General features: G+C 32.2%; 1 pseudogene; it reads right to left on the minus strand.

Moving 5' to 3' along the window:
• Window positions 1-34,062: 34,062 nt before the first annotated feature.
• Window positions 34,063-102,380, minus strand: LOC149549140 (glycosyltransferase family 92 protein RCOM_0530710-like; annotated as a pseudogene).
• Window positions 102,381-144,179: the final 41,799 nt, after the last annotated feature.

A 144,179-nucleotide genomic window follows, 5' to 3' on the forward strand; every position in this document is an offset into this window, starting at 1 on the left:
GGGCCATTTGAGATTTTGGAGAGGATAGGACCAATTTCTTATCACTTATCCTTGCCACCTAGCCTATCACACATCCATGATGTTTTTCATGTCTCTTCCTTGAGAAAGTATATTTATGATGCATCTCATGTTATAGATTGGGGTTCTATGCAGGTAGCACTAAATGGCTAGTTGTCCCTAGAGCCCATTCACATACTGGCCCATAGGACCCTTTAGCTTCAAGGCAAAGTAGTGGACCAGGTTAAGCTCCAATGAGGTTGCTATGATGAGGTCACAACCACATGGTAGGAAACGATGTAGATGAGACATGACTACACCTATCTATTTGATGAACTATAGGAGGAAGTTCATGCCTAGCAAGGGAGGATGTCATGTCCTACCCTGACCATCATAACACTACTGGCATTTTGTTTCTTTTGGACTATGATAGTTAGACTCTAGATGACACATTATTACCTCCTATGGACATTGATATTTTGATCCAAGTTAGACTATTTGATTTCATGTTACGTTATTGGGAAATTGACATCTATGTCATTAGGCTATATGATGATTCCTTATGATGTTATTAGGACACTAATATTCTAATTAATTTTCATGATGTTATTTAGATATGCTTACTTATCTTCTTGATGATCCATATGTCATGATTAAGGTTTATGTTATATTCAAGTGAATGTTTGATTTTTAAATTGTGGTTTCCATATGGCGCTACATTATCATGTCTTAGCATATTGAGAGTAACATTAAGAATTCATGTATCATTTGAATAAACTAGAATTGTATACTTATATTATATTTGATGCATTGCTTAATGCAGATTAATTCCATAATTTTCTTTAAGAATAAATGATCATAATGTTTTACTATCTAGACTAGAGAATTGATACAAATGTGAAGTGTGTAATGTGATATGAATGGAAATACATATTTCATATTAGTTATGTTCTTCATGGATGATAGAATCTATGTGATTTATATTTATGTTATCATTTTATCACCTTATTTTTTGGACTAAGTTAATATTTTCCATAAGTGTGTAGGAAAGAAGTCCATGGATATATGGAGAACCTTGCTAGGTATTTGAAAAAAAACCAAGGTTAACCCTAAGGAGAGTATAACCTTTTTACCCTTGTATTTTATTTGTAAAACCCATTTGTGTGTATTATTGTGATTCTATAAAACTAAATTTGTTCTTTCTTGATGGTTTTCCAAGTGTGTTGTGTGTATTGTGGTGTCACTTGAAACATGTTCTCTTTTGTAGCATGCTTAGTGGGATGGTAGGTGGTTGGGTGAACCAAGGAGTGGTTTGGTAGGATTTCCTTTCCCTAGGTGTATTTATGGGTCCAAGAGGGATGTTTTCCATGTTAGGTCGAATGCACACCTTCTATGAATTTCGAGGAGGTTTACACCATCCCTAGGGTAGGTTGAGGAATTATGTTAAAGCCCATATGATATGCCTAGAGGGTAGCATCATTTTTCAATATTATAAGCCTCCCTAGGCATTGAAAAGAGCACCCAAAATTGTGGATTCCCAAGTTGGCCAAATTTGGAAACTTAAGCATGAAAAGAAAACATTCTAGGTGGGGAGAGTTTTTGGGGAGATCTGGAAAATCTAAGTGGGTGTAATTTTGGAAAAGGGGAAAAAAAGGAGAAGAAGACAACTTAGGAGGAGGATTGCTGGAAGAAAAAAAAGAGGGAGCTCAAATTATCTTGGAAACCAGGTTGGTAACCTTGTGTGCCTTTGCTATGAAAGCTTGCTACCAAGTATTTTATTTTTATTGTTTTATGCATGTGAGTTTTGTGTAATGTAGTCATAATATGGTGTGTTTTAATTTTGTGCTATGTAAGGTTGACGAATCATGTTTCACTTTTGGTGTATGGGTGTATTGTGATTTACTTTGTGTTTTGAATTCATGTGTTTTTGTTGCATTTTACTATATTGGGTGTGACAAGGTGAGTCTCATCCCTTGGGAGGGAAAGAGAGTCTTGTGAGGGTAAGGGGTGCATAGGGAATGTGTTGGGTGAGAGTCTCTCCTTGTGTAGGAGAGGGATTCCATATGGGTGTTATGGGCCCCATATGCCACCTTGCTGGAGTTATAAGTGCTATAAGGATGCCATGTGAGGGCATGTATGTATTGTTGGGTTTCCTTATGAAGGTATGTGTATAAAATGTATAGCCTAGTGAAGGCATCATTTTAGGTGGAGTCTCCCCAGCATTCATTTTCCACCCTTATCCCTTGTGATGGATCTACATGTGATCCTAAGTGGTCTACCTTGGTTGGGAATTTTTGTCGTTTCATTTGTGAACTAGAAAATGTGTGAATAGTTTTGTAATGTGAGCATTGTGTTGTAAACAATTGTTAGTAATGTATGTCCACCTAGTCAAGGTTCTCCCTACTCGGGGGTGGTATTGTAAAGGCCTAAGGTTGGGAGGAGAGTACCATGGGCTTGTTGGTGTGTTTTATACTATAGGTTATGTTCTATGGATTTGAAGACTTGAAGAGAGGAAGGATGTTGTCTTATTCTCATGTGCAACAAAAGCATAGTTTCATGTAAATTCTTATTGTATTAGGGAGAGTCACCCTTGGGTAACCCCTAGTCTTGTGTTATATGATATCTTGTAAGCTAGAAATTGTATAAGTGGATTGTGTAAGTGGACTGTACTTGTTGATATGTTGCTACATTTAGTGATTAAGTGATTATAGATATTTAAATGTCATGCACTATTCTATAGTATGTAGAAATGAGTAAAGTTGTTATGTTTTTATTTCTAAAAGAGAAAAATATATTTACATTTTTTGGTTTCTTTGACAGTAATATAATGGTGCACTACAGGATGACACCCACAAACATTTACTACTACAATAATAAAGTGTATACAATGAAGGTTACAATGTTTTGATCATGAGACATGATATACCCAAGGAAAGGTCTACCTTGTTAAAGGCTTAAAAAGATTTTTAGGTCTCACCCTATTAAAGGATTTCAACACCCTATTAGAAGTGTGCCTTATTAAATGAATTTAACTCAAAATTAAGTAAGTACCCTGCTAAAGGATTTTAATACAAATTGTTTGGACTACTCTGTTAAGAGATTTAACTGATTCACCTACTAGAATGACTTAGCATTGATCCTACAGTTAGCACTTGATTGCCTGATGATAGATCACCTCTATACTAATGTGTTCTTGATCCTTTTGATTGGATGTCTCACTATTGTATACTATTTCTTTCCGCTATTCTCCTTTAAATGATTCTATAATGTTATCTCAGTTCATAACTCTTTAGCCAACATAAATGCTCTATTTTCACATGGAAACTTCTCTCTTTGTTTCCTTCACTCCTTCTTCACAACATAGATAGTTTAGGGTTTGTCCTACTTAAGAATACTTTGGAAACATAGGGTTAGGTATGAATTAATGGTTGTGATTCATACATTTTTTTGCTTAAACCTGCCCTTTTTCTAATTGGATCCATGTAATGCATTGGGATTCCAAATTAGGATTCATCCTTGTCTTCAAAATATTGTAATTAAATCTTTAGTTCAGCTCAAAAATGGTTTACAAAGTTGTTTGTGTCATTACAAAAAATTGTAACAAAACTATCTTACTCAGCATCTGAAGTCTCTAATGCTCAACATATACTATTCTCTATACTCTAACTTGACATCTATGTCACTTTGCATACACTACTTACTAGGCTCCTAAATTAATTAGCATACACTATCTACTCAACACTTGAGTGACTTAGCACATGAGTAGCTCAACACTCACTATTATATACATGTTGTGCTTAGAATGTACTACTTATTTGGCATGAACTAAGTAAATGACTTAAGTGTGTGGACACTCATTAGTCAAAACTAATTTGAGATCTATAATCTCCCCCTTTGACATGAGTGTAAAAAACACTTGGTCATGCATTAATATCCTTATTCTTACAAGCATGACATATCTCTTCTTTGGCTTATATAAAAAACTTAAAAATTTCAAAATTTTTTAACTTATACCTCAAAATTTGATAACTCCCTCTAAGTTGATGGGTCTATTCTATATTCAAAATTTTGAACTCCTGCTGAGTAAATGTGCCTCAACAAATACTATTTGACTTCATGCTATTTGTGCTTACTCCCTCATAGCTTATTCTATATTTGTAACAACTTTTACCTTTGTGTTACTCTCCTTCTTTGCTCATCTCCCCCTTTACTGTCTATCTCCCTCTTTTTATTTCACCCCCTTTTATTTCCCCTCATGTTTATTTCTCCCCCTTTTTGACACTTATGTCAATGGGCTATACACTAATAATGTGTTTGTCCAAGAAATAGATATCTAGGATAATTTTGAGAGCTAGATCCCAATTTTCACATGCTACATCCAAAGACTAAATTTGGATAGCTAGCTCAATAACAAGGTTGACTAGGCTGCTAATTATTTTAGCCCTTATATTGGCTTCATCTATTGACAATGTAGTTAACTGAATTTGGGTTTGTAACAAAGTTCTGAAGAGCTTCTCACTTTGAGCTAGTTTCATAGGAAGTTTTGCACCTAATGCATTAATTTGACTTTCCAAACTCAAAATGTAACTTCTTGCCTCTTGTGTAAAAAGTGTTGGATTGCACAATTTGGTGTATAGTTAGAATATATTCTCAAGTACCTTCTTCACACCTTCTACCTTTGTATCTAATGCAACTTGTGTGATTGATATGTCACCTAATATTTTCTTATTTACTTTGCTTTGGAATTTCTTTTCTGACCATTGTAATAGTTTTGCATTTGTATCTAGGTCTACATCACTAACCTTCTCACTATATTTGTTAATTTTTCAATGAGTGGATTAGTTTCATCTAGAGTTGATAGGTTAAATCCATCTAAAAAGATGTCTTTGATATACTACAATTCTTGCTTCTACCTATGCTCCTTTCTGAGTAGTTCTTGCCTTCCTTTTCTTGCTAGGGCTTCTTGCAATATGCCCATCTACTCAATTATTATTCTATCATAATCATATTTTGGTAAAATAATCTCTTCATTAAGGCTTGTATCTCCATATTATATGACTTCTTTAGCTTTTGATGAGCTCAATCTTGGCACTAAGATTTGCAATGGTAAATTATAAGCCATTTTATTTTGTTTTTTCCTCATTAGATTCATCTTGTGCCATGTAATTTCTCCTTGGTCTTTTTTGTAGTTCACCTCCCTATTATGTATATTTTGTCTTTTCTTTTTCCTTTAGTGTAGTGACACATGCACTAGACCTTGTAGTAGGTGTTGTATATTTTGGGTGACTTAGCTTGGCAACCTTCTTGGTTTTTTTCACTAGTTGGGCCTTAGCCTTCCTGTTCTTTTGATCTATAGGAGTAGGTGCTTCCTTGACTTCTTCTCCATCAACACTTTTAGCAACTTTTGTCTCTTCTTCTAGCTGATATTCTCCCATTCCTTGTGTTAATGCAAGTGGTGCTTGTGTTTGGATGTTTTCTTCCTCTTTATCCTCTTCTTCTTTTTCCTTTTCCTACTTGACACCTTCACCAAATTTAGCTTTTAATTTCTTCACCAACTTCTCCTTTTTCTTGATAACTGAGGAGTCTTTAGTTCCATAGTGAAATTGGATTTAGCCATTTCATATTTTCCAAATGCTTTTACATTTTTGTCAACATCTTCTACCAATAAAGTTGTTATAGCTATAGAGGCCTCATCTACATTGATTTCATATGCAAGTAGCCTCATCCATCTCACCCTTAGTGTTGCTACTTAAACAAAAGTGTAATTGGCATCCACTAGAAAGTAAACATCATCATAATGTTTCTCTACTAAGGATATTGGTATTCTCAATCTTTTCTTCATTGATTTCTTAAAGTCCTCAAATTAGTTGGTCATAAGTGACTTAAAGTTCTCACCCAATTGTTCAATGAATTTACCAATCTATACTGCCACTAACATGTTGGTTTTCCATGCAACTATGCCAAATGTGGGAAAAGTATTTTGAACATAAAATAAAATGCATATCAGAATAAAACCAAATTTACATTTTGAACTCTTTCTCTTCCTTATTTCTCCTAGATTCTCAATTAGTTGATGTAGTTGTAATTTTTCAAGATCATATGTGTGATCTTTCTTGACAATTTTATAACCAACATCTACTACAATATAGGGTACACTGTTCAATCTATTGGATTCGTAAAACTTGTGCAAAATAACCCTTACTACAAAGTCTATCAAAGGATCTATAATTGTGTCAATTTTTATTCCTCTCTTATTCCATATAACTCCAATATTTTTCTCAATAACCTCCTTTGAGTCACTTCTTAGGGTCTTAGGCTGATCTAGGGTTGGATACCCTATTACCCTATGGATTACTCTTTTGGTTATCTTGATGGATCCATTATCTAACCAAAGTGAATTGTCATGAATTCTTCTTAACGCAATCCTAATCCATTCAATTTTGAACACATTCAAGAAATCTAGGGCATGAGTTAACCCTTTATTTTCTACAATTTTTTATTCTTCCCTTAATACATCATTCTCCAAAAGTTTTTCAGATGCTTTCTTGATCTCCATATCACCTATACTTTCAATTTTACATTTGTTGCATTTCCTAACATCTTGCACCATTAAAACATTTGGTAGTATCATGGATAACACACTAGAGGGGTCTTGTTTATAAGAAATCTCTAGTATAGCTTTGAATAATGGTTGCTTGACCTCATTACTAATAGGCTAAACATTTAAAACTTCCTTTCCCTCTACATTCTTTGAACTAGATGTGATTGTATGAAACTAGGGTTTACAAGAATATAAATAGCATAATTTGGCACTTGATAAATACCTTGCAAGATCTAGAAAAATGATGTAGAATCATTGCTAAAATATTTTGTAATTACTTTGGATGAGTTTTCTAATTTCCTTTTTCTCTCCTTTCTCTTTCTTGATTTTAAAATGCTGGAAAATGAGTTGAAATCAATCAAATACCCTTTTGAAACCCTGCAACAAATGTTGAGTGGTTATGCAACTGTAAGCTTGACATAAAAAAAATTCAAATTCACTCAGCATTCATTATCACTTCACTTTCTTGGTGACCATTACAAGCTTAGAATCAACAAGCTAGTCTATTAGCTCAGAATCTTCTAGCATTCCACTCAATAGTCATAGGAAACATTTCATGCTCAATAGTAAGATGAAAAAAAGAAGATTTTCTTGGATTCCTAATAACATCTTGCATGTTTATTCATGCTTTTATAGTCTTTTTAGTACTAAGTCCTTTTGGAACTAATGTATGATATAACCTTTAAATGTTAGTCCCACATACCTCTTGATTTCTTAGTTTGATGAGGTGTGATCACCTAACCCATTGGTTGAAGTGATCCCTTCTCCATTTGATGTGCTACAACCATCATTTATCTTCCATGTCTTATTCATCTCATCTTTGACATTCTCAACATCTACCTTGCCTTTTCCTTTATCAAATTCACAACTTGGTCCCTTTGACCTTGTTGGATAGTAGTGACTAATGTGACCAATCTTCAAACAACTAAAACATGTGGTTTGACTCAACCACCTTTTGTAGTCACCTCTAAAGTTTGTCCTAATACAATTTTTAGGAACATGTCCATATTCTTGACAATAGTGATAGCTATATCTTGTATTATAATCCCAATTGTAAGAGTTTCCATTGTTCCTTATCTTTGTTTGCCTATTTGATGACCACATAGGTTTTGATCTACACTCAAAAGCTTTATGTCCATACTTCTAATAGTTATAACAATATCCTTCAATTCTTTGTGTGTGCATGGTCTTGGTTTTGTATTCATTTGCTTGATGTCCTTGTTTGTTGCACTTATGGAAGTGAACCATGCTCTTATGCTTGACATTTTGATTTATAGTCTTGCTCCTACACACATTAGTAGTATTGCCTTTCTTACCACAATTATGACAAGTAGGTTTAGAGTTTTTACCTTTGTTGTTCCTTTCTTTAGCACTTTTGGATGATTCTCCTTCTTTAGGACTTATGTATCCCAATATAGATGTATCATTATTGGATCTAGAGGATCTCAATAATTACTCAAAATATTAGATGGCTTCATTTAGATTTTTGAAAATTTTAGCAAATTCCTTTTCCCTTTTTAGGTCACTCTTCAATTGCTCATTCTGTAGTTTCAATGCTATTATTTCAATGTCCTTGACATTCAGTTCATTGTTGGTATTCATCATTTGGCTTAGAGTATCCAATTCTGTGTTGAAAATTTTTTTTAACTCTGATGAATTCTCTTCCAGTCTATTTTTCAAAACTCTTTTCTCATCTTCAATCATGGCTTTATCTTCCATAACTTTCTTCTTCTATTTAGTCACCTCACATAGTAGTATGGCTTTTGATTCTTAATCTAACTTGAGATTTCTAATTTCCTTAGCTTGGGCTCTATTCTTTTCTATTAGATTTGCAGCTACTACGTCAAATTCATTAGAGTCTGCATTAGAAAATATCTTAGTAGAGTCTATCTCTTTGTATTGTGTGTCATTCTCCTCAATGGAAATTTCCTTCCTTCTCTTCAAAGATTTCTTTAGTTCTTCTCTTGCTTTATCTAGTTGATGTAGAATGAGTTGTATTTCAATTCCCTGATTCCAAATTGTAGACTTCCATTTTCAAGATCTTTCCTCAAATTTGTAAAGCTTCTCTTTTAGAGAACTAGGCTCTGATACCAATTGTTGGAATTAAAATAGGGAAGGTAAACTTCTAAGAGGGGTAGGGTGGTGAATCAGTAGTTTAAACTTCTATCTATACAAATTTTCACCACACATCCATCTCACACTTTTATTAAGTAAACTAAAATATCACGTAAAGCATGTGCATCTAAAACATGAAAGCAAGTATACAGTCACACATGTATGACACTATATATGATTACCTAGAAACTCTCCAATGAGAAGGTAAAACTATGGTGGGGATGACACCTACAAATATTCACTACTACAATAATAAAGTGTATCTAATGAAGGTTACAGTTTTTTGATCATGAGACATGGTCTACCCTATGAAAGGTTTGCCATGTTAAGGCGTACAAAGACTGTTAGGTATCACCCTATTAAAGGATTTCAACACCCTATTAGAAGTGTTCCTTTTTAAAGGACTTCAACTCATAATTAAGTACCCTACTAAAGGATTTCAATATAGCCTATTAGACCTACTCTATTAAGAGATTTATCTGATTCACCTAGTAGAATGACTCAGCATTGATCTTGCTATTAACACTTGATTCCTAATGATAGATCACCTCTATACTGATGTATTCTTGATCTTTTTGATCAGATGTCTCATTGTTGTATACCATTTCTTTCCTCTATTCTCTTTTAACTAATTCTACAATGTAATCTTAGTTCATAACTCCTTAGCCACCATGAATGCTTTGTTTCCACATGCAAACTTCTCTCTTTTCTACCTTCACTCCTTCTTTGCAACATAGATAGTTTAGGGTTTGTCCTTATTAAGAAGACTTCAGTGACTTAAGTTTAGGTATGAATCAATGGTTGTGATTCATCCATTTTGCCACTTAAACCTTCCCTTTCCTTGATTGGCTGCATGTAATTGCATTAGGATTCCAAATTAGGATTTTTCCTAGTCTTCAAAATATCCCAATTCATTCTTTAAGTTGGATAAAAAATGGCTTACATAGTTGTTTGTGCCATTACAAGCAACTATAACAAAATTGTCTTACTTAGCATTTGAACTCTCTGATGCTCAACATATGTTGCTCTCTATAAACCAACTTGGCATCTATATCACTTCACATCTATTTCTTACTTGGCTCTTGAATTACTTGGCATTCACTATCTACTCAACACTCACTGTAGACTCGGCATGCTCTATTATATACATGTTGTGCTCCACATGTACTACTTATTTGGCTTGAAATAAATAAATGACTTAAGTGTGTGGACACTCATTAGTTAAAATTGATATGAGATCAACACATGCCTATAATTTTATAAATAAATGAGATTGAATTAGAAAAAGGACTTTCCTGCATGAGGATTAAGCGAAAAACTCTTCCTAATCATACAACATGTTCAAAATTTCAAATTTCTGCATTTTTTCCCCTCCTCGAGGAGTTTGATGACACTGAGAGACTTCCACTTGAGAGAACATTACTTTCACCAGATACAATTTGGATTCCATGAGAACTTTTTTCATAACCTATTTACTAAACATTTTTGGGCTAGCAATCATGTCTTTCAAGTCTCACTTTGTGTAGTGGGCGTGAACTTGTATATAAATGTGAACATGTGTACTTATCTCTTTCTAATCTATCATACAGTTACTTTTGATTTGTGGGATAAATATAAGTGTGTTAGAGGGACAAAAATAGAGTAATTAGTTATCATTTCAAATGAATCTAAAATATGAAGATGCTACATTACTTACTTATTTTCTATGATGAATATGAAAGACAGAGAAGTTCTATCTAAGAATAGGCTTATGTAGATGAATCTTGGATTAAGGTTGTCTATAGAATGTATTGGCTTCTATACCATCTTCATACATATAAGAAAAAATTGGTAAGATTTTTATTTCTACTAAGAATTCTCTTTTTTTTCCTAGCATGGAATTTTAATATTCTAATGCTTGTGAGAGCTAGGAAACTAACTAATAGGTAGTACAAATGTAATTATTTCTTTCAATCAATTGTATTAAGGAACTTAGTGACAATGTATTGTATTACACTCTTGGAAGAAAAATAATGGAAGATTATTTAAAATAAAATATTTGCACAAATCCTTTTATGTTAATGTATTAGAAGTGTGAGAATTTATCTAGATGATTCATATTAGATCTCAACAACATTTTCAGCATTTTGTAGTTCAAAACTTTTCACTTGTCATACAAAAAGTCTTACTACCTAATTCTTTGTTTCTATATTTATCTTATAAACAATATTCCTTTTTGTTTTATATCAAGTTGTAATTGTTCATGGGCTTGCAATTCTACCCATAATTTTTAGACTCAATACTTGGAGATGACAACCCCCATAATTTTGACTTGGCAAAAAATAGGCAACTTAGTGTATACACTAATCTAATATGCTAGAAATACTAATTCAATGGAAGCATTTACACATTAAACTAACATAACATATAAGAGAGACAAAGAGAAGACACACTCAAATGAGAATGTGAGCCATGGATAGGCTCTCTCAATGAGGTTTGTTCTCTTTTTTTTGGGATATGTCTATTTATGGATTGGGGATGTATGCTCAAGTGCTCAAAATGGCTTCGATGGAGATGGGTAATGGAAAATTGGTAGCTTTGTGAGCTCTCAATTTGGCATTATAAGGGTATGGATATGAATTTTGGCTCTCAAAAGAGCATGATAACTTTACTCAAGTGGTTGTGATGAAATGGCTTGGGAGGGTATTCAATTTATAGGCTAAGGGCTTGAGGGATGGAGGGCTAAGATGCAAGAAGAGATGAAGGCTTAAGGAGGGCTAGGATGCACTCAAAGGAGAGCACATGGATTGTGCTTGTTTAGCACCAATGGGAAGGTGACACTTGTCACAAGGAGGATGAGTGTGAGAGGGTAGGGTAAAGGGTTGGTTAAAGGCATGATGAGTGGGGTTGAGTATGTAAGAGAGATGTAAGAGGAATGAGTGTGGAAGAGGGAAGAGTGTGAAAGATGGATGTAAGAGTCATGAGTGGGCTTGTAAGAGTCTTTTATGTTTTGTAAGAGCACTCATGACTTGGTGGTTGGGATTTTTGAGGGGAGACTTTGGTTTGGTTTAGGAAAGTCTTAAACTTGTTTAGGGAATGTGACAACATTAGGGGGTGGATTAGGATTGGGTTTAGGATTAGATTAGGGATGTTAGAGATGTGCAAGTGGATGGCATTAATGAGGGTGGGTGAGTTAGTGGCTAAGCTTGGTTAGTATGGGTGGATGGGGTGGATTAGGCTAAATGGAGGATTAAGGATAAGTTAGGGGTTTTTGGATTTGAGGATTTTATTTATCAAATAGATTTATTTAATAAATGGGGATTTTGGAATTAGATAGAAGAATAGGATTTAATTGATAAATAATAGGTTATTTGATTTATCAATTAGGACTATAGATGATTAATTAAATTAATCAGCTAGGGATGGCAAAGGATTAATTAAATAAAAATTTAATTAATGATGCCTTTAGAGATGGCTAAATTAGATTACCAAAGCGGTGTAATCAAATTTAGGTGTAATCTAATTTAGGTGTCTACACTTAGAAAGTAAAGTTACAATCTCTTAAATAGACATATTTTTTTGGTAAAAGAAACATATTTGTTTCGTAACCACATTTTAACTTTCCTTCACATTTCTACCCATGTTTTCTTTGCATCCATAAACTTATGAAAACTCACCTAGAAAAAAAATTTGAGGGTACTTGGCAGCTCATAGAGTACTCAAAGAGTTCACAAACTATAATTCTACCCATTAATACAAAAAATAGAGATATTTTTCTTCATCTTTCCCAAAATTGTACACCCATTTTACGTTTCTCTTAAAACAAAAGTTGATGCATTATACTTTTCATATCTTTCTTCATTCCGAAGAAAAGATATAAATCTTAGAAAATGAGTAACAAACTTTAAAGTTTTGTATTCCTCAAAAGATTTATCCATTTTTCATATTCTCAACATGTATTTTTGTGTAATTGAATTTCATTATTCACTCTCTTCAATGATGACCAAGTGATAATCTAAACTCATATAAATAAACATAATATGCAAAATGCAAGAAACTTGACATATGTTTCACTCTATGAGAATATTCTAGTCAACTTTTAACAAAAATATGTAATCATTTACCGAAATAATCTTCATAATAAATACCAATTATGCCCTTTCCTTCAAGTGTACTATTTGAAAATATTTCTCTCCAAAATTGTGACTAAAAATTTAACAATTTTGTTTCTAATCTATATTGAAAATAACTTTATGAGATATTTATTTTGTGCACACTACATATAGATTAAAGAACTAATGTCATTAGGCCTTGAAGTTATTCTTGTTACATTAGGAATTGTGTGGATTGGTTGACAAAGGCTTCACTACCAGAGATTGATTAACAATAGGTTATCATTGAGTCCTTGTGGCAAGTCAATTGATTTATTACATTTATCATAGAACATCTATACACATAAGAAAGCCATGAAATGCATGGTTGACCTTGTTTAGCATGCTTTTCTTTCCTATATAATTATCACATTCATATTTAATGTGGATCATTGACATCCTTATTATCCAAACTTGATAATACTCTATTATATTGACATTGATGTCTATAATATTGAATAGTTTTTTAGATCTCTAGAAACCATAGGTGGAACTTGATGGAAAACCATTGGTTCTTGTTGGGAAAACTGGTCTCATCACTCTGTATGATAGTTTTTTAGTTAGGTTTATAATAGCCTTATTCTTATTTGTGATTTCCATAGTTCTAATGCTCAATATACTTTCTTAGGAGATAAATATCACTAGTAAATGTGGACCCAAATTTTGACCAATTTTGGTCAAAATTTTTCTCATAAAAAATTTGACCAAATTGTAGGTTGGTCAGAATTTTGACGAATACATTCATAAACATGTTTTTCTTTGACAAATACATTCATCAAAATGTTTTGTTTTGGTCGAAACAAAAACATTTCAATGAATGTATTCGTCAAAATTTTGACCAACCTGCAATTTGGTCAAAATTTTGACAAGAAAAATAGCAACAAACCTAGGTCAAAATTGGGTCCAAATTTACTAGTGGTGCAAGAATGAAATTATTTTCAATACATTACAAAAATTAAATTTTTTCTTGATATCATGCAATTTACATCATCACAACTTCTTTTAACTGATAATGAATTCAAGTATTTAGAGTTGTGAACAAAATTGAGTGAAACTATAGGTTCTTTGCTAGAGCTACAAGTAGTTCCAATTCTCAATGAGAATGATGTAGTGAGCACAAGAAAAGCACCATACAAGTTATTTATTCTTACAATGAATTTAAACCACATGCTTTATTTATAAGTATACCAAATTTTTAATTTGTGATTTATTTTGGCTAATTATTTGTGATAGTTTTTTTGAAAACTAGCTTACTTCCATACACTTACCATTTGAAATGGTACATGGACCTCTTTTGGACAACACTTAAACATGGTAGAAAAATCTTGTTAGATATTTCACGAGAAATCAAAATATTGTCTACAAATACATGCATATATCCAAGAGTTGAGAGACCTTCTCAAGTATTAGATGGAAGACCTATTACAATTTACTTGCAAAACCCAAGAATTAAGCTCACTTATGGTAAGACCATGAAGGAAATTCTTAAACTCTTCTAAACATATCTTGAACTTCAAATAATGCTAAAGGAAAGCTATTACTGAAATGATTCCCTCCAAATCATTATAATATGTCCTCAAAAATTACTTAACTTGCACAACCACATTAATGTAGCTCATATATAGATGTTAATAAAGTTGGTTGTCACAATAAATTAATCAAACACAATAGAATTCATCAAATAAGATGAGTTTTCATAGACAGGAAAAATGACTTAAGAACTTGACTCTATAATGGAAGAAGATAAGCTTCAAAGCCAATAAGGATCGGTTATTTGAAAATCCTAATAGAATAGAAATTTTATGTAGAATCAAGTAATAGAAGTTATAACATGCTATAACACTCATTGAGAAATGAAAACAATATATAAAATGCCAATATTTAGAGGAGGTACTTGAAAACAAAAATTGCTATTATATTTTATGCATTATATGGATTACCAACCTCAGTTGAAGTATGCAAAATTTAACTAGCTTTTCCTAAAATTGTATCTATTACAACTAAAAATAAAGGGTTAAATCTTTTCATTTCATTATAAATTATTGATTTATTTTTCATAGAGTTAAAACTTAAATTGTGCTTTCCATCATTAATCACACTATGGCTACATTGTGTAGATGTATGATGTCATCTCCATAGAGTCACTGATTGATGATGTTGGTAAATCCAAAATTATCTTGTAGTGAATTGAAAACATTCTTACAACATCAGTTAGTTGGGAAATTTTATCCTTAGCCGAGCTTGCCCCACAAGAAAATGGTGATGCATTATGGTGGGTTGAGTTCTTGAGGTGACCATTTTGATTAATCACCTTCCCCAAATCAAAGTTGTACACAAAAATATGTAACATATTCACACAAACCTCTTACTACAAATTTCATTTACTCCTTCAATAAATACACTTGCACTACTTCTTTCTTATTCATTTCTTCTACATGCAAATCCACATCAACTTTCTCATCATAATTTTTTTGAAAATAAACTCCTCATTTCTCACTATCCCAACATATTATTTTCTATCATCCATTATTAGTTCCATCTTCATCTCCTCTTAAGGACCCGTCATTGTTGTGACTTTTCCTTGTCTACATGGTCTTCAACTCCATTCATTTCACAATCACTGTTGCAAATTTAATTTGTCTTCCCTCTTTTACACCTTCAATAAGGGATTCTCTTTCAACCCCACTCTTCTTTTCATCATCCATTTTCAACTTTGCACAAGGGTGTTGTCAATTCTTTCTATTGCAACTTTCTCTTATTCTTCATCAAATTTACCATATATCCATATATTCTTCAATGGACAAGTTATGTGTATACACTTTCCTTTATATCAAAAGTGCAACCACCTTGATCTTCTCTCTATGACACCCTCATAATGGTATATTTTAGTTGTGAACTCCACCATCTCTTTTCTTTGATCCTCTTACATGAGTTCCTATTCTTCAATGTCACAGGTTTAATAGCTTGCTACAACTTTTTCTCTTGATTACAAAAAAATCACTATAAAAGTAATAATCAATGTTATTCATTCTCTCTTATCTATGCAACCAATTACTTCTTCTCCATCAACCCTTTAATATCAATAAATTTTGTATTTGTTTCATCTATTCCTTCAATGATACTTTACCTTTGTCTTCCTTAACCTCATCAAAATTGAGACCATTATTATCCATGAATTTGATCTTCAAACACCCTTCATCCACTTCATATAACTCATTTCCTTGACTTATTATCATGACAACATATGTGTCATTATCAGCCCCACTTGTGTGATCTTATCCCTCTATTCAAACCTACCAAAGGGTTGCAACACATGTTTTATTGATTTTTTTTGGGTACTCTTTCAAAAGAATACTTTTCTTCTCTAATATTTTTACTTCATGAGAGTGTTTCACTTCTCCACACTCATTCCATTCGTCGGCATAGAACATTATTATTTCCATGAACAACTAAGATTCATAATCATCATTTAATTTCCAACCACCTATGGTTTCTTAGAGTTATCATCTAAGCATTGGTTATGAACATGAGCTTGAAGGGATCTTTCTAAAGATGAAGGTTGAGAGTTTGCATGTTGTGAGAATGGTGGAGACAAGTTGGTCGATATTCCACATGTGCTGGGAATTTGACTTGTTAATTGAGAGCATCCTTACACTTTCATTCTTTTACTACTTAGATTCTTAACTTCTCACCCTCTCCAACCTCTATGTTGCTTATGTTTTCTTACCTAACACTTGCAAAAATATTGGTAAGCCAAGACGTACCTAGGAAAACCACAAAACTACCAAGTGAAAAGGTTTCCCATGGTTCTCCATCTATAATGGGGTAATGGAGTGAAAATATCACAACATGTACTTTGACTTTGTGCAAGTATTTACATATTTATGCAAGAAAAAGACTATTTAGGTCTTCATGTTTTGCACATTCAAGCATAGAGGGTGACAAATCTTTATAATTATTGCAAAAAACTAATAGAGGTGAAGATAACCTCTTTTCAAAATCTAAGAATGGAGTTTCAAAAATCTAATTTGGGAATCTAACTTTGATATCATTAAAGTTGAGGAAGATTGCACATTTTTAGTTATAAATTAACTTGCATTGCTTTACAATATTCTTGATGTGTTTTTTATAATATAGTATTTTCTAATGTAAATTGAAATGACAAAATATTTTAGATTCTAGTATTGGTTTGTGGCTTTGCCCATGTAAGTGAGCTCTATTATTTGTAACTCATTTTTTATTTAGCTTACTATTTGGTGTTGTAGATTATATTTAAGGTACCAAAATTTCATAATGGTCATTAGTAAACTTTGCTCAAGGTGTCCTTGCTAGAGTAGTTAAAGGATTTTGCCAAAAACTACCTGACATGTGTAAGAAATATGGTGTGGTAAGTCAATGATGGGTTGATTATTGCACCACATTCAATATCAACTATATACATATTCAATTTCTTTTAGAGATGGCTACCTTTTATGCAGTTTAAGCCATCATTTTGATATTGGTTGTGTATTGGGTTTGGCCAGTGAGGTTAACCTTTATCATGGTACTTGAATTTTATATAGAACATGAATCCTCTACCATAAGAACCACCTATAGATGAGGTACATGACAATGTTGATGGTGTGGTAAGACATCTGGTGTATATTTCTATGGATAAAAACAAGAGTCCTCCTGAACTAATTGTTTGTATTATGCCCCAAACAAACAACAAACATCTATATGGTTTGTGCTGTAATTTTCTCAAGATTTTTGATTGTTAACACAAAACACTATGTTGATTTACTTTTAGCATCAATTTCAGCTTATATATAGAAGATTTTTCAATTAGGCTCAAGGATTTGGACTTAGTTTTACTTGGCAAACCATGTGAAAAAATGTAAACCTGAATACATTACCAATGTTATATTAAAAATAAATACAAAGGTGGATGTTCCTTCAAAAGAAAATGATGTTTCCATCTTAATATCATCTTTGGCATTAACAAGAATGTACCATGTGAAAAAGTGTAAACCTAAATACATTTCCAATGTTATATTAAAAATAAATGCAAAGGTGGATGTTCCTTTAGAAGCAAATGATTTTTCTATCTTAATAGCATCTTTGGTATTAACTAGAATAATTTGACAATTGTTATTAAATAGCTAGGAGGGTAAAATCCACTATTGGTTGATGAGAAGAGGAAAAATTTACCTCTTATATCAAAAGTACCTTCACTAATCATTGGTCCTGACATCTCACATTCAAGAATTGGAGATGATAGTAGTCCATCGAATTTATCTATAAGTATCTAAATCAAAAATTTTGTTTTTTCATCATGAAGTGTTGTCTAAAACATAATTTGGTGTCAATGTGAGGAGCCACTAAATCATTCAACAAGGTCTCCTATTTTCATTTAATGACTACTTGGGGTTTAGATTTAATTATCATATGATATCATTATGTTTATTTTTTGATACCCTGGGCCTAGATGACTTCATGACTCCATGATTTCTGAATCTTTTTGTGTGGTTAGAGTTTGTTACAAATTGGGTTAATTCTAAATTAATTTTATTTTTAAGCATTTTTATCTCATATATAACATCCAATACAATTTTGAGGGAAATGTCCTAATGATGATAATATAAAGTATCCATGTTTGTTAGTTATTTTATAAACTATTCATATTTGGTTGCCATTGAATGATTATTTTATGATTTCTCTTTTATGTATGTTGATTACCTCATAATATAAATAAATGATACTATTATATTAAGTTTTTAACACTCATGGAAAGTTTTTATCCTTGAAGTTTTGATTGTGATATTGCTTTATTGAAGTCTCTTTCCATACAACTCTAACTGGTAATGCAAAGTTAAAGAATGCTTTGACATGCTAAGAGGTGTCCTTTAATGATTGAATACTGGGGAAAAAGGGGAAATCTCACTTATTGAAGGATTAGGTTAGAGGTAATCTATTTATTTAAATTTATAGACAATGGCCCTTGTTACCATGATATTGTATGCCATTACCTACATCATGTATTTTTATCTTTGCATTTCAAATTTTTGATACACATGACATTCTCCAACAACATTTAGCCCTCTTATTGTGGTAGCAGTTCCTACAATTTATGTTGCTCTTTTTCTACTAAAAATCCTTGCAAGTTCTAATAACAAGAACCATCTTCCTCCAAGACCAAGTGGTCTTCCCCTAATTGGGCACTTTCATATTCTTCTTGATAGTAAAAGGCCAATTCACCAAATCTTAGCTTCTCTTGCTAAAAGCTATGGGCCAGTTATGCATGTTAAATTTGGCAGCTGCCTTATTTTGATAATGAGCTTTACAAAGTTAGTGAGAGTGTTTCATAGTGAATGATAAGGCTTTGGGATCAAGGCCTCAACTTTCACAAGGGAATCATTTGGTGTACAATTATTCAATGGTTGCTTGTGCTACATATGGGCCCTTCTGGAGAATTTCTTGAAGGATTTGTGTTCTCAAGCTTCTCTCTCCCAAGAGAATCTAGTCTTTTTCTCCCAAGAGATCCCAATAACTTTACAAAGGAGTTGCTTCTCTATTTAAGTAGCTCAGCTGTAGACTAGTGTTAACATGAAGAAATTCTTTTCCTTCCCAAACTTCAAGACTCGCATGTCTATGATCATTAATGAGTCATATTTTGGAGAGGAGTTAGGGGTCTTAGAGGATATTATTTCCAATGTGATTGAGGAGTCTTTTGTGTATTGGGGATGAGAGGGAAATGATTAAGGAAAAATAACATTTGGACTTGTATATGTAGATAATATTAGAGAACCTCATCCATCTACAACCACTTGTAGTGCCATCAATATAGGTCTATGAAATATCATCTCAAGATGGTGGTAGACCCACCAAATACTTGAAGATATATATACAAACTAATCATTGACCAAGTTGTCATTAGTGATTACTTTGGATATTTATCTTCCACTAAATTTATTTATTTTTAAATCATCTTGGTCAAAAATTTGACCAATGCATTGGTCGTAGGTTTAGCATGTTGGTTGATGAAGGGCCAACATTGGTCAAAATTTCCACCATACATTGGTCAAAATTCAAGCAATTCATTGGTTGTAGGTTTGACATCTTGGTGAATGAAGGGCCAACATTGGTCAAAATTTCTACCAAACATTAGTCAAAATTTTGACCAATTCATTGGTCATAGGTTTGACATGGTGGTTAATGAAGGGCTAGCATTGGAAAAACTTTTGACCAATGTTTGATGGGCATTTTGACCAAGATTGGTCAAAATTTTGACTAATGGTCCTCACACCAACTAAAACCTTTTTTGACCAAATGCTTGGTTGAACTTCTAACACATACAAGCATTGGTAAAAATTTCAATGAGAAAAATAGCCACAAATCAATTGGTCAAAAATTCAACCAATGTGGGTAAAAAATTTGACCATTTTTTGTCAAAAAATGAGTCAAAATGTACTAGTGATATAGTGTGCACAAATGTTAGGAATGATTTGTTAACACTTGATGTTTACATCAAGGGCTAAAAAGATATTTTATATAAAGAAGGACATCATATGAGAAGTGCACCCTATCATATAATTATGTCAAGGACATAAACGATGAGCTAAATGAAAAACTAGATGAGTTGTAGAATTTGGTGAACAAACTATTGTAGGCTAACAACAAGATTGAAGATCTTGAAGCATCTATAGAAGTTATACATGATCCTATGAAGATCACTAATCTGAAGAAGGAGAGAATAATAAAGAGGTTATCATTATTAAGAGAACACTTGACCTTGAAGATTAACAATGTACACAAATAATTAGATGAGTTTCCTACAATAGAGACATCATATAATTTTTTTTTGTATTCTGACCTTAATGCAGTTCAAGTAGCATCATATGGATTATGCACTTTTCTCAGTATATTAGAAGTAGTAAAAAACACATGGAAGGAATATTTTGAGTGTCTGAAGTCAAACTTTTTAGACTACATTTCTAGGTTGACAAACTCAATATAAGTATAAAGGCAATAAATTTTTTATTTGTGCATAAATTTTGACACCTTTTTCATTGATTTCAAAGGAGGAGTGATAAGGAAAATCATACACATGTGCATGCATGCACGCGTGCACACACATACACCCACACACACACACACACATAGACATGAGTAGAGTTATAATGTAATTAGGAGATATAAGGAAAAGATGGTATATGTAATGATCCACAATCATTGAAATTTTTTAAAGGACAATTTTTTTAAAGTTTTGAAAGAAAAATTTGGGAGTTAGCCAATTTCATCATATGTTTCTGTCAATGCAAAAGGGGGATTTTTTGGAAAATTTTCTAGTTTAGACATTTTTATGATGTCATTTATGGAAACATATCATCTATTTGAAGAAAAATAAGAAGATAAAGCTATGGCATGTATACTTAGAAAATTGAAGTGTTTCATAGTTTATCTATTAGAATAGATGAAGTTTTGATCATCATAATTTATTGAGGATATATTATAATGTGTGCACTTGAGGATAGATAGTATAGAGTATGAGGATACTATAGTCAAGTATGTAGGATAGTACACTTAGTATAGATGAAGTTATTACAGATTTACTAGTTACAATGGTGTACATGCAAAATATAGTATAATAAGGAAAGGGATAATTTTGAGTTCAAGATTATTTTATTTACAAAATAATAACTTAATTAATTAGGGATGAAATCCTAGATATTAACCCTAATTTAGTGAGATTTAATATTATATTTTTATAAATTTATAAAGGCATGAAGGCCAATAGAGAAGATATTTAATAATTAGCAAGTTATAAAGGAGGATAGCTAAATGTGAAGTTATGTGACTTACTATGTGAGCTAATGTGATATTGATGATGTGAATTCTGATGTATGATTGGAGGAATGTGAATTTTGATAAAGTGTTGAAGAGCAGCAAAGGTAGTATCAGATATTGAAGATATCAGTAGTAGTGTAAAGAGGTTTTTGTATCTATCTCTTTGTATTGAATAACTTAATTTTATATTGGATGTTTGGGTAGTGGGCTCATCTTGCATATATTTTTAATTGTATATAACAACTCCTAATAGTTTTGAGGCTTCTAACAAGGCCTATTCCTCTAACAAGGATTGAGACAATATATGGATGTTATAGACTCCTAATAGGGTCAATATCCTTCACAAGATACTTTTGATTAGTGGATCATTTTGTGGGTACCATCCCCACCTAGGTTTTCCCTGGTTAAAAAAAAATTGTATTGTGAGTTCTCTTATTGCATGGTTATATTTACTATTCAACATAGTAATTTTACTTTCTTACTCATGATATAAAGTTGTTAAAGATATCTAGTTTTGGGGTAAAGTCTATGAAATATACCCCCACCCGCTGCCCACACCAACCCCCCCCCCCCCCCCCCACAATCCCCCCTTCTCGTCTCACTATTTCTAATCTATAAAAACCTTAAAGAACAAAATGCCTTGGTTGTGCCCAAGATGTTTAATTGGTTAGAATAATATCCTAGTAATACAAGGATTGGACACCATTAAACAATGATTCATTTATGAAATTCATCATGTTTCTACTTAGAACATCATGCTAGACTCATTTAATGTATCAATTTGGGAACATGAACTTGAGATAGTGACTACAAAGTTTATACTTTAGTTCTTCTCAATACTCATCACTTCTAAGGTAAAAGTAGTTGCTATAGGAAACTTATACTAGAAACTGAACTTACAGATTAATTCTCATCTTGAAGAAAAAACATAGCAATAAATAAATAATGCTTTGGAAGTAGGCTTATGCTATAGAATACAGTAAATGGTTCTGCTACTAGTGGTTGTAGGAACAATAGTACTTAACAACTTAATAGAAACTTAACTCAAAGGAATCTTAACTGAATTCTACTTAAGCATGAACAAGGAATTCACCTCCCGTGTGGGCCCCCATGAAAGTATGAATGAATTATAACTCAAAGATTGAAGCGAAGAACTACCATGTATTCATTCAATAAAACATGGAAAAAATATAGAATATTAAAATACTTTACTCTACTCCTTGATTACAACATGAATTTCTTAGAATATCTAACTAGCCTGGAAACATAAGTTCCATCTCATTTAAAGGAAACTAGGAAAAAAATAATGCCTACATACTAGGTCTTCCATTACATAGCATAACAAATTTTAGTTTTGGGAGTGACAACATCATTTATGCAAGAAGATAAGTCACATTCAATGATTTAGAAATATAGGAATGCTCAACAATTAGATTGTCTTGGACTAAATCAATGACTAAAATGTGATGGAAGGAGTGGATCTATAATGAACTCTAAAATAGTCACCCACCTTGAAAGAACTACTCATCCTTTAGTCCATGCTCCTTGCTTGACTTATTCTTCTTGTAAAAGATAAACACAACAAAATCCAAAACACAAATCCAAGGCATAGATCATAATAAGTTTTCCCTATTTTGATGTAGCCTTATCACACAACTACAAGAGATCATACTAGATTTACCATTACATTCATTAATCTAGATATATATTCACTATTGTCTTTAAGTTTCATAGGCATCAAATATACATATAGTTAAAACTTATAAATGTCCAAGGTTGTATCATGTTTATGAAAAACTATAAGATATTCAAGTTTGTACTTAGAAAATCATAAACAAAACATACTATAAACTTGACTCATCATTCCCGCCAACTTAGCCATTTGTTGGTCTCACAGCAAAGAAATTCTTTAACCAAGATGTCATCCTGTAGTCAACAACTACCCCTTATCCAGATTCTCCCTCTACAAAACTTGAGTGGAACCCTTTTGTTTTCTTGTGTTTCTTCCACCTATCCATTTCTGCCTGCATGTTAAAACTCTCTAGACATTCTGAATTTACAAGTAATGGAGGCTAAAAGGTTGATGGAATCCAAAAACTTTCTCTCTCTCTCTCTCTCTCTCTCTCTCTCTCTCTCTCTTCCCAAAGAAATGCACCAAGGATCATGTTGGGTTGCCATAGTGAAATTGAGAGGTGAATGTGGTTCTCTCTTTCTCATCTCCTTAGATAAACCATTCCAACACCAATGTATGACATTTCTGGTCTTAGGTAGTTCAATATTCACCATCTATTCATATGCATCAAATGCTTCCTTCCTCATTGGATAGATGATCTTACTACCTAATTTAGAGGGGGCTATTCTTAACCAACTATAATAGAGAGTTTGAGGATCCTTGGCTTTAGGCCTTAGAAACAGGGGAATGTATGACTCCAAATTTCTATACACTTTAGCTTGAGTTTTCCAACTAATTTCATTCTCTATCCAAGACATGAAGGCTCTAAGTTAAATATCCCCAACATAAGGTAAGGGATTCCAAAGTTCATCTAGAACTACAAGATTGTGAAGATAAATTTCACATAACAATTTTTTGATCATTGCAAGAGAGTTATGGAAAGCCTAGGAAAATTGGATAGGCTCTTGTAATGAGGGAGTCCTATCTTTCATAATGCAAATCATTTGATAGTTCAACAACTATTCTTTAAGAAACATAGTATAGACAGCTGATGGGGATCTACAACCCATTAAGTTAGGGATTAAGGATGTAATTTTATTAAGCTTCACACTTAATTGTTCTACCTTTCCCCCCTAAACAAGTGTATCCTGATAGTGATTTTCTATGATTTTATTTAATTCTTTCCTTTTTTGTTTCCAATTTTCCCTCTTAGAATTCAATTGTTTAGCCAATAGGAAAATAACGTGTAACAAAGATGTTGGACTAGATTGAGCTGATATCAAACTATGGTGAGAATTACCTTACTGCCTGAGGAACCAATGGCTTACCATTGTTAGCACTTGTCTTTATAAAAAGATCCATCCAAATAATCATAGTTGTCTCAATATTAGAGCATTTTTGAGCTACTGAGGCTAATGTTTTTAACCCATCATTCAAAATTTTCTCAACCACCTTATTGACAAGGTCAATATCAACAACTAAATTTTCTTCATAGGGATCCTTCTCTACCATAGGAGGTTTTGTCATAGGAGAAAATGTTGGTTCATCTACTTCCCTAATATAACTATCAAAATCATCACTTCCTTAATCATCTCCCTAAAAATTCCCAGAGGCTAGTTCCCTCCTTTCAAATACATGAGCTTGCTCCTCTAAGCTAGAGTCATCTTTGATTGTAATGACTTCTACATTCTCATGTTTATTAGGAACCTTCTCCATTTTGTCATCATGAAATTTGTCTAATATACCCTATTCCATAACTTTAGTTTATTTCTCATCTTACTAAGATATTTCATGTCGTAAATCAGCCTCTTGCTAGATATTTTCATTTTCTTGTTCCTTCAGCTCAGAATCTTGCGTTACCTAAGGTTCATTATTTGGAATCTCCTCAATTGGTTTTGTTCTTTAGCTAGCACTTCTCCTTAATAGATTTTCCTCCTTTTTTGGAGCTTTCCTTTTCTAGAATTACTCTTGGCTATAAGAGATACCTTAGCCTATCAGCTAGTACTAGGGTTAATTTTTAATTTCTCATGCTTTAGGGGAACTATTTCTACTACAAGGGAAACTTCAACCTTCTCTATGTCTCCAATTCCTCTTCATGAGCTATTCTTAAAGTAGAGGAATTAGTAGAATTAGGGAAGTTGAAGGAATTAGGGCTTCTAACCTTGGCTTCCTTTTTCTTTTTGGATGAAGAACATTGTCCAATTTTGATAAAGATTTTTCTAATTCCTTTAGCAATTTTAACCCTCTAACCTACTCTATAGCCAACTAGTTTTGGGATAGTCTCCTTTAACCCTCATAGCATAAATTCTTCATAGGAAATATTTGAATGCTCCTTTAAAGCTTTTTCCACCATTAGCTTAATTAAGCAATGGTGGGAGACAGAGTTTTATCTACCCTCTTGTACTAGTATGGCTTGTTTTGACAAAATGCCAAATACAAAACTAGGGACTTTGATAGATCTGTTAATCATGCCTTAAACAACCCAAGAATTTGAAATGACCAACATGTAGAAATTAGTGTCCCCCTTCATAGGAGAAATACCTAATGATAAAAAGTACACATTGTGGAAATGGCTTAGGAAAAGATAGTCTACAAGTACCTTTTTTCTTATTAATATCAAGATTTGGATCTCCATGTAGAGTGAACTGAGCTCTAGAAAAAGTTGGATCAAGATACTCTGTAAATTCCTCACCTTCCAATAGTAATCCCATAAAATCTACCAAATTTTTTTGAGAAAATGGAACCTTCAATCCTTTAACTGTTGTCACTCCATTCTTTAAGGAGTTGAGAAATTGGAATACAACCTCATCATCCCAAATTTTTAGCTTCTAAACATAATTTATCCACCTCCTTGCTTGAAAATATGGCCTACAATTATGATCTTCAAGTAACACATTATCCACAGTGGGCTCTCTTTGAATTAGGTCTCCTCCCATCATATAATTTCTAGGGTACCCAAAAAAAAATATAGGGGAGAATAATAGACAACCACAAATTTGGACAAGACAACTTGAAACAATAGGTTACGGGATGAGTTCAAATTTACAAATTTCTAGAGTAATGAAGCTCAAGAAATAAGATCTTATGAGTAAAATAAATGCAAATATTCATGTTATCATCTCATAATTACTCATAAATATGTTCCACAAAACTAATACATAACATATCTTTACACCTTAATTTAATATGTATGAAAAAATAACATGTAGCAGAAGGATTTGCAAAAATGTCAAATCATTGGCAGAAAATGCAAGTACGACAAGGGAAAAGAATAAACAAAAAGATTGCATAAACTTAATGAAAAAACTAATATAAATTATCCCCTAGCTAAAATATTGCAAGTGATCCCACACTGGTAGCGGTGACAAGGCTTACAAAAAGAATTAGAAAAATAAATTAACATCGCATACCTTAGAAGATGTGGTAATCAAAAGTGCTAGTTAGCTGACAATTACTATCCATGAATGAAATAAATGATGAGATGGATGGGTAGTACACTAGAAATGGAGTAGAAATTTATTATGGAGAATCAACTTTTGCAATGAAAGTGTTAATTATGATAGTGACAAGAACAATGAGAATGAGGAAGGAAAATGAGCAAAAAGCTCATTAGGAGATGCTATAGGAATGACAACACCACCAACAAAAGAGAATTGTTGTAGGAACTCCTCCTTACTATCTAGTTTGTAGTATAATTTTAACCTATAAGCATTGACCAACAATTTGAATTAAAACTGATCCATAGTGGAGAGTTGGATCGCTCCATTTGGAAAGACTGCAATAATTTCATATAGCCCTAACCATTTGGTTTGGAATTTTCCAGGATTATGCAAGTTAACTGAAATATTTTATAAACCTTTTGTAATATCTGGCATGTCCAAGGAAAATGTGCATATCCTTTTGTGTGGCTAGAGTAGGTAATGTACTAATCACCTCAATCGTAGTAGAGTCCACTTGTATACCTTTGGGAGATATGAAATATCCTAAGACAAACCCTTCTTCCATCATCATGAAGCACTTTTCACTATTGAGAGAGAGGTTGTATTCGATACACCTTATAAGAACTTTTTCCAAGTTTTCTTTAACCTCTTCAAAGGTATTCCCATATGTTGTAAAATCATCCATGTAAATTTCCATGCAATCAGTAGAGATATCTGAGAACATATTGATCACAACTCGTTGGAAGGTAGTAGGGGCATTACACAATCGAAAAGGCAGCATTGAATAGGAAAATGTACCCCTTCTTGCAGGTAAATGTTGTTTTCTCCTGGTCTTTAGGGGCTATTTGAACCTAATTATAACCACTAAATCCATCTAGAAAGGAGAAATATTTCTTTCTAGCAAGGTTATCAAGGACTTGATCTATGAATGGTAAGGGAAAATGGTCCTTTTTAGTGGTAGTGTTAAGTTCCCCATAATTTACACAAACTCTCCACTTCCCACCTTTCTTAGGTACTATAACAAGAGGGGAGACCCAATGACTATCTGAAATAAGATAGATGAAGCCAATATTTAACAACTTTTGCAACTCATTCTTGACTATATCTCTAAGAGTTGGATGTATCCGATGTGTTGAGGTTGGTGAATAGGTCTGAATTCAAAGCTAATATAAATTTTTGTGAGTGAAGAGCTTAGGGTCTAGGCCTTTCATGTTAGTATAATCCCAAGCAAAGGCTGATTGATGTTCTTTAAGAAGATGCAAGACTTTTGACCACTGAGAGGAAGCCAAAGCACTGGCTACATTTAATTCCCTTCTTGAGCTTACCTCTATCTTGGTGACCTTTTTTTATAATGGATAGTTGAGAAATTTAAAAAGACTCCATTTCATGAGGCAGTAATATGTTAAGAAATTTTGAAAATTTTGAATACTATAGAGCATCAATAGGTGGTAACAAAGTGTTAAAAATGTAATTTTCTTGGGAACACGCTTGGGTTTCCACTCCATATTCATTCAGAATAATGGAGGAAATGATCTCATCTTCCCCCCTAAAAGATATTAAAGGTTCCTTAGATATCATCCTTAACTAATGAATGGAATTAACCTCTAGTTTAATATCATCCAAATCTAGCCAGATGGTTTGATCATCTTGTAATAGAGGTTGAGCTAGAGAATATAGAGTTAGATCTTTAGTGTTGACTCCATTAGATATAGTCATTTTTCAAAAACAATAAGCTATATAGGCATCAACATTAGCCAGCCAAGGTTTGCCTGGGATTATTGGGTATCCTCCCATGTTAGCCTTCAAGGAAAGGACAACAAAGTCAACAAAATATTCCCAACAGTTCAAAGTGATTATAACATCTTCTACCATCCCATCAAGTGTAATGGTGGAACTATCAGCAAGTTGAAGGGTGATGTGTGTTTCCTTAAGATTGATGATATGTAACTGAGACATTACTTCCTTGGTCATGACATTTATGGAATTACCTAATTCAACTAGGGCATTATGGACTTGAACTCGTTGAATAATAATTGTTACCATAGGACCACCATGATCAAAATACTTTGGAATTGTCAATTTCTCCAACATGTGATTAGATAACTAAACTAGGATAGGAATGGTTTTAAGATCTTTTCTCTTTCTTCTAGGCTAATTTTAATCAAGGTTCCTTGATAGATCTAGTATATGTAGGTACTTCTTTTATGGAATCTAACAAAGGAATCTTTACTATCATTTGCTTCAATTGGGTAAGCAAATCCAATACTACCTAATTTTCCATTGGCTTAACGTGTTCCTCCAACCTATGAGGAAATATAGTTTCTTATGCAATAGGAGTAGCAAGAGTAGGAGGTTGGATTGGTATATTAGTTGGCTCTATTGAAGTATCCTCAACTTCAGTAATAATAGGTTGTTGTAGAGGAGGAAGAGTTGTTTTAGATCTTAAATGAATGTTATTAAGGGAAATTGAATAGCTCTGCTACTACATTGTTGGTTTAGCATTGTTAGGAGTAGGCTGAGCAAGAAATTGAGTCTATTTAGGAGAATTAGTATCAGCTACAAGAGGAGGCATCTAAGCTTTTTGTTGAGGTGGTGGCATCAAAGCTTGCTAGCTTGATTGTTAGACCAATTGTGTGGTGATTGCCATGATTACTAAGGTTATTTCTGACCTTGTTGGGGTTGACGCCAACTATTATCTCCACTAAATCCACTATGTTGTTGGTTTTTCCATTTATTATTACTATTAAAATTTTGAAGAGGATCTTGGGGAATACCTAGTCTTAGAGCCCATGGCCTTCACTGGGAAATGTAGAGGACCTCTCCATTCTCATCAATAGCTTTGAACTAGTTAGGCATAGGTTAAGACTCTAGGCTTGCAACAAACTTAAACCTTAAATTATTTTTCTTCTCCCTACAATGTGGAAAGTAATATACCAACATTGCATCTAATTCATCTTTCTTTCTCCTTGCTTGCATTGTATCCAACTAAGTAGCAACATCATTCATGATGTATTTCTTGAATTCGGTCAACAAATTGAATAACTCCATTTTGGATACACCTCTACCATTAGACTTGTGAGGTAGGGCTCTCAAACCCCTTCCTTTCTTGATAATAGCTATAGAATAGTTAAGACATGTATTCTTTAGATGGTGGTGGTGAAGGCAATTAATCATTAGCATCAGCAAACACGTTCTCAAATGGTTCTTCTTCTTGTGGAATTTCTAATTGGGTTTCCTCAAGTGCTAGATAGAGAAACTCAAATTTTTCTTCTTGATTAAGATTAGGTAGGAATAAAAAAAGATGGTCCCTATGCCTATGCATGCAAAATTAAAAAAAATACAAACTAACTTAATGACTTTTGGGTCAAACTAAATTGATACCATCTCGAGCAGTGACACCAAAAAATGACTGGTTAGAATAATATCCTAGAAATAAAAGGATTGGACATCCTTAAAAAATTATTCATTGTTGGAATTCATCATCTTTCTACTTAGAACATCATGCTAGACTCATTTAATGTATCAATCTAGGAATGTGAACTTGAGATAGTGATTGCAAAGTTTATCCTTATCAATAGTCATCACTTCTAAGGTGAAAGTAGTTGCTATAGGAAACTTATACTAGAAATTGAACTTAAAGATTAATTCTCATCTTGAAGGAAAAATATAACAATAAATAAATAATGCTTCAAAAGTAAACCTATGCTATAGGATATAGTCAATGGTTCTGCTACTAGTGGCTATAGGAACAATAGTTCTTAACAACTCAACAAAAACTTAACTCAAAGGAATCTTAACTGAATTCTACTTAAGCATGAACAAGGAATTCACCTCTTGTATGGGCTCCCACAAAAGTATGAATGAACTATAACTCAAAGATTGAAGTGAAGAACTATCATGTATTCATTCAATAAAACATGGACAAAATATAGAATATTAAAACTCTTTACTCTACTGATTGATTACAACATGAATTTCTCTAAATGTCTAACTAGCCTAAAAACATAAGTTCCATCTTATTCAAAGGAATCTAGGAAAGAAAGAATGCCTACATACTAGGTCTTCCTTTACATAGCATAAAAAATTTATTTTTGGGAGCGACAACATCATTTATGCAAGAAGATAAGTCACATTCAATGCTTCATAAATATAGGAATGCTTGGCAACTAGATTATCTTGGACTAAATCAGCAACCACAAAGTGATGGAAGGAGTGGAGCTATAATGAACTCTGAAACAATTTCCCACCTTGAAAGACCCACTCATCCTTTAGTCTACACTCCTTGCTTGATTTATTCTTCCTATAAAAGGTTAACACAACATAATCCAAAACATGAATCTAAGGCATAGATCATAATAAGTTTTCCCTATTTTAATGTAGCCTTGTCACACAACTGCAAAAGTTCTACCCATTAAAGCTAGATAAGAAATATACCAAATTTACCATGAAATTTATTAATCTAGAAATATATTAAGTATTGTCTTTAAGTTTCATAAGCATCAAATATACATATAGTTAAAACTTATAAACATAAAAGATTATATCATGATTATGAAAAACTATAGGATATTCAAGTTTGTACTTAGAGAATCATAAATAAAACATCCTATAAACTTGGCTCATCAATGTTGCACACCTAATAAGGAGCACTAGAATTTAAATTAAAATCCAAAAATATTGTATCGATGTCAAATCAAGTGGAGATATATAGTTGGATCAATCATTTACCAAATAGAAAATGTCAAAATTAGCAAAATGGGGCCTAAATTTACATCCAATTATGGGTGCTATTGTTTTAGAATAAGACATAATTACACCAAATTAAAATAAGATTTATTTTTAAAAAATTATTCATATGAAACAAATCATGATAGTTTTAAGTAAGGGTTTATGATTTGAATAATGGCATTTTCATCATTGTTCCAAATTGTATTTTGAGGTAATGAAAATTTGTGAGTAATGATTATAAATTCTAATGGTTACTTTTCATTCATAAATTTTTTTTAACATATTAATTTTTTGGGGGTTACTTTTGAATCATAAATAGTTAATAAGAGGTATTAGATAATTTATAACAACTAAATTTGTGTCTAGCATTCATCAAATTGAAACTAGATATTGCACATTAATATCTACTTATTTATATTTTTGAGAAATTGAGATTTTTTTGAAGTTAATCCCCTGTTCTATATGCTTGGTCTTAGTTATCAAAGGATTATTTTTGGTTTTTTTTTTTAAATGATTTATTGAAAATTAAGGATGAGGTTAATTTTTAAAATTATTAAAAAAATATTGTGCAATGCTAGAATGCTAAAAAATACAAATTTGTGGAAAACCTATCATTCTAAGATATGAGAAAGAGAGTTCAACATGGAACTAAAGCTTTTCAAGGATATAGAATACAATATAAAATATTATTTAATTATGATTTGCTTTAGTTTGATCTATATTGCAATAAAATTGGTTTTCAATGAGACTACAAGGTGGGTTAGAATTGTGTTTTTCTTGATAGCTTGCTATAGATAGTTGACTTTAGGTCTATTTTGATCAACTAGTTGGTATTCTCTATGTTCAAAAAAAAATTGTTCATGACTATGATTTTAGCGATGTTGTTCTACAAGTCTACCATGTGATCAAGATCATTGTTTCTTTCTCGCTTATTTTATAAAATGATATGGATCAAAAAAATTATAGTCATCCATCCACTTATAAACTTATTTTAATTCTTCTCAAGTATGTGAATGGTTAAAACCTCTTACACATTTTTGAAGATATTGCTCCATTTAACCATCATATTTTAAAATTATTGCAAATTATATAATTAACAAATTTTAAAACTCTAAAATGATTTGGTTGTATTTTTATGAATACACTAGAATAAATCCTTAAATATGACATTTTGACAAGAAATATAGTTTTTGTCACCATCCCTTTCATGACTTCAACATTTTTCTATTGTTAAGAGGAAATTTGATAGTGTTGATAATTTCATATTTAGAAGTGCCCATAATAGTTGCGAAGGAAGTCTTTAACATTTTGGGCCTTGGCCTAGTTATATATTATGTTATTACTTAGCTTTTCTCTTTTGGATGGCTCTCATTCAATTTTCTCTTGTAGTTTGTTCCATAAAATGTGATGTTCTATATATCTGAATCTTTTCTTTTTTATATTAACCAATACATATTTGAACTCAAGATCTCTCTAGTAAGAATCTTACCATGTACCACTAAAACATGGGGTCATCCCCCTCATATATCTAAATCCTACTTTTATATTATCAACCAAAAATTTCCAACCCTAAGTCACAAATACCATTTCTTAATCATTTCAAAAGTCATCGCTCCTACACCAAATAAGAATAATGAATTTAAGAAGAATTTTATGTCCACCTAAAACTAGTTCAATCCTTGCAAGAATATTAAAGTATTATAAAACATAAATAATATTATCATGCCTAGATAATTACTAGTTCAACCCTTACATCTATTAGTATTAACTTCTTTAATTGTAAAATAAAAAAATGCAAGATTTGTCTAAAAACATGAAATCTTGGCTTTCACTTATGGCATGCAATGTGACAAGTTCTTTGCTAATTTTCAAAACTTGAAACTTCTTTATATAGAGTTTAGTTGTGTGAAAAAAATTTATGGGTATAAACCATAAGTAAACTTACCTCTATTTGTAGATTATTTTTCCTCTCTTAACTCACTTTTTTATTTTTTATGAATTGAAAACTTTATGCATATATGTGTTGTTAGTCCAAAACTAGATTAAACATATGAGATTACAAATATAAAAATTGAATTGACACGAATTTGATGAAACAACCAAAACCTTAAAATTTGAATTAAACTTGAAATTATCTTGATCGTAAATCCTATCAAAAGTTTAATAAATGATATGTTGAATTGTAACAAGAAAGTAACATCTACAAAAAATTATGGAGGAAGGAACTTAGAAGGAAATTTTGGTGAAAGAATTAAACTAAATAATTAACACTCCCACTTCTCCTACATGTTTTGAAATAGGGCTTATTTTTGTGAAATATATTATGGTATGATTATACTATTTTCCTTAACAATTGACACATGATCTAAAATATGGCTTTTGGTGTAATACACCAATCCACCCTATTTGCCTTTTGGATCAAGTTTAAATTATCAAGTTTACACCTAGGCTAACAAATTAACCATAGAATACCAATATATTTCTAATAGTTGTTATTCAAGAGAACTAAAAAAGTAAACATTATATGTATAACTACAACTCTAGTTTGGAAGTTTACTCATTACTCAAATAAACCACCTTGATTGTGAAATGTTTCAGTGTCATATCATTGACCTAATATAATCTATGTTCCTAATCATGCAGCTTAATGGCCTTATTGCCAAGACCAGGAGTTCTATCTTGAGAATCAATATTCTTAGACTCAGTCCAATCCACAACATATGTCAATCCTCTCCTCCTAAACTTTCTCTTAAAATTATTCCATGATTAATGTTTATAGTGATTTACCACTTCCATTGACACTTCACATTCAATGTGTCATATCCCTTCTTTAGCTAGTAGTGTACTACATTAAGAAATGAGGGAGAGGAATCTTCCAACATAAGTATGGACTTTAATGTTTTCTATTTGTTCTCTTGGCAAGTGTACCCTTGGGTTACTCCTCTCTCAATGTGCTCACTTAGCCCCAATGGCACATAATTCCTACACTTCAAGGAAATTTTCTCTATTCTCCTCTATGAATCTACACTCAAAACCAGGTTCAATAGAGCCCCTAAAGTAAGATTCTTTCTACTATTGGGTTCTACTTCCTAACCATCCACTTTCTTATTCAACCAAGAATGAGATAATATAAACTCATCCACATCAGTATACACCATCCACTCACACTTTTCCCTCACCATGAGAGCATAGTGTGAAAACCCTAATCCTTGTGTCTTGACCCATGTCCATGCATATCTACTCACATTGTACTTTGACAACCTACTTTCAATAATGTGTTCCAAATTGTCTTCATTGTTATTATCATATAGAAAAAAATGCTCCACACCAAAATGGGAATGGTGTTGAAAAGATATTGTTAGAAGTATAGAACCTATCATGGAATAATCATTATTTTGTCAATGATGCCAAACTTGCTACTTTCTAGTGAGAAAAGTGCTTTTTGGTTTGAATGCTATCATTTGTTGGATTGATGAAGAGGATATGAAAAGAGAAAATAACAAGAGAACATAGAGAAATGTTGAGTTATTTAGTGTATAAAGGAGCACAAAGACCAAGTAAGACATTGATGATATTGTGTATTGTTTATCTACTTAAAGCTAAAATAAATGGTTACTTTAGCTAAGATAAGAAGAAATATTTTCATAAAGAAGTGTCTACCAAGCCTAGTTGAGTAAATAATGTAGGCCAAGCAAATTCTAGTTTAGGCTGCCCAAAAAGTTAGTATATGTTGACCATCAGTAAAATTTAGTAAATGATGAGCATCAAGGAAATAACAGTAGTGACCAAGCTAAGAATATGTAGTTAGTTTCAAGAAACCTAGTGTTGGTTGAGCATCAAAAGATTGTTATTGTTGAAGGAATAATGTAGATGTCGAGTGATAGTAAAAAGTTTTAAATTAAAGATTTAACAAATCTAAGCTAACTAATTTGATTTCTTGAATTTTGTGAAATGTGTGGAAGATAACTATGATAAGATGGTGGCACAAAATTCAAGATAAACCATTTTGAGGAGAATTCAAGGAAGTAGATGAAGTTTCTAGAGGAACTAAAATTGAAAAGTGGGTAGATTCATTGAATCTTACCTAACCCTAAAATGAACAATTTTGTTTAAAAAAAAAAAATTCTAAATTATCTATTTATAGAGATAGTAGGCTAGAAGAAAAGGTTTTTATGTGTGAGAACATAAGGAAGATAGTAAGTTTAGTGTATTTCTTCATTTGGTGGCTAAATGTAAGAGACTGAAATTGGCATACAAAGAAAGAAGGCTTAAGAGGTTGAATGCTTGAAGGGTAAACAAGCTATTAGAGATGAAGAGTATGAATGCCAAATAGAATGGAGGACTAAACTAAATATATATAATCTACAAGTGAGTTGTACTTTATTATCAAATCAAGTCTCATTATTACTTTCTAACAACTATATTAGTGTGGATAAATCCTTTTCATTAAGGTTGACCTAATAGTCATTTGTAAATCCATTAACTAAGTGACATTCTAATGGAATGTTGTAAATTCCTCTAACAAGGCCCATTCCTAATAGTGTAATTGAAATCTTTTAACCAGATCACATTTAATCATACATATTGTAACCTTTAACAGGGTTGGCCTTTAATAGGGCATCACTTCAAAAGAGTGAAATTGGGTAGCATGTTACTAGTGGTTTTTCCCAAATTGGCTTTCCACATAAAATCCTTGTGTCAAATTGTGTGAATGAGTCTGTAGCATTTCATGTTTACATTTTTGCAAAGTTATTTTGACCTAAGATAGTGACCTACTAAGTTAAGGTATTGTATGATCTAATGGATGCATGCATGTTATGGGTTTATGGATATGAATGTGTTAAGTAATGAATAGTTTAACCTCACATTTGAATCTTGTATAATTGATTCAACTCCCCTCTCAGTTATTTTAAAGAATTCCAACAATTTGTATCAAAGCATTCGTGCCTATTAGGAAATAATTTGAAGATACTATAAGCTAAGGATCAAGATGTATAGAAAGGAGGTTCCTAAACTAAATAAGGAAAATTTTCCTACATGGCTAAGTTTGATGAAGCTACATCTACGAGCTCTTGGAGACTATGCACAATCTACCATCACCACTAAGCATTTTGATCCTATTGAAGCCCTTACTACTAATGATTTGAAAAAGAAGAAAGAACACAATTAGGTAATGTTAGAGCTTGCCTCTACCTTAAGCTATTTAAATTTTAATGACATCAAAGGATGTAATTATACTAAGAAGATATGGGATGCTATAGAGATAATTTGTGGAGGAGATAATAAGTTTTAGAGAGACAAAGTTGAAACTCTAAGAGAAAAGTTCAATGACATGAGAATGCAAGAAGGTGAGACCATAGTCTAGTATTGCACAAGAATGAAAGATGTTCTGAATCCTATCAGAGGAGAAAATGGTTTTATTGAAGATGAGATTGTGATCATCAAAGTATTGATTGAACCCTACTACTTATCTATGCTATTATAATCTCTACCATACATCAACTAATGTGTATTCTTGGTAGTAATCTAACCCTTGAAGGATTGATGGGTAGACTCGCTACTTTTGAACTATTAAATTTGGATAATTTTAAAACTAAAAATGTTGAATCTACTTTCAAAGCTAAACTGTCACTGAAAGAATCTAAAGAGAAAAAGAAAAAGATCAAGCATGTTTCTAGGGATAGTGATATAGATGAAGATGATGTAGAAGATCTTGAAGCATTTTTGGCAAGGAGATTTCATAGAGGCAAAGGGAAATACAAAAGAAAGATATTTATCATGTGTTTCAATTGTAATGATGTTGGAAATATTGTCGCTAGGTGTCCAAAGAAGAAGAACAATAGAAGTGGAGATAAATATGGAAGTAAAGGAGATGAGAACAACAAAGATTTTAAAGAGAAAGAAAATAAGTGTTGCTACATTGTTGAAGAGGAAAAAAAAGATGGATCTAATGACCATAATGATTACTATGAGAATGATTCTGATGAGAATGAGGCAATTGCATTGATATCTTATGTGAACAAAAGTCATATATGCATCATTAACAGTGGATGTTCACTTCACATGACTATAGATAAATTTAGGTTCATTACCCTTGATTACTACAATGGAAATAGTGTTAGATTTGGTAATGATGCACCTTGTCTAATAAAAGGTAAAGGATCAATCAATTTAATAGAAAAGATCATGTGTGACAATGCTTACTATGTAGAAGGACTTAACTATAAGTTGTTGAGTGTGTCACAATTGAATTGTCTAGGTTGTAAAGTTGAATTTGATAATAAGAAAGAAAAGATCTATGACATTGATAGAAAACTAATTAGAAATGGAGATCACAATAGAGATAATCTATTTTACCTTGACATGAATGATGTTATGTGTCTTGTAGAATTTTATGATGTGTGGCTATGGTACTATGAGGTTTCTACACATTTATGGGAGGTAGTTGGCTGCTTACCACAAGAGATCCTATGAGGCCACTACCAAAAATATGTGTATGATCACTAAATCTCTAGCCATGAATCTATTTGGCATAGATCTCCAAGTTTGGCTTTCCAACCTTCACCACCAGAAGTAGGTTAGAAACAATTATACTACCTAGGGAGCTCAACTCAAGGCCTGCCTTCACTAATTGGAGGATGGAGATCAAGCTTGCAAGGACTTTTTTAATGCAGTGAGGGCTCACTATTCTACAGTGGGGATCAAACACATTCAAGAGGGTCAACACTCCTTCTGTGAGCTTCTCGACATTCTCCAATCTTTTGTTTGCCACTATGAAAAATTTTTCATGGCACAAGGTCCTTCAAAAGCCTAGAATCAAGCCTTGCATGCTTTTTTGGATGTCACTCCTAGAAGACTCACTACAGAACAATATGCATTTTGTGAGCAAAAGCTCACTTTAGTGGACCTCAAGGAAGATGTCTTCTCCATGATAGATGATAAGGCCCTTGGATGTGTTGGTTTACCTTGGAAATTTTACAAAACCTTTTGGGATGAGATTGGACTAGACTTGCATAAGGTTTACCTTGAGGCCTACAATTCTTCCTCTCTAGTCAATATTATTAATAAGGGGAATATCAAATTCATACCTAAGATAGGTGACCCTGAAGATATATGCAATTGGAGGTCCATCACTTTGTTGAATGTCTCTTACAAGATCATTTCCAAGGTTCTCTCTCTTAAAATCTATCATCTTCTTCCTTAGATCATTTTCCCTAAACAGACAGGTTTTATCAAATCCTATTATATCCTAGACAATATAATTGTTGTGTGGGAAGGGATGGAATGGGCTTAGAATTCCAAGCAATAGGCCATCTTTCTCAAGATTGATTTTGCCAAAGCTTATGATCAAATTGAGTGGTCTTTTATCCTTGCAATTCTTTAGGGGCTTGGGTTTGGCCCTACTTTTCTATAGTCATTCTAGATGCTTTTTGGGGATGCCTTTGCTTGCATTTCTATTAATGGCCACTAGTCTTAAGCCTTTATTATTTATCGTTCAATTTGAAAAGGTTGCTCACTAGCACCTCTTTAAATGTGTTGGAGGCCAAAGGGTTTGGGTATTTTCTCGCAAATGCCATCTCACAAAGGAGTGTCCATGGTATTTCCCTCCTATATTTCCCTAATTAGCTTGTGAATGGCCATTTTGTAGATGAATCCTTCCTCACTCTCATTTAGGATGAAGAGAATGTTTCCTTCAGTTTGCAATGTCTTGACACATTTTGTCTTGCTTTAGGATCTCCTATTCAATGGCACAAAACCCTTTGCTATAGGCAGTTTTCCCTTCCTCATCATGCTTGGATTGGGCAATATCAATGGAAATGGGTTTAGCATGGAGAAGTTTTTCATTTTCTAGGAATTCCTTTTTCCTTCCAAGCCTTAGTTGTCAAGCTTTGGAATGTAGTTCTTGCAAGAATAGAGAAGAAGCCAGAGTATTGGATCACCAAACCTCTCTCCCTTGTGGGTAAATTCTAAATTTGTTCCAAAGTGTTGGCCACCACTCATGTGTACTATTCCTCTTACTGGACTCCTTCAAATGCCTCTTATCTCAAACTTGAGCACCTATTACATGATTTCCTCTAGGCATTAAATGCTTCTCAGTAGGGCTTTCATAGAGTTGCCTGGGATTTTTGTTGTCTTCCCAAAGAATCTAGTGGCCTAGGCTTGTTGTCCACCTAGAAGAATGGTACTGCTTTATGTACCAAATGGATGATTTTAACTTTTTCTAAAAATGAAGCTTGGAAGATTTTCTTAAGAAATTACATTTCTTTAGGCTTTTGATTCACCAACTAGCCTAAAAGGGGATTGGTTTTCACACCTTTCTTGTCACCACTAAACCTATCTAGATTTAGGGAACTTTTTTTACTAAGAGTATTTAGAAAGCTTAGGAAGCAGTTAAGCCCTAGTGTTGGTGGGTTGGTAATGGGTTCAGAGATGGGCTCTCCATGAACCAACACAATCTCTTGTGGTCACCATTATTTGCTATCCAAGGTGTTCCCCTGGCTAAGGTACATGGGGCTAGTACTCTATATTTTTTTAAACATGGCATAAGAACCCCTAAAGATCTTTTCTCTAGATTTACTATGAGCTTATGGTCATGGGAGGATATGAAAGTACAATACCAACTCACTTGTCCAGATAGATTGACTTTTGATCTTCTAGTTTCTATGGTGCCTCCACATTTGTTACATAAAGTTGGCATTCAATCTTCTTGCCCTTTGTGGAAAGATTGGAAGTGGTATCTAGACACCTCAGTAACTAGCTATAAATGTAGGTTGGGCTACCAATGGTTGGTTCCTCACTTGCCCACGATTGAAATTCTCAACCAACAATGGCATTTGTAATCCTCTCACCATACTTTGAGTAATAGGTTCTCTACTATGTGGCAATCAATTACTAAGCCTAAAATTGCACATTTTGCTTCGTGTATGCTTTTCCAGGGCTTGTCTTTGGGCCCCTGACTACAACACTTGGGTGTTCCTAACCCCTGTTGCCCTTTTTGTGGTCAACCAAAGACTTTTTTGCACATTTTTAGGTTCTATAGATAGGCTTAGTGTTACTGGCAATGGATCCATGATCTCTTTTTCCCCTTTCACTGAGAACCTTTCTTTTGGCATATGGTTTTTCTAAGTGACAATACTCATATACCCTTCAAGTACTCATAGATATGGCATGCTTTTAGAATGGAGATCTTATTTACCATTTTGAAAGATTGTAGTACAGTTATTTATGCTAACAACACAATTGACATTAATGTTTTTATGTATGCTAAATTACGTATTTATAGCAATGCCATGTTGTAAATTCAAGTACAAATAGATAAAGTTGCTCTGGAGGTGGCTCACCCATAGGAGTTTTTGGCTCATTAGGGAAATTCCCCTTGTATGGTTGCTCATGTTCTGCCAGATTTGGTCTCTGAAAATCATACTCCTTGTACTCACCATCGAGGATGTATCAATTTTGCTTGCCACTCTCACACACCTCAGTCGCAGTTGCATCACTCTCCCAACAATGGTGCTTTTGGTTAGTCCCACTCTTTTGGATGATCTTGTAGTTGGCACTAGTCTGCCTTGCCTTCTTGGAGGTTTGGCTTGAGGTGGTCCCCAATGGCTCCTCCTACTACTCCTACTACTAGTTAGCCCTCCATGCACTCCGACCCCAAGTGGGTGTTTCCTTAGTTGGACTTAGCCATTTCTCTTCCTAGGCCTAAGGGAGAGAAAGATGAAGATAATGCTACTACTACTGATGATGGATGGGCTCCCCCTAAGTCATATATTCACCCCACCCTTGGGTGGGGCTCTAATGATAAGGATCCTCCTCCTTGGTTGGCACTGCACTGGTAGCTTGAGGATTTTTAATGATTTGTGAAGTTATTTTTTGATGAATAGTTGATATTGGGCGTTTGGCTATATGAACTCGTGGGGTGATCCTATTTCTCCCGACCCCTTTTTTGTGAATATGTAACTTTATTGTATTTTTTTTAATATAAGGAAGCAACTATTCATCAAAAAACAAAACTTAGTCTATATTAGTAACATGAAAAGAGTTAGAGGTTTTCCAAACTAAAGAAACCTGATAATGTAATTTGTAAAAATTGTTAGTTAGGCAAGATGACAAAATCTAGTTCTAAATGTAAGATTCACTCCTCTAAAATAATTCTAGAATTAGTTCATATTAATTTGTGTAGATGAATTGATGTGCAAAGATACAAAGGTGGCAAATACATTATCCTATTTGTTGATGATTATTCTAGGATGATGATAGTTATATTTTTGAAAAAAAAATTGATGCTTTTCAATTTTTTAAGTGGTATCTTGCAAGAGTTGAAAAGGAGACTATAAAAAGCTTGAAATGTCCGAGATCTAACAAAGGTGGGGAATTTACATCAAATGAGTTTGAGATATTTTGTAATGACAAAGGAATCAAAGATAGACTTCTACAGCTTTGACCCGTCCACAAAATGAGATTGTTGAAAGGAGGAAAAGATTTGTAATGCGCTATTTTGGAATGTAGATGATGGAGAAGAATGTTTCTTTGAAATTCTGGAGATAATATGTAAGTACAACTATTTATACCTTAAATTAAGTACAAGTCAAGAAAGGTACAAATTCCACACCTTTTGAACTATGGTATGGATACTCACCCAATGCTAAATATTTTAAGGTATTTGGAAGAAAGTGTTACATTCTTAAGGATAAAAAGAATGGTAAACTTGATGCTAAAATTAAAGAAGGTATATTCCTAGGCTATTCCACAAGAAATAAACCTTATAAGTGTTTAAATACTAACACTGAAAAAGTTGTGGAAAGTGCAAATGTGAAGTTTGATGAATATATAGAGGTACATGAAGCTGAACCTAAGAAAGAATTTGTAGAGTAGAAAACCTTCATATACTACTATGAAGACATGAAAACTAATGAAGTTGTGAACCAAGGTGTGAATCAACAATAACAAGTATCTGTGATTGCCAAGTCACATACAATGGATATTGAGTTGCATTCAGGAAGTGAGTTGCATTCAATAGCTGAGTTGTAGATAGAAGCCAAGGTGCATTTAGACTCTAAGATTATTACACATGAAAGGAGTTTCAATTTACTTGATAGAGAAATACATGGTGATTTTGAATTTGATAGACCCATTGAAGAAAGAAGAGCAAAACCAAGACTATCAAAGTATGTTAGAGGACATCACCCTATTGAAAAATTTATTGGAGATAAAAAAGCTAGACTGATGACAAGAAATAGGTTGAGAAGTGATACATGTTTGTTGAGCATGCATGAACATAAGTTAGTGATGGATACATTAGAGAATGAAGACATGAGTAAATCCATAAAAGAAGAGATTGATCAGATTGAGAAGAACAAAAGATGGACTCTAGTACCTAGATGAGGGAACAAGAATGTGATTGTAACCAAGTGGGTATATAGAAATAAACTAGATGAGAATGGTGATGTCACAATGAACAAGGAAAGATTAGTTTGCACGAGGTATGCACCACAAGAGGGAATTGACTATGGAGAGACATTTTCCCTAGTTGCAAGATTGGAAAGAGTAAGAACTTTCCTTTCTTACTCTACATACAAAGGTTTCAAATTTTATCAAATGTATGTGAAGTCAAAATTTTTGAATGGTATACTAGAAGAGGAGGTTTACATTGAACAACCAGAAAGATTTTTTGATTCAAACAACAAGAACATGGTATGTAGATTACACAAAGTTTTATATGGTTTAAAGAAAGCCTCAAGAGCATGGTATTAAAGGCTTCATAATTATCTTGTGAAAATTGGCTTTTAGAAGTATAATGATAAAAACAATCTATACTTGAAGATAGAAGGAGGTAAAAGGATTTTACTAGTTGAAATTTTTGTTGATGATATCATATTTGGAGGAAAACATGCATTGTGTAAGACATTTTCAAATGAAATGAAGAAAGAATTTGAGATGCCTATGTTTGGAGAGATAATATTCTTTGTTATTTTGCAAGTATATCAAATGAAATATGGTACTTACATCACTGGGTCTAAGTATGTAAAGGAAATATTGAATTTTTTTAGTATGGAGGATTCAAAACTTGTTAGCACTCCTAAGGTTATAGGACACAAACTATCCAAAACTGATGATTCTACTTAAGTAAATCAAACATTGTACAGGTTTATGATTGGTAAATTATGATATGTAGTACATTGTAGACTTGACATTGCACTAGCTATTGCAATTTTTTTCAAGGCTTTCTAAAAATCCTAAGGAGAATCATTTGATGGTTGTTAACAAGATCATGAGATAATTGAAAGGAATAGAAGTCTATGGTCTAAACTACAAGAAGAATTATAAGTTTGAATTAAGAAACTATATAGATTGTGATTGGGTTGGAAACATTAATGATAGAAAGAGTACAAGTGGTGGAGAATTTTTCTTAGGAAAGAGATTGGTCACTTGGACCAGTAAGAAACAAAATTATATATCTCAATCTACTCCTAAAGCTAAATATGTGGCTATTATAGTAAATTGTACAAATTTGTTATGGATCAAAAAACTTCTCAATGTATTGAAGGAAGAAATTATTGAATTGGGGGTACTTTATTGTGATAATATAAGTGCTATAAACATATCAAAGAACCCTATGATGCACACAAAGACAAAACACATTGCAATCAAGTATCATTACTTTACAAAGTTGGTTCAAGACAAAGAAGTGAGAATGGAATATGTGAATAAAAAAGAATAGATAGCTGATATATTCACAAAATCTTTACCTAAGGATGCCCATGAATATCTTAGAGATAAACTAGGGGTGATACCCCTATCCAAAGATACTTAAGAAGAAAAAGTAGTGCTCTACATCAACTAAGTTGAATGTCATATTTTAAATTTTGGTGTAGTGGATCTTACTTTAGGAGCTATACAAAGTAATGAAGGAGCCAAATTGATTGTATAGTCACGTACAAGTGTTGGATACAATTGATTAATTGTGTCTTGTCCTTGATGTTACACAAATGTTATATCAGTTGATAGTTAGTGCAAGCTGTGAGGTCCCTCCTCTCATGTACTTATTAAATATGTATCTCTCTATTAAAACTATTGTAGGAGATTAGAATGGCTATGAAATAATGTTTTATGGTTTAGATGTCCTAATAAGAACTGAGATCCTGATACATTCATGTTTTAAGATTCAATGATTCGAGAACAAACTATGTTATCTCGACTAGTTAAACATTAAAATTTTACTAACGATGATACGAGGCATTTTCACTTGATGATAAGGGTGTTGATTTTGATACCTCGATGATTAATTTTTATGTTCTAGATATTTTAGTATTCCTTAAATAGTGATGTTTATGATGTTATGTATATATATGCCTAACAATGGTTATTCTAGTATTTTAATCAGAATTAATGAATAAGATATGTTATATTGATTATGTGATTTTCGATGATTAAATGTGAGTAGAAATGAATTAAAAAGTTAATTATATGAAAGATTCATTTTTTGATTTATGTAACTATCTAGATAAGTTTTGAATATATGTATGTGATTTTCTTGAGCTACTGATGTGTGCAATGAGTGTGGAGGATATTTATTAGTCAGGGAATCTAATGGAGAAAAAAAACTAAACCCTATGCATCAATTGTGGAAACCAAGGTTGATTCTAACAAAAGGCACAAACCCCATTGTTCATATTTTATTTGTACTAAAGATTGGATGAATGTATCATTTTGTAATCAATAAATGTTAATGTTTGTAATAGTGATTTTATAGTGTTGCTTGACACTTGTGAATTGTATATACATTCCAGCATGATAGTTAGGATTAACTAAGTAACCTAAAGATCTAAGTCACACTAGGTTAGTGACCTTTTGCTAATTAGTTACTAATCAAGGTTAATTACCCTAATCAAGATTAGCGAGTAATCTTGTTTTTGAAGGTTGTTAGAAAGTCTTAAAAATTCCTAACTTTTGATTGGTCCCTAATTAATCATAAAGGCCTAAAATCATGAAATCTAAGTACCCAAGGGGTATGGATATGGGTTGGGGGCAATTTCCACCCCGTAGCCCCTTTTGTTGACTTTTATGGTCACTCAAAAACAACATTTTTGATTTATTGCGAAAATTGAATAATTTCATCATGGGTTGGATAACTTTAACTCCACCTTGAGGTTAGCCTATGTCTAGTTGAGTTAGAAGACTCTAAATTTTTTAGGAAAGTGGGAGAGTTATTTCTTTTTTGAGTGGTTGAGTTTAGGATCTTATTTAGAGGAAAATTTGAGAGGGTTTGAGTGTTCACCCAACCTCTAGTTTTAGAGTGGAATTCAGGTTTGAAGGAGAAGAAGAAGGAAGGGAATGCTCATCTCAAATTTGTTCAATTGCCATAACCCAATTTTATAGATAGGAATCCTTCACCTCATTTTGTTTATGTTGTGTTTCATGTTTCAGTTTTATTGCATATGTATGTTCATGTGTGTGTTGAGTAGGTTTGGGAGGGATTGAAATAGGTTTTCTTATATGGTTTTCCTTTTGTATTTTTCTCTTTTCTTCAAACGGTTTGTATGGGTTGTATTGGTATTACTCACCCTCAGATAGGGAAAAAGTGGCCATGTACGGGAGGAGGTCTTTACTTGGACTCCAAGAGTGTAGAGTCGCTTCTCAGGATGAGAAGATAGAAAGAGAGTAAGGTGTTATGGGCCCCTACTCGTTAGCACAAACCATGTCTTGAGGTTTGGAATTTGAGAAGTGAAAGTTTGAAAGTCCTTGTGTTATCAGCCTTGAAAGGGCATCTGTAGAAGAACAAAATTTCTTAAGATTTTAGCCTCGAAAGGGCATATGTTATGGTGTTGTGGCTGACATCTCCTGTTAGAAAAATCTAGCATCTCCCAAGTTTGGTTCAATGAAAAACCTATTGTGCAAACTTGGATGGAAGTAAATGATTGATTGTGTCTTCATGTTAAAATTGTTTGTCATCCAGTTAATTTTGCCCTCTCCATGATTACCATGATGTGTTGTAGAAATTGTAATAGTTTCCCTATTGTGGAACTAAGCAAAAATTTCAAAGTTGTATTTAAAGTCAAATGTTGAGAGATTTCCCTTTGGGATAATGATCCTGTTGTAAAATTGTGATTGTTCAACTTATTGTTGAAATAACTACGATCTCGGGTTTTCTTCCTTGGTTCTTTCCCAATGGAGTCCTTGAACCAGATGATTGAAGAATAATAATAAGAATGGAGTGCTTTCCATTCATATGTTATTTCTTGTGATTCAATTTATCAAAAAATGGATACAATGATGCTTTACCTTTCTGTGATATTCTTAAAGTTTAAATTTGTATTCATGGATTAAATCATAATTAGAGGAATAATGATAATGGAATTATGAAAAATTGATTTCAAAACTATGTTAAAAAAATTCAAGTTTATAAATGGCATTTTTGTTTTACATGTTCATAATTATCAAGAAGTATAACATTCCTATTCGAATATTTAAACAAAACATTTAAACCCGATGTTATAATCAACTTAGGAAAACTAAAATGTCTCCTTTGGTTAACTAAATAGATTGAATAACACAATACTTAGAAAAATAAGGGACTAAAAGAATTATATATTCCCCATGTTATGATAGTATAATTTGCATTCAAAGAAAATTCTTCACTTAGAAAATATAAGGGACTTGAAAAAAATTAACACCCCACCCAAAACAAAAAACTCTCTAGAAATTGTATTAGGAAAGAAATTTATTCCTCCTTTTGAATAGAGCATATTAAGAAGATTCTCTTAAAGTATCTTTATTTGGATTTAATTAATAACATAAATTTAAATTAAAAGAAAAATATATGTATACATAAAACAAATATTTTAACTATCCTATGTATCCTAAGGCTCACCTAACTGCCTTTTAAACATAACTCCCTAGTCCCAAGAGTGGGCACAGACATGCGTGACCAAGGGCATATTGAAAGAAAATGACATCACCCCACCAACGCACCCACATGCAAATTTTGTCACACTTCATCATTGGCTTGAGCAGGCGTATAAAATTTTCAAACCAGGGGGGGGGGGGGGGGGGGGGGGGCTTCCTTATCATTGATGGGATGGGCCACCCACGAAATCCTCATCCTCCCCAAGCGTAGCCTCACATCAGCTTTGGAAAAAATGGAGAGAGAAAGGGGGGGGAGGGGGAATTTTCTTTGCACCCAAATGGAAGAACGTTGATGAGAGGAGTAAGGAAAGTGGGGAGGTAGTTGGGGTTAGGGGATGCATTGGGAGTAGGAGATGGGTCAAGCTAGCGGGTGGTATGTGTTAGTGGATAGTATGGGTTAGTTACGGAAGAGTGTTAGTAAAGTTAGTTTATATTTTATTTAGAGTGTTGGTTAGTGTGTAGGGTGGGGATGGTTAATGGGGTTAGGTAGATAGGTTAGTTTTGTTATAATTTTATTTTGTTAGTATAGTTTGGATTATGTGTTCTTTAATTAGGTTTTTTTTTAAATACTTTCATAGTAGTATAGTTATGTGTTATATTTAATTTATAAGATTAATTAAATTAAAGTTAGTAGTCATAAGATTAATGTATGTTAGTTTAGGATTGGGTTGAGTTAGATGATAGTTAAGGGTTTAGGTTAGTTTATATTTTGCATAGAGTTTTAAAATTAATTTGTATGCATTTTTAACATTAGTATATGTTAATATTAAAAATTTGTTTTAAGTGTTAGTTAAATATAGTTAGTTGTTAATTTAGCTTTTAATATTAGTAAAGACTTAGTTAGTATCCTTAAATTAAAGTTTTATAATTTATTTTAGTTTTAGTGTAGTTAGATTTTCTTGCTAAGTAATTTGGAGTTAGTGTATATATATTTTTTAAAAGAGATAGATAGTTAGTGATTATTTATTTCAAGTAATTTTTAAATTTGAAATAAGATATGAGAGTTTTATCTAGTAGTGTAATTTTTTATATTAAGTTTGTTAGAAAAGGTTATAAAGTTAATTTATTATTTAGTAAAGTTTTATGTGTTAGAATAGTTAGTATCATTATTGGTTAATATGTTGTCTAAGATAAGTTAGTATATTTAATCTATCTTAAAAATAATTTAGATTTATTATGTTTAGTGATTATATTGTCTTTAAATCGAAAGTTAGTGTTATTTTATCTTAAAATATTGTAGATTAGTAAAGGTTGTAAAGTTAAGTTAGATTATTAGATAATATTTCAAGTGTTGAATATATATCTAGATAGTTGTTTAGTATTGTGAGTTTAGGACAATATGATTTATTTATTTTAATTATAATATACTACTTTAAAATTAAAGTAATAACGAAACACATGTCGAAATCAATTTAGTAATGAATGTTCAGATTTAACGATCTTTTCATACTCATTGATTATAAACTTGCATGGAAATGACAAGACATCATTATGAGATCCCATATCTATTTCTCATTATACCTATACTTTAACATGTGTAAATAAACCTATCAAACTTAGTGTTGTTATTAATCTTTAAAAAAAATAAAAACTGTTGGTGTGTTTTTGCTCCAATTTTTGGGCATGACAAATGCTGAGTTCATGTGGTCAATGAAGACATTTTTCCTAGTCTACTGAGCTTTCCTGAGTGTACTCTATACAAAAGACAGTTTCTACCAAGCTCACTTGAGCATTAAAGGAAGTTGAGTAGAAAGGAGTGTTAATCAAGCTCACTCAATTAATGAAGGAAAATTTAAACAGAGTTAGTGCTAATCGAGTTCACTTGGTCACCAAAGGAATTTTGCAAGTTCTTAGTGTTAACCAACCTTCTATTGATTAACACAGGGAATCGCTTCAAAATCAGTTTCTATCGAGTTGGGTTGGCTACCAAAGGATTTTCTTATTTTTGCATATAAAGCTTAATTATTTTACTATGAAGCCTTGCCCTAACCCATCATAGCATAGTTGATACATTATTATTTTGATACTCATGACTAAATATGTCAAGATAGTATTGGTTACACTAAACATTATTATGTTGTGTGATGTTTTATTTTACGATGTTTAAATATGTTATCTAATTTTTTATGAGCATGTATACTAATGATATAGTACAGAATGTGAATGCAAAATTAGAACTTTGATTAATACTTTGATTATGTAATTTTAATGGTTAAGAATATGAGTAAAAACAAGATAAATGACTAGTTATTTGAAAGATGAACATTTTAATTTATGTGAGTTCCCTAATAAGTTATATATATGTATGTATGTATGTATGTATGTATATGCATGTGATTTTCTTGAGCTATTGATATGTGCAATGAGTGTGCAGGATATTTTTGTTGAGAAATCTAATAGAGAAATGGAACTAAACCCTATGTACCATTTGTGGAAACCAATGTTGAGTCTAACAAAAGATGCAAACCCCATTCTTCATATTTTATTTGTATCATGAATTGAATGAATGCATCATTCTATAATTAATAAGTGTTAATATTTTGTAATAGTGATTTTATAGTGTCGCTTGACACTCATGATTCACATATGCATTTCAACATGACAATTAGGATTAACTGAGTAACCTAAAGATCTAAGTTGAAATAGGTTATTGCCTTTTTTACTAATCCATTAGTAATCAAGATTATTTACCCTAATTAAGATTAGTGATTAATTTGCATTTTTGAGGGTTGTTAGGAAGTCCAATTTTTTTTAGCATTTTGATAGGTCCCTAATTTGTCCTAGAGAGAAAAATTCATGAAAGCTAAGTACCTAAGGGTTATGGTTATGGGTTGGGGGCATTTCTCACCCCTCTAGCCCCTTTTGTTGACTTTTATGGTCACCAAAATATCCTATTTATGCTTTATTGCGAAAATTGAATGTTTTCACCATGAGTTGGATAAGTCTAACTCCACCTTGAGGTTGACCTTATGAAAAGTTGAGTTAGAAGTCTCTACAACCTTAGGCAAGTGGGTGAGTTATTGCATTTTGAAGGTAGTTGAGTTAGTATCTTATTTAGAGGCAAATTTGAGAGAGTATAAGTGTTTACCCAACCTCTAGTTTTAGAGAGCAATTTAGCATTGAAAGAGAAGGATAAGGAAGGGAAGCTCATCTCAAATTTTTCAATTTCCATTACCTCATTGTGAAGGTAGGAACCCATCAAGCTCTTTTGGTTCATATTGTGTTTCATGCTTAAGTCATTTTGTTTGCATATTTATGTTTGCTTGTTTTTTGAATATGTTTGGGAGGGCTTGAAATGGGCTTTTTCTTAGATATTTTTCCTTTGTATTTTGCTTTGATTTTCGAAGAGATTGTATCGGTTGTATTGGCATTACTCACCCTCAGATAGGAAAAAAGTGGCTATGTATGGGAGGAGGTCTTTAGTTGGACTCCAATAGTACAAAGTCTCTTCTTAGGATGAGAAGAGGGAGAGAGAGTAGGGTGTTATGGGCCCTTACTTGTCAACACAAACCATGTGTTTGAGTTTTGGAATTTAAGATATGGAAGAACAGAAGTTCTTGAGTTTATAGCCCTAAAAGGACACCTATTATGGTGTTGTGGCCATTGTCTCCTATTGAAAAAATCCACCTTCTCCCTAGTCTGGTTCAATGATGAACCTATTGTGCAAACTTGGATGGGAGTGAATGTTTGAAATTATCTTCATGTTAAGTTTAGTTGTCTCCTAGTTAACTTTTGTTCTCTCCAAGATCACCTTGATGTGTTGCAAACTTCATAATCATTTTCCTATTGTGGAGCCAAAAAAGAAAATCATAATTTTTATTGAAATTCAATTATGTTGAGAGATTTCTCCTTAGGATAATAATCCTATGTAAAAATATTATTTTTAAAATTGTTGTGGAAATGGAAACAATGTTGGGTTTTCTTCTTAGTTCTTTCTGAGTGAAGCCTTTGAATTAGGTGGTTCAATAAAAAAAAATTGAGTAATATTCTTGCATATGAGATTTTTGTATTTTAGTTTTGCATATGTTTACTTGAAATCAGATGTGATGATGTTTTTACTTTATTGTGGCATTTTATACTTTGAAATTGCATTCACTTGATTAATATTATTTGGATCAAATGATGAAATATAATTATGTAATTATAAGTTCAAAATATATTAAAGAAAATGTAATGTTATGATTGGGACTTCAATTTATTTTTGTGATTTCTAGGAGACAAAATAACCTTACATTATTATTTAAAAAATTATTAAAGTCGATGATTATAATCAACACTAGCGAAAAGTAAATAAATAATATTGCCCTTGATTAAATAGATATGTTTTGCAAAAATCTAATTAGTAAAAAAAAATACACCCTTGTCAAAAAAAAAAAAAAACTTGCTTTCTGTAGTGCCTACCCTCGTTTACATCTTTCTAGATACATTGTTGCTATCATGGTTGAACTTTGTTAGACTAGTTATATGTTGATAGTTATTAGCATTATTTTGAGACTATTAGATTTTGTGCTATGGATTAAGTTGATATATGATGTGATTACTTAGACTCTATATTTCATGTATGCATGATGATTATTACATTGCTTTCAGTTATTGATGATGATTACTTAGATGGTTTATTATCACATGTGTTTTCTTATGGATACTTATCCCATACTTGCATGTGTATGGTGTCGTGTTTGTTTCTTATGTATGGCATTTCTAATGTGGTTAAGGAAGGGAGTCATAGTCACCTGCTAGTCGGGATCTACATGATGCACCACTTCCTGCCATTGCTTGTTTAGCTTTGCACACACACACAACACACACACACACATATATATTGTATGTACATGCATGGTTTTTATGTAGGTTGCAGGTACTGGGTATCAACTTCTCTGAATTGCCAGGATGAGCGTACCCTATCACACTATCTCAATGGCAAAAGAGGGGAGATAAATTTTGGAGTCCAAATCCTAAACCCTTAAACCATTTGTCCTAGAGATGTAGGACAAGTATTTTAGATGGTTTACCTTCAGAATGTGTCAGATGACATAATTCGTGATTCTGATCTTTTCGACTGATTTTGTATGGATTGTTCTATGATGGGTTTTCATATTTTATTTTAGAGGTCTTTGATGATTTTTTTATTAATTAAGTCTAAAATTAAAAGATTTAATTAATAATTTAATTATTTTGGAAGAATTAATATAATGTCATGATATTTTGATATTTTGATTTTAATTAATTTAATGGGGAATTAATTGAGAAAAAGAATTAAATGAAAGAAATTAAAATTAATAATAATAAAATAATAAATAAATAATAATAATAGAGATAACAAAAGAATTAAAATAAAAGTTGTAAGTCTACCTAGGAGTAAATGCACATCTTGATTGCACATATGTCTACAACACAAGAGTTAGCACACAAATTAAGCACATGGTGTCTACAAACTGGTGACTCATCTAGAAGGTTGGAAAAAGCTTCTGCTTAGTTGTCAATGTTTATCTCATTTTCTGGTTGTTTCTAGAGACATTCTAGGTGCTTCTTGAGAGTTCTTTATATTCAAGTACTCTTAGAAGCTCAGGGAATGTGTTTGGAGGACCCCATTCCCTTTGAAGACAGCTAGTAGCCGAGCCTGTTGTCACAAGTACTGTGACTATCGTCACAGGCTCTGTGACAGAGGCAGGACTGCACGACACTGTCACTTGACAGCGACCTCGATATGCAGGTCGTGGCATGTACAATATACACTATTTTTATATTAATGTTGATAAAAGATATCATACAATTTGAGAATCAATTTCATATGTGAATATTAAAAATTGTTATATGTTAATTTATATATATATATGTATGTATGTATGTATGTATGTATGTATGTTTATATATATATGTATGTATATAAATATATATAAATATATATATATATATATATACATATATATATATAATGTTATTATATATATGTATGTATATATATGTATATTTATGTATGTATATATATATATATATATATATATATATATAATATTAATGATATTTTAATATCCAAGTTAATTAGATTTTAAATAAATAATATAATTTTAAATTAATCAATTTACTTAATTAGAATTTAGTCTAAATTTAGGTTAATGAGAATGTTAAAAATGAAATATTTAAGTTATTATTTTGGGAATTCTCAAGAGAAGAAATTGAGTTATTTGAAAAATGATAATTCATTACCAAAATATCGTATAACATATATTCCCAGAACATTTAGGAAATTGATTTAATGGGTTATGGGAAAAGTACTTTTATCTATCAAACAAATATACGGGTTAGGTAAAATGTGCAAATTTCTCCACTTAATATCTAAATTTGGAAACAAACACTAAGACCTCCACACTTAAGTCAACTATGTAATTTTAGCAAATCAAAACATGTGCTTGCATTTTGTGTTTTCTCTATGCTATCTATTTTGGTTTTTTTTGGGTTGACTAGATTGTTGACCAGTTATAGGATGTCTACCAAAGGCTCAAGGGTTATGATTGTGATGTCATGATGATGTCTTTTGATCTCGATCTTTTTAAACTCAACCATGGTTATGTGAGGGCATGCTGATTGATATTGTCTTCAGTCTTCTTGTGTAAGCTGTGATATATTTAACCTTTTATGAGTTATCGATCAATTGTATGGAATTGATCTGTTTATCTGATCTTGATGATGTCATGTTGTGACATGTTTTGACTTGAACATTTTGGAGTCTTTGATTAGTATTACTTTGAGATACTTTTTGGTTGCTTGTTGAGAACCAATGGATATTGTGATTGCCAGTGATACCTTCAGTTGCCAATTGAGAACTGTTGTGGTTATGATTATCAATGGATGCTTTTTAGTTGCTCATGGAGATTTGATGTTCTTATTGTGGATTATCTTTCGGTATTTTTCTAGTCGCTTGTAAAGGACTGTGGTGATTTTGTGATTTATGATTCCATGAGCTTATGGTAGGTTATCTACTTGTACTGTCAGGAAGTGGCTTGCAATGGGTGTCGGAGCCCTAAGAGGCTGCCAGGGTAACTCATTGTAAGTTGTTTTAATAAGTGAAAACATTACACCTAATACTGACTTAATGAACCTAATAAGATAATTGTTTGTTCTCGCCCATGCCTCAAGTGCTAGTACAGACTAGGATGGGAGTAGAGAGAATGCTTGGTTGTGACCTTACATTCCATAGTATGCCTTGTCTGTATGAGAGGGTACTAATGGCTGCATAGGGATCACTGGGGCTGGGGTCTATTGGGAGACTACCAGGGTAACTCTAGCATGATCTGTGCGATGACACTTTTCCACTTATATAGTAGGTTTCTTACATGTCTTTGTGTGCCTTTGGGATTAGATGTTGGTTTGTGATTGGAACCTTTGAGTTAGTATACTTTTAGGATTCCTGGACGTAGAGAGTATTGTGCTATGTGATTTGATAACCTATTTGGGACTTGAGATTATCTCCTCAGCGTGGTGGGAGTGGACCATTTAGGTTCCACGCAGTTGGGTGGTAGTGCTTTTTCACTCTTACCATTTGAGATCCGTCTGAGACACCATGGCTGATGCATTCTTGATTATGATGGTGGACATGTATCCTTATATCAATGATTTACATATGTTAGATGATGTTATCTTATGTTTTTATCTTACATGTTAGATTTCTTTCTGCTTATGATGCAATATGATTTAGGAGTGACATTCCTACTATGTTAATACTAATGATCTCTTCAATGATTTAGAATGTTATGCATGGAGGGATGGCTAGGACCAATGATGGTCTAATGATGCTATTTACAGTTGGGAGGAACCGTGCACTTATTTAGTTATGTTTGTGATATATGGATATCTTTAATGATGGATGTTTATATCTTCTATGATGATATATCATGTATGACATGTGGTTTTGTTTACTTACTACACTTGCATCATGGATTAGAATAGGATGATGTACTTTATTCCCACATATGTATATTCTTTTAAGCCTTTCATACCCTGTGGCATGTATAGTAGATGATTGAGCAACCAGAAATGTAATTTAAGAGCATTGAACTTTTCATTATTATTTTATGTGGATGTAGTATTAGATGTAATCATTAATAGTTAATTAGATGTGATTCAACGTTAAAGGATCTATGAAGAATGTAACCTTTTTATGTAAGTTTATGTTTACTTTCACTTGAATTGTTGTTATTACTTCCGCTATCATGTGTGTGATGTAGATGGTTTAACTTTCATGTTTTAAAAAAAAAAATGCTACCGAACTTAGTGAAACTTTAGGTTAATTCTTTGGATCCCTTGGTGGGGCGTTACCCTTTCAAAATTAACACTTAATAAAAAAAATGAACTTGGCAAAAAAATTTACTCCCCTAGGGAAAATATGCTCTCTAGAGTTTGTATGGGGAAAATTAAATAATCCATCATTTTGGAATAGAGAATCTCAAAGATTCTTCAAATATCCTTTTTGGACTTATTACATATTATTTACTTAAAATAAAAACAAAACAAAACAATTTTTTTTTTTTTATTAAAACAAACATATAACTATCCTAAATATCTTAAGAATTCTACTTTAAAACATTCCTTATCTCCATGTTTTCTAGTGCATGGGAAATCCTCATATCTTTGCTCATAAATGCATCTCCTTGATGCCAAGTTTGACTATGGAGAGAAGGCGAGTAAAAGTTTTCAAAAAAAAAAAGCAAATGATTTAATGTTTATACTTTGGTCATCTTTTTGACAAGACAACACTATCTCCTCTTCATGTTTGGTAGGTGTCCAAGGAAAGAGAAAAGTTAGCATTTCTTTTGGCTTGCTTGGTCAACATGCCAACTCCTGGGAAAACGCATAGGTTGGTAGAAATTTTGTTTGGGGAAATGGCAAAGTTTGAAATTTAGTGGGTTAGTTTAGGATTAGGTAGTTAGTATTTTAAATAAAGTTTTAAAATTTAGTTTTATTTTTTCAGTAAGTTAATTATTATGTTTTTTAAATATAAGTTATTTTAGTATAATTTAGTTTAAATTTTAGTTTGTTTTATGATTAAAATAATTAGTTTGTTTTTAAATATTAGTATATTTTAATATTAGAATTTAATTCAATTTTAGTTAAATGTAGTTTAGTGTTAGATTTAATTTGTAAAGTTTAATACATTTTTGTTAGTTATTAATTGTGTATATATATATATATATATATATATATATATATATATATATATATATATATATATATATATATATATATATATATATATATATATATATATATATATATATATATATATATATATAGTTAAAGTCTAGTTAGCATTTATAAAGTATAAAATAATAGTTAGTGTTTTTAAATGGATTTTTCTTTTTAGTGAAACCTTATTTATAAATGTTAGATGTTAGACATGGTAAGTGATTTAAATACTTCTTTTTAAGTTTTATGTATTTAGATTTTTTTTTAAAAATTTAATGGTATTAAATATGTTATGAATTTTTATGTTAAATTTTAGTATTTAGAAATGTTAGTCAGTCGAAGTTAGGACTCAATATTTTTTAATTAAACAGTCATTGGTATTTTTAATAAATTTTTTAGTAATATAATAAATGTTGAATTAAATTAAGCAATAAATGATTATCTCTACATGTGGATTATAAAATAAAATGAAGTAATAATGTGTTAGATCTTTTAATTAATTGAAATTGGATTGTTTAATTTAATTAATCAATTTAATAATGAAAGTTTAATTTAACGATTTATTCCTAGATAATGATTATAAACTTAAATAGAATGTCAAGTTATTGATAGGAGAACATGTTATGTCTTACATTATACCTATACTTTATCTTGTGAAAACAAATATATCAAACTTAGTGGTGTTATTAATCTTTATAAAAAAATTTACATGTGTTTTTGCCCCTATATTTTGGGCATGACATTTACCTATTGATTCTAGCCAACTGAGGTGATGAATATTCGCTATTCTAATTTGTATTTGAGCCAACTTGACAATCTGAAAGGTATAAGTAAAAGGTCAACTTGTGATTTCAATGAATGTGATGTGTGCAAGTTGAATAAGTTGAAAAGAGATAAGAAGAGGAAGAAAACTTGAAGGATAAAAATGTATCCTTATGGAGCAGAAAAGTGTTATTCGGTCAGGAAGGATCAAGTATGAACCAGAGAAGAGATTTTTAATTAGCAATTCAATTACATCACAATTAGGTCATTTCATGGTTACTCTCTAACCATTGTAGCAGTGATCTAAAATCTCTTAACAGAGTTGGTTTAAAAGCCATTTGTAAGCCCTCTAACAAGGTGACAATTCCTTTGAATTATTTCAAGACCTTTTGCAAGGCCACTCCTAATAGGGTGATTAAATTCTTTAATAGGGTCACACCTAATAGTGTGTTTTTTAACCTTTAATTGGGTTGGCTCCTAACAGGGCTCACTTTAGAAGAGTGAAAAATAGTAAATAGTTACATTGGTGGTTTTTCCCAAATTGGGTTTCCACATTAAATCCTAGTGTCTTATGTGTTCATGTTATTTCCTTCATGCTTGAAAGTGATTTTTGATATCATCTTAAGATTCATTAAAGTAATTCACATTCTACATTTACCAAGTTACAACATTTTCTTTGTGTTTACCGAGTAACAACAGTAATCTATTTTATCAATCTAAATTTTATAGTTGACATCTAAGGGATCTGGGATTTATTTTAGTGGTAACTAATTCACCCCCCCTCTTAGTCACTCCTCTTATATTTCCAACAATTGGTATCAGATCTTTGGTGCTTGTAGAGAAGATTTCAAGGATGTAAGCTAAAGATCAGGATGTCTTACAAGAGAGAGATTCCAAAGCTGAACAAAGATAACTTTGCAGCATGGCAAGGACTTATGAGGCTTCATCTAGCTACCATCAATGATTCATGATGCAAATATCTTGATGAAGAATATAAAACTCTCGCTCGAACATTATTAGCTAATGTCATTGCTGAGAAGGAGAACCATAATATCATGATGATTAACATTGCATCTACTCTCAGTTATGCTAAATTTGATGAGGTCAAAGACTATAACTAGTTTTTATATATGAAACAAGCTAAAATAAATCTATGGAGGAGATGACAATGTAAGAAGAGCCAAAGTAGAAAGCCTTACAGAATAATTTGATCAAATGAGGATGAGAGAGGATGAAAATGTTGCAAAATATGTGGAAAGAACAAAGGCTAGTGTTAGTGCAATCAAAGCATCTGGAGGAGAAATCAAAGAAGAAACTATTGTAAGTAAAGTTCTTAGAAATTTTCTTCCTATCTATGCAATTAGAGTATCTTTTATTCAAGAAAAGAGATGTTATCCAAATCACAAGTTAGGTTTGAATATCTTAGTAGAAATATTGATAGCTTTTAAACTAAACAATTTTGAAAACTATGTCCCTACTTCAAAGAATATAGAATCTTCATTTGAAGCTAAACTCTTACTCAAAGAAAAAGGAAAGAAAACATAGACAATCAATCAGAAAGTGAGGAAGAAATTGAAGAAAGTTCAGACAATGATCTTGAAATTGTTGAAGCTTTACTTGCAAAGAAATATTCTAGGTGCAAAGGAAAGTACAAAGGTAAAATCCCTCTAATATGTTTTTCTTGTGAAGAGATTAGTCATATTGCTACTAGGTGCCCAAACAAAGAAGACAAGGAAGAGAAGAAAAGCCACATATATAAAGGCAAGAAGGAATTCAAAGGTCACAAATCCTACAAAGAAAAAGGTAAGAAAACTTGTTTTATGGCCAAAGATTCTAATAATAGTGAAGATGAAATAGTTTATATTGTTGTAAAAGATGAATCTAATGATGAAGGCGATAAGATGGCGCTTGTCTCTCATTTTAGCAAAAATGACACATAGATCATAGATAGTGGATGTTCTCATCATATGACTCGAGACAAAAATAAGTTTGAACATTTTGAACACTATGATGGAGGTAGTGTAAGGTTTGGAAACAATGAACCTTGTTGCATAAAAGGGAAAGGTTGAATCTCATTAACCAATGAACTTGTATGTGATAATGCCTATTGGGTTGAAGGACTAAAACACAATTTCCTGAGTGTGGCATAGCTAAACAAAATTAGATTCAAGGTAGAATTCATGAATGGCAAAGAAAGACTATTGGATAGCCAAGGAAATTTTTTTGGGGCAGGCAGGCAAACAAAAGGTAACCTATTTTATTTTGATCTTGGTGATAGTTCATGTTTCATTGCTCAAGTAAAAGAAAGCTAGTTATGGCATAGAAGGATATGTGATGTAAACTTTGATAATATGGTCAAGATTAGAAAAATCAGAAGAGTAAGAGGTCTTCCTAATCTAAAGAAACTTGATGTTGGATTATGGAAGAATTCTCAAATTGGTAAAATGGGAAAGACTAGTTTTAAAAGAAAAAACTACTAGTAAGAAAATGTCTTGGAAATTGTGCATACTAATTTGTGTGGACCCATTGGAATAGAAACTTATAGTGGAGAGAAGTGTTTCATTCTTTTTATTAATGATTATTCTAGAATGATGGCTATTATGTATCTAAGAGAAAAATCAGAAGCTTTTGAGAAATTAAGATGGTATCTTGCTAAAGATTAAAATACATAAGATCAGATATAGGTGGTAAATTCATTTCAAATAATTTCAGCAATTTCTACATTGAAAGAGGAATCAAAAGACAAGTATCAACACCTAGTACTCCTGAGTAGAATGGAATAGTTGAAAGAAGAAATAGGTCCATCATGGATTGTGCAAAAACACTAATGATTGTGAAGAAAGTTGCTATCAAATATTGGAAGGAACCTATTAGCATTGTAGTTCATACTTTGAACTGAATTAAGTTGAAGGACTTAAACAAAACTCCTTATGAGCTATGGTATGGCTACAAACCCAATGCAAGTTACTTGAAAGTATTTGGCAACAAATGTTATATCTTGAAAGAATATAGAAAAGGAAAATTTGACGTAAAAGGTGATGAAGGTATATTTCTAGGATATTCCTACATAATTAAAGCATACAAATGTTTGAATTTATCCCTCAGAAAATCATTGAAAGTGTACATGCGAGAATTGATGAGTTTGCAGAAAAGATTGAAGAAGAAAGCAAAAAGGAACTAGAAGACTACTGGAGATTTGTCTACTATGAATTTGATATGTTTCCAAACACACTTGACAAAAAGGAGACTTCATCTCCCAAGTTAACCAAATCTCCATCAGCTACCAAGTTGTAGGAAGTTCAAACCAAGTTACAGGGACTCGAGTCACATTCAGAGGCTATCAATTTAATACATATCGAGTTTGAAGAACCCAAGCCATAGATAGAAGGACCTGAGTTAGAAGTTGAAATTCAAAATAAAGATAGTGCGGTTCATTCAAAAACTAAAGAACCTATATTGGCTAAATATGTTAGAAGACATCATGCACCTAATCAGATCATTGGAGATAAATCTGATGGAATAATGACAAAAAGAAAACTAAAAGGTACATGTTTACTTTCTAAATTTGAACCTAGAAGTGTTAAAGATTCATTGGAAAATGAAAGTTAGATTAAGGCTATGAATGAAGAAATAGAACTAATAGAAAAGAACAAAACTTGGACTCTTGTACCTAGGTCCAAAGACAAAAATGTAATTGGTACAAAATGGGTATTCAGAAATAAGTTGAATAAAGATGGAAAGGTATCAAGAAAAAAGGAAAGATTGGTATGTAAAGGATATTCTCAAGAAGAAAGTATTGATTATGGTGAAACTTTTTCCCTTGTTGCAATATTAGAAGGTGTTAAGACTTTACTAGCTTATGTAGCTTATAGAGGATTCAAAGTATATTAGATGGATGTTAAATCTACATTCTAAAATGGAATTCTTAATGAGGAAGTCTACATTGAACAGCTAGAAGGTTTTGTTGATCCAAACAAAAGGGAAATGGTCTACAAATTACACAAAGCCCTATATGGTCTCAGACAAGCTCCTAGAGCCTAGTATGGAAGACTACATAACTACTTGATAGATATTGGTTTTCAAATAATAAATGATAATAATAGCCTATACATCAAGGAAGGACTAGAAAAGAAGATTGTGTTGGCAAAAATGTTTGTGGATGACACTCTATTCATAGGAAATGATGATTTATGCAAAGCATTTTTAGAACAAATGAATAAGGAATTTGAAATGTCTATGTTTGGAGAAATAAAATTCTTTTTTTTATTGCAAATACAACATAATAGAAATGGTATCTACATCACTCAATCTAAATACATCAAAGAGATACTCAAGAAATTTGGAATGGAAGATTCAAAACTAGTTGGAACCCCCATGTGTACTAGACTCAAGCTTACAAAAGATGATGACTCCAAAGAAGTAGATCAAACCTTATATAGATCAATGATTGGGAAACTACAGTAGGTGGTATATACAAGGCCTTATATTGCCTTAGTATTTGGGATAATGGCAAGATTCTTAGCTAAACCTAGAGAAAACCACATGATGGCAATAAAAAGAATCTTAAGATATCTAACAGGCACTGAAGACTATGGCTTATGGTACAAACTTGGAGGCAAGCTTGACCTAAAAGTATTTACTAATGCTGATTGGGTAGGAAATCTTGATAATAGAAAACGGACTAGTGGTGGATAATTATTTCTTGGTAAAAGGTTGGTATCTTGGACAAGCAAGAAGCAAAACTGCACATCTAAATGTACAGTAGAAGCAAAATATGTAGCAGCAACAGTGAATTTTTCTAACATTGTTTGGCTCAAACAATTGTTAGAAAGAATGAAGGTTGAAATCAAAGAGCCAATAGTGATGTATTGTGATAACACTGGTGCAATCAACATTTCTAAGAATCCAATGATGCATTCCAAAAAAAATTACATTGTTATCAAATATCACTTTGTAAGAGAATTAGTACAAGACAAACAAATCAGATTGGAATATGTGCATACAAAGGAACAAATTGTAGATATATTCACAAAGACATTACGTAAGGATGCATTTTTCTATCTAAGAGGTAAGATAAGGGTCATTATCCTATCTAAAACTCACCAAATAAATATTAGTGATGCATAAAAAATAACCAAGTTGAAGATCAATCAGTTGATGAAGTAGTGACAAAGGACATATTGCAGATGAATCTACACTTAAGGTACATTGGCACTAATTAGAACTATCTTTGGCATGTGTTGTCAAAGAGGGAGAAGTCTACTATCGTATCTTTTTGAAATTTTATAGAAAGAGAAGTTAAGAAGCTTATTCATAGAGGGGGAAAAGTTCTAATAGAGGAAGTCTTGTTCTCAAAATTTCATTGTGCTATGACATGTTGTGTTGACATCAATACCAAAGAGAGAGATTGTTGGATACAATTGATTAATTGTGTGTTATCCTTGATGTTTCACAAATGTCATATCAGTTGACAGTTAGTGCATGTCGAGCTCACTTGGTCAATGAAGATAGTTTTTCTAGTCTACAAAAGTTCCTAAGTTTACTCTGTATAGAAGATAGCTTTTACCAAGCTCACTGGAGTGTCGAAGGAAGTTGAGGAGAAAAGAGTATTAACTGAGCTCACTTGGTTAATGAAGGAAAACTTAAATAGATTTAGTGCTAACTAAGTTCACTCGGTCACCAAAGGAATTTTGCAAGTTCATAGTGTTAACTGAGCTTCTATTGGTTAATAGAGGGAATCACTTCAGAATTAGTTTCTACTAAGTTGGGTCGGCTACCAAAGGATTTTCTTGTTTTCACATATAAAGCTTAATTATTTTACCTATTGATTCTAGCTGACTAAGTTGATGAATATGGTCTATTCTAATTTGTATTTGAGCCAACTTGACAATCTGAAAGGTATAAGTAAAAGGTCAATTTGTAATTTCAATGAATGTGATGTGTGCAAGTAGAATGAGCTAGAAAGAGATAAGAAGAGGAAGAAAACTTGAAGGATAAACAATTATCCTTATGGAGTAGAAAACTATTATTTGATTAGGAATAATCAAGTATGAACCAAAGTAGAGATCTATAATGAGAAATTCAATTACATCACAATCAGGTCATTTCATTGTTACTCTCTAACCATTGTAACAGTGATCTAAAATCTCTTAATAGACTTGGTTTGACAATTATTTGTAAATCCTCTAACAAGGTGGCAATTCCTTCAAATTGTTTCAAGACATTTTGTAAGGCCACTCCTAATAGGGTGATTAAATCCTTTAATAGGGTCACACCTAATAGTTTTTTTTGTAACCTTTACCCGAGTTATCTCCTAACAGGGCTTACTTTAGAAGAGTGAAAAATAGTAACTAGTTACATTGGTGGTTTTTTCCAAATTTTATTTCCATGTTAAATCCTAGTGTCTCACATGTTCATGTTATTTCCTTCATGTTCGCAAGTGATTGCTAATAACATCTTAAGATTCACTAAAGTAATTCACATTCTACATTTACCAAGTTACAACATTTTCTATGTGTTTACCGAGTAACAACCGTAATCTATTTTATCAATCTAAATTTTATAGTTGATATCTAAGGGATCTAGGATTTATTTTAGTGGTAACTGATTCACCCCCCCTCTTAGTCACTCCTCTTATATTTCCAATAGCAAGGTGATAGAGGGATAAACTCAATTAATTTTACATCTACATGAAAAGATGACAAGTCTTTAGTGTTGTTGTCAAAGAGGGAGATATAAGAAATATAGGAAATAAGGAGAAATTCCTAACAATAGAAGATACATTGAAAAGATTGACAAATCTTACATTATCCTATACAAAGGAGGCACATATACTGAGATAGGGAGAATTTTTAAAGATATTAATTTTATTTTTGGTATTGTTGTTGGTATTGGTTTGTCATTAATGCCAAAGAGGGAGATTTTTGAAAAGAGATTGTTTGAAGCATATAAACTATAATGGAACAATCATTATCTTGTTAATGATGTCAAATCTACTACTTGTTGATGAGACAATTGTTTTTAGTTTGAATGATATCATTTGTTTGATTGATGAAGAGGATTTGGAAAGAGAAGATAATAAGATAACCTAGAGAAAGGTTGATTTATTTAGTGTATAAAAGGAGCACTAAGACTAAGTAATACATTGATGATATTGTATATCATTGATATAAATAAGGGTAAAGTAAATAGTTACTTTAGCCGAGTCAAGAAGTATTTTCATAAATGGTCTCTACCAAGCTTGGCTAAGCAAATAGTGTAAGCCAATAAAATTCTAGTTCAAGCCAAACAGAAAGTTAGTATATGCCAATTGTCAGTAAATTTAGTAAGTATAAAGCATTAGGGAAATAATAGTAGTGACAGAGTTAAGAATATGTAGTTGGTGCTAAGCAACCTAGTGTTGTTCAAGCATTAAAAGATTGTTATTGCTGAGTGAATAATGTAGATGTCAAGTGATAAGAAAAAGTGTTAAATCAAAGATTTGACAAATCTAAGCTAGCTAATTTGATTTCTTGAATTATGTGAAGCACATGGAGGATAACTATGATGATCTAGTGGCACAAAATTCAAGATAAAACACTTTGAGGCAAATTCAAGGAAGATTATAGATGGAGTTTCTAGAGGAACTAAAAAGAAGTGGGTAGATTCATTGAATCTTACCTAACCCTAAAATTTATTATTATGGTTAAACAACAAAAGATCTAAATTTTTTATTTATAGAGATAGAAGGCCAGAAGAAAAGGTTTTCATGTGGGAGAACCTAAGGAAGACAAGAAGTCTAGGGTGTTGTTTCATTTGGTGGCCAGATAGAAGAGACTGTGATTGGTATAAAAAGCAAGAAGGCTTATGAGGTTGAATGCTTGAAGGGTGAACAAGCTATCAAAGATGAAGAGTATGAATGCCAAGAAGAATGGAGGACTAAACTAAAGATCTCTAATCTACAAGTGAGTTGTACTTTATTATCAGATCAAGTCCTATTGTTACTTTCTAAGAACCATATCAATGTGGATAAATCCTTTGGATTAAGGTTGACCTAATAGTCATTTGTAAATCCTTTAATTGGGTGGAATTCTAATGGAATGTTCTAAAGTCCTATGACAAGGCTCACTCCTAATAGGGTGATTGAAATACTTTAACCAAGATACATTTAATCATGTGTATTGTAACCTTTAACAAGGTTGGCCTTTAATAGGGCATCACTTCAGAAGAGTGAAATTGAGTAGCATGTTACTGCTAGTTTTTCCCAAAATGGGTTTCCATGTAAAATCCTTGTGTTAATTATCTAAATGAGTTTGTAGCATTTCATGTTTTTATTTCTACAAAGTCATTTTGACATAGGACAATGACCTACTAACTTAAAGTATTGTATGATCTAATGGATGCATGCATGCTATAATTTTATGCATATGATTGTGTTAAGCATTGAAAATATTTATTTGTACATTTGGCCCATGGATAACTAATTCACTCTCCTCTTAGTTATTCTAAAGAATTCCAACAAATGGTACATGTTGTATTTTAATCTTCCCACCAAATTCATAATTCATATTGCCCTTCCCGCCTTTGAAATATCCATAGTCAAATACCGGTGGAAATATTTAAATACCAAAGTTTTAAACCTTATGATATATTTTATGGCCCGCAAGTTCTCCATCGTCAGATCTGCAGACATCAAGGGCAGGCACCATCGCGCTATGGAGAAGCTGCACGATATTTTTGTTAGTGACATAGCGCCTGTCGATGCATGTCCGGTGGGTCCAGCTTGCAAGGAAGAGATTGGGGGTGGGTCAAAAAAGTTCTACGGCACTATGGGCACCATGTCGATATCGTGTGTTGGTCAGAGTAATGTCATAGTGACATAGCACCCAGCTGGCAGGAGGGTACTTCGACGGTGAGTCCTAGTGTTCGGCGGGCAAGGTTCGCGGTACCGAAAAATTTTTACAATGGGCTGGGTGAACATGTTTTGATGGGCCAAAAAGTTTCAAAAAGTGGCAAGGCACCATGGTGCCAATAGAAAACTCACAAGTTTTACATTAGCGACATAGTGCCCAAACAAAAGATCAGACCACGACAAGAGCAATCAGGCACGGTGGGTCCCAACAAGTACTTCACATACACGATAGGAAAGTCCAATGCTATGACGGCCAATTAGATGGAGACACGTCTACAAAGGAAGGGAGTATTGTCATTGGGTGCTATGGCACTATGGGGATTTGGCCTCGATTTCCCCATAGTGACATAGCACCTAGTTGACACGTGGCGTGGTCAAGATCAAACAATACTAGAATCTACCAGGTTGGTGCTTCGAAGGCCAATGGGTAGGTGCCAAGTATATGAGTCAGAGAATATGTGGTTCACGGGCCCAACAATTTTTAGGGGGAAGGATGTGCAGAGTACGAGGTGGTTCTGATTGTCAGATTGAGATTGATCTATGATGGGTGCCATCGCGCTATGAGGAACTGCTCGAGAGATATCAACAGCGACATAGTGCTTGGGCACCACGTACCCTAGTGGGACCATATTTTCATGTAGCCAACGCAGTAAAGGGTTTGGGTTGCTCGTGATCGTCAGATCTGCAGAGATCAACACTGGGCACTAACTCGCTATGAAGAAGTGCTCGATGTTTTGCCATAGCAAGTTAGCACCCCGAGGACACGTGTCCTCATGGGCCTAGGAAGGAGGCATAGTAACATAAGCAGTTTGATGTTGGCAATCAAGTTAGGGCATCACGGTAATAGTTTGGTGATGTAGCAGTCAGGTTGGTGACCACCGCGGTTAGAGATAACAGTGGGATGCTATGTCACTATAATGACCCTCAGGGCATGGTGCCCATAGCGACATAGTGCCCAAGCAATTTAATGGAACATGGTCAGCGCATGGAATCTTGAGGAGGTGGCAAAATAAAGAGAGACGATTGGCCCGTGTGGCCTAGTTGGCACATAAGGAACTATTTGACTTGCTTTGACCTCACGAATTCATGAGCCAAAAACAATGAATCAAGTTTTTTTTGCTGCAAAATTTTGATCCTATGATCAATGCCACCAACTCAGAAGTGAATGCAAATTGGAAGGACATTCTACCACCACTATAGGTCTATCTACTATGTCAGGGGATGTTTTTTTGGCACCATTTTTGTCTTCTCCAGGCACTTTCTCAAAGGAATATCAGATTTTTGGTACTCAAAAGCCTATTCAAATCAGATCTTTGATCGGATTTTCAGGGTGAGAAGTAAATCTAATACAAAAATCCTCAGTTATGTCTGAACTATAAAGGCAAATTTTTTTTTCATTTTTTAGGGGGGACTCCTTTTCTGATCTCTCTACTACTGCTTGCAGGTCTGTAGTGTAAAATTCCCTTCGTCTCTGAGCTGTATAACATTCTGTATCATCTCCTTCAACCATCAATGTGTATGTGCATCCATCTTGCCTCTCATTGGTGTATTGTTGAGATCTGTGGCTTGCATATTGTATCTATTTTCAGCCTATTGGATAATATATAAGTGGAATCCTTGTCCTTGTGTTATTCAGTTCAGTTTCCTGATCTGTATGTGGTTTTTCATTGACATAAGTCTTGGTGTGTATGTCTTTTGAATGTTATCTTGGTTTTGTAGTGCATATATGGGCAGAAATGAGTCTGAACACTCTATTTTGGTGCATCACCTCCTTTGATTAGACTAGCTAGATTTTCTTTTGTGCTCTCCTTCTCCCTTTTCCTCTCCAAGAAGTAGATAGGTGCACCTTGATAGTAAGAAGAAGCTAGCCTTCTCTGGAGACTCAACCTCATAGTTCAAGTCCCACGGCTTGAAGGTTGTTTCTATGTTTCACTAGATTGTCCTCGTGCATAGGCCTTGGACAAGGGTGCAAACCTAAGTGACAATAGTTTTTGGCACGCCCAATGGCACTCACCTATTAAAGATTTAAAGTCTACTGATGTAAAAGAAGAAAGAGTTCAAGATTAATACTAAAGAGATAGTACTAGCTTCGGTGTTGAAGCCTTCAAGAGGCTGATTCTTCAAAGTACTTGGCAACTCTGAACATTAACAAATTTGGTTCCAGGCCAAAGTTGCAGAAATTCATGCCCAGAGCTGAAACAAGGGCATCTTCTAGAGGTAAATTTCAATATCAAGAGCTTTCTCTTTCAAATCCTAGAAGAAGGAGGACTAGAATATCATTATCACCAGTTAGGGGTGCAATAACGGTCGATATACCTGTAAGATCTGTCTCTACTCCTCTTTTTGTTTGAACTCAACCTAGATTGCCATCAACACTCATCAATAGAACACTTGTTTACATGGCCCAACCAAGAGTTGATGCTTTTACCACCTTTAATGGTGGAAGTCCTCTATTGTTAGCCCAAAGACATGACATACCAGTATCTACACTCAAAAGTATACCTAATTTTACTGGTGAAACTTCCATCTCCCCTTTAGAGCATATCCAAGAAGTAGAAAATGTCTGTAATATTCATGGTATTATAGAGGATGATGTTGCTGTCAGACTTCTAGCCTCATCTTTAAAAGGAAAAGCATTACAGTGGTATAGAGGCTTATCTCATGGTTCTATAACTGATTGGGATGGACTAGGAGCAGGATTATGCAAACATTTTGAGGATAGAAGTGACTATCTGTCACTTTTAGAGCAGTTGACTACTATTAAAAGAGCCCCCCATGAGTGTATGACTGATTTTAACTATAGATTTCAAAATACATGGGATAGAATACCTACTACAGTGAAACCTACCCTTGGTAATTCCTTCTTGCATTACCTTAGAGCTTTTAACAGTGATATTGCCACTACAATCCAAACAATGGGAAGAGATACCTTGCCTAATGCCTATGAGGTAGCCATAAAAGCTGAGAACATCCTAATACAAGGAGGAAAGTTGGCTCCAAGGACCCCTATGCCTTTCTTTCCTGATGTTCCCAAACACCAACCAGCAATGGCCCCTCTTCCTACAACTTCTACATCACAAGCCCTTGCTCTAGTCCCTCAGGCTTCCACATCCTCAAATGGGATAGATGAACTCAAAGAGATGCTCCAAGGTCTAGTACTGAATATAGATAAGAGAGAGAGAAGACCCTGGATAAAAAATTGCAAGAGAAGGGGAGGGAGTTGAAAGACCAAGGAAAGAGATTAGAGGATAGTTTTTCTATGATACAAAAAATGAGTAACAAGGTGGTGGCTTTAGAGAGGCACCAAGCTCAAGGTGGCAAGCCTCCCCAATTGCAATATCAAGCTCCAAATGGTGGTAGGCCTCCTAATCAATGGAATAGCTCTTTTGATCAGGGTAGGCAAAATTGTCATGTTTCTGCTTCAAGCTCAAATCAGAACAGAGCTATAGTCCCTCAAAATAACTTGGCCCAAGTTCAAGATTTCTATCCTTCCTGCAACTATTCTTATGCCTATTGCATGTGCCAGAAGGCAGAATCTTATTTGGCCTTAACTGTCCAAGAACCTGTAGCAAAGAAATCATACAAGGAGGATCATCCCAAAGAGGCCTCATACATTCAAGGGCATGATGATTGCTCTTTCATGAATCATCATATTAGGGAGCATTGTAATGTAAACCAGGATTCCATCGCTCATAACACTAGAAGCAAAAAAAGAGCTATGGAAGATGTTGTCCCTCCTCCTCCTAATTAGGCCTCAACTTCAAATGCAACATCTCATGAGCAAGTAGAAAATGAACGAACAAGTACTTCGCAGTAGCAAAGGCAAGATTCCAGAAGGAAAGATGCAAGTGATCCTTATGTTGCTCCATCTCAACCCCCTATAAGTGCGGCTCCCAAAGTTTCTACCAAAGTTCCTAATGCACCATTTAGTGTGGTAGGGAAAATGAAGAAGACAAATGTGAACATTTCCATGTGGGATGTTGTTGTTACCATACCAATGTAGAAGAGGATACTGTAGCAAGAATTAGAGAAGATTGAACCCAAGGATCAGCCATCTACCATGGAGAGTGCCACAAGTCTAGTACAACCAGCAAGGGATCTGGAGACAAATAAAAAGGTTAGATCTCCTCCATTCTATATTTCTCTAATTATAGGGGGCAAATTAGTCCACAATTGCATGATAGATTCAGGGGCTAGTAGCTCAGTAATGCCTAGGTGTGTTGTTGATGCTTTAGGAATCAAATATGAGCCCATTGTTAGGGATGTGTTACAATTAGATGGTAGTATTGTCAAAATTGTAGGTATCCTTAGGAATGTGGAGATGGCCCTACATGCATGCCCTAGTTGCACTGTGATTCAAGACATATCTATTGTTGAAGTCAAGCCCCATTTTGCTATCTGTCTTTCAAGAGACTTCACTGCTCAAATTGGTGGATTCATATCTGCTGATTGGTCATATATGTCATTTAAGACCAGATATGGAGCCAATGCCTCAATTAGAGCAGAACCTCAAGCCCTTCATCACACTGAATCTTACACCCCCAATCCCACCAACATGAATTGCCCTATTCTAGAGATGGATGAAAATGACATAGTAAATGAGCCTACCACTTCCATAGCAAAGATTCCTAATTTCTTCTTGGATGAATGGGCTAGTACATATTAGTTTGAACCTATGTCAGAAACTCTTGAGACAGGCCTTAGTACATATTGCATAATACAAAAAAATGCTCAAGTTCCTGATCTAATTAGGACTAATGATGATATAAGTGGAACATGGAGTATGTACTTTCATGGCTCAAGGAATAGAAATAGATCAGGGGCTGGTGTTATGTTGATCTCTCCTGCACAAATAAGATACTACTTCTCCTTTAGGCTCCAATTTAGTTGCACCAATAATGTGGCTGAATATGAATCCTTGATTCAAGGCCTCCTACTTGCCCAAAAGAGAGGAATTCAAGCCTTGAGAGTATATGGGGATAGTGAGTCGGTAGTTAACCAAGTGAGAAACTATAATATCACCAAAAATGGCCCGCTCAAGTCTTACAAACACAAAGTCTGGGATTTTCTTGAGGGCTTCAATGCATTTAATATTCAGAGCATTCCTAGCAAAGAAAATAGACATGCTAATAGACTTGCAGCAGTGGGTGCATCTTATGATTTACTAGGGAATCTTGAGGAAGAAAAGAAGCAACAAATAAGGGTGGTAGTGAGGCCTGCCATCCCTAACAACAACACTCATTGGTAGGTGTTTGATTTTGACAAGAAAATTGTGAGTTTTTTGTAGAATGAGGCAGAATTCTTGGAAAGAAACCCGTCAAGACTGTGAGATCAGTATGGTGATCAGATCATTCATCTTAGTTCTAACAAGTTGCCCAAGGGTCTCATTACCTTGGAGAGTGTCTTTAATCCTGATGATCAAACAAGAGGCAAAGGAATGAATCTAGCTATAGAAAAGGATGATTATGCCCCAGTTACAATTGCTGATGGAAAATTTTTGAATATGGGGAAGGTATGTTCTGAAATTGAGCAAGAAAACTTCATTCATCTATGTCAAGAATTTAATGATGTATTTTCTTAGACATATGATGACTTAAAAGGGTTTGACCCTAGTTTTTTTTAGCATACCATAGATTTAGTTGATAAGGCCAAACTAGTAAGGCAAAAATAGAGGCTAGTGAATCCTAAGATTGAGCCTCTAATGAGAAAAGAACTATCCAAGTTGATAGAGGCTAATATAATATTTCCTATCAAACACTCATCATGGGTAGCTAACGTTGTCCCTGTAAGGAAGAAGAATGGAGAAAATTAGACTATGTGTGGACTTTAGGGATCTTAATCAGGCTTCTCTTAAAGATCACCATCCTCTCCCTTCCATGGAGAAAATCTTGTCCAGAGTCAGTGGGTCAAGGAGATTCTCTTTTCTTGATGGATTCTCTGGTTATAACCAAGTGTTGGTTAAAGAATCTAACAGACATAAAACATCATTTACTACTAAATGGGGCACCTATGCTTATTGAAAGATGCCATTTGGACTAACAAATGCAGGTGCCACATTTCAGAAGGCAATAGAGATGGCCTTCAAAAAATTAATTGACAAGTTTGTCTTAGTATACCTTGATGATATAACTGTATATTCAAAAAATATAGAAGATCATTTTGATCATCTAAGATAGGTATTTCTAAGATGTAGAGAGTTTGGGGTTTCCCTTAACCCAGCCAAGTGTGTCTTTGTTACAAGCCAAGGAAAATTATTGGGACACATTGTATCTAAGGATGGGCTGACCATTGATCTAGAAAGAACAAAGGCAATACTTGCCCTTCCTCTTCCTAAACACAAGAAGGGGCTGCAAAGTTTCCTTGGTAGAATAAATTTTGTAAGAAGGTTTATTCCTAATCTTGCCACCATTGTGAAACCTCTTACAGCTATGCTTAAGAAAGGTATGGTCTTCTCATGGACCAAGGAAGGGAAGGAGAGTTTTGAAGAGATCAAGACAGCCATAGCCTCAGCCCCTACTCTCATGAACCCAAATTTTGAAAAAGATTTCATGATCCTCTACACTCTAGGTGGTGAGTCAAGTATCTCTGCTATCTTGACTCAAACAAATGACAAGGATGAAGAGCAGCCCATAGCCTTCTTTAGTGAACAGCTCAAGGAATATGAAGATAAGTACAAATTTGTTGAGAAGCAGGCCCTTGCAATCATCAGAACCTTGAAGAAATTCAAGCACCTCTTGTCCCACAATAAGATCCATTTGTTGGTGCCCCATGCTAGTGTAAAGGACTTCCTATTAAGCAAAGATATCAATGAAAAGAGAGCTGGATGGATCACTAAGGTAATGGAGTATGATGTTGATATTCAGATTACCAAGCTGGTAAGAGGGAGAGGATTGTGCAAAGAAATGTTATCAGGCTAGGATTCAGATGAAGAGGCTGCTATGGTAATAATAGAGCAGCAAGAGTTAAGAAACATTAATGGACCAAGGAGCTGGATAAATGACATGAAGAACTTCTTATCAGGGAATGGATACCCTCAGGGATTGGACAGAACTAAAAGGAGACAATATAGACTATAGTCCATTCCCTATGTTGTAATTGATGGTATCCTATTCAGGAGGGATTTTAATGGGACCCTGTTGAGATGCATTGAAGAGGATCAGGCTGAGAGGATGATTAAGGAACTTCATGATGGCCCTGATGGTGGCCATTTCTTTGCAAGAACAATTGCCATGAAGATCATGAGGGCTATTTATTATTGGCCATCTCTGTTCCATGATTGTTATGGATATGTGAGAAAATGTGAGAAGTGTGCTTTCTTCTCAGGCAAACAGAGGCTCGCAGCTCTCCCCCTTCGTCCTATTCAGGTAGATCAGCCCTTTACCCAATGGGGGTTGGATTTTATAGGCCCCATTTGTCCTCCATCTAGTGCAGGTTATAAATGGATTTTGGCTACTACTGATTATTTCACTAGATGGACAGAGGCAGTTGCCTTGAAGGATGCCACAGAACCATCAGTTGTTGAATTCCTTGATGGAATTGTATCTAGGTTTGGTGTTCCTTCTACTATCATTTCGAACAATGCTAAGTCTTTTGTTGGAACCCAAATTTGTGCATGGGCAATGAATCACAATATCTACTTGAGCACATCATCAAATTACTATCCCCAGGGTAATGGTTTGGTTGAGTCTTCCAACAAGAATCTGATCAGAATCATGAAGAGGACAATAGAAGACAATTAGAGGGTCTGGCATAAGAAATTAAGAACTGCTCTGTGGGCTGATAGGATAACACCGAATAGATCTGTTGGGAATTCACCTTTTGTGCTAGTATATGGTAGGGAAGCCAAACTCCCAATCTCATTGGAATTCCCATCCTTAGAGTTGGCTCATCAGCTTGAATTGATTGAAGATAGTGCCATGTTAGTAAGAATGGCAGAGCTAATTGAGTTAGAAGAGAAAAGAAATAAAGCTATGCAGACCCTAGAGATGCATCAACAGTAGATGAAAAGGAGTTTTGATAAGAAAACTAGGGTCAGAACCTTCAGAGAAGGAGATTTAGTTCTAAAGTGGGATGCAGATAGGGAAAAACCATGAAGACATTCCAAATTTGATGCACTATGGAGTGGCCCCTATCTGATTGCCAGTTACAAACAGGCTAATGCATTCCAGCTAAGCTGGCCCAATGGAGAGATTTTGCCCATTCTAGTCAATGGGATCTATCTAAAGCCCTGTTTCTAAAATTTGGGAATCCATGTACATAAGTAGTTTAGTTTCTTTTCTGTTGTTTCCTGCTTTTTAATAAGTTCACATGCACATGGTTCTCTCTTTGAGTTGCCAGCTTCTGAAGTTTTGACAGTTTTGAGGTTACAAAAGTAGAGCTAGGGTTTTCAATGTTTTGATCTCCTCTAAGAAGGGTTAGGGTTTTGTAGTTCTCATATTCATACTTTTTTGACTCCATGACACAATGGATTGTTTATAGGCACTCGTCATGCATCGAGCAGTCTCATGCCCCCTGTGAGTCGCTAGAAATGTTGTATTTTAATCTTCCCACCAAATTCATATTTCATATTGCCCTTCCTTCCTTTGAAATATCCATAGTCAAATACCCATGAAAATATTTAAATACCAAAGTTTTAAACCTTATTATATATTTTACGGCCTGCAAGTTCTCCATCGTCAGATCTATAGAGATCAAGGGCAGGTGCCATCATGCTATGGAGAAGCTACACGAGATTTCTATTAGAGACATAGCGCCTATCAACGCATGTTCAGTGGGTCCAACATGCAAGGCAGAGGTTGGGGGTGGGTCATAAAAGTTCTGCGGCATCGTGGGTGCCATGTCGCTATTGAGTGTTGGTCAAAGAAATGTCATAGCGACATAGCGCCCAGCTGACCGGAGGGTGCTTCGACGATGAGTCCCAGTGTTCAGCGGGCAAGGTTCGCGGTACCAGAAAATGTTTACAGCGGGCCAAGTGAACATGTTTTGACAAGTCAAAAAGTTTCAAAAAGCGGCAAGGTGTCATGGCACCAACGAAAAACTCATGATTTTTCTGTTAGCGACATAGTGCCCAAATAGAAGATCAGACCACGACAAGAGCAATCAGGCATGGTGGGTCCCAACAAGTACTTCGCATGCATGGTAGGAAAGTCCAATGCTACGATGGCCAATCATATGGAGACACATCTACGAAGGAAGGGAGTATTATCATTGGGCGCTATGACGCTATGGGGATTTGGCCTCGATTTCCCCATAGCGACATAGCGCCTGGTTGACGCGTGGTGTGGTCAGGATCAAACAATACCAGAATCTTCTAGGTTGGTGCTTCGAAGGACAATAGGGAGGTGCCAAGTATATGAGTCAAAGAATAAGTGGTTCATGGGCCTAGCAATTTTTAGGGGTAAGGATGTGTAGAGTACGAGGTGGTTCTGATCGTCAGATTGAGATTGATCTACGATGGGTGCCATCACGCTATGAGGAAATGCTCGAGAGATATCAACAACGACATAGCACCTGGGTGCCATGTGCCCTGGTGGGACCATATTTTCATGTAGCCAGTGTAGTAAAGGGTTTGGGTCACTCGTGATCGTCAAATCTGCAGAGATCAACGCTGGGTACTAACTCGCTATCAAGAAGTGCTTGATGTTTTTCCATAGTGAGTTAGCACCCTGAGGACATGTGTCCTCATGGGCCTAGGAAGGAGGCATAGTAACATAAGTAGTTTGAAGTTGGCAGTCAAGTTAGGGCATCGCAGTAATAGTTTGGTGATGTAGCAGTCAGGTTGGTGACCACCGCGGTTAGAGATAACAGTGGGGCGCTATGTCGCTATAATGACCCTCAAGGCATGGTGCCCATAGCGACATAGCAACCAAGCACTTTAATGGAGCAAGGTCAGTGCATGGAATCTTGAGGAGGTTGAAAAATAAAGAGAGACGATTGGCCTGCGTGGCCTAGTTGGCACATAAGGAACTATTTGACTTGCTTTGACCTCGTGGATTCATGAGCCAGAAACAATGAATCAAGTTTTTTTTGCCACAAGATTTCAATCCTGTGATCAATGCCACCGACTCAAAAGTGAATGCAAAGTGCAAGGACATTCTACCACCATTACAGATCTATCTACTATGTTAGGGGATATTTTTTTGGCACTGTTTATGTCTTCTCCAGGCTCTTTCTCAAAGGAATATTAGATTTTTGGTACTCAAAATCCTATTCAAATCAGATCTTTGATCGGATTCTTAGGGTGAGAAGTTAATGCCAATAGGTGAGAAGTAAATGTAATACAAAAATCCTTAGTTATGCCTGAACTATAAAGGCAAGTTTTGTTTTCACTTTTTAGGGGGGACTCCTTTTCTGATTTCTTTGCTACTACTTGCAAGTCTGTAGTGTAAAATTCCCTTAGTCTCTGAGCTGTATAACATTCTGTATCATCTCCTTCAGCCATCAATGTGTATGTGCATCCATCTTGCCTCTCATTGGTGTATTGTTGAGATCTGTGGCTTGCATACTGTATCTATTTTCAGCCTATTGGATAATATATAAGTGGAATCCTTTTCCTTGTGTTATTTAGTTTGGTTTCTTGATCTATATGTGGTTGTTGATTGACATAAGTCTGGGTGTGTATGTCTTTTGAATGTTATCTTGGTTTTGTAGTGCATATATGGGCAGAAATGAGTTTGAACACTCTATTTTGGTGCATCACCTCCTTAGATTAGACTAGGTAGATTTGCTTTCATGCTCTCCTTCTCCCTTTTCCTCTCCAAGAAGTAGATAGGTAGGCCCTGATAGTAAGAGGAAGCCGGCCTTCTTCGGAGACTCAACCTCGCAGTTCAAGTCCCATAGCTTGGAGGTTGTTTCCATGTTTCACTAGGTTGTCCTCGCGCATAGGCCTTGGACAAGGGTGCAAACCTAAGTGAAAATAGTAAATTACCCATTCTAGTACAAATTTTAGAATATTATGCATCATGATACGTGCACACAATTTCATCTTCTTTCTTTCTTTACTTCTACTATGAGGACTTTGATGAGATGGTGGGATGTGATAATAAAAAATACAAGGAATAGGGTTTCCATGGATTAATAGAGTTATTTTGGATGGAATGAGGTGAGAAACTACTTCTTTATCTTTTGGATGTTCACACCTAAAGACCTCTTGTGTAGACATGGTTACGATAATTTTATGTTGTGCCATTGAAGATACAACATAGGTCTTATGTTTCAATATTTAATACATGTTTATAGTTTATACCTTTGAAAAACATAACAACATTATTATCTATGATGAAGGTCTCATATACAATGTGATACCATGTTGATATGATATTGGTTTTGACAAGTGAATGTCAACACCTTAAGTTACTTAGTTCATGCTGAACAAGTAGTACATGCCGAGCCATAGTGAGTATTGAGCCACTCATGTGTCAAGTCACTCAAGTGTTGAACAAATAGTGTATGCTAAGTGATTCAAGTGCTGAGTAAATAGTGGATGCTAAGTGATTTAGATGCCAAGTCGTAGTATAAATATTAGTGCATGCTAAGCATTAGAAACTTCAGATGATGAGTGAAACAATTTTGACATATTTTTTTGTAATGGCACAAACAACTATGTAAACCATTTTTGAGCCAACTTAAGATTGAATTTTGATATTTTGGAGATAAGGATGAATCTCTAGTTGGATTACCTATGCATTACATGTAGCCAATCAAAAAATGGGAAGGATTAAATAGAAAAATAGATGAATGTCAGCCATAGATTCATACCTAACCCTAAGTCACCAAAGTCTTCTTAATGAGGACAAACCCTAAACTTTCAATGAATGTTGAAGGAGTGAAGAGAATAGTTTGTGTAACGCCCTGCCAAGGGATCCCAAAAGAATAAACCTAAAGTTTTACAAACTTTGCCAAACATTTTTTTTCTTTTCATAATACATGAAATATCAACCATTCACATCAAATCATGATAGCGGAAGCATTAACATTTAATCATCTAAAGCATACGTAACAGGTTACATTCCTTAAGGATCCCAAAATGTTGAGTCACATTTAATTTAATCAACTAAGTTTAACAACATCTACTTCCACATTCATATAAATTATAGAAAGTCTAAGATTGATAATATTCTTTTGTTGTAAATGCATCTTGGCAAATCAATTCTAAATGCTGAATCATCTACTGAACATGTCACATGGTATGATCGGCTCAAAAGGATATAAAAATACAAAGATAATGATTCATCAACCTTATTAAATCCATGATACAAGTACATTCAAGTAATGAAACTAATAACATACATGATACATCCATTCATCACTAAGGATATAACAAGCATCGTAAAAGCTAACCATCTATCATAATACACAATTAATCTAAGTGCGCAGTTCCTCCCAACCATCAATAGCATCATTAGACCATCGTGGACCCTAGCCATCCCTCTGCGCATAACATCCCAAGTCACCGAAGAGATCATCGGTATTACCAAAGTAGGAATGTCACTCCTAAAACATACAACATTATATGCAGAAAGAAATCTAACATGTTACAACATATGCATGAGAAATCTAATCATACAAAATAAAGCATAAGATGATTCTATAAGTAAATAGCATTGTCTATCACTTGCTAATCATCAATATAAAGAATCATGTTAGCAAATAACATCTAACATTAGATATAACATCCATCATAATGATCCAAGAATATAAGGAAGGTAAATGCCAACAAAGAATGTGCTGAAAGAGATAAACTCAAGTCAAAAATCCAAATGTTAAGAGTACATCATCCAAAAATTTCCAATCATCATCAATGTAAATCGATAGTCACAATAAGCACATTCAACAATAAGTACACCATTAGAGTTACACACAAGCTCTATAGAGGAAACTTAGGCTACATTCTAGGGAGTTTCATCACATGGCTGCTTGAGTTACCCTAGACTGGTCTCTCAATAGACCCCAGACCCTCAAGCGTTGAGTTACCCTGGATTGGTTACTCTGAACCCCAGACCCTCAACATGGCACATGTGGAACCAGAAAGCCCTCTCATGAAGATGAGGCAATCATCCCATTCCCATCCTTAGTCCATACAAGCACTCAAGGTATGGGTGGGTCAAATATCCCTAACTTATCTTTTTAGTGTGTTTTCCCAAAATTATTAATTACTAGATTATCACTTATTACATAACTTGCATTAGGTTACCCTAGTTCTACCACTTTGGTCGAAACAAAATGATAAGTGGTGGAGGAGTTTAATGCAAGGTTTGAATCCCATATAGCTATAATTTTTGGGCAAGAAAAATCTTTTCACTCCTACCCAAATCTAGAAAGGGCACTCACAAAGACTTTGATACTCAAGAGGAAAGATGGGATCAGTAACAATGCATATGGCCATACAGAAGAACTGAGAGGAAGAAAGACTCTCGAAAGGCCTGCTAGTATGATGAGACTTATAAGCCATACAATTGCATTTGTAATAAGTGTGAGGACAAGGAAGAGCCCTTTCCTTTTAGCAATGTCAGTGATGAAGAGAGCAACAGATGATCCCAGCGTTATTAAGGCATATCTCATGCCAGATGCAGCTGTCATCTCGGCTTCACTTACTTGCCACTTAATAAGCATTAAACATTATTTCAATAAAAGAACTACTTCTATGACAATCACTCGTTGCATTCAAGACAATAATAATAGCAAATTCTGATCATTACAAGTGCTCACAAGATCAAGCTAAGAATTTCTCAGGATACTAGTGAGATCTAAGTAGGATCAATTCTAATGAGCTGATAATGTCAATACTGTTTTGAACCTTGGCCTATGTTTACTGTTGGCTGTTGGATGTTTTGACAGTATCGATGTTATTATGGTAATTTAGAATTAATATTAATAAACAAAATTTAATTTTAAATATCACAATATGATAAAAGAGAAAGCGTTTTAAAGCTATAGGTGATTTAATATTGCTAGAGGATGAACTAAGCCACTAACACTCGAATACTAGACATGGCATAAGAATGCCTCATTAACACATTTTAAATCTTGGATCGATCACAATTGGCTGTAATGCCAAGATTAGCTCTCAATCTTCAACAATAAACTACATTCAATTAAATTCCATACTCAGACAAAAGGGCCATAGATTATAAATCTGGGAGGACAAAGAGATTCAATTATATTACGCAAAGACTGTGTCAAGTTCTAGAGCGAGTAGGAGTAGCAAGACAATAGTAAAAACAATAGGGTAGAGAAATTGACAAGATATAATACTCAGACATCATCACAATATAGTGGTAGATCTGTGGTTCTCATATTCCAATCCTTTTACCTTTTCTTTACGGAAATAGATCTAAAAATCTAAAAGAACCCAGAATGAGATACGATACCACAAGGAAATTGACTTTCTTCAAATACACAATCCACTGTACAGATCAATATGCAGATTTCATCCTATCCGCGTGCAGTAATGAAGGGAAAAAGTAGTTAAGAGTTTGGGTGTTATATTAAGTGTTGATTTTTTTTGGTAAATTATCGCAACCAACAAGTTTCAGAGCATAAAAACCCAAGATTTGCAATAAAGTGTTATTTGGTAAACTAGCTATGAAAGCATTCAAGGCATTCATAAAAGAAACTCAAGAAATATTGTAAGGTGTCAAATCTAAGATAATTGCTAACTTACAAAGAGTTAGGTGAGATGATAAAAGGAAACATCACAAACAATAACTAAGAAAAAATGTGGTTCTGCACATGTAATAGTAACCTACTGGCAACCTCTCAATTTTTTTTGAAGTAATTTACCTCAGGATCAATGATTCAAGATGACCTAGAAACTTGGTTAAGATGGTCATGATTCAAACTACCTTTCCACACTATTCTACATACTATCAATGATCTTAGTTTTAAAAACAATTCATATATTTAGAACTAAAATTCTCTGATTTGAATTGCAGATCACAAAAAATTAAGAAGCTACGAAATACAAAAACGTGCCCCAACTAAACCCACAAACTTACTACTTAAAAACAATGACTGGAAATACCTTTCCAAATGGCTTTCAGTAGAATGTTGAGATCAATCTTATGGATGAGCTTGTGCACCGACTGAGCCTTTTCTCCATATGCATTGATGGTGTCATTACAACTTTCTCCCCGCTCCCCCCTCCAAGTGACTAGGAATCCCTGGATATAAAGACCTCTCAAGCAGCACCTAGAATCCTCTAGAAGCAACTAGGAGATAAGCATTTCCAATGAAGCGTAAGCCTTATCCCAACCTTTGCCTTATCCCAACCTTGAGTGATGACAAGGATATGGTTGTAGACACCATGTGCTCAATTGGCATGCTAATTCCCGTGATGGAGACAACTCGTGCATAATAGAGGTGCACATACTCCTAGGTAAATATTATTAAAATAATATGCATTAATTTTACTAATATTCTCTTGACCCCTTTAAATTTAATTTATAATTTCTTTTCCACTTTTACATTTATTTTTGAAACTTAATTGATAATTATTTATTAACTTAAATAATAATAATATTTAGTAATTTATTTAAAAATGAACACTAAATAAATTAATATTAAATAAATATCATCTCGTTCCAACCTTAGACTTATAACTTTCATTTTCAAATAAATTCTTTTTATTTAATTCTCTTTTATTTAATTAATTTTCCAATTAATTAAATAAATACCAATATTAAAATATCCTTTTAATTTTCTATTAAATTAAATCTTTAATTAAATCTTTTAATTAGACTTAATTAATAGAAAAATACACCAAGAAGAGTTTGGCAATGATAACAGAGTCGCGACCAAGGGGGAGGCACTACATCCACCCCCCCTTAAATCAGGCTTACTCCTAGAAGCCTACAAGAATGACAAAACTAAGGTACTCACTACACGAGCCCCATTACAAAGAGACATGAATCAAACTCAATAACTCAAAACTCAATAACTCAATAACTCAATAACTCAATAACTCAAAACTCAATATGCATCTATCCCCACTGTACACTGAAATTCTGCAAGCCTTTACTCCAAGCTAAGATGCACGCTCGGGGCAATTGATTGCTTTATGACCACATTGACCACAAGAGTAGCAATCTCCATTAAAGCCTTTCTGAGCTCTAGATGCATGCGACTGATGAAAACTACCAACACCAGCATCCTAAATGTGGCTCTGAAAAACTTCACCCAACCTATTGTGCATACTACGCTTCCAATTGCGATAGTTTCCTGACTTTGAACCACCACTCTTACCATGAAAAAAATTTCTTCCTGGCTTCTCTTGATTACTATTAAAGAAGTTAGGAGAATTTTTAGAACTTCTAGCTCCTTGAGGCTGGTTATCTCCATATGTTCTTGAATAAGGTGACCCTTTAACCAGAATACCTAGTAGGCCACCTTGACCTAAAGTCACACTCATCTCAACCAAAGTAGCTCGCAATATTGCCTCCTTAAGGGTTTTAGGTTGGAACACCTTAACACCCCCAATGATGTTAGCATTAAGTCCTCTACTGAAATGTTGGACCATCAATGGTGAGCTTTCACTAATTCCTGCATAAGACATAAGCTCAAAGAACTTACGTTCATACTCCACCATAGTCTTGGTACCTTGCCTCAAATCATGGAACTCATCTACCCTTTGTTGTTGCCACTACTCTGACAAAAATCACTCACAAAAGTGTTCGAGGAATAACTCCCATGTGACAGTCTGCATATTTACCCTAAGTTTCTTCTCCTCTATTTTCCACCAAACTGTTGCAAAGTGCTCTAAGTGGGTGATGGCATATCTTGCTTTGATGTTCAAGTCAAAATCTTGCATGGAAAAACACCTATCTAGTGCGACCATCCAATTCTCAGCATCATATCCAGTACCTTCTCTGTTGAAAGGTTTGACCTTGACCCATAGTAGGTCCTTCATTTGGATGGACTGGCTAGACCGCCTACTGCTCTCTAGGTACCTTCCCCCAGGACTCATGGACCTTTCTCTATATCCATGCTCTGAATGATGAGCTCTATCCTAGAAAGGTAGGCATGCTAGGATCTCCTTGACCAAGTCTCTAGTGGCCAATTCTTTTATCTTAGCATGTGTCTCAACACTATCATCCCTTCTCGCCTCTTCCTGAATATGATCTCCTAAATGGACCAAGGAAGGGGTATGTTGATTAGTTCTCCCATGGCTTCTACCATGTCCAGAGCTATGACCCTTAGCAGTAGATCTAGAGCCAGAAGTCATCTCTCCTACAACACCCAATACAAGAACAAAATCTAAGAATTTCAACATAAACATGAAGCTATAATCCAGAAAGTTTTATAAGTTTTCCAGTTCCATGCTCAAAATAGTTTGGTTTCAAGTTTGATGTCAATACAAGTATGTCTTTTAAATCAGTTACAAGTTTACTGATTACTCAAGTGATGGTGCACATTATGCCCAGAGTTCCCAATGTTGAAACCTGTCTCTGATACCAGATGTAACGCCCCACCAAGGGATCCCAAAAGAATAAACCTAAAGTTTTACAAACTTTTCCAAACAATTTTTTTTTTTTCATAATACATGAAATATCAACCATTCACATCAAATCATGATAGCGGAAGCATAAACATTTAATCATCTAAAGAATACCTAACAAGTTACATTCCTTAAGGATCCCAAACGTTGAGTCACATTTAATTTAATCAACTAAGTTTAACAACATCTACTTCCACATTCATATAAATTATAGAAAGTCTAAGATTGATAATATTCTTTTGTTCTAAATACATTTTGGCAAATCAATTCTGAATGCTCAATCATCTACTGAACATGTCACATGGTATGATCGGCTCAAAAGGATATAAAAATACAAAGATAATGATTCATCAACCTTATTAAATCCATGATACAAGTACATTCAAGTACTGAAACTAATAACATACATGATACATCCATTCATCACTAAGGATATAACCAGCATCATAAAAGCTAACCATCTATCATAATACATAATTAATCTAATTGCGCGGTTCCTTCCAACTGTCAATAGCATCATTAGACCATCGTGGACCCTAGCCATCCCTCCGCGCATAACATCCCAATTCATCAAAGAGATCATCGGTATTAGCAAAGTAGGAATGTCAGTCCTAAAACATACTACATCATATGCAGAAAGAAATCTAACATGTTACAACATATGCATGAGAAATATAATCATACAAAATAAAGCATAAGATGATTCTATAAGTAAATAGCATTGTCTATCACTTGCTAATCATCAATATAAAGAATCATGTTAGCAAATAACATCTAACATAAGATATAACATCCATCATAATGATCCAAGAATAGAAGGAAGGTAAATGCCAACAAAGAATGTGCTGAAAGAGATAAACTCAAGTCAAAAATCCAAATATCAAGAGTACATCATCCAAAAATTGCCAATCCTCATCAATGTAAATTGATAGTCACAATAAGCACATTCAACAATAAGTACACCATTAGAAGTACACACAAACTCTACAGAGGAGACTTAGGCTACATTCTAGGGAGTGTCATCACATGGTTTTTTGAGTTACCCTGGACTGGTCTCTCAATAGACCTCGGACCCTCAAGCGCTGAGTTACCCTGGACTGGTTACTCTGAACTCCAGACCCTCAATATGGCACATGTGGAACCAGAAATCCCTCTCATGAAGATGAGGCAATCATCTCATTCCCATCCTTAGTCCATACAAGCACTCAAGGTATGGGTGGGTCAAATATCCCTAACTTATCTTTTTAGTGTTTTTTCCCAAAATTATTAATTACTAGATTATCACTTATTACATAACTTGCATTAGGTTACCCTAGTTCTGACCACTTTGGGCCCCAAACCCCTATGCAAGCCACTCACACAATCATGTACCTAGAAAACCTCTCCTAATGTAACATAAATCCATAGTTGTGTCCCATACCACAACTCTCATAAAGATCAAACTCGGTTCCTTAATAGGAAACCTGATAATAAGATGGTTCTTCCATCCAAGAACACATAAAAGATCCACAAAATAAACCTCATAAATATAATCTCCAATACAAATCACAATATCCATTGGTTCTTAGCAAGCAACCAAAAGGTATCTCAAAGAAATATTGATTGAAGACTCCAAAATGATTGAGTCAAAACATGTCACAACATGACATCATCAAGAAATAAATCAACATTTTAGTCCCATCATGGCAACTGAAAAATAATCCAAGGATAACTGATCGATGACTCGAAAATGGTTAAGTCAAGTGTCTCAAATACATATGAATTTTAGCTTCACACAAGTAGATTGGAAAGCAATAACAATCAGTAAATACAAACATCTCATACAACATTCCATCACATAACCATGTTTGGGTTTAGAAAGATCGAGACCAAATGATATCAACATGCCACCACATTCGCATAACTCCCAAGCCTCTGGTAGATGTCCTATAACTAGTCAATGCTCTAGGACCACCCAAACCCCAATGCAGATAGTATAAAAAGAATTCAGAATACAAATAGATGTTTTAGTTTGCTTACATAATCACATGCAATATGGAGAAAGTATCCAAAGAAAACACAAATGATATTAAATCACCTAATCAGTCATCATCAACATCTGAAAACACTGAGTAATCGTCATATATGAAAACTTTGAGTAATCAACATTATGCCTACATGTACATAAATTACCAAATGATCTCATCATGTAATGAACTTATTAAAAAACAATCTTATCAATTTAATCTCCATTGAATAACTACATCAATGACTCAGTGATTATTAAAAACTCATTTGTTTACGAAATCCCACTTAATATTCCTCTTGAATATCTATAAAACCTTTATATTAATATTCCTTTTCAAAATTACAAATGATTAACAATAGACCATTAAAATCAACTCTATATTCAATGCATTAATATTCCAAATAATCGAAGGATAGCCGTAGCTCAAATCACTCATTATCATTATCCAATAATTAGTCCAATGTCCTGTCTCATATATTCCAAGATTGTTTGATCCAATTAAAGATTATTACATTATATCAATCCTTAATCTTCATCTATTAATCATGCTATTAATGGTAAAACATAAATATTACCATGTTATTATTTCTCTTATTTAATAACAATTAACAAATTATTATTAAATTAATAACTCTTATATAACATTGTTAATATAGTATTAACAATTCTAATTGAATAATATATCATTTGATACAATAACAAGTATAAATGATAATTAATTTAAATAACATTAATAACGTGCACTAATACTGATATATATATATATATAAAATTGAATTTCAACAGTTAATAACAATTTCTAATATTGATGTAGCCCTTTTGTGATAAAATATTCATCGTAGTTCTGAGTTACCCTACATTGTACTGAGCACAGGTGTGTGCATGAGGGAAGTCCATTGTCTCAATAGGTACGTTGGTGGAAACAAAATGATAAGTGGTGGAGAAGTTTAATGCAAGGTTTGAATCCCATACATCTATAATTTTTGGGCAAGAAAAATTTGTTTGCTCCTACCCAAATCTAGAAAGGGCACTCAAAAAGACTTTGATACTTGAGAGGAAAGATGGGATCAGTAACAATGCATATGGCCATACAGAAGAACCGAGAGGAAGAAAGACTCTTGAAAGGCCTGCTAGTATGATGAGTCTTATAAGACATACAATTGCGTTTGTAAGAAGTGTGAGGACAAGGAAGAGCCCTTTCCTTTTAGCAACGTCAGTGACGAAGAGAGCAAGAGATGATCCCAACGTTATTAAGGCATATCTCATGCCAGATGCAGTTGTCATCTCAACTTCACTTACTTGCCACTTGCTCAGCATTAAACATTATTTAAATGAAAGCACTACTTCTATGACAATCACTCGTTGCATTCAAGACAATAATAATAGCAAATTCTGATCATTACAAGTGCTCACAAGATCAAGCTAAGAATTTCTCTGGATACTAGTGAGATCTGAGCAGGATCAATTCTAATGAGCTGATAATGTTAATACTTTTTTGAACCTTGGCCTATGTGTACTGCTGGCCATTGGATGTTTTGACAGTATTGATGTTATTATGGTAATTTAGAATTAATATTAATAAACAAAATTTAATTTTAAATATCACAATATGATAAAAGAGAAAGCGTTTTAAAGCTACAGGTGATTTAATATTGCTAGAGGATGAACTAAGCCACTGACACTTGAATACTAGACATGGCATAAGAATGCCTCATTAACACATTTTAAATCTTGGATCGATCACAATTGGCTGTAATGACAAGATTAACTCTCAATCTTCAACAATGAACTATATTCAATTAAATTCCATACTCAAACAAAAGGGCCACAGATTATAAATCTAGAGGACAAAGAGATTCAATTATATTACACAAAGACTACATCAAGTTCTAGAGCGAGTAGGAGTAGCAAGACAATAGTAAAAACAATAGGGTAGAGAAATTGACAAGATATAATACTCAGGCATCATCACAATATAGCGGTAGATCTGTGGTTCTCATATGCCAATCCTTTTACCTTTTCTTTACGGAAACAGATTTGAAAATCTAAAAGAACCTATAATGAGATACGATACCACAAGGAAATTGACTTTCTTCAAATACACAATCCACTGTACAGATCAATATGCAGATTTCATCCTATCTGCGTGCAGTAATGAAGGGAAAAAGTAGTTAAGAGTTTGGGCATTATATTAAGTGTTGATTTTTTTGGTAAATTATCACAACCAACAAGTTTTAGAGCATAAAAATCCAAGATTTGCAATAAAGTGTTATTTGGTAAACTGGCTATAAAAGCGTTCGAGGCATTCTGTAGTGCTTGCCCCTGGTTCACATTTTTTTATCATTGCTAAACTCTTTTTGAACTAGTTTTATGTTGTTGGTTAGCAGCATTCTTTTGAGATTATCAGATATTGTGCTATGGATTCAGTTTATTATGTGATGTGATTATTTAGACTCTACATTTTATGTATGTATGATGATTATTTTTAGTGTTTGCAATTATTGACGATGATTATTACATTGCTTTCAATTATTAATGATGATTAGTAAGATGATTTATTATCATGAGTGCTTTCTTATGGATACTTACGCCATACTTGCATGTGTATGGTGTGCGTGTTTGCCTTGCATGTTTACTTTTATATGGTGTATCTGATGTGGGTAAGGAAGGGAGTTGTAGTCACCTACTAGTCGGGATCTACACGATGCACCACTTCCTACCATTATCTATTTAGTTTAGTATATATTGTGTTTGTACATGCATGATTTTTACGCAAGTTGCAGGTACCAGGAATCAACTTTCCTGAATTGTCAAGATGAGTGTACCCTATCACATTATCTCAATGATAAGAGAGGGGAGATAAATTCTCAAGTCCAAATCCCAACCCTTTGAGCCATTTGTCTTAATTGGAAAATTAGGATAAGTATCTGAGTTGAATACCCACCGAATGTGTCGGATGACATATTTCGTGATTTTTAAACCTTTAGATTTATTTTGTATGATTTGTTCTATGATGGGTTTTCATATTTTATCTTGGAGGTCTATGGTAAATTTTCCATTAATTAAGTTTTAATAAATAGATTTAATTAATAAATTATTTATTTGAGAAAATTAATAAAATATCACGATCTTTGATATTTTGATTGTAATTAATTAAATGTGAATTATTGGAGAAAAGAAATTAAATAAAAGAAAACTAGAAATTAAAATTAATAATAATTATAAAATAATAATAAAGTAATAAATAAAATAATAATAATAAAAGTTATAAAAATTAAAATGAAAGTTATAAAATTTAAATAGAAATTATTTTAAAAGTAAATTGGAGTTATAAGCTTGCATGGGAATTAACATGTGTCAACAACACGAGAGTTAGTGCATCAATTAAACACAAGGTGTCTACAACTCTATGACTCATCAAAAAGGTTGGAAAAGACCCATGCTTAGTTGGTGACACCTTTCAGCGGTTTCAAGAAGCATTCCAAAGGTTTCTTGAGAGCTCTTGATATTCAGGCATTCATAGAAGCTTAGAGAGGGGGTGGAGAGCAATTGGAGCAATAGAGGACTCAAGAACTCTGAAGAAGAAAGCTTTCTCTACGAGTTTTCTAAGGAAGAGTGAATTAGTATCAGAATCCAGATAGATTCTTGTAATTTTTTTTATGTTATTTTCGCATCATGCATTCCTGTCTTCTTCGTGTCTTCCATATATCTTCTGAGAAATTTCATATTTTTATTGTATGCATTTTCAATTTCGGCAATTAAATTTATTTGAGAATTTTATATGCATGGATTTAAAGAAATTAGATCTAAACGGGTTTGGTTTGAATTAGAATCAAATTAAAATAGATTTGAAAATGGTTTCAAGATTTATGGCCAAATACATTAGTGAAATTATTGGATAAATTTAGAGAACAATTACCTTTTAAGAAGAAATTTTTAATTGTCTTGTTGCTGCTTCTTGGATAGAACCAAACTCGGTTATTCATAACTTTTTATCAGGATAGAACCGAACTCGGTTATTCATAACTTTTTATCAGAATCGAATTTATTCAATCGCTCCGATCAGAATTGGCGCAACTTGGCCCTCTCCAATATATTTAAATTTCAGCCCGATCCAACGGTTCATTAGGGAAATATGGCCGTCGTACTGAGATTATTTTATTCAATGACAGATATTTCTCCATTTCCCATAACCAAGAGTTCTTTATCCTTAAACTTCATAAAAATAATATATCAAAGCATGGAATGAATTAAAGATATTATTGAAATCTTCCTTTATTAGAATCTTATTAATATGCATTAGTTTTATATGGTTTATTATCTAATCTAATTAAATCAAATTTAATTAAGATTAATTAATAGTAGAAGAGGTGTAATTAATTATTAGTTAATCTAAGTAAATGGATGAGAGAAAATTTAAACAAAAAAGATTTTAATATAGTTTATATAGTGGACATTTTATAATGTATATTGAATACTATTTAATATATATTACATAATTTTAAAATTGTTTGATGAAGATGATAATGTTAAGAATTTGGAGATTATTCATGTTAAAATCTACAATGAGTCTTATTGGTTTGTGTTAGGAATCTTTTTCAAACAACGTTTATATAGACAAAATATTATTAGAACAATTAGAAAATAGAGTCTAATGGTTGATTTTAATATTGATTAAATAATTGTAAGATGATAATTTATATTATGTTGATTTAAATTTAGAAACTCTGAATGATATTGGATTAAGACTGAATTATTATGTTATTGGTTAATACGTTTGAATATCTTAATGGAGTTAAGAGTTAGCCAAATATTAACTAATGAGTTTATAGAAGGATTCTATAGATCGAGTATGTATAGTTTGAAGAGTTTATTATTTATTAATGTTTGTAAGGACTAACAAACCATTAATAAATAATGGTTTAAATAGATATCAACAAATTTGATTAGAGTTAATCTAGTGAAGATTATTTATTGATTGAAGTTTGGTAAAAGATAATAAATTTTGGAGTTGGATTATAATTGATTTTTAAACAAATGATATTCATTGAGTTGATATTATAACTATGATATTAATAATTAAGTTGTGCGATAGAGTCTTATTTGAAAAGATTAATGATAATACAAATTTGTTAAGGGAATGTTGGTATTCTTTTCAAAATATGACGAAGGTGGTCATTATAGATTTATTAATAAGATTTCCAATATAGCTTGTTATTAAATATTAACAAGTTATTATTATTGAACTATGAATATAAATATTTGTGTACTAAATTATAGATGACTTTTAACTTACAAAATTATAGTTAGTTATTAGTCAACTGATATTAATTGGAATGTTGCATTGGATATGTAATTATTAATTAAATTAATTAGATTTAATTAGATTTAATTAATAATCAAGTTATGTAAAAGTGTTTTAATTGATATGCTAATATCGATTCCTCTAGCAAAGTTGTGAAGTATTTACATCGAGGTTGATAAGTCATACTCTCATGACTTGGTGAGACTTAGTATTATTGAATTGAAAACTATAAGATGTTAATAGGTCATGGATGGTGTACCTATGTTAATAGATTGAGATAAATGAAATTATAATCTTCTTATTCGAAGATTGATAATTGGTTCTTTTATAAACGAATAATGATTCTTTGATTACGTTGAAAGTTGAAGTAACATTAAGGAAGAGTTATTCAATTAGTAATCTCAATAAAATAAAGTGAATAATTTTATTAAGTGAAAAATGATTTAATGAGTAAATATTTATCCTTAAGTTATTCTTAGAATGTAATTCTTAATAATGGAAGGGCAATGCTATCGGTAGGTCAAATGGTAACTTTATACACTTGAAAGTATACTTGCAAAAAGAAAATTGAAAACCCCTACACATTATTCAACTATGTGAATTTAGTAAACCAAAACATGTGTTTGCATCGTGTATTCTATATGCTTCTTGTTTTGAGTTTTGGGTTGACTAGTGTTGACCAGTCCTAGGTTGTTACCAGAGGTTCGGGGGTTATGAGATATGATGGCATGTTGATCTTATTTGGTCTCGATTTTTATAAGTCCAACCATGATTATGTGATCGTATCCTCTATGAAATATTTGTATTTGTTCTTCAGCCTTCATGTGTGAAGCTGAGATGTATATATATTTGAGATGCTTGAGCTAATCATTTTTGAGTCATCGATCAGTTATCCTTAGATTACTTTCTAGTCGCCATGATGTGACTGAAATGTGGATTTATTTCTTGATGATGTAATGCTGTGACATGTTTGACTTAACTATTTTGGAGTCTTCGATCAGTATGATTTTGAAATATTCTTGGTTGCTTGTTGAGAACCATTTATCTTGAGATATATTTTGGTTATTAAGAACCAATGGATACTTATGATTATCAGTGATGCCTTTAGTTGCCAACAGAGAACTGTTGTGGTCATGATTTTCTATGGATGTTTTTTCAGATGCTCATGGAGATTTGATGATTTTTATCTTGGAGATTTGATGATTCTTATTATGGATATTTGATGCTTTTATGCATATTTGATGATTTTATTATGGATTGTCTTTTATGATTTTGAGATTTATGATTCCATGAGCTTAGGGTAGGTAATCTACTTGTAGTGTCGGAAAGTGGCTTACAATGGGGGTCGGGGCCCTAAGTGGCTGTCAGGGTAACTCATTGTAAGTTTTGTTAATAAGTGATAACATTTACACACTAAATAGAGATTAAATGAACCTAAAAAGATAATTGTTTTGATGTTCTCACCCATGCCTTGAGTGCTTCTACAGGCTAGGATGGGAGTAGTGAGAATGCATGGTTGCGACTGTGCATTCCGTAGTATGCCTCGTCAGTATGAGAGGATACTAGTAGCCACATGAGATCAGTATGGACCTGTTAAGTTTAGCTAACTACTAGGGTAACTTGTACGTGATAAATGTGATGACGCTTTCTCGCTTGCAGAGTAGGTTTCCTATATGTCATTGTATGCCTCTGAGAATTAAATGTCAGTTTTGTGTGATGAAACCTTTGAGTTAGCATACTTTTAGGATTTTTGGACTTATAGAGATTTGTGCTTCGTGAATTGATATCCTATTTGGGACTTGAGATTATCTCCTCAGCATGGTGGGAGTGGACCACTTAGGTTTCACACGGTCGGGTGGTAGTGTGTTTTCACTCTTATCATTTGAGATCCGTCCGAGACACCATGGCTGGAGTATCCTTGGTTGGTATTTATTCTTCTTTATGCTCTTAGAGCATTATGATAGATAATATACCTTATGATGAATGTATTTACTGGTATGTTTCTTATATTGATGATTTTCTTTACTTTGCATATGTTAGTTGATGATTTATTATGCTTTACTTTGCATGTTAGTAGGATGTTTTAGGAGTGACATTCCTACTATGTTAATACCAATGATCTCTTCGATGCTTTGGAATGTTGCGCATAGAGGGATGACTAGGATCCACGATGGTCTAATGATGCTATTTACGGTTGGGAGGAACCGTGCACTTAGTTATTTATGTTTGTGATATATGATTATCTTTTGTGATGGATGTTTATATCTTTTGTGATGATGTATCATGTATGATATGTGGTTTTATTTATCTTATTGCATCATGGATTAATATTAGATGATGATGATGTACTTTATTTACTTGGATGTTTATTCTTTTAAACTTTTCATACCCTGTGATATGTACAGTGGATGATTGAGCTAAACTAAAATATAATTTAAAAAGGACACTTGTATATTGTTTAAGTTCATTGGATGTATCATTGTTATTTCATAAGGATGAGATGTTAGATGAATAGTTAATTTAGATATAATACAACATTAAGGGATCTTTAAAGAATGTAGCCTGTTATGTTTATATGTTATGTTTATTTTCATTTGAATTGTTGCTATTGCTTCTGCAAATGTTATGAATGGTTTTATCTTTCATGTTTTAAAAAAAGAAAAATTGTTTGGCAAATTTAGTAAAATTCTTTAGATCCCTAGGCAGGGTATTACATTTGGTATCAGAGCCCGAGTTTCAACATTGGGAGTTCTGGGTATATTGGTATGCTACTAGTTATTAACTAGTTGAACACAACGAAAATATTCAACTATCATGTGCATCTCTTTCAAACTCTAAACTTCAAACTAGGTGAACTGAAACAGAACTTAAAACTGTTACTTGCATATTTTTTTATATTTCAACACTTAGCTTTTAAAACTAAAAATTTTTACTGAAAATCTGAACGAAGGCAAAACTAAAAATTGAAACTCATTCTAGTTGCAAAACATGTATCTTTTATCTATGTTGTAAGGTAGTAAACCTCTATTTATCTTTGCAATCATTAAGTTGCTCTTGTTTAGAATGAATTAAAGGATCTATTTTAGTAGTTGTTAAAAAAATGAATGTTGGATCGATATGATTTTCGATTTACTATTAAACAAGAATCATATTGCTCTAAGGGTGTTGTAATATCCTCAGTGGAAACATGTTTTCCTACAGAGGGAAAGGGTTCAATGAGACCCACATAGTGAGTATTTTAGTTTTTCATTCCTGTAGGCTTCTAGGAGTAAGTCTAATCCCAAGGGGGTTGGATGTAGTGCCTGCCCTTGGTTCACATTTTGTTATCATTGTTGAAATCTTTTGGAACTAGTTTTATGTTGTTGGTTAGCAACATTCTTTTGAGATTATCAGATATTGTGCTATGGATTCAGTTTATTATGTGATGTGATTATTTAGACTCTACATTTCATGTATGTATGATGATTATTTTTAGTGTTCGCAATTATTGACGATGATTATTACATTTCTTTCAGTTATTAATAATGATTAGTAAGATGATTTATTATCATATGTGCTTTCTTATGGATACTTACCCTATACTTGCATGTGTATGGTGTGCATGTTTGCTTTTCTATGGCGTGTCTGATGTGGTTAAAGAAGGGAGTCATAGTCACCTGCTAGTCAGGATCTACATGATGCACCACTTCCTACCATTGTCTCTTTAGTTTAGTATATATTGTGTTTGTACATGCATGATTTTTATGCAGGTTGCAGGTACCGGGTATCGACTTCTCTGAATTGCCAAGATGAGCGTACCCTATCACATTATCTCAATGATAAGAGATGAGAGATAAATTCTCAAGTCCAAATTCCAACCCTTTGAGCCATTTGTTCTAATTGGAAAATTAGGACAAGTATCTGAGTTCAATACCCACCGAACGTGTCAAATGACATATTTTGTGATTTTTAACCCTTTAGATTTATTTTGTATGATTTGTTCTATGATGGATTTTCATATTTTATCTTGGAGGTCTATGGTGAATTTTTCATTAATTAAGTCTTAATAAATAGATTTAATTAATAAATTATTTATTTGAGAAAATTAATAAAATATCATGATTTTTGATATTTTGATTGTACTTAATTAAATATGAATTATTGGAGAAAATGAATTAAATAAAAGAAAATTAGAAATTAAAATTAATAATTATAAAATAATAATAAAGTAATAAATAAAATAATAATAATAAAAGTTATAAAAATTAAAATGAAAGTTATAAAATTTAAATAGAAATTATTTAAAAAGTAAATTTGAGTTATAAGCTTGCATGGAAATTAACATGTGTCAAAAACACGGGAGTTAATGCATCAATTAAGCACAAGGTGTCTACAACTCTATGACTCATCAAAAAGGTTGGAAAAGACCCATGCTTAGTTGGTGACACCTTTCAGCAGTTTCAAAAAGCATTCCAAAGGTTTCTTGAGAGCTCTTGATATTCAGGCATTCATAAAAGCTTAGAGAGGGGGTGGAGAGCAATTGGAGCATTGGAGGACTCAAGAACTTTGAAGAAGGGAGCTTGCTCTGCGAGTTTTCTGAGGAAAAGCGAATTAGCATCAGAATTCGGGTAGATTTTTGTAATTTTTCTTATGCTATTTCTGCATCATGCATTCCTGTCTTCTTCGTGTCTTCCATATGTCTTCTGAGGAATTTCATATTTTTATTGTATGCATTTTCAATTTGGGCAATTAAATTTATTTGAGAATTTTATATGCATGTATTTAAAGAAATTAGATCTAAACGGGTTTGGGTTCGAATTAGAATCAAATTGAAATAGATTTGAAAATGGTTTCAAGATTTATGGCCAAATCCATTAGTGAAATTATTGGATAAATTTAGAAAACAATTACCTTTTAAGAAGAAATTTTTAATTGTCCTGTCGCTGCCCCTTGAATAGACTCAAACTCAGTTATTCATAACTTTTTATCAGGATTGAATTTATTCGATCGCTCTAGTCAGAATTGGCACAACTTGGCCCTCGCCAACATATTTAAATTTTAGCTCGATCCAACAGTTCATTAGGGAGATATGGCCGTCGTACTGAAATTATTTTATTCAGGGACAGATATTTCTCTATTTCCCATAACCAAGAATTCTTTATCCTTAAACTTCACAAAAATAATATATCAAAGCATGGAATGAATTAAAAATATTATTGAAATCTTTCCTTATTAGAATCTTATCAATATGCATTAGTTTTATATGGTTTATTATCTAATCTAATTAAATCAAATTTAATTAAGATTAATTAATAGTAGAAGAAGTGTAATTAATTATTAGTCAATCTAAGTAAATGGATGAGAGGAAATTAAAAGAAAAGAGGTTTTAATATAGTTTATATAGTGGACTTTTTATAATGTATATTGAATACTATTTAATATATATTAAACAATTTTAGAGTTGTTTAATGAAGATGACAATGTTAAGAATTTGGAGATTATTCATCTTAAAATCTACAATGAGTCTGATTGGTTTGTGTTAGGGATCTCTTTCAAACAACGTTTATATAGACAAAATATTATTAGAACAATTAGAAAATGGAGTCTAATGGTTAATTTTAATATTGGTTAAATAATTGTAAGATGATAATTTATATTATGCTGATTTAAATTTAGAAACTCTGAATGATATTGGATTAAGACTAAATTATTATGTTATTGGTTAATATGTTTGAATACCTTAATAGAGTTAAGAGTTAGCTAAATATTAAGTAATGAGTTTATGGAAGGATTCTATAGATCGAGTATGTATAGTTTGAAGATTTAATTATTTATTAATATTTGTAAGGACTAGCAAACTATTAATAAATAATGGTTTAAATAGATATCAACAAATTTGATTAGAGTTATTCTAGTGGAGATTATTTATTGATTGAAGTTTGGTAAAAGATAATAAATTTTGGAGTTGGATTATAATTGATTTTTAATCAATTGATATTCATTGAGTTGATATTATAACTATGATATTAATAATTAAGTTGTGCAATAAAGTCTTATTTGAAAAGATTAATGATAATACGAATTTGTTAAGGGAATGTTGGTATTCTTTGAAAGATGACGAATGTGGTTATTATAGATTTATTAATAATATTTCCAATATAACTTGTTATTAAATATTAACAAGTTATTATTATTGAATTATGAATATGAATATTTGTGTACTAAATTATAGATGACTTTTAACTTACAAAATTATAGTTAGTTATTAGTCAACTGATATTAATTGGAATGTTGCCTTGGATATGTAATTATTAATTAAATTAATTAGAGTTAATTAGATTTAATTAATAATCAAGTTATGTAATAGTGTTTTAATTGATATGCTAATATTGATTCCTCTAGCAAAGTTGTGAAGTATTTACATGAAAGTTGATAAGTCGTACTCTCATGACTTGGTGAGACTTAGTATTATTGAATTGGAAACTATAAGATGTTAATAGGTCATGGATGGTGTACCTATGTTAATGGATTGAGATAAATGAAGTTATAATATTCTTATTCGAAAATTGATAATTGGTTCTTTTATAAATGAATAATGATTCTTTGATTACGTTGAAAGTTGAAGTAACATTAAGAAAGGGTTATTCAACTAGTAATCTCAGTAAAATAAAGTGAATGATTTTATTAAGTGACAAATGATTTAATGAGTAAATATTTATCCTTAATTTATTCTTAGAATGTAATTCTTAATAATTGAAGGGTAATGCTATCGAGGAACAATTGGATTGACTTGTAGGTCAAATGGTAACTTTATACACTTGAAAGTATAATTGTAAACAGAAAACTGGAAACCCCTACACATTATTCAACTATGTGAATTTAGTAAACCAAAACATGTGTTTGCATCGTGTATTCTATATGCTTCTTGTTTTGGGTTTTGGGTTGACTAGTGTTGACCAGTCCTAAGTTGTTACCAAAGGCTCGGGGGCTATGAGATATGATGACATATTGATCTTATTTGGTCTCGATCTTTATAAGCCCAACCATGCTTATGTGATCGTATCCTCTATGAAATGTTTGTATTTGTTCTTCAGCCTTCATGTGTGAAGCTGAGATGTATATATATCTGAGATGCTTGAGCTAATCATTTTTGATTCATTGATCAGTTATCTTTGGATTACTTTTTAGTCGCCATGATGGGACTGAAAGGTGGATTTATTTCTTGATGATGTGATGTTGTGACATGTTTGACTCAACCATTTTGGAGTCTTTGATCAGTATGATTTTGAGATATTCTTGGTTGCTTGTTGAGAACCATTTATCTTGAGATATATTTTGGTTATTGAGAACCAATGGATACTTATGATTATCAGTAATGCCTTCAGTTGCCAATAGAGAACTGTTGTGATCATAATTTTTTATGGATGCTTTTTTAGATGCTCATGGAGATTTGATGATTCTTATCTTGGAGATTTGATGATTCTTATTATGGATATTTGATGCTTTTATGCATATTTGATTATTTTATTATGGATTATCTTTTATGATTTTGAGATTTATGATTCCATGAGTTTAGGGTAGGTAATCTACTTGTAGTGTCAGGAAGTGGCTTGCAATGGGGGTCGGGGCCCTAAGTGGCTGCCAGGGTAACTCATTGTAAGTTTTGTTAATAAGTGATAACATTTACACACTAAATGGAGATTAAATGAACCTAAAAAGATAATTGTTTTGATGTTCTCGCCCATGCCTTGAGCGCTTGTACAGGCTAGGATGGGAGTAGTGAGAACGCATGGTTGTGACGTGCATTTTGTAGTATGCCTCGTCAGTATAAGAGGATACTAGTGGCCGTGTGAAATCAGTATAGACCCATGGAGTTTAGCTAATTGCCAGAGTAACTTGTACGTGATAAATCCAATGACACTTTCCCACTTGCAGAGTAGGTTTCCTACATGTCATTATGTGTGTCTGGGAATTAGATGTCAGTTTTGTGTGATGAAACCTTTGAGTTAGTATACTTTTAGGATTCTTTGACTTATAGAGATTTGTGCTTCGTGAATTGATATCCTGTTTGGGACTTGAGATTATCTCCTCAGCATGGTGGGAGTGGACCACTTAGGTTCCACGCGGTCGAGTGGTAGTGTATTTTCACTCTTATCATTTGAGATCCGTCCGAGACACCGTGGCTGGAGTATCCTTGGTTGGTATTTATTCTTCATTATGTTCTTGGAGCATTATGATAGATAATGTACCTTATGATGGATGTATTTACTAGTATGTTTCTTATATTGATGATTTGCTTTACTTTGCATATGTTAGTTGATGATTTATTATGCTTTACTTTGCATGTTAGTAGGATGTTTTAGGAGTGACATTCCTACTATGTTAATACCGATGATCTCTTCGGTACTTTGGAATGTTACGCATGGAGGGATGGCTAAGATCCATGATGGTCTAATGATGCTATTTACGATTGGGAGGAATCGTGCACTTAGTTATTTATGTTTGTGATATATGGTTATCTTTTGCGATGGATGTTTATATCTTTTGTGATGATGTATCATGTATGATATGTGGTTTCATTTATCTTATTGCATCATGGATTAATATTAGATGATGATGATGTACTTTATTTACTTGGATGTTTATTCTTTTAAGATTTTCATACCCTTTTATGTGTACAGTGGATGATTGAGCTAAACTAAAATATAATTACAAAAAGACACTTGTATATTGTTTAAGTACATTGGATGTATCATTGTTATTTCATAAGGATGGGATGTTAGATGAATAGTTAATTTAGATATGATACAACGTTAAGGGATCTTTAAAGAATGTAGCCTGTTATGTATATATGTTATGTTTATTTTCATTTGAATTGTTGCTATTGCTTCCACAAATTTTATGAATGGATTTATCTTTCATGTTTAAAAAAAAAAAAAATTATTTGGCAAACTTAGTAAAACTCTTTGGATCCCTTGGTGGGGCATTACACATTCATAAAAGAAACTCAAGAAATATTGTAATGTGTCAAATCTAAGATAGTTGCTAACTTACAAAGAGTTAGGTGAGATGATAAAAGGAAACATCACAAATAATAATTAAGAAAACACATGGTTCTGCACATGTAACAGTAACCTAATGGCAACCTCTCATTTTTTTTGAAGTAATTTACCTTAGGATCAAATATTCAAGATGACCTAGAAACTTGGTTAAGATGGTCATGATTCAAACTACCTTTCCACACTGTTCTACATACTATCAGCGATCTCAGTTTTAAAAACAATTCATATATTTAGAACTAAAATTCTTTGATTTGAATTGTCGATCACGAAAAATTAAGAAGCTACGAAATACAAAAACATGCCCCAACTAAACTCACAAACTTACTACTTAAAAAAAATGACTGGAAATACCTTTCCGAATGGCTTTCAATAGAACGTTGAGAACAATCTTATGGATGAGCTTGTGCACCGACTGAGCCTTTTCTCCGTATGCATTGATGGTTCCATTACAACTTTCTCCCCGCTCCCCCTCCAAGTGACTAGGAATGCCTGGATATAAAGACCTCTCAAGGAGCACCTAGAATCTTCTAGAAGCAACTAGGAGATAAGATAAGCATTTCCAACGAAGCGTAAGCCTTATCCCAACCTTCGCCTTATCCCAACCTTGAGTGATGACAAGAATATGGTTGTAGACACCATGTGCTCAATTGGCACGCTAATTCCCGTGATGGAGACAACTCGTGCATAATAGAGGTGCACATACTCCTAGGTAAATATTATTAAAATAATACGCATTCATTTTACTAATATTCTCTTGACCCCTTTAAATTTAATTTAAAATTTCTTTTCCACTTTTTATTTATTTTAAAAACTTAGTTGGTAATTATTTATTAACTTAAATAATAATAATATTTAGTAATTTATTTAAAAATGAACACTAAATAAATTAATATTAAATAAATATCATCTCGTTCCAACCTTAGACTTATAACTTTCATTTTCAAATAAATTCTTTTTATTTAATTAATTTTCCAATTAATTAAATAAATAGCAATATTAAAATATCCTTTTAATTTTCTATTAAATTAAATCCTTAATTAAATATTTTAATTACACTTAATTAATAAAAAAATACACCAAGAAGAGTTTGGCAACGATAACAGAGTCGCAGCCAAGGGGGGAGGCACTACAGTTTGCAAAAAAAAAACTAGAGCATTCATGGTGATTTAGAAGTTATGAAGCACGATTATATTATAGAATAAATTAGAGAAGAATAGAGAAAAGAAAAGGATATAGCAAAGAGACATATAATCAAGAATGATTAAAGATACATCATCTTAGAGGTGATCTGTTATTAGGCAATCAAGTGTTAACCACAATATCAAAGCTGAGACATTCTAACAGGTGATTTCAGTCAAAATCTCTTAACAGAGTAGTCTTAATAAGCTGTATGAAATCATTTAACAGGGTGCTTACTTAGTTGTTAGTTAAAGTTCTTTAGCCAGACACACTTTTAATAGGGCGTTGAAATCCTCTAACAAGGTGAGACCTAACAATCTTTGTAAACCTTTAACAGGGAAAAACTTTCACAAGGTAGATCATGTTTCATGGTGAAAATATTGTATCCTTCATTAGATACACTTTATTACTGTAGTAGTGAAGATTTGTGGGTGTCATCCCCACCCCAATTTTACCTTCTCATTGGAGGGATTTTGGGTAATCATATATGGTGTCATATGTGTGTGATTTCTTATATGTTTACATGTTTTACATGTTATTTCAATTTATTCACTGAATGCATGAGATGGATGTGTGGTGAAAGTTTTATGTGTCCTAGTGTTAACTATTGATTCACCCCCCTCTCAAAAGTTTACCTTTCCTATTGTAATTCCAACATACCGTTCAATTGGTTGGTAGTAATTCATAAGCTCAACATTCACTTTCATGGTCTCTATTACAACTTGTTTGTAAACTTTGTCAACTAGGGCCACTAATTTTGCAAACCATTGGATAGATTTGGTAGGTGGTTGGCATTCTTACTATGCAAATCCTTGGGCTTCTCTATCTAAATATCCAAATCCCTTCACTTGCGTATGGAATTATCTGAGAAAGAACATTGTCGATATTCATTGTCTTTGAATTTGAATCTTGGAGAACTAGACAAAAGTGGTAGTAATAGTAACACTTCATCAGGTAAGAGGACAATATCTTGGATGAATAAAACTCCATAGCTTTTCTACATGGGAAATTCATGGATTCATGGAGATGAGACCTCTATGAATCACTTTCCTATAGGTTGGACTCTACCATCTTTCTTCCAAATCCTTCATGCACACCTTCATTGGTGATAATAAATTAACCAAACAAGTTGACAATTAAGTTAAACAAATATAGAATGGTTACAATTCTTAGCTCTTATATCATCTATTGCAAGAAGAAGAGTGATATCTACTATATCTAAATATCATTCAAAAAAAAATACTTATTTGGCATTACCAGAGTTGGAGGATCCATATCATGTTTTACAATTGTAGCAAGCACAAGAAAAATGTTTTGGAATCTTAGTAATTTTGATAAAGTTATAACTATCTCCATTATAGCATAATAGAGCTACCACATCATATTTAAAAATGTACACAGTGACCTTAAAATACAACACCGGGGATAACTTTAGTGGTGAATATTTTCCAAATGGAAAATTTCACTCATCAAAGACCTTGAGTTTGGCAATAAAAAAATTACACTTTTGGGGTGGCCATGTCGCCCACACTTTATGAAAATTGGGTCCTATGCTTAGGCCAATCACCAATAATGATACATAATTATTTTTATTTTGGTGATGACTTCACCCAATGCAATCTAATATTTCCACAAGATAATTTATTTTGTTTGCCTACAATTTTTGAGGTATGTATTATTTGATGGTCACATTCACCAATCTATGGTAAAATTTTAAGTTACGCTATATGTAAAGTACATAGACTTGACAAGTGCCTCTATTTTGGAGACTTTCCAAGAATTTTTTTATCCTTCTAATCTTTGGCCCAAAATATATTTAATTGTGGACAAGTATCATTATTCTGGAAACTTTCTCTAAAACTTGTTTTTGTTTAACATAATAGCTTAAAATAGGATTTATACTATTGATTAGGATCATCTAATAGCTATTAAAAAGGGTTCTTGTATTTTGGATGATATAAAATCATTGTTTCTAGGTATTTGAACTTTTGGTTGTGATTTTTTGAAATAATTAAAGATTAACCAGAGTTTTACAAAATTTTCATACGATGAAAAAAAACACTAATAAAATTAATTTTTCTCCTATTTAAAAAAAAAATTGCCAATACAAATTAAAACTTTTCCCCTAAAATAATTTTAGATCAACCATGATTTTATACATTTTTTCAAAGGGAAGTTTCTTAAAGTTATCCATATAGAACACCCATATAAATTATTTTCGAATCTATTAACCATAATTGTCATGCCCAAACTATGAGGGCAAAACACACAATTTTTTTTTTTAAATAATAATTAAAATGCTCTAATTTTTAATCTAATCTCTTACAAGAGAGGTGAAGGTTCACTACAATAGATCTTAAGTTTAAAAATCTAGAGAATGATTACATCGTTAAGATTTTGAAACTTTCGTTATTAAATTTATATCAATAAAATTATGATATTACATTAACTTATAATGATATGCGAAAATTACTTAAATAACAATGTACATGAATTTGGATTTAAAACTACTTGCAATATCTAATCAATCAAACCTACATTAAAACTTATTTAAATAGCTAATTAATCGATTGATAATCTAAGTGGTGATGAAAATACACTAATCAAATTTTTTAAAAAACTAACTAAATCTAACTTTCATTACTTAAACTTTAGTAATCCAAGACTAAATCTACTAATTACATTTCAAAACTGGAAACCTTCCAAAACAAATATCAATTTAACTAGCATTGATCCTCAATTACATATGATTGACAAATTTTAGTAATGCTAACTTACATCTATATTTTTAAATTAAGACTAATTGGTTTCTTATTATAACCATTAACTTAATTAACAAATTATATTTACTATTGATCTTAAATTATTGGAAGAAACTTTCTAAATTTAAATACTTTATATAAGCAACCAACTAATCTATTAACTAACACTAATAAAATACAAGCAACTAAACTAAACTAATTTTAAACTGAAAACTTTAAAACAAAATTAAAACTATCTCCTAATACTATAATCCAAACTAAATTACAATTTAAACTAGCTTAAATTTATAACTACATGCTAATTTAAAATAACTTACAAATTTAAATAAATATTAAACTAACTAACAAAATAAATTAATCTAACACTAACCCTATTACTAAGACCTAATATCTAACCTAACACCTAACCTAACTAACCCCTTTCCCTCTACACCCTACACCCTACACATGTCAAGTCAACCCTTCTTCCCAAACCCCCATCACATCTAGACTGTGCTTCCTAAGCGCTCCACTTGGGATAGCGTGTTGCCCAAGTGGGGGATGTGCTGCCAGAGGTGATGATGAGGACAGAAGGAAAATAAAAGGTTTTAAAACATAAGACTTTTCCCCCCTCCAAAACCCAATGCCTCCTAAGGGAAATTATTCCATGCACAAGTCAGGGTAGTACAGGTGATGTCATCTTATATGATGACATTTGACTTGCATAAAAACTTAAAACATTTTTTTATTCTTCCCTCCTCACTGACGTCCAAGGACGATGGTAATGCATTGATGTAATAAAGTTTTATAGGTAGAAATGTAGATATTTAAGATATTATGTTATGTATTTTTTTATTTTGAATTTCTTTGTAAATTTATCAAGTATATTTATGTCTTTACACTATTATGTTTTATTTCAAAACTTAAATAAAAAAGCATAATTTAGGGAATATTCATTGTTGTTCCATTTCAAATTAAAATGGTCTCCCATACAAATTCCGGTGAGCAATTTTGCTCCTGGGAGTGCATTTTTTTGAAAAATTTTCTAAGTATAGATTACAAGGCAAGGTATATGTATATATATATATTTTTGGTCTATATGATAAGGTTTTTTTTTTTTAATAGATTTAAAACATTTATACCATAGCTTGAGTCATAATGACACCAAAATCAATTGATCTCCTATATGACTTAAATTGGAATAATTCGACCTTTGTCATTAATTTCTTTTTAATGAAAATCTATAAAGACTTGTTACAACCTTAACATACCAAAAATTTGAATTATTCATTTTATCCAATAATGCAATAATTGTTTGATTCTAATAATCATAAAAACTGAATCTACATACATGATCATAATTTTCGTTTTCAACATATAAGTAAACTTGAAATGTTGTCAAATTAAATCAACATCAATTCCATCTCATTTTTTATATGCATCCATCTAAATTTAAATCACGATTAAATCACATGATAACCAATTATACTCAAACATCAATTTTATTGCAAACCTGATTCAAAGGCTCAACCAAAAAAGAACCAGGAAGAAAACTTGGCTTCGTTGCCATTACAACAAAGTTTGAAATACAAATTATATAGGATATCAATCCCAATTACAAAAATTTAATTGAATTTTCTTCATGACACTCATCAAGGGATTCATAACGATTTTTGCAACACATTCAAGAACCATGGAGGGAACAAAATTTGATCAGGTGACCAAAAGCATGACCAAGAACAATTCAAACATGCATATTCATACAAGGTTTTCACAATATGATTCACAATGAATCAACACTAGGGAAAGGTGGATTCTTCCAGTAGGAGAAATCAAGCACAACACCAAAATAGATGCCCAATCCGAGCTATTAACCAAGAACTTTTGTTCTTCCATTTAAACATGCCATACTCATACGAAGTTTGTGCTGACAGGTAGGGGCCCATAACACCCTACCCTCTCTCCCTCCTCTCATCCTGAGAAGAGACTCTACACTGGTTGGAGTCCAACTAAACAAACCTTTCCCAAAATTGGTCACTTCTGCCCTATCCAAGGGTGAGTAATACCGAAACAACCATGCAAGAAAAATCTAAAAAAATTGTAAACATAAACATGAAAGGAAATCATCCAAAATAACATGATTTTCAAATCTTCCCAACATACCCACAATCATACAACCATTCACATAACAACAAGGTAGGATAAGCATGAAACAAACATGAAAATCTGCACAAGGAAGATGAGAATTCCTACCTTCACAAAGAGGTAATGGAAATGAACAAGTTTGAGTAGAGCTTTTCCTTTCCTTGCTCCAATCCTCCAAGACTCCTCTCTAAATGTAGAGATTGGGTAACAACCTCCACTAGTCCAAGAAGGGCCTCTAAATAAACCTCAAACTCAACCACCAAAGGGATCAATAACTTCACCCACTCACCTACAATTCTAGAAACTCCTAACTCAACCCACACTATGGTTAAACACTAAATGGAGGTGAGGTAACTCATGATGGTCATATTCAATTTTTGCACAAGGGCAAAATGAGACTTTTTGAGTGGCCTCAAAAGTCAATAAAAGGGGCTTAGGGGTTGGAAAAGACCCCTAACCCATACCCATACCCTTTGGGTATAATTATTTCATATTTAAGCCTTAGGAAATAGGTTTAGAGACAAACAAAAGCTAGGAATAAAATAAGACCATCTAACAACTCTAACAATGCAAATTAAGCACTAATCTGAATTAAGGGATGAGTGACCTCAATTAAGAACCAAATAGCAAACTGACACTAACTTAAATCAACTTGGCTCCAAAGGTTATACAACTAACCCTAATCAACACACTAAAAAACATAAAAAATTTATGAGTGTCAAGTGACACTAAAAGAACATAGTTACAAACACTAACATTCACTAAACATAGAAAGATACATACATACATCTCAAAATACAATACTTGAATTACGAACAACAAGGTTTCCAAAATTAGCACATAGAGATCAGTTATATTCCTTCGTAGGGTACGAAGGATTTCTCGGCTAAATATCTACACACTTATTGCACACATCAGTAGTCCCGTAAAATCACATTTACATATATATATATATATATATATATACATACATATATATATATGCATATATATATGTATATACATATATATATGTATATATATGTATATATGCATATATATATATGTATATATATGTATATATACATATATATATATGTATACATATATATATATACATATATATGTATATATATATACATATATATGTATATATATACATATATATATACATATATATATGTATCTATATATATATATACATATATATATGTATATATATATATACATATATATATGTATGTATATATATATAGATACATATATATATGTATGTATGTATATATACATACATATATATATGTATATATATGTATATATATACATATATATATATATATACGTATCAGAAATTCACATAAATTGAAACATACATCAATAAGGGTTTCTTCATCCTGCTTAATTCTTAACCATTTAAAATTTCGTAAATCAAAGTATCAATCCTACATTTACTGATTTCATCAACATACATATAAATAAAACATTAAATGACAAACATCAACTATCTGAAAGTAACATCACCCAACATGAAATAATATAGTATGTTCTAAGCATCAGATAATGTCTCGACATCTCGAGTCGTGAATATCAAAATAATAGTAATGTATCACTATGCTACGATGGGTCGGGGCAAGGCCTCACAATAACATGAAAAGACCTTCCATTGGTCTAATCTATTGATAAGTAGGAGATATGGTCTAACAGAGATAAGACATTATGTATGTTTAAAAGCCATATGGAAATCTTGTAAAACCTTCAATCCTTCATCCATGCTCCTAATAATGATCTAATCAAGTATTAACTTTGAAAAAATAAAGAAAGATAGGAAATAATCCACTAAAACTAAAATTACCCAACATAGGACAAAGATAAGAATTTCACAAAATCTTGAGCTAAGATATAACCAAAATTTTCTTATGGAAAGTTAGACATCCATTGTAGGTTTTAAAAATTGTAGAGTAACCTTGAAATACAATACCCATGCAATTGATTTTCAAATCTATAATGCATAAACATTAAGGTCTTCAATTCTTATTTCATAGGCATGTGAATTTATCTAAACAAGAAATGACATTATATGTTGTAAAATCATAGTCAATAGATTATAAAACCTTCAATCCTTCATGCCAATTGATCTAACCAAATAATAACTACAACAAAAGAAAGAAATAAAACATACAAAATAATCCAACCATTTGACAATTAGATTCTGTAAAATTAGATGAATACATTGAGAGTTAACCTTGAGACTTTAGGTGAAGGATGGTTGCACCAATGGTGAAGAGCAAAACACTCAAAATTATACAACTAAACCCAACTCGCTTGTGCTTTGAGGAAGTAACATTTAGTGAGGATGAATCTTTGTGCATATATTTCCTCACCTTTTTTGACAAATTGCCTTTGGTAAACCACAACCCAATAATTCTTGACAAGATTTTTGAGCTCATATCCATGCATTGTTTAGCCTACTAATTAAAGTTCAAAAAATAAATTTTGATTGAAGAATGAAGAAGATCGATAAAAGAATACAATGAAAGAAGAAAGCAATCAATGACTACAAAGTGTTTCTTCTTTTAATAAACTGATGTAAACTAATTAACTTAAGAAGTCCAAAATATTATGAAAGACTTGGTTTAACAATAATCTAGGTAAGCATATTCATTTTTATTTTTCATTATACACTATTGCCTGTGATTTGTATCATGGATAATTATATAAATAGAAATGATTATATATGATTATTTTTAAAATTCCTTCATTACTAAATAAAGGATCAATAAATAGTTATTAAAGAAGTTCATGTCAAAGTTATTTATTTTATTTTATGAAATAAATCTAATACAATATATTTAGATTATATAAGTAATGGTTTTTCTATTCAATTAATTTTTTAATATTTTTTTGGTTTAATTAAAAAATTTGATTGCTATTTTATTATCATTGAGAGTCGAATTAAAGAATATGAAGATACATCATTATTTTTAAATATTGATGAAAGAATATGAAAAATATTGAATAAAAGAATGTAAAGAAGAAAGAAAATAATGATTATAAATTCTCTCTTGTTCTATTGAATTGACGTTAACTAATTAATTTAAGTTTATTTTTTAACTATAGACTATTATGTGTGATTTGAAATAAAAATACAAATAAAAATGGAACAATAAATTAAAATTGTACTTGTAGTTAAAAATACACTTTTTTTTAAATTCTTATTTGCTAAAATATTAAGATAGTAAATGTCAAACTTTAATTAAATTTTAAAATTTGATTGTATATCATTATTTTTAAAACTACATAATTGTGAAAAATAAGCACATCTTGATTACTAAATTAAGAAGCAATTATATCTATAGACTACTTTAGTAATTATTTTGTAATTTAATAATTTTTAAATGAATCTACTAACTATGATTGAAATATAGATAATTTTTTTTTTTTAAATGAAAAAATAAATTAAAATTGAATTTATGTTGTTTGAAAATATTGTTTTTCATTTTTTATTAGCCTAAATATAAAGATATAAAAATAAGTTTTAATTAAATAATTAAATTTAATTATATATTATTTTAAAAATTAAATAATTGCAAAAAATTAAGCATGTCTTGATTACTAAATATAGAATCAATAAATAATGATAAAAAAAGAATGTAAAAGTTCATCAAACATAGTGCAATTTATATATACTATTTAAATAATTATTTTTTCTATTTAATTTATTTATTTCACATTTTTTTTGTTTAATCTAAAAATTTGGTGATTGATATTTTACTATTATAAATATTTGATTATTAAGAGATGAATTAAAAAATATGTGGATGCATTCTTATTTTTGAATAATGAATGAATAATGTGAAGAAGATTGAATAAAAGAATGCAAAGAAGAAAGAAAATAATGAACATAAAACTTTTCTTGTTATACTAAACTCTTGTTAACTTATTAACTATCTTAACTAATTAAAATAAGAAGTCCAATAATTTAAATGGTATCACAAACAACTTGCTTTAATAATAACTATAACTTTCTTAAGCATGTTAAGTTTTATACTATTTTTCTTTCTCAATCATAGACTTGTTGGTGTAATCTTATGAAATTTGCAAATGACTAAAGCATCTTACACACTTATTAAAGCATTGCTCCATTTAACCATCATATTTTAAATTATTACAAATTATAGAATTAAAAAATGTAATTTAACTTTGAAATGATTTGGTTCTATTTTTATGAATGCATCAAAATAAATTCTTAAAATAGACAACTTGACATGCAATATATTTTTTATCGCATTTTCCTTAAGTTAAGATAAAATTTGATAATGTTGATAATCTCATCTTCCACCTTGGCTTATTAATCTACTATGTTGTAGCCTAGTTTTTCTCTTTTGGAAGGCTCTGAATGAATTTATTATTGTATTCTTGTTTATTGATACATACATACATACATACATACATATATATATATATTCTTATTTATTGATCCTTTATTTAGTAATGAAAAGATTTTTAAAATAATAATATATAATTATTTATATTATTTTTTTTATCCATGATAGAAATCACACCGAGTAGTCTATAATTAAAAATAAAAATTAACATGTTTACCGAGATTACTATTAAAACAAGTCTTTCTTAATATTTTGGACTTCTTAACTTAATTAGTTAACATGAATTTACTAAAAGAAAAAACATTTTGTAATCATTTATTTTTTTCTTCGTTCATTGTATTCTTTTATTCAATTTTTATACATTCTTTAATCAAAATTTATTTTTTGAAATTGAATTAGTAGGTTGAACAATCCATGGATATGAGCTCAAAAATCATGTCAAGAACTATGGGTTTGTGGTTCATCAAAGACAAATTACAGGAGAATGTGAGGAAATATATGCACAAAGATTCATCCTCACTAAATATTTATTTTTCAAAGCACAAGCAAGTTGGGTTCAGTTGTATAATTTTGATTCTTATGTTCTTCACAATTGGTGCAATCATCTAATTCTACAGAAATAGATCATTCATCTAATTCTACATAATCTAATTGTCAAATGTTTGGATTATTTTGTATGATCTTTTTTTTTCTTTCTTTGAAGGTATTATTTGGTTAGATCAACTTGCATGAAGGATTGAAGGTCTTATAATCTATTGACTATCCTTTTGCAAGATATATCATTTCTTGGTTAGATAAATTTGCAGGCCTGTGAAAGAAGCATTGAATACCTCAATGTTTATGGATTATAGATTTGAAAATCAGTTGCATGGGTATTGTATTTCAAGGTTACTTTGCACTTTTTAAAACCTGCAATGGATTTCTGACTTTCCATAAGTAAATTCTACTTATAGCTCAATTCAAGATTTTGTTAAATTGTTGTCTTGGTCTTATGTTGAGTACTTCTAGTTCGAGTGGATTATTTCCTCTCTCTCTCTCTTTTTTGAAGTTAATACTTGGTTAGATCATTAGGAGCATAAATGAAGGATTGAAGGTTTTACAAGATTTTCACATATGTTTTAAAGATACATAACATCTTATTTCAGTTATACCATATCATCTACTTATCAATAGGTTAGACCAATGGAAGGTCTCTTCATGTTATGGTTAATAGATTTAAAAACCATTTATATGGGTGTTGTATTTCAAGGTCACTATGTATGTTTTTAAATATGCTATGGTATGTATGTTCTACTATAATGGATTGATTATTATAACATGACCAAAACTATTAGAATTCCAAAAGTTTGTGTTGGTGCTTGTGCTCGCTATAATTGTAAAATATGATATGAATCCTCCAACTGTAAAAATGCCACAAAAGTATTTTTGTTCTAGTGATATTTAGTCATAGTAGATAACATTCTTCTTCTTGCAACATATTAAAGAGTGATTGAGAATTGTAAGCTTTCAATATTTTTGTAACTTATTTGTTGACTTGTTCTTGATTAATTTATATTCATTGGTGAAGGTGTGTATGAAGTATTTGGAAATAAGACAGTAGAGTTCAACCTATAAACAAGTGCTTCATAGAGGGATCAATTCCATGAATCCTTGAATCTTCCCATATAGAAAAGCTATAGATTTAATTTAATCATTCAAGATGTTGTCCTCTTACCTGATGAAGTCTTACTATTGTTGCAACTATCTCCTAGTTCTCTGAGATTCAAATGCAAAGATAAAGAATCTTTGCAATGATCTTTCTCAAATAATTTCCATACACAAGTGAACGAAATTGAATATTTTATTATAGAAAAATGTAAAAGTTATTAATTTTATTTTAAGGAATGAATCTAATGCAATATATTTATATTCTTTAAGTAATAATTTTTCTATTTTTTTGGTTTAATATAAAAGTTTGATTGATATTTTATTATTATTGATAGTTGAAGTAAAGAATATGTAGATATATATTTATTTTTTAATATTGATTAAAGAATATATAAATAATATTGAACTAAAAAATGTAAAGAAGAAAGAAAATGATGATTATAGATTGTTTCTTATTCTACTGAATTGATGTTAAGTAATTAACTTTTTAATTGTAGATTATTGAGTGTGATTTGAAATTAAAAATAATAGAAAATTAGAACAATAAATTTAAATTATATCTTTAGTTAAAAATACAATTTTTCTAATTTTTATTTTCCAAAACATTAAGATAGTTAAAATCAAAACTTAATTAAATTTTAAAATTTGACTATATATCATTATTTTTAAAACTTACATAATTGTGAAAAATAGGCACCTCTTGATTACTAAATTAAATTGTAAAAGCTCTTAGTCTTGGTTTATAGATAAATATAGTGCAATATATCTATAGGCTACTTAAGTCATCATACCACAATTTAAAGTTCCTTAATTGGTCAAAATATTAAGATAGAAAAAATGAAATTCAATTAAATTATAAAATTTAATTATATATTGTTTTAAAAATTAGATAGTTGTGAAAATTTAAGCATGACTTGATTACTAAATAAAAAATCAATAAAAAATTATAAAATAAGGATGTAAAAGCTCATCAAATATAGTGAAATACATATAAATTATTTAAATAATTATTTTTCAATTTTATTTATTTATTTTATATATTATTTTGTTTAATCTAAAAATTTGGTGATTGATATATTATTATTATAAATATTTTATTGTGAAAAGATGAGCTAAAAATATGTGGATACATTCTTATTTTTAAATAGTGATTGAAGAACATGAAGAAAATTGAATAAAAGAATGCAAAGAAGAAAGAAAATAATTAACACAAAGCTAACTAATTAAAGTAAGAAGTCCAATAATTCAAATGATATTACAAACAACTTACTTTAATAATAATTATAATTTTCTAAACATGTTAATTTTTAATATTATTTTCTTTTTTGACCATAGACTAATGGGTCTAATATTTTATATAGATAAAAAAAAAATTAAAAATTTAATATTATACTTATAGTTTCAAAAAGCTATCCATTTTTATTTTTATTTCTCAAAACATTAAGATAGAAAAAGTAAAACTTTAATTCAACTATAAAATTACCTATTTTTTGAAAAATTAAACAACTTATCTTAATTACTAAATAAAGAAAATATAATGCAATATATCTAAACTATTTAAGTAATTTATTTTTTTTCATTTAACTTATTTACTTTATATTTCTTATCATTAAGTGTTAGGAAAGAAGCTCTTAGTTTTTTTAATAAATTGAATATAATGCAATATATCTAGGCTAATTGTTTTGTCATTTAATTCATTTATTTAATTCTATTTAAATTTTTATGATTAATATTTTATTGTCATAATTTTTTATGATTGATATTGAATCTATTTTAAATATCATAAATTTTATTAATACTTTTTGTTCTGTTGTTAAATATATTTTACCTATTTTAAACCATTTTTTAGGTGTGTATATTTCCTCGTATTATATATTTCTCAATTAAATAATAATAATAATAATAATAGGACAAGATATGCACTTCCACCTCATACAACAATCTTGCATTATTAAGTAGATAGATTAAATGACAAAAAAATTACTTAAATAGTCTAGATATATTGTGTTATATGTGGTTTATTTACTAATTAAGATGAGTTGTATATTTTAAAATAAACAATAGCTAAATTTTATAGTTGAATCAAGGTTTGACTTTTTCTATCTTAATGTTTTGAACAATTAAAATAAAAATAGATTTTTTTCAAACTATAAGTACAATTTTAAGTTTATTCTTCTATTTTTTTCATTATCTATTTAAAAGTTTACTCCCATGAGTCTATGATTGAGAAAGAAAAATAATATTAAAAATTAACATGCTTAAAAAAATTGAAGTTATACTAATGTGGATGAGTTTGTATTCTCTCATTATTGGTTGAATAAGAAAGTGCATGAGGCAAAGGGCATTCAAAAAGAGAAACCAAACATCAAAGCTTTTACATTAGGGACTCTCTTGAACATTGTTGTGAATCTAGGTTCACAAAGGAAACAACCTACAAGAATAGGGAAGATTTCCTTCAAGTGTAGGATTTTTGGGCCATCAGGGCTAAGTGAGTACTCTAAGAGAGGAGTAACACAAGGGTACACATGCTAAGAGAGGAATGAGAAAAGGTTAAGGTACATACTCATTTTGGAAGGTGCCTCTCCCTCATTGCTTAATGTAGTACACTACTTCTAGCTGAAGAAGGGTTACAACACATTGAATGTGAAGCCCTCCATTGCAATGGTAAATCATTATAAATATCAGGCATGGGATGAGTTCAAGAGAAAGTTTATGAGGAAGGGATGAACCTATCTTGTGGATTGAAACAATTCTAATAATCTTGATTCTTAGGAAAAAAATTCCTAGTCTTGGCAATAAGGCCATTAAGTCACATGATTGAGAACACAAATTATGTCAAGTTAATGATACCACACTAAGAGATTTGACAATCAAGGTGTTTTCTTTGAGAAATGAGTTGACTTCCAAACTAGAGTGGTAGTTACAAATATAATTTTTACTTGTTTAGTTCCCTTAAATACAATATTTTAAAAAAAAATTTCTATTTGAGGGGTAATTCATTGCCCCACATGTAAATTTGACAATTTAAACTTGATCTAAAAGGAAAATAGGGTGGATTGGTCTATTACACCACAAGCCCTATTTCATATGATGTGTCAACTATCAAGGAAATCAGTATAATTATAGTACCATCATATGTTTCACTAGAACAAGTCTTGTTTCAAAGCATTTGGTGGAAGTGGAAGTGTTATTTTAAAAAAAAAATTAATTAATGCTCATCTCCATAATTTCCTTATGAGTGTCTTCCTCTACAATTCGTTGTAGATGTCGCTTGCTCACTACAACTCAACATATCATTTATCTAACTTATTATAGGGTTTATGATCAAGCTAATTTCAAATTTAGTTGAAATTTTAAGGTTTTGATTGTATCATGTAAAACCCTACCCATCACAAAACCAAAATAACAACCAAAAAAAAAAAAAATTTAAAAAATACAAATAGATTAAAACCTGAACAATTTTATTTTCTTAAAACAATTCTCCATTTGATTATAATAACCTTAATACAATAGGTACATTAAAGTACTCGAAATTAGCAATGTATTTTTTTTACCAAATTATTACATCAAAAAGTTAATCATATCGATACTCTTATCAAAAGTACAACAGTGACATTTTAAATACATTCAAATTAATCTTTGATTTTAAATGCTACTCATCCAATTCTTCTAGGTTTGTAATCAAACATATCCCAAACCTGTAATCAGATCAGCATAAACACAACACACCAAACAGTGCTTAGTATACTGAATAAATCAAAAAGATTTCTAGTAAACCTGGATGTTAGATTTTATGACAAAACCATATTCATTTAATCCAAATAACAGATATACTAAAAATACAATTTTCTTTTCACAATCAATTATAAAGCAAGTACATAATTTCCTACATGCAGATATGCAGTAATAAACTCACATAGAATACGACAAGGTAATGATCCAGTAGTCCATGGGTGTCAACATAGGAATATATGTTTAGCCACTCGTAGAACTCAATATGTCAGGTGAAACCATAATGTTCTTATCTTTTTATATGATTCCCAACCCATGAAATTTTAAATATTACCACTTGATTAACTAACTGTCATAAACTTTCCCATATGGATCTAGACTAGTGTCAGAGGGCATCCGGCAACATATTTCTATCACCACAAGTTACTCGCTTTATGACAGCCACCCAATCTAAAGGATCACAGTTGCATAATCTAACATACACATAATTCTAGTTATACTAATTGGAAGAAAACATAGATTAATTTTCCAATTCCAACTAATACACTTGTTTTATTTGCTTTAATATAATAATTGAATCAGCAACATAAATATCATATGAAACCAAATGAACCCATATTTTTATCCTTTCATACACTTCACAACCCATATTACCAAAAACAACCTTTTCCCCTCAAAATTTCACAAACAATCAAACTTTTCAAACTGCAATCAATTATATTCTAATTGGGTAATAAAGAATTAACTTTCCAAAGATTCACAGAATAATCATTTCATTTAAAATACTAGAAATAAAACTATCCTCAAATGCTATTACTAACTAACATTAGAAAATGAAAACTATTCAATTTCCATTCCAAGACTAGTAATCACAGTAGCCTCTTGATTATTAATATAAATTTAAATTCTAAAAATCTATTCATAAGGAAATACATATATCACAATTTGCCCAAACCCACGACTTTAAAAAAAAACATAAACGAATTCCAATTCCAATTTCATCGAGCCATAGACAAAATTACTCACCCCCATTTATACTTTTATGCCCTCGAATTACAGTCATGAATTCAAAGACTACGAACTTGTGTTCATAGCCGAGCTGCATACAACTTGAAATATAATGAAAGCAGAGATATGAAAAACACAGTATTCTTTGAAACCCACATTAGCTACCAATGACATAGTTATGAAACATTATCCTCAGAACCTAATTACATAAAAATGATGAGATTATATAGCAGTCAGGTTACTTCCCATGTAACCTTCTCATTCACTAAATGCTTTCTAAAACCAAAACTTAAAACAAAAGTATAATCATTGAAAGAATGTTTAATGGCACTGTAAAACTAAATGGCCATCTACAGTTCCTAGTGGCTCTATAAAATACCAACCACAAAACAACCGAAAACCGCATAGAAAGTGATTGCCTTGAAAGGTCGAGAAACCCTCATTTACTTTTTGCGAGAAACATAAAATCACTGATTTCTAATCCGTTCTAAACAACATTTAATTTCACTAACACCCATAATATCATTATAAACTCATTGCAAACACAAGAACAGTGCATTTTTATTCACACACCCGATTCTGGGTTTATAACAAATTTTGATATGCAACATTCACAAATCTAAATGAAATGTAATATTAACCATAAGATAGAGTTAAGGAAAAGCCCCCTGCCTATGAAAGTGCGGGAAGAAACACAACAAAGATGCCTGGAGAAACCCTTTGTTTCCAAATTTGCAGCCCAACCTTCAATCTCTGAAAATCTTGCCATAGAGAACCAATGAAACCCTTTAAGAGATGATAATGAGAAAAATAAAACCATGAAAAGACAGAACCCTAAAGAAAAATGAAAACATGAACCTCTATAAGGCTGGGGAGAATCACAAATTTCCAGCATGGTCATCAATTTTGCATAGAAAACGCAAAGGAACCCATTCCATAGAACTTCCATGATCCCCAATAATGGTGGATAGAACTCAAAATCACCAAACAATAATGATAGATTAAAAAAAAAACAATTCAATGCTAATAATAACAAACTTATCCCTTAAACTCACTTTCCTAGCCTCTTCCAACACATGGCGACCAAAGTACAAAATACGAACTGCAAGAATTAATTGCATCTGTAATGCCGCCTTTCTCCAAAACCCAAAACCCCTTGCCAAGTCCAAAATTATGCTGAGTATAGTTTACGCATTGAAAACTTAGGCTAGGCATAAGTTTAGATTAAGACTTAGTTTAATTCAATCGATAGAAAGTCTAGGTATTAACTCTTTCTAACTTAGTTTTCGGTACTAACATTAATAGTAATATTTATATTAATATTAATCCTAATTAACATGAATATCATTGCTAATCAATAAGTATACATACATGTATACATATAATAATAACCTGTATTAATATAAATACAAGCGCATAAATATACCATAATTACATATACATATATATATATATATATAATTATTCTATACTAATACACTCATATATATATATATATATATATATATATCAACGTTATAAATATACATACATATATATATATATATATATATATATATATATATATATATATATATATATATATATATATATATATATTGTTGGCATAAAGTTATTTTCCATTAGTGACAACACTCACAGTTCTAACCGAGCACTGAGTAATACAGTTCAAACCGAGCATTGAAGACACGGTTCAAACCGAGCATCGAAGACAGAGTTCTAACCGAGTGAAGAAGGACTTAGTGTTAACCAAGTGAAGATGCACTTAGTGTTAACCGAGTGAAGATGCACTTAGTGTTAACCGAGTGAAGATGCACTTAGTATTAACCGAGTGAGGAAGGACTTAGTGATAACTGAGCTCAGGAGGTTAACGAAGAAGTTAGTTTCTACCGAGTGACACTATATCTACTGAGTCACCAATGGTTACCGAGTTCCAAGCAATGTTGTATGACTAGTATGAACCGAGCCCCTACCTCTACCAAGTGCATGACGATGCCGAGTAACGTAGTGGATGCTGCATATCAGAAGGTCATCAAGTCTATCTAAAGAACCCGAGTTTATTTTACCATTTGGCCGACTCAATTATATTTTACTTGTGTTTGGCCGACCTTGCATGAATAATTATTGGAATGGTATATATATGTAATGTATTATATCATTCAAAAGATAGCTATAAGGAAGATATAGAATATTCCACAAAGAGGGACATAAGATATGATATGTGAATTCATTAGCAGTAAAGAACACTCAGCAAGGTCTACAAGGAGCAGAAATGATTTCATCAATCATAGAAGGTGATCTACAATAAAAAATCCAGTCAAGTTGTAAGTTGATCTATTGGTTCATCCTAATAGGTGAATCATTCTTGTAAATCCTTTAACAAGGTAGACTTAACCGTCTTTATTCAAATCTCCTAACAAAGTGCATACTTGTAAAGTATGTTTGTAAATCCTCTAACAAGGTGGATCTAGCAATCCTCTGTGCTCCTAATAGGGTAGATCACTAGAAGTGATCATTGTAAGCCTTAACCGGCCAAATTCATATTGCAGTAATGAAGCTTTGTGGGTATCATCCCCACCACAGTTTTACTTTCTATTTTGGAAGGTTTCTGGGTCACCAAATCTCTGTGCGTATATGGTTTAAATGTTTAATAGTTCTTTTATGCAGCAGGCTAGATGAGTGAATGTTGTATATGGTTATTTTGAATTGACTTAAAAGTTTTATTGTTACTGATTCACCCCTCCCCTCTCAGTAACCTATTATATCTTGAATATTTCCAACAATATATATATATATATATATATATATATATATATATATATATATATATATATATATATATATATATATATATATATATATATATACTTAAAAACTGGCAACAATAGATTCTAAGATACTAACACTGTTTTAAAACCATTGTATGTATATATGTATATAAATCTGAAAGTACGAATCAATCAAAGGTATAATTGAAACCATACTAACATTGATTTTATTTATTTTTTTAAAATTTCACTCCTGAATCTAGATTGATTCAGATAATAAGATTCTGAATATAACACAAAGCTAAAAACCTAAAACATCTGATCTGAGAATCAGATTTTGAGAAATATCTGAATTCTTCGAAGAGTTAACATAATAATGCCAAAATAAAACTAATTTAACAAGTACCAAACCATTCAGAAGAGTAAACTAATCACCGATTCCAAAGTGTCAAACTGATGCAGGAGCATCCAGAGGTATAAGGGCAATCTTGTGTCACCCAAAAAAATGTACTTAGAGTTAGTTTCTATTTCATGTCTTTACATTTTTGGATACCCATTTGGCTCAGATAAAGATTCCAACTCTCATAGTTCAACTATCAGTGCGTTTGAAAATCCCAAAAAAACAGGAGCATGTATTGGGGCCATCATTTTGGTAAACTAGAAGGTGTGAATTGGCCAGATGAATGTAATCATGATTTAGAGCATTCCAGAAAAAGAATCGGGTCAATAGGCCCCACAGTTTGAAAGTTATTACAGTTTTTCGAGTTTTGGAGACCTCCTAAGAATGCTTCAAAGTCAGGTTTGGGGCATTAAATGACCTCAAAAAGGGTCAAAAAATGGGGGATGAGCAAAGCTTGTCCATAGAGCTATAGAGCACTTCAAGAGCTTTTCGAAAATGTAAACGGTTTGTCAATTGGAGCTACGGTTCAAAAGTTATGCCTCCCGAAAGTTCGGCTACCATTTCTGGATTCTTCTAGATTTGCACCGACTTCTAACGCAGCTTCTGGAACCTTCTATTTTGTTGGTGGATGCCTACTAGCACTTTCTAGAATGTACTCCTAGTCCTTAACCCATCGGGGTCTATTTAAGGAGATTTCTGGCATTGTAAAAGGCAGTTCGAAGTGGAGTTTGAGAGGAGGTACTAAAAGGAGAAATTATCTCCAGATTTATGCTATTGTAAGCCCTTAGGGCATGTTTTGAAGATTATTTTCTCTGTACTATTTGTACTCGCTTATTTTCTCAGTTAATATAATTTTCCCTTTCTGTTGGTTCCATTCATTTCTTGGGTTGTGTCCCCATCAAGTGGTATCAGAGCGGGTTTTCCTGAGTGTGTAGATAGAGCGCCGACTATGAGGCAGTTTGCACCAGGACTGTGTGGTTGTGGGTTCGAGTTAGAAGATGCCTCCACGAAGAGAGCATGGTGGAAGGGCCAGAGCTATTAATCCTAAGGAGGTTAGAGCCCTCTAGAGGTAGGTACAAGCATTGCAAGAGGAGCTTTGTAGAGGAGCAAATGTTGTCGTAGTTGACAATAGTGAGGATGACAATGAAGAGGAAGTAATGGAACTAGAAGAGGAAGTTGACGGGGAAGTTCTGAATCCTATAGAGGAAAGGCTTTTTAGGGCCATTACTAAGTTTGGGAAAAGACCTACAATTGAAGTGAGTATATTTTCAGGAAATCTGAAACCAGATGAGTTGATCAATTGGATCAATGAACTGGAAGAATACTTTGAGTATGAGGATATAAGGGACCCAGATAGGGTTAAGTTTGCAAAAGCCAAACTGAAAGGCCATGCCAAAATCTGGTGGGAAGAGGTTCAACTGGAAATACTTAGAAGAGGAAAGGAGAAGATCACAAGATGGGATCGCATGGTGGACAAATTGAAGAAGCAGTTCATTCCTGTGGACTACGAGCTTGATCTGTTTAAGAAGATGCATGGGTTAAAGCAAGCAAGAAGATCAGTCCAAGAATATACAGACGAGTTTTACCGAATCTTGATTAGAGTGGGGCATGCAAAAGAAAATAAGGAGAAGGTTGCTCGTTATATTAGTGGGTTGCGACCTAGCATCCAGGAGGAATTAAGTCTGCTAAGAATGACCAACGTTGAAGAGGCATACCAGTTTGCCCTACGAGTTGAAAAGAAGCTGAATAAAAGGTTTGAAGGAAGAAAAAGAGGGTGCAGTCAAGGAGGAAGGGGAAGTGGTAGATCATTTGGAGGCCGCAATGAAACCCAAAAGAAAAATTAAGATGTGGGTACTAGCAGAAACCAGAGGAATGAGGGTTTCAACTGCTCCCATGATCAAGACTTTGGAAATCAAAGAGGAAGAAGTAGAGGACTTGGACAAGGAAGAGGAGGCTTCCGTGGTACCTGTTTCCATTGCAATGAAGAAGGTCATCGTGCTTTTGAATGCCCTCAACGGCAAGGAAGGACAGATAGGAGAGTTGAGGGCCAAGATAGGGTTGCTCATGTGGATGAGGATGCACAATCATCACATTTAGAGGATGCAAAAAGAGGAGAGACCTTGGTAAATGAAAGAGTCCTGCTAAGTGGTGAGAATGAACCAGGACAACGGAGGAGTTTGTTTTGTACCAGATGCAAGTGTGAGGATAAATGTTGTGATGTGATCATTGATGGTGGTAGCACTGATAACTTGGTATCAGAAGAGATGGTCTCTAAGTTGAAGCTCAAGAGGGAGAAACATCCCCAGCCCTATCGAATTTCTTGGGTAAAGAATGATCATACGGTCCTGGTAAGTGAACAATATTTAGTGAAATTCAAAATTGGGAGTTACCATGATGAAGTTCTCTGTGATATTATTTCGATGGATGTTTGCCATCTATTGTTGGGTAGACCATGGCAGTTTGATAGACATGCAGTGCATGATGGACATGCAAACACATACTCTCTCACAAAGGATGGAGTTCGCCACAAATTGAAGCCCATGAAAAAGGAAGGTGAAAAGGTATGTAGTAGTGCTAGGATTTGTCTTGTTGATGAAAGGAAGTTTTTAGAGGGCATGAAACATCAGCATATGTGCTATGCTTTGATTTTTAGGAAAGATAAAGAAGGTAGTAGTGAAATACCAGTTGAAGTTTCAAATTTACTAGGGGAGTTTGGAGATATTATCTCTGATAATGTTCCAGATGGATTGCTACCAGTAAGGCAAATCAGTCATCAGATAGATCTAATTCCAGGAGCTACATTGCCGAATAGGGTTGCTCATAGGATGACTCCTACTAAAACAGAGGAGCTAAATAGACAGGTTCAGGAGTTGTTGAGGAAGGGCTTGATTTGAGAGAGCCTGAGTCCATGTGCAGTACCTATAGTACTCGCACCAAAGAAGGATGGAGAGTGGAGGATGTGTAGAGAATCTCAAGCTATAAATAGGATCACCATCAAGTACCGGTTTCCTTTGCCAAGGATGGATGATATTATGGACTGCTTGAGTGGAGCTCAGTACTTCACGAAGATAGATCTGAAGAGTGGTTATCACCAGATACAGATTTGAGAAGGAGATGAGTGGAAAACAACCTTCAAGACCAAGGAGGGTCTTTATGAGTGGTTAGTCATGCCCTTTGGATTGACGAACGCCCCAAGCACCTTCATGCGCCTCATGAATGAGGTACTTAAGAAGTTCTTGGGAAAATTTGTTACTGTCTATTTGGATGATATTTTAATTTTTAGCAAGACTTTAGAAGAACATTTACTGCATATTCGTAGTGTCCTTGAAAGGCTAAGGGAAGAGAAACTGTTAATTAATCTAAAGAAGTGTGTCTTTGCAAAAAGGGAATTAGTCTATTTGGGGTTTGTTATATCACCTAAAGGTCTCAAAATGGATCCAGAGAAGGTAAAATCCATCTTGGAATGGCCTACTCCGAGGTCTACTACTAAGATAAGATCATTTCATGGTCTGGTTAGTTTTTACAGGAAGTTTATTAAGAATTTCAGTGGCATATGTGTACCCCTAACTAATACAATAAGAGGGGATAGAAAAGAATTCAAATGGACTACAGCAGCTGTGAGAAGTTTTGAATTGCTGAAGAAGAAGGTAATAGAATAGCCTATGTTGGCACTTCCAGATTTTAGAAAAGTGTTCCAGGTGGATTGTGATGCTAGTGGCAATGCTATTGGGGCTGTATTAAGCCAAGAAGGTAAGCCTATTGCATATTTTAGTGAAAAATTGAATGATGCAAACATTAAGTATTCTGTTTATGATCAAGAGTTCTATGCAATAGTTCAGGCCTTAAAGAAATGGAGGCATTATTTATTGCCAAAGGAATTTGTTTTGTATACTGATCATCAGGCATTACAGTACCTAAATAGCCAAGGTAAATTGAATCAGAGGCATATGAAGTGGGTAGAATTCTTGCAGAGTTATACATTTGTGTTGAAGCATAGAAGTGGAAAATCTAACAGGGTTGCAGATGCACTAAGTAGGAGACAGTCACTGCTTACAGTAATGTAGGTTGAAGTAGTTGGCTTTGATGAACTCAAGAATTTGTACCTTGAGGATCCTGATTTTGCTGAAGCATGGAAAGCTTGTAAAGAACCTGTTGTTGTAGATAGAACCAAGTGGTTAGATTATTTGATTCAGGATGGCATGTTGTTCAAAGGTAATCAATTGTGCATTCCAAGGAGTTCCATGAGGGAAAATCTGATTAAGCAGAAACACAGTGGAGGGATGGCAAGACATTTTGGTCAAGATAAGACCATTGCCATTCTTAGAGAACATTATTTTTGGCCTCAAATTTCACTGGATGTGAAGAAGTTCGTACAAAGTTGCCAGGTTTATCAAGTTGCCAAGGGGTTTAGTCACAATACTGGTCTATATCAACCATTGCCTGTTCCATCAAGGCCATGGGAGGACATAAGTATGGATTTTGTTCTTGGATTGCCAAGGACACAAAGGGGTAATGACTCAGTATTCGTGGTGGTTGATAGGTTCTCCAAAATGGCACATTTTATTCCATGCCACAAAACTCATGATGTTGTCCATATTGCAGACTTGTTTTTCAAAGAGGTGGTAAGACTACATGGTCTTCCAAGGAGTATAGTTTCTGACAGAGATACTAAATTTGTGGGGTATTTCTGGAGGACATTGTGGAAGAAGTTGAGAACAGACTTGAAATTCAGTTCCATGCATCACCCACAGACTGATGGCCAAACAGAAGTGGTGAATAGAAGTCTGGGCAATTTTCTGAGATGTTTAGTTGGAGATAAGCCCAAGGGATGGGATTTGATTCTACCACAGGCAAAGTTTTCTTATAATAACTCTGTAAATAGGAGTAATGGAAAATCACCATTTCAAATTGTATATGGGAATAGCCCAAGGACTGCACCAGAGCTGAGGAAGATAGAACAAGGGGAGAGGACAAGTGCTGAAGCAGAAGAATTTGCTGAACATATCAAGCATCTAAATGAGGAGGTTCAAGCACACATTACCAAGATGAATCAAGAATATAAAGCTAGGGCTGATCAAAGGAGAAGACATAAGGAATTCCAAGTAGGGGATCTAGTCATGGTGCACTTGCAAAAAGAAAGATTTCCAACCGGTACTTACAATAAACTGAAAATGAAAAAATTTGGCCCTTGCAAAATTTTGAAGAAACATGACTCAGGAAATGCATATGAAGTGGAGCTACCAGATGGTATTCAGATCTCTCCCATTTTCAACATTGCTGATTTAACAGAGTATCATGATGATGGTGTAGATGAGGAGCTGGTTTTAGAGCCATGTCCAATTCCTGCTTCTAAGAAGGAGGAGATAGAAGACATTCTAGATCATCATGTGGGTAGGAGTACCAGAAACAGGCAGTACGAAGAGTATTTGGTCAAATGGAAAGGACGGCCGATCGAGGACTCAACTTGGATTTCAGCAACTGAGGTTTCCCATTTGGGATTTCCTCTACCATCCATAAAGTGAAAGGGTCACTTTTCAATCTACCCTGGGTGTCTGATGCAGGAGCATCCAGAGGTATAAGGGGAATCTTGTGTCACCTACAAAAATGTACTTAGACTTAGTTTCTGTTTCATGTCTTTGCATTTTTGGATACCCATTTGGCTCAAATAAAGGTTCCAACTCTCATAGTTCAACTATCAGTGCGTTTGAAAATCCCAAAAAAATAGGAGCATGTATTTGGGCCATCATTTCAGTAAACTAGAAGGTTTGAATTGGCCAGATGAATGTAATCATGATTTAGAGCATTCCAGAAAAAGAATCAGGTCAATAGGCCCCACGGTTTGAAAGTTATTGTAGTTTATCTGGTTTTGGAGACTTGTAAGAATGCTTCAAAGTTAGGTTTGGGGCATTAAATGACCTCAAAAAGGGTCAAAAAATGGGGGACAAGCAAAGCTGGTCCATAGTGCTATAGAGCACTTTGAGAGCTTTTCGAAAATGTAAACGGTTCGTCAATTGGAGCTACGGTTCAAAAGTTATGCCTCCCAGAAGTTCAGCTACCATTTCTGGATTTTTCTAGATTTGCACCAACTTCTAACGTAGCTTCTGGAACCTTCTATTTTGTTGATGGAGGCCTACTAGCACTTTCTAGAATGTACTCCTAGTCCTTAACCCTTCGGGGTCTATTTAAGGAGATTTCTGGCATTGTAAAAGGCAATTCGGAGTGGAGTTTGAGAGGAGGTACTAAAATGAGAAATTATCTCCAGATTTATGCTATTGTAAGCCCTTAGGGCATGTTTTGAAGATTATTTTCTGTGTACTATTTGTACTAGCTTATTTTCTCAGTTAATATAATTTTCCCTTTCTGTTGGTTCCATTCTATTCTTGGGTTGTGTCCCCATCACAAACACAGACTATCAAGGCCATGACATATCATTGAAGTTGTGTCAATTTGATTTTTATATTTGGAATCTTAGTTGTTTAATCTGGTTGAAGACTAATAGCTCATAGAAGCATAAATTTTTCAAATAACAAAAAATATTAAAAGGATGAGTTAAAAGAGGAAGAATGATCTATAGATTGAGGTAAGTTTACTTATGGCTTATACCCATATGAAAATTTCCACGCAATTAAAATCTCTATAAAGAAGTTTCACATTTTGAAAATTAGCAAACAACTTGTCATAGTCCATGCCATAAGTGAAAACCTAGATTTCACATTTTGAAACAAATGTAGAGAATTTTTTTTTTTAATTGAAAAAGTTAATAGTAATTTAGATGTAAAGGGTTGAACTGGTAAATCTCTAGGCATGATAATAAAATTTTTTTATGACTACTTTAATAATCTTGCAAGGATCAACCTAGTTTTAGGTGGATCTAAAGTCCTCTTAAATTAATTATTCTTACTTCATTGTAAGATTAATGAGCTTTGAAATGATTAAAAATGATATTTGCAACTTAGGGATGAATTTTTTGATTGATTGTATAAAAGTATCTTGTTAGAAAGATCTTGAGTTCAAATCTATTTTGGCCAATATTTGAAACAAAACCTAGATATATAGAACCCATCAAAATTTTCATTGATAGATATGTATAGCATGGAAAGGAAATTGCATGTCATTCATTTATGGGGTATGGAATCTCTTTTCCATATACAATAAATCCTAAAGAAGGGTCAATAGAGAGGGGGTTACTCAAGAGAGAAAGGCTTTATATTTAGAAGAATTTTCTTTGATAGTGAACTATCCTCATATCTTCATCAAAAAATACAATAATAAATTCATTTAGAGCCCTCCGAAAGAGAAAAACTAGGCTACAACATAGTAGATTAATAAGCCAAGGTGGAAGATGAGATCATCAACATTATCAAATTTTATCTTAACTTAACGAAAATGTGATAAAAAATATATTGCATGTCAAGTTGTCTATTTTTTGAATTTATTTTGATGCATTCATAAAAATAGAACCAAATCATTTTAAAGTTAAATTACATTTTTTAATTCTATAATTTGTAAAAATTTAAAATATGATGGTAAAATGGAGCAATGCTTTAATAAGTGTGTAAGAGGCTTTAGTCATTTGCAAATTTCATAAGATTACACCAACAAGTCTATGATTGAGAAAGAAAAATAGTATAAAACTTAACATGCTTACGAAAGTTATAGTTATTATTAAAGCAAGTTGTTTGTGATACCATTTAAATTATTGGACTTCTTACTTTAATTAGTTAAGATAGTTAATAAGTTAACAAGAGTTTAGTATAACAAGAAAAGTTTTATGTTCATTATTTTCTTTCTTTTTGCATTCTTTTATTCAATCTTCTTCACATTCTTCATTCATTATTCAAAAATAAGAATGCATTCACATATTTTTTAATTCACCTCTTAATAATCAAATATTTATAATAGTAAAATATCAATCACCAAATTTTTAGATTAAACAAAAAAAATGTGAAATAAATAAATTAAATAGAAAAATTAATTATTTAAATAGTATATATAAATTGCACTATATTTGATGAACTTTTACATTCTTCTTTTATAATTATTTATTGATTCTATATTTAGTAATCAAGACATGCTTTATTTTTTGCAATTATGTAATTTTTAAAATAATATATATAATTTAATTTAATTATTTAATTAAAGCTTATTTTTATATCTTTATATTTAGGCCAATAAAAAATAGAAAAAATATTTTCAAACAACATCAATTCAATTTTAATTTATTTTTTCAATTTTTAAAAAATTTTATCCATATTTCAATCATTGTCAGTAGATCCATTTAAAAATTATTAAATTACAAAATAATTACTAAAGTAGTCTATAGATATAATTGCTTCTTAATTTAGTAATCAAGATGTGCTTATTTTTCACAATTATGTAGTTTTAAAAATAATGATATACAATCAAATTTTAAAATTTAATTAAAGTTTGACTTTTACTATCTTAATATTTTAGCAAATAAGAATTTTTAAAAAAATGTATTTTTAACTACAAGTAAAATTTTAATTTATTGTTCCATTTTTATTTTTATTTTTATTTTTATTTCAAATCACACTTAATATTCTATAGTTAAAAAATAAATTTAAATTAATTAGTTAACGTCAATTCAATAGAATAAGAGAGACTTTATAATCATTATTTTCTTTCTTCTTTACATTTTTTTATTCAATATTTTTCATATTCTTTCATCAATGTTTAAAAATAATGATTTATCTTCATATTCTTTAATTCGAGTCTCAATGATAATAATATAGCAATCAAATTTTTGAATTAAACCAAAAAAAATTAAAAAATTAATTGAATAGAAAAACCATTAGTTATATAATCTAAATATATTGTATTAGATTTATTTCATAAAATAAAACAAATAACGTTTACATGAACTTCTTTAATAACTATTTATTGATCCTTTATTTAGTAATGAAGGAATTTTAAAAATAATCATATATAATCATTTCTATTTATATAATTATCCATAATACAAATCACAGGCAATAGTGTATAATGAAAAATAAAAATGAATATGCTTACCCAGATTATTGTTAAACCAAGTCTTTCATAATATTTTGGACTTCTTAAGTCAATTAGTTTACATTAGTTTAATAAAAGAAGAAACACTTTGTAATCATTGATTGTTTTCTTCTTTCATTGTATTCTTTTATTGATCTTCTTCATTCTTCAATCAAAATTTATTTTTTGAAATTTAATTTGTAGCCTAAACAATGCATGGATATGAGCTCAAAAATCTTGTCAAGAATTATGGGTTGTGGTTTACCAAAGGCAATTTGTCGGAAAAGGTGAGGAAATATATGCACAAAGATTCATCCTCACTAAATGTTACTTCTTCAAAGCACAAGTGAGTTGGGTTTAGTTGTATAATTTTGAGTGTTTTGCTCTTCACAATTGGTGCAACCATCCTTCACCCAAATTCTCAAGGTCAACTCTCAATGTATTCATCTAATTTTATATAATCTAATTGTCAAATGGTTGGATTATTTTGTATGTTTTATTTCTTTCTTTTGTTGTAGTTATTATTTGGTTAGATCAATTGGCATGAAGGATTGAAGGTCTTATAATCTATTGAATGTGATTTTACAACATATAATTTCATTTCTTGTTTAGATAAATTCACATGCCTATGAAATAAGAATTGAAGACCTTAATGTTTATTCATTATAGATTTGAAAATCAATTGCATGGGTATTGTATTTCAAGGTTACTCTACAATTTTTAAAACCTCCAATGGATGTCTAACTTTCCATAAGAAAATTTTAGTTATATCTTTGCTCAAGATTTTGTCAAATTGTTATCTCTGTCCTGTGTTGGGTAATTTTAGTTTTAGTGGATTATTTCCTATCTCTGTCACTTTTTTTTTTCAAAGTTGATACTTGGTTAGATCATTATTAGGAGCATGGATGAAGGATTGAGGGTTTTACAAGATTTCCATATGGCTTTTAAACATACATAATGTCTTATCTTGGTTAGACCATGTCTCTTACTTATCAATAGGTTAGACCAATGGAAGGCTTTTTCATGTTATGGTTAATAGATTTGAAAATAATTTATATGGGTGTTGTATATGGATAACTTTAAGAAACTTCCCTTTGAAAAAATGTATAAAATCATGGTTGATCTAAAATTATTTTAGGGGAAAAATTTTAATTTGTATTGGCAATTTTTTTTCAAAATAGGAGAAAAATTAATTTTATTAGTTTTTTTTTTTCATCGTATGAAAATTTTGTAAAACCCTGGAGAATCTTTAATTATTTCAAAAAATCACAACCAAAAGTTCAAATATCTAGAAACAATGATTTTATATCATCCAAAAAACAAGAACCCTTTTTAATAACTATTAGATGATCCTAATCAATAGTATAAATCCTATTTTGAGCTATTACGTTAAACAAAAACAAGTTTTAGAGAAAGTTTCCAAAATAATGATACTTGTCCACAATTAAATATATTTTGGGCCAAAGATTAGAAGGATAAAAAAATTCTTGGAAAGTCTCCAAAATAGAGGCACTTGTCAAGTCTATGTACTTTACATATAGCATAACTTAAAATTTTACCATAGATTGGTGAATGTGACCATCAAATAATACATGCCTCAAAAATTGTAGGCAAAAAAAAATTTATCTTGTGGAAATATTAGATTGCATTGGGTGAAGTTATCACCAAAATAAAAATAATTATGTATCATTATTGGTGATTGGCCTAAGCATAGGACCCAATTTTCATAAAGTGTGGGCGACATGGCCACCCCAAAAGTATAATTTTTTTATTGCCAAACTCAAGGTCTTCGATGAGTGAAATTTTCCATTTGGAAAATATTCACCACTAAAGTTATCCCTGGTGTTGTATTTCAAGGTCACTATGTACATTTTTAAATATGATGTGGTAGCTCTATTATGCTATAATGGAGATAGTTATAACTTTATCAAAACTATTAAGATTCCAAAACATTTTTCTAATGCTTGCCACAATTGTAAAACATGATATGGATCCTCCAACTCTGGTAATGCCAAATAAGTATTTTTTTCTAAATGATATTTAGATATAGTAGATATCACTCTTCTTCTTGAAATAGATGATATAGGAGCTAAGAATTGTAACCATTCTATATTTGTTTTAAAACTTAATTGACAACTTGTTTGGTTAATTTATTGTCACCAATGAAGGCGTGCATGAAGGATTTGGAAGAAAGATGGTAGAGTCCAACCTATAGGAAAGTGATTCATAGAGGGCTCATCTCCATGAATCCATGAATTTCCCATGTAGAAAACCTATGGAGTTTTATTCATCCAAGATATTGTCCTCTTACCTAATGAAATGTTACTATTACTACCACTTTTGTCTAGTTATCCAAGATTCAAATTCAAAGACAATGAATATCTACAATGTTCTTTCTCAAATAATTCCATACGCAAGTGAAGGGATTTGGATATTTAGATAGAGAAGCCCAAGGAGTTGCATAGTAAGAATTCCAACCAACTACCAAATCTATCCAATGGTTTGCAAAATTAGTGGCCCTAGTTGACAAAGTTTACAAACAAGTTGTAATAGAGACCATGAAAGTGAATGTTGAGCTTATGAATTACTACCAACCAATTGAACGGTATGTCAGAATTACAATAGGAAAGGTAAACTTTTGAGAGGGGGGTGAATCAATAGTTAACACTAGGACACAAAACTTTCACCACACATCCATCTCATGCATTCAGTGAATAAATTGAAATAACATGTAAAACATGTAAACATATAAGAAATCGCACACATATGACACCATATATGATTACCCATAAACCCTCCAATGAGAAGGTAAAATTGTTGTGAGGCCTCACCCCGGCCCATCATAGCATAGTGATACATTACTATTATTTTGATATTCACGACTCGAGATGTCGATACATTATCTGATGCTTAGAACATACTATATTATTTCATGTTGTGTGATGTTACTTTCAGATATATTTGATGATTGTCATTTAATGTTTCATGTATATATATGTTGATGAAATCAGTAATGTAGGATGGAGACTTTGATTTAAGAGATTTTAAATGGTTAAGAATTAAGTGGGATAAAAAAACCCTTATTGATGTATATTTCAATTTATGTGAATTTTTGATACGTATACATATATGTACATGTAATTTTTGCGAGACTACTGATGTATGCAATGAGTGTGCAGATATTTTAGCCGAGAAACCCTACGGAGGAACATAACTGATCTCTTTGTGTTAATTTTGGAAACCTTGTTGTTCATGATTCACATATTGTATTGTGAGATGTATGTATGTATCTTCCTATGTTCAGTGAATGTTAGTGTTCATAATTATGTTCTTTTAGTGTCCCTTGACACTTGTAAATTGGTTATGTTCTTCAGTATTCTGATTAGGGTTAGTTGTGTAACCTTTGGACCCAAGTTGGTTTAAGTTAGTGTCAGTTTGCTAATTAGGTTCTTAATCGAGGTTAGTCATCCCTTAATCCGGATTAGTGCTTTATCTGCATGATAGAGTAGTTAGAAGGTCCTATTTTATTCCTAGATTTTTTTTGGCTCTAAACCTTTTTCCGAAGGCTTAAAACATGAAATTATTATACCCAAAGGGTATGGGTATGGGTTAGGGGCCTTTTCCAACACCTAAGCCCCTTTTACTGACTTTTGAGGCCACTCAAAAAGTCTCATTTTTCCTTTGTGCGAAAATTGCAAGTGGTTATCTTGAGTCACCTCACCTCACCTCCACTTAGTTTTTAACCATAGTGTGGGTTGAGTTAGGAGTTTCTAGAATTGCTAGTGGGTGGAAGTAGTTATTGCTCCTTTTGGATGGTTGAGTTGGAGGCTTATTTAGAGGCCCTTCTTGGACTTGTGGAGGTTGTTACCCAATCTCTACATTTAGAGAGGATTTTTTGAGGATTGAAGGAAGGAAGTGGAAACTCTACTCAAACTTGTTCATTGCCATTACCTCTTTGTGAAGGTAGGAAATTCTCATCTCCCTTATTCAGTTTTCATGTTTGTTTCATGCTTATGCTACCTTGTTGTTGTTTCTATGTTTGTATGTTTGTGGGTATGTTGGGAAGATTTGAAAATCATGTTATTTTGGATGAATTCCTTTCATGTTTATGTTTTACAAATTTTGAGATTTTTCTTGCATGGGTGTTTTGATATTACTCACCCTTGGAGAGGGCAGAAGTGACCAATTTTGGAAAAGTTTTTTTAGTTGGACTCCAACTAGTGTAGAGTCTCTTCTCAGGATGAGAAGAGGGAGAGAGGGTAGGGTGTTATGGGCCCCTACCCATCAGCACAAACCTTGTATGAGTATGGCATGGTTAAATGGAAGAACGGAAGTTCTTGGTTAATAGCCCCAATTGGGCATCTGATTTGGTGTTGTGCTTGACTTCTCCTATTTGAAGAATCCACCTTTCCCTAGTGTTGATTCATTGTGGATCTTATTGTGAAAACCTTGTAGGAATATGCATGTTTGAATTGTTCTTGGTCATGTTTTTGATCACCTGATTAGATTCTGTTCCCTCCATGGTTCTAGAAATGTGTTGCAGAAAACATTATAAATCCCTTGATGAGGGTCATGAAGAAAATTCAATTAAATTGTTGAAATTTGGGATTGATATCCTATTGTAAATTGTATTTTAAACTTTTTTGTAAATGGCAACGAAGCCGAGTTTTCTTCCTAGTTCTTTCCTGGCTGAGCCTTTGAATCAAGTTTGCCAATAAAATTATTGTTTTGAGTATAATTGGACATCATGTGACTTAATCGTGATTTAAATTTAGATGGATGAATCTCAAAAATAGGATGGAATTGATGATGTTCAATTTGGTAAAATTTCAAGTTTTCTTTTATGTTGAAAATGAAAATTATGATCATGGATGTAGATTCAGGTTGCATGAATATTTGAATCAACAAGTATTGCATTATTGATTAAAATGGATAATTTATATTCTTGGTATGTTAAGGTTGTAATTAGGCTCGATGGATTTTCATTTAAAAGAAATTATTGACATAGGTCGAATTATTCCAATTTAAGATTTATAGGAGATCTAATGATTTTGGTGTAAATGTTTTAAATCTATTCCAAAGAAAAAAATACACCTTGAAAAAAAATATATATATTGCTTGTCTTGTAATTTCTATACTTAGAAAATTTTTCATCAAAAAAAAAATAATGTGTTGCAAGAGAGTAAAGCTCTCTGCCTTTTGTATGGGAGTAGAAATTAAATGAGTTTGAGCAACAGGGAATATTCCTTAAATGATTTTTTTAATTTAAAATTTGGAATTAAACAAAATAGAATAAAATACATTTTGAATAAATTAATACAAAAAAAAAAATCTAATTCCTATCAACTAAACTTTATGCAATAACTTTTATAAATATCCCATCTTAGCATTACTCTTCCATCTTCCTTGATTGCACGTCAGCTTGAAACTATATTTATTTCTAAGGAAAAATCTTTGTGTCATCATATTGATGATGTCATCCCTGTACTACCCCCCTTGACCTTGTGCTTGTCACAACCTTAGAAAGCATGGGGCTTGGGATGAAGATATTAGTTTATGTTTAAAACTTACCTTTTTCCCCATGTCTCATCCCCTTGTTGAAGCACTCACCTATGGATTAAACCTTGTTATGTTATGGATTCTGCCACCTTGTCCCATCTCCATCTTCCTCCTTATCTAGCGCTTAGTATTGGATGGTAGAACATTTATGTTGGGGGAAAAGTTTGCTAATTGTCTTAAGTTTGAAATTGGTGGTCATTTCCCTTAATTAATTCCTTTCCCTTGTCTCTGCTCATGTGCCACAGCTTGGGATGCATTTTCTTCCACCTTGGGCTGCATGGGAAGGAGTGTGATGGATGCCATGTCAGTGACATGACATATGTTGGGTCTTTGGTATACATTTTGGGGTATGTAGTAAAGTTTGCAGATATAAATCTGCTTTAAAACTTCTTCTCCTCCATGATATCAGCGTACCCTTTCGATGTAAGGGCTTGGATTTGTGTGGGGGCCTAGGAAGAGGTGTTGGGGGTCAAATCAACTTGGCTAGTGGCCAAGTGGGATGGTTAGGTTAGGGTAGAGTAGAGTGTAGGTTAGTAATAGTTAGGTTAGATTATGATGTTAGTTTGTTTGTTTGATAAGATTTATTATTATTAGTTTTATTTAGTTAGTTGTGTTAGTAGTTAGTTTTATTTAGTTTAAATTGTAAATTGTTAAGTTATTTGTTTAAATTTTATATTTATATTTCTTTTGTAATATTAGTTTAATTTCATGGTTTAATTAGATAGTTTTAATTTTATTTAAATTGTAAAGTTAAGATCCATTTAAAGATTAGACACTCATTTTGTATATGGTTAGATCAAATTTAGATTTCGTTAGTTAGTTTAATTAGTTAGTTGTTAGTAAATTAAATTTATGACTAGTGTATAATTCACATTAATAATCTTTAATTTAAGTTTGGGATTAATGTTTTGTTTTTAATTATTAGAATTGTTTTAGTTCGTTCTAAGTAGATAAAGTATGAAAGGTTAATTGGCTATTTGATATAGGATTAAACTCGAGTTTATTGATTTGAATTTTACAATTAATCTAAACCCAATTTCATTTAGATAGTTATTAAAATAATTTTCACTTGATTGTTTAAGAAATGTAATAACGAATTAAGTAAACATTGATTTCAATCTAATAACGAAGAACTTCAAAATCCTGACGATGCATTCCTCCACAAGAGTTTTAAACTAAAGATGATGTAGAGAACCCTTACTTAAACTGTAATCAATCATTTCAAAACTTAGAGCAATTTAATTATTATTATTATAAAAAAAAAATAAAAAATTGTGTGTTTTTGCCCTCGTAGTTTGGGCATGACAATTGTGGTGGGAATGACACCAACAAATCTTCACTACTATAGTAATAAAGTGTATCTAATGAAGGATACAATGTTTTGACCATGAAACATGATCTACCTTGTGAATGTTTTTCCCTATTAAAGGCTTACAAAGACTGTTAGGTCTCACCTTGTTAGAGGATTTCAACACCCTATTAGAAGTCTGTCTAGCTAAAGGACTTTAACTCACAACTAAGTAAGAACCCTGTTAAATGATTTCATATAGCTTATTAGGACTACTCTGTTAAGATATTTTGACTGAAATCACCTATTAGAATGTCTTAGCTTTGATCTTGTGGTTAGCATTTGATTTCCTAATAATAGATCACCTCTAAGATGATATAATTTAATCGTTCTTGATTATATGTCTCTTTTCTATATCCTTTTCTTTCCTCTATTCTTCTCTAATTGATTCTATAATATAATCTTGCTTCATAACTTCTAAATCACCATGAATGCTCTAGTTTTTTTTTGCAAACTATTCTCTTCACTCCTTCAACATTCATTTAAAGTTTAGGGTTTGTCCTCCTTAAGAAGACTTTGGTGACTTAGGGTTAGGTATGAATCTATGGCTAACATTCATCTATTTTTCTATTTAATCCTTCCCATTTTTTGATTGGCTACATGTAATTACATAGGTAATCCAACTAGAGATTCAATTGTATCTCCAAAATATCAAAAATTCAATCTTAAGTTGGCTCAAAAATGGTTTATATAGTTGTTTGTGCCATTAAAAAAAAATATATCAGAATTGTTTCACTCAGCATCTGAAGTTTCTAATGCTCAACATGCACTAATCTTTATACTATGACTTGGCATCTAAATCACTTAGCATCCACTGTTTACTTAGCACCTGAATCACTTAGCATACACTATCTGTTCAACACTTAAGTGACTTGACACATGAGTGGCTCAACACTCACCACGGCTCGGCATGTACTACTTGTTCAGCATGAACTAAGTAACTTAAGGTGTTGATATTCACTTGTCAAAACCAATATCATATCAACATGGTATCACATTTTATATGAGACCTTCATCACAAATAATAACATTGTTATGTTTTCCAATGGTATAAACCATAAACATTGACTAAATATTGAAACATAAGACCTATGTTATATCTTCAATGGCACAACATAAATTATTGTAACCATGTCTACATGAGAGGTCTTTAGGTGTGAACATCCAAAAGAAAAAGAAGTGGTTTCTCACCTCATTCCATCCAAAATAACTCTATCAATCCATGGAAACCCTATTCCTTCTATTTTTTATTATGACATCCCACCATCTCATCAAAGACCTCATAGTAGAAGTAGAGAAAGAAAGAATATGAAATTGTGTGCATGTATCATGATGCATAATGTTGTAAAATTTGTACTAGAATGGGTAATGTACCATTTGTTGGAATTATTTAGAATAACTAAGAGGGGAGTGAATTAGTTATCCATGGTCCAAATGTACAAATAAATCTTTTCAATGCTTAACACATTCATATCCATAAAATTATAGCATGCATGCATCCATTAGATCATACAATACTTTAAGTTAGTATGTCATTGTCCTAGGTCAAAATAACTTTGTAGAAATAAAAATATGAAATGCTACAAACTCATTCACATAATTGACACAAGAATTTTACATGCAAACCCAATTTGGAAATAACTAGCAGTAACATGCTACTCAATTTCACTCTTCTGAAGTGATGCCCTATTAAAGGCCAACCTTGTTAAAGGTTACAATACACATGGTTAAATGTAACTGTGTTAAAGGATTTCAATCACCCTATTAGGAGTGAGCCTTGTCAAAGGACTTTAGAATATTCCATTAGAATGCCACCCAGTTATAAGATTTACAAATGACTATTAGGTCAACCTTAATCCAAAGGATTTATCCACATTGATATGGTTGTTAGAAAGTAACAATAGGACTTGATATGATAATAAAGTACAACTCACTTGCAGATTAGAGATCTTTGGTTCAGTCCTCCATTCTTCTTGGCATTCATACTCTTCATCTTTGATAGTTTGTTCACCCTTCAAGCATTCAACCTCATAAGCCTTCTTGCTTTTTATACCAATCATAGTCTCTTCTATTTGGCCACCAAATGAAACAACACCCTAGACTTCTTGCTTCCTTAGGTTCTCCCACATGACAACCTTTTTTTCTAGCCTTCTATCTCTATAAATAAAGAATTTAGATCTTTTTCTATTTAACCATAATCATCAATTTCAGGGTTAGGTAAGATTCAATGAATCTACCCACTTTTCCTTTTTAGTTCCTCTAGAAACTTCATCTATAATCTTCCTTGAATTTGCCTCAAAATGGTTTATCTTAAATATTGTGCCACTAACTCATCATAGTTATCTTCCACGTGCTTCACATAATTCAAGAAATCAAATTAGTTAGCTTAGATTTGTCAAATCTTTGATTCAACACTTTTTTTTATCACTCGACATCTACACTATTCACTCAGCAATAACAGTCTTCTGATGCTCGACCAACACTAGGTTGCTCAGCACCAACTACGTATTCTTAACTCGGTCACTACTATTATTTTCCTAATGCTTTACACTTACTAAATTTACTGACAATTGGCATATACTGACTTTCTCTTTGGCTTGAACTAGAATTTTATTGGCTTACACTGTTTGCTCGGCTAAGCCTAGAAGAGACCATTTATGAAAATACTTCTTCTTGACTTGGCTAAAGTAACTATTTACTTTACCCTTATTTATATCAACAATACACAATATCATCAATGTCTTACTTAATAACCTCAGTAAGCATGTTAATTTTTATTTTTAATTATAGACTACTCAGTGTGATTTCTATCATGGATAAAAAGATTAATATAAATAATTATATATTATTATTTTAAAAATCTTTTCATTACTAAATAAAGGATCAATAAAGAATATATATATATATATATATATATACATAAATAAATAAATATATTTATTTATTTATGTATGTATGTATGTATGTATGTATGTATGTATGTATGTATGTATATATGTATGTATTTATATATATATACATATATATACATAAGTATATATATGTATATATACATATGTATATATATATACATATATATACCTATGTATATATGTATATATGTATGTATATGTATATGTATATATGTATATATATGTATGTATATATATATGTATATATACATATACATATATATATATACATACATATATATGTATATATACATATATACACACACACACATATAAAAGTTTGATTAGTATTTTATCATTATTGATAGTTGAATTAAAGAATATATCTTTTTTTAAAATATTAATTAAAGCATATGAAGAATATTGGATTAAAAATTTAAAAGAAGAAAGAAAATAATGATTATAAAGTCTTTATTCTACTGAATTGATTTTAACTAATTAATTTAAATTTATTTTTTAATTATAGACTATTGAGTGTGATTTAAATAAAAATAAAAATAGAACAATAAATAAAAATTGTACTTGTAGTTAAAAATGTATTATTTTTAATTCTTATTAGCAAAATTATTTAGATAGTAAAAGTCAAACTTTAATTAAATTTGAAAATTTGATTATATATCTTTATTTTTAAAAACTACATAATTGTAAAAAATAAAAACCTCTTCATTACTAAATTAAAAAGTAGATTGTAAAAGCTCTTAGCCTTGTTTTATAGATAAATATAGTGTAATATATCTATAGACTACTTAGGTAATTATTTTGTCATTTAATTTTTTAAAATGGATTTAAGTATGATTGAAATATAGATACAAATAAAAAATAAAGAAATAAATGAAAATTGAATTTATATTGTTTTAAAAATAATTTTTCTATTTTGTATTGACAATAATATTAAGATAGAAAAAATTCAATTAAGTGATGAAATTCAATTATATATTATTTTAAACATTACGTAATTGAGAAAAATCAATCATGTCTTGATTACTAAATAAAAAATCAATAAAGAAATAGAAAAGGACGAAAAATCTTATCTAATATAGTGTTGTGTGTGTGTGTGTGTGTGTATATATATATATATATATATATATATATATATATATACACACACATGTATATATGTATGTATGTATGTATATATATATATATGTATATATGTATATATATGTATATATGTGTATATATATACATGTACATATATATATATATATGTACATGTATATATATACACATATATACATATATATACATACATACATATATATACATACATACATAGGGTATGTGCAAGATCATGGTGTATCAAACTATGATCTTAAGTGGCAGTGAAAAATTAGAAAAATCAGAATTATGTCAACTTGACACATAATTTTAAAGTGGTTATGGACTTTATATCAAAAAGTTGTAAGAAAATAATCTATAGAAAATTAAATGTAGTTTCTAAACTACTAGGCCTTATCAGGAGAAAAAAATAATTGATTGGTCAAAAGTTTGAATTTTAATGCAGTACTACAAAAATTTTAGGGCAAAAATAAAAAGTAGGTATATGTCTGACCACTTTAATCAAAATCAAATGATAATATTTTTTTTAATATAATTATAGATATGAAAAGTAGATTCATGCCTGGATGTGATGCATATTTTTTGGTATTTTTAGTCCAAATAAATAATTAAATATGAATTTTCTACCAAAACTTTTTCAGAAAAAAAAAGTCTCAGGTCTGACCACCTTAACTAATAGAAAATTTTACCAATTTGTTTTTTTTTTTTCTTATACTAGGTGAAACATAGAATGTGATGCAACTTTTAGATTTAAAAAATGTTATATCGTTTGAAAATTATAGCTATTTTTCAATCAGTATGTCAATCAGCCCTTTACAATAATCTTCATTGATAATTAACTAATAAATACTTATTGATCTTAGAATTTGAGAAAAATTATATTGATGGAATTTCGAGAGCGATATTAAAAAACCCTTTTTGTTTCATTCAATTTCAATGAAAATAATATTGTCAAACGACTACCCGAAGTCTGAGTATCACTAAAACCCTCTTCAAACATGTCTTTTGGGTTGACCGAGTAGGCTTGGTTAATACCAAGCCTAATCGGATATTGAATTTGAAATCAGATATCGGATTTCAAATCAGATATCTGATATGGCTAGGTGAATTTTGGTGGGAAATTTGAAATTCCAACCCATTTTGGAGGGAAAACCGGATTTAAGACTTATAGCTTATGATTTATAAATTATTTTTGTTATATTACTATGTAAATATATATTATAATATATTAATATATAATAATATATTATGTTATTCTCATTATAATCTATAAATATAATTTATATTATTATTATTTTTACTAAATATAATAACGTAATATTTTTATTAAATATAATAACCTTATATATATATATATATATATATATATATATATATATATATATATATATATATATATATATATATATATATATATATATATATATATATATATATATATATATATATATATATATATATATATATATATATATATATATATATATATATATAAGTATGTTATTAATATATATATATAATAACGTAATATATATTATAACATAATATTTTATAGCTTATCATTTATAAATTATTTTTGTTATATTACTATGTAAATATGTATTATAATATATTTATTATATATATATATATATATATATATATATAATAATAACGTAATGTAAAGATATAACATATAATATATTAATATATAATAATATATTATGTTATTATTATAATATAATAACGTAATATATATATATATTATTAATATATATGAGTCAAAGGGGGGTCATAGGTCCCTTCGACCCATTACATAACAACATATGTCTCTAAGGGTCCTAGAACCCCTAGTGACATATTAGAATCGTTCTTATGGGTCGAAGGAGGTCATAGGTTGACCTATGACCCCCTTCAACGCATTACATGATGACATATGTCCCTAGGGGTCCTAAGAACTCTAAGGACATATTAGAATCGTTCTTATGGATCAAAAGGGGTCATAGGTTGACCTATGACCCTAGTCAACCCATTAAATGATGACATATGTCCCTAAGGGTCTAGGACCCATAAGGACATATTAGAATCATTCTTATGGGTCAAAGGGGGTCATAGATTGACCTATGAACCCCTTTGACCCATTACATGATGACATATGTCCCTAGGGGTCCTAACACCCCTAGAGACATATTAGAATCATTCATATGGATTGAAGGGGCTCATAGGTTGACTTATGATCTCCTTCGACCCATTACATAATGACATATGTCCCTAGAGGTCCTAGGACCCCTAGGGACATATTAGAATCATTCTTATGGGTCGAAGGGGGTCATAGGTTGACCTATGACCCCCTTCCACACATTACATGATGACATATGTCCCTAGGGGTCTTGGGACCCCTAAAGACATATTAGAATCATTCATATGGGTCAAAGGGGATCATAGGTTGACTTATGACACCCTTCGACCCATTACATGAAGAAATTTGTGTCCCTAGGGGTCCTAGAACCCCTAAGGACATATTAGAATCATTTATATGGGTCAAAAGGGGTCATAGGGTGACCTAGGACCCCCTTCGATCCATTAGACAACGACATATGTTCCTAGGGGTTCTAAGACCCGTAGGGACATATTAGAATTGTTCATATGGATCAAAAGAGATCATAAGTTGACCTATGAACCTCTTCGGCCCATTAAATGATAGCATATATTTCTATGGATCTTAGGACCCCTAGGGACATATTAGAATTGTTCATATGCATCAAAGTGGGTCATAGGTTGACCTATGACCCCCTTTGACCTATTTAATGTTGACATATGTCCCTAGGGGTCCTAGGATGCCCAAGGACATATTAGAATTGTTCATATGGGTCAAAGGGGCTCATAGGTTGACCTATGACCCCCTTTGACCCATTACATGACGACATATGTCTTGAAGACCCCTAGGAACATATGAGAATCATTTTTATGGGTCAAAGGGGGTCATAGGTTGACCTATGACCCCTTTCGACACATTACATGATGACATATGTTCCTAGGGGTCCTAGGTCCCTTAGGGACATATTATAATTGTTCATATGGATCAAAGGGGGTCATAGGTTGACTTATGATCCCCTTTGACCCATTAAATGATGACATATGTCCCTAAGGGTTCTAAGACTGCTAGGGACATATTAGAATTGTTCATATGGGTCAAAGGGGGTCATAGGTTGACCTATGACCCCCTTTGACCCATTACATGATGACATATTTTCCTACGACCCCTAGGAACATATGAGAATTGTTCTTATGGGTCAAAGGGGATCATAGGTTGATCCATGACCTCCTTCAATCTATTACATAATGACATATCTCCCTAGAGGTCCTAGGACCCCTAGAAAAATATTAAAATTGTTCTCATGGGTCAAAGTTGGTCATAGGGTGACCCATGACACCCTTCAACCAATTACATGATGACATATGTCCCTGGGGGCCTAGGACCCCTAGGGATGTATTAGAATCATTCTTATGGGTCAAAAGGGATCATAGGTCAACCTATGACCCCCTTTGACCCATTACATGATGACATATGTCCCTACGGGTCATAGGACACCTAGGGACATATTAAAATTGTTCATTTGGATCAAAGGGGGTCATAAGTTGACCTATGACCCCCTTTGACCCATTACATGATGACGTATGTCTCTAAGGGTCCTAGGACCCCTAAAGACATATTAGAATGCTTCTTATGGGTCAACCTATGACCTCCTTTGACAAATTACATAATGACATATATCCAAAGGGGTCCTAGGAACCCAAGGGACATATTAGAATCATTCTTATGGGTCAAAGGGAGTCATAGGTTGACCTATGACCCCTTTTGACCCTTTACATAACGATATATGACCTCAGGGGTCCTAGGACCCCTAGGGACATATTAGAATCATTTTTATGGGTCAAACGGGGTCATAGGGTGACCTATGACACCCTTCAACCCATTATATGACAACATATTAGAATAATTCTTATGGGTCAAATGGGGTCATAGGTTAACCTATGACCCCCTTCGACACATTACATGATGACATATATCCCTACGGGTCATAGGACACCTAGGGACATATTAGAATTGTTCATATGGGTAGAAGGGGGTCATATTTTGACCTATGACCCCATTCAACCCATTAAATGATGACATATGTCACTAGGGCTC

This window comes from Cupressus sempervirens, chromosome 7, assembly GCF_028749045.1.
Source record: "Cupressus sempervirens isolate cs-2001-9-10 chromosome 7, ASM2874904v1, whole genome shotgun sequence".
NCBI classification, from domain to species: domain Eukaryota; kingdom Viridiplantae; phylum Streptophyta; class Pinopsida; order Cupressales; family Cupressaceae; genus Cupressus; species Cupressus sempervirens.